Raw genomic sequence first — 110,345 nt, forward strand, 5'->3', positions numbered from 1 at the left:
AATTCTAAATTTTCAAAAAAAAAAGAAAAAAAAGTCGAATATTGAGTAATCAATTATCCATAGTCCCTTTCTTCAATTTGAATCTTCAATGTCTGAATTATCACTAGTATAATATTCTGTCTGAGTCTCATCAGCTGAATTTTCTTCCTCTATTTCGTCCCTTGAACCTTCTGAATCATCGTTTTCAGTTTGACCTGTAGTCTTATCATTTTGAGATTCTTCGTTTTCGTCCGATTCATCTTCACTTTCAAAATTAGGTTTTTGCTCAAACGAGACAGAAGTAAAAGCTTTTTGTAGAGCAAAGAAATTTTTGTGCACGATTTCTTGAGCCTCTTTAAATGAAGCATCATATATTCGTCGCAACAGGTTTTCTATTTCAGGACTATGATCAAAATTGTCAAGAAGTAAAAGAACTCCATTCTTTAGAGATACTATTTGTTTCTGGATTGCTCCCACGTCATTGCTTTGGAATAATTGCTGAACGTTGGTTGCATCCTCCACTGTTTTGACAAACGATTGATCCATTTCATCTTCACAAGATTGCTCTAATCTTTTTATTTTTCTTTCAAGATCTCCTATTCGTTCAGATTGTCTTTTAGTCTCCCACTTTATCTCATTGGTGTTGTCGTGATTGTAATTCATTGGTGTAGGAAGATCATCACGTTTACTATACTCCAGCGAGAATATCTTAGCATCCAATTCCCTCAATTTGTCCTCTTGTTTGTCGTTTCTTTGTTGTACAATTTTCATGAGATCTTTCAATTCACGTAGAGCTAATGAAACTGATGTCTCACTTGTTACAGAGACTGATTCAATATCACTATTGATAGAAAAATTATCAAGATTTCTGCGGTCTTTATTAACTGAACGTGTGTCAGAATGAAATTTGTATTTGTGTGACGCCAAGCTTCGTGAAGTTTTAAAAGACTTGTAACAATGGTTACATTTGTGGGAGTACACCATCTTTGACATAACGTTACTAGTCAAACGTGAAGTGACTTAAACTGTATAGAGTCCCCCCTTATATAGGACCTTTTTTTTTGTTTTGTTTTACGCGATGTCACAAAAGTTAATAAGCTCTAAAAAACAATGAAGCGTATCGTAGCGCGTTAATTAGGAAATGATCCTGTTTATGAGTTCCTTATATAGCCGATTTATTGGGGGTTGAGAAATTTACTGTTTTACTGATCTTAACACATTATTTAAAATAATGTTCACTCATATTAACACGATTGATTAATTTGCTGCTCTCCTATACTGCATGCTGTGTACTATGTCATACTGTTGACACACAATAATAATAATTCATTCGGTCAGATGTGTCAAATTGATCGATAAGATATTTCAAGTGCAACTCATCAAAACTGGCTGATTCTTTTGTCACATCAACAGGTGTTGTGACTTTGAGTATCCATACAGATGCAATCATGGGTCAGTATTCAACTTAATCCTGATCCAGAAAATCGAGCTTTAGGTTAAATAATTGCACCTTGTATACTTTCCTCGGAGTCTCAGTACTAGATCCAGGTTTAGGTATTAACTTCTCTCTTAGTTCACGGTCTGACAACTTAGAAATATCCCCAGAGTTCAACATCAGTCCTTATTAGAAAGCTAAAAGGTTATAAGAAAAAACTTTCTGTGTGTCACAAGTTAACACTTACATGATACTCCCGTATTACAAAAAATGACTTTTTCATTAGAAAGTATATAAAGGTTGTGATTAGATGTGCAAAATGCTCCCCCAGCACTTGCTCCTTTATATAATATGAACAGGTGTGCTTAAAAGCTTCTGACAATAACTATTGTATATACTTTCTCATGCAACATACGCAGTGTTCAAGTTAAAGTGTACACTATATAATTGTTATCTAGGGTTAGCCTCAGTGTAATAGTATGATCTCCCCACATTAGCAAAATGTTAATGAGGAGTAAACACTCCCAATTAGGGTTAGTGTATACAATTAGCAATTAAGATTAGCAAAAATTACCACAAATTAGGGTTAAATTACGTAATTACACACAAATACAGGTGCGCCATTTTTAGGTGGGGTATAAGTACCATTATGTATACTACTTGGGTCTGCAGAGGGGTCTGAGGGAAACAAAGTAAACGCGACGGATTTTTAAAATTTGAATAATTGATGGTAATGTATCTACGTGTGTAATTTCCTGTTTCGCTGAAACAGTTATGATCTATGACTATAGTGACTACAAGTTACAAGGTTTTGTCCTGCACCGAGGACGTTAAGGACTTTATCGTGTAAATCAATTTGGGAGCAACCCGTGTTATCAGTACCACGCAGCTGTTGTCATAAGCGTTTAGTCTTCATGCAAATCACGTCCTATAATATACGTTCTACAATCACTAAGGGAAGCTAATTCCTAATTCCTATGAAAATGATGATTTTGTGAGTTAGCTTATTGGGGGGATTGCACTCATTGCGGTCTGTTTGGACTGTAGAGAGAGTTCATACTTTCATACAACACTTAGAAAACAATACGAAACCGGAAAATTAATAACAGAACATATTAAGTAGTATACAATATGGCCCCGCTGTATCACCTAAAAGTTAGGCACCATTTACCCAATTTCCTTATATGGTAATGTCACATAATCAAAAATAATTTGTCGGCCGGGTGGTGTAGTGGTAACACAATTGCCTCCCAAGCAGAAGACCCAGGTTCGAATCCGGTCGGGAGCCAGTCGATCAGTTACCAAGTTATGATTTGGTACAGCTTCGGCTGGTTATATTCACTCTGTGACTGGTAGGACTAGCCCCCCCCCCCTACTGCTAGTATAGCGCTTACACACAGTGACTTAGGGTTACCGTAGGGGAGATTTTTATCAGTGTAACGGTGAAATTATTATATTATTTAGATATCATAAATAAACTTTATGAGAAATAAGACAAACCGTTTGAAACTTAAAAAATCATACACATTTAAAAATACAATGTCAATCGTCAGCAATTTTCAGTACTTAAGACTTTGTACGATCATGTCACATTTCTTAACGACTGATTTCAATAAGGGAATATTCTCATTTATAAGTTTACAAAGGATAGAGTGACTTAGGGTGGGGGAGATTTTTATCAGTGTAATGATGAAATTAAATGAAATCCGCTGGCTACCATCGATCTAACCAGATTCAACTAATTAACTCAGCCTAAAACAATAGATGCAGCAATATTCCTCTATGCAACAAGATATTATTACATAACTGCTAATGGTTATGACAGTTACAAGAGTGTACAGTAGGTGAAAACATAACTGTGCAATGTACACGTCATAATTGTTATTAGGAAAGGCACCAAATTCATTGGTAACATGATACACCATAATAACATTGCAATATATGTTTTTAAATATCACTGTAATTGAATCAATTTGGGCCCCTCTGTGGCGTACACCTGTAATTATCAGACAGTTAATCGGAACATCCAGTGTTCAAATCTGTGTCAAGCCACTCTTACAAAACTCAAAAAAAAGCAATCAAAATTCACTGTGATAAGGCTGATGTTGACGGCTCGGTTAGAGAGATCTTAGTCTATCTCCAGTGCCATGAGTCAGCTATATCGCAGTTCGGGGTTGACTCCCGTGAAAAACCGGAATTAGGAGAGCGTTCTCTCCATCCAAATGTATGTGGGAACTCCCACTAAATTGAGAAATGTAAGATGTAGTAGGCAGTGATCAATATATAAAGATATAGGCGAATTCGAACCCGGCTTACAATCTAATAGCCTTGCACTGCAGTATGACCATTAATCTAACTGAGTAATGTAAGATGCATGTAGTTTGAACTAGTACCAAGTCAATTGCAAATGTTAAGCACTGTCAGTAATTGAGCGAGCTTTTTTTAATAATTTGTTTATAGGATAATTATTGTTCGTCAATTGCATACATTTTGTTATAGTACAAAATTCTGATTCAAGTACAAAATCCTGATTTACACTTGACACTTTCAGTAATAGTAGATTTTTCTAAAGTGGGCTATATAAGGGGAGTGAGACCTTCGTAAGCTCATTACTCAAACTGCACTTTTCGTTACGTTTGATTTTACATGCTCTCCCTGCGATTTTGATGTGATCAAGTACAAAATCCTGATTTACACTTGATCTTTTCAGTAATAGTTGATTTTTCTGAAGTCGGCTATATAAGGGGAGTGAGACCTTCATCAGCTCATTTCTCAAACTGCACTTTTCGTTACGTTTGATTTTACCTGCTCTCTTTGCTGTTTTTGAACCGGTCAAGGACAAAATCCTGATTTACACTTGATCTTTTCAGTAATAGTTGATTTTTCTGAAGTCGGCTATATAAGGGGAGTGAGACCTTCATCAGCTCATTTCTCAAACTGCACTTTTCGTTACGTTTGATTTTACCTGCTCTCTTTGCTGTTTTTGAACTGGTCAAGGACAAAATCCTGATTTACACTTGATCTTTTCAGTAATAGTTGATTTTTCTGAAGTGGGCTATATAAGGGGAGTGAGACCTTCATCAGCTCATTTCTCAAACTGCATTTTTCGTTACGTTTGATTTTCTGTGCTCTCAACAGAAATGAAGAGAAGATTTTCAGCAAAAAGCCAACATGGCAAACATCAAGTTGAAGAGTGTCCGGTATGTTTCAAGAGGATGAGGGCTGATAATCTAAAACATCATCTTCCGACACACAACAGCAAAGAAACCTGCAACAGCTGTAAAAAGTTGTTTCGCTCGGACAAATTGGCAAGGCATGAGCTTCTGTGTCGCTCTCAGATCGACGAATCTTTATGCAATCGCTTCTCTGGGATTCATGAACATCTGGACAATGATGAGCACTGTAGTTCAGTTTCGGGGTACTTTAAGTCCTTTGATCTCAGCATTGCGAAAAGTTCAGATTATGATACAATTCTTTTGGAGTCATGCTCTGCAGCTAAGCAAAAGATTATCCAAATTTTACAGTCACATCCTGTTAAAGCACAGCTAGTCATTTCCCTATCATTCCACAAGCATGTCAATGGAGAAGAGGGACAATCTGAAAAGGTTTTCAGGTCAATTTGTGAACCCTTACTACTAGGAGACAATGTTGATGACTTTCTGTCACGTGCTAAGAGCTATATTCGGCATGGAATTGACACCTACGAAAGATTGGGAAGTGGTTGGATTTTTGACGAATTGCAATGGGCACATATCGAAATTGCAAAATACTCTCCACTTTCTGCTTCAGGCAACGTTTCCATTCCGGAGAAGCTAAGTAAAATGAGATCAGTTCTAAACATTAAGTCCTCAGACAATAAATGCTTCTTGTATTGCCTTTTGGCAAAGCTCTATCCTGCAACAGGCTTCAATATTGATAGACACACAAAGTATCTGTCTCACATCGGGAAGATAAATATGGGTACGGTTCAATTCCCAGTAAAGATCAAAGATATAGCAAAAGTTGAGGAGTTGAATAAGGTCTCAATTTCTGTTTTCCAGTGGTGTGTTGAGGAAGAATGTGTTTTGCCGTTAAAACATGGCAGTGAAATTGGCGAACCAGTTGACCTACTCTACTTGGAAAATGAAGGATTTGCTCATTATTTACTGATCAAAGATTTTAACGCATTCATGAGACATCGCACTAAGCATCATCACACGACGTTTTACTGCCGAAAATGTATGCATGGTTTTGTATCTTCACAGAACCATGAGACTCACTACCAAAACTGTAAACAAGGAATTAATCAGTTAGTCAAGATGCCGGATCCAGGAGTCATTGAGTTTAAGGCATTACATAAGCAAGACAAAAAACTGTTTACAGTTTACTTTGATTTTGAATGTCTAACTGTACCTTACAGTACCTGCAGTAAAAAAGATACCTCGAGCTACACAGAAAAGTATCAAAAACATGTACCTTGCAGCTTTTGCATCGTTACTGTGTCAGAGTTTTCGGAATACAACTCGGAAGTGATCACTTTTAGCCATGAAAATCCAAATGTTGTGACTGAAGAATTCATATCACAGCTAGCTAACATACATGATAAAATGATGAAATGCTATGAAAAGAACCAACATTCAATAGATATGACGCCCGAGGATGAAGTGAAGTTTAAGAGTGCAACAATCTGTCACATTTGTAACAGAAAATTGAACTGGGAATCTGAAAAAAATTACCCAGTTCGAGATCATGACCACTTGCAGAAAAAGAATAACTTCAGAGGTGCAGCATGCAATTCCTGCAACATAAACTATTTCAACAGAACTAAAAAAGTTCCAGCATTTGCACATAACCTAAAAGGATATGATCTCAACCTCTTCCTACTAGATTTGACAAAACGAGTCGAGAGATTGGATGTAATCCCTGAGACACTTGAAAAGTTCAAAGCTGTTTTTACTGACAACTTTATTTTCTTGGACAGCTTTGCATTTCTTTCTACTTCCCTTGATAGATTGGCATCAAATATGAAAAAGTCAGGTGTCGAAAAGTTCAAGCAATTAAAAGAAGAGTTCCCAGAAAACTACGAACTTTTGTCAGAAAAAGGCGTATATTTCTATGACTATGCTTCATCTTTCTCAGTTTTTTCGGAGAAGAACCTACCACCCAAGCAAGCGTTTTACAGTAAACTGAGGGAAGAAGACATCTCAGATGCTGACTACACTCGAGCTCAAGATGTCTACAAAACCATGAACTGTCAATCTTTGCTCGATTACATGGAGATTTATGTAAAAACAGATGCTCTCATATTATGTGATGTATTTGAGAGTTTTAGAAAACTTTGCTTGGACTACTATGGCCTAGACTGTTGTCACTATATGAGTTTGCCAGGATTTTCTTGGGATGCGATGCTGAAGATGACAAATGTGAATATCGAGTACATGACTGACATTGACATGTACACCTTCATTGAGAAGAATCTGCGAGGAGGAGTCACTACGGTTAACCATCGTCATTTCAAAGCCAACAACCCTTATTTGGACGACCATGACACAACAAAGCCTACATCGTTCATCCATTATGTGGATGCAAATAACCTTTATGGAAAGTCAATGTCGTACAAGTTGCCATATAAGAATTTTAGATGGCTAGACAGGGATGAAATAGATCTACTTGACACTTCCAAGATAGACCCAGAAGGGGAAACATGCTATATTTTGGAAATTGATCTGCACTATCCAGCGTTTCTTCATGACTACCACAATGATTACCCCCTCGCTGTGGAGAGCAAAATGATTGAAGAACATCAATTATCACCCTTCAACAAAAAGTTTCTGGAACTACACAGTGAAAAGTTTAAGGCCTCACGCAAACTTGTTCCTGATTTGAAAGATAAGAAACATTTCGTATGCTCCCTGAAAACCCTCCAGTTATGCGTCAACAAAGGGCTTGAAGTTGAAAAGATTCATCGGGTTTTAGCCGCAGACCAAACAGATTTTGTGACTCCGTACATTGAATTCAACTCCACAAAAAGACAAAATGCACAATCGGATTTTGAGAAAGACTTCTTTAAGCTTGCCAATAACTCCATTTACGGAAAGTTTATTGAAAGTCTCAGAAATCGCACAAATGTTGAGATAGTGAAAGATCAAAAATCTGCAAAACGTCTTACTTCTAAACCACAGTTCATTGGTTTTCACATGCTGGATGACCAAACAACTGTTGTACAATCAGTAAAACGCAATTTAGTCCTGAACAAACCCATAGCTTGTGGATTTATTGTATTGGAAAATGCGAAAAACATCATGGGGGAGTTCTGGTATGATGTTCTCAAACCAAAATATGGAAACGACATCAAACTTATCCTTAGTGATACCGACAGCTTCATCTATGGTGTTTTCACCAGGGATGGATATGAAGATTTGTACAGAATGCGGAACCTAATGGATTTGTCTGGCTATCTAAACGGTACACCGCTGGCAAGATTTCATGACCCTGCAAACAAAAAAGTTCCAGGGAAGTTCTCTGATGAAAAGCCGACTGAAATAATCAACGAAGTTATTGCATTAAAGCCTAAAATGTACTCGGTCGTAACCAAAAAGCTGTTGTTCAAGTGTGAAAAAGCTCATGATTGCACATCATCTTGTTCCATCGGTCATTCGGTGACTGCAAAAGGGATCTCTAAAACAGCCCAAAGAAAGATCCGCCACGAAGACTATAGAAGAGTTTTGAACACTCAATGCACTACAATAACAAAGTCTCAAACAATTCGCACTTTTGGCAATAAAATTTATAGTATTGTTGTGCAAAAGCGTGGACTATCAGGATTCGACGACAAAAAGTTTATATTAGACGATGGAATCAGTACATTAAGTTATGGACATAAACAACTATTTAAAAATTGATTTTCTGATTTAGAACATTTGATTTGATTTGTTTTTCATGTCTGATTACGGAAAAATGTAATGAATAATTCAAATATTTTTGATACTGACTTTTTGAATCTTAATAACATTACCAATTGTTGTAAAAAATTTTCATTTGTCACATTTTTGAATTTATGTGTCTTGATTGTATTCCAAATTACCTATAATCGCCTCATCAAATCAGTAGAACCATAAAAATCATGAATAAATTACAATAGAATTTGTAATAATAAATTTTTTCTTTAAATTTCAAAAACGATATGATACATAATGATATAAAAACTAAATAATGATGCCTTAAATGACATGCAATGATATCTGAAATGATACATAATGATACATAATGATACATAAAGATACATAATGATACATAATGATACATAATGATACATAATGATACATAATGATACATAATGATACATAATGATACATAATTTTACACAATGATACATAATGATATCTAAAATGATACATAATGATACATAATGAATAATGATACATAATGATATCTAAAATGATATCTAAAATGATATCTAAAATGATACATAATGTAACATAATGATATCTAAAATGATACATAATGATTAATGATACATAATTATATCTAAAATGATACACAATGATATATAATGATATCTAAAATGATACATAATGATACATAATGATATCTAAAATGATAAATAATGATACATAATGATAATAATGATATCTAAAATGATACATAATGATACACAATGATATCTAAAATGATACAAAATGATACAAAATGATACATAATGATATCTAAAATGATATCTAAATGATATCTAAAATGATATCTAAAATGATACACAATGATACATGATGATATTTAAAATGATACATAATGATACATAATGATACATAATGATACATAATGATACATAATGATATATCATGATACATAATGATATCTAAAATGATACATAATGATACATAATGATATCTAAAATGATATCTAAAAATGGTATCTTTAAATGATACCCAATGATATCTAAAATGATACACAATGATACATAATGATATCTAAAATGATACATAATGATACATAATGATATCTAAAATGATAATGATACATAATGATACATAATGATATCTAAAATGATACCCAATAATACTTAATGATATCTAAAATGATACCCAATAATACTTAATGATATCTAAAATGATACATAATGATACATAATGTTATCTGAAATGGTACCCAATGTTATCTAAAATGATACCCAATGATATCTAAAATGATACATAATGATACATAATGATATCTAAAATGATACATAATGATACACAATGATACATAATGATATCTAAAATGATACACAATGATACATAATGATATCTAAAATGATACACAATGATACATAATGATATCTAAAATGATACATAATGATATATAATGATACATAATGATATCTAAAATGATATCTAAAATGATACATAATGATACATAATGATACATAATGATATCTAAAATGATACATAATGATATCTAAAATGATATCTAAAATGATATCTAAAATGATATCTAAAATGATACACAATGATACATAATGATATCTAAAATGATATAATGATATCTAAAATGATATAATGATAGCTGAAATGATATAATGATAACTAAAATGATACATATGATACATAATGATACTCTCCGTCTGACTAGTTGATGTAGAATTTGACTTTATTCCCCTTCTCCTGTCTGGTGCGTTCCCCACTGGGAAGTATTCCTACATGTTGCAGCGTCAGCTGTATATTGCTTCATTATATGATTGCAAAAAGTTACATCTAAAAATTGAAATTTCCAAAATTGTGTATAAATACAATAGAATCAGCATCATTTCCACTTTGTGCCCCTAGCATACGCATCAATTTTGCTGCTCTGACACTTTGATTGGAATCATCATGAGCAATTTCTGTGAATTATGCGATAAAACATTTGCTAGTTCACGCAGTCTAGCCAGTCATCGATATAGCTTCCATCGTAAGAATGACATCTATGAGAATAAAAATGTGTCTGATGATGAGTCCATTACAACAAACAACTCTGGAAACAAGAATGATCAGAAACACGAGATGAACTCCTTATCGAAGACAGGTAATTTAATTCAATAAATTCGAAGTTTTAAAAACAACATGAAAATCTGAAAATAATGTTACACTGTCAAGCTGTTTAATATTGTTTTTTACACCCTATGCAATCTTGCAATACAAAATTCAGGTGATAGTATGGACGATGAATATCCTACCGACACTGATGATAGCATGGATGAAGATAAAGATGATGATTCTACAAAGGATTACTCAAGTGACAATGAATCAATAAATGAAGACAATGACCTCAATGAAAGTACAGACGATGAAAGTTCCTCATATAGTAGCAATGATCATCCACGTGTAAAGCGCAGACGAAAAATGACAAGACTTAAAGCTGGCTCTAATATGCTAACCAAGACTCTGCGGTCAATTGAGAAACATTTAAAGAACCAAGCCTGCCAAGAGGATGACTGCTTTGATCTTTTTTCAAGTTATGAATTGAAGACTGATTTTTTCGTGATGCTAGATAATTACTTTCAAACAAGTGGATTACAGTTGGATTCTATATTATCAAACAAAGAACAATTAATTTTCAATCTTGTACTAAAAACTGATAATCTCTTAATCCTTTGTAAACTTATAAATGAGAATATTCCCTTATTGAAATCAGTCGTTAAGAAATGTGACATGATCGTACAAAGTCTTAAGTACTGAAAATTGCTGACGATTGACATTGTATTTTTAAATGTGTATGATTTTTTAAGTTTCAAACGGTTTGTCTTATTTCTCATAAAGTTTATTTATGATATCTAAATAATATAATAATTTCACCGTTACACTGATAAAAATCTCCCCTACGGTAACCCTAAGTCACTGTGTGTAAGCGCTATACTAGCAGTATAAGTAGGGGCTAGTCCTACCAGTCACAGAGTGAATATAACCAGCCGAAGCTATACCAAATCATAGCTTGGTAACTGATCGACTGGCTCTCGACCGGATTCGAACCTGGGTCTTCTGCTTGGGAGGCAATTGTGTTACCACTACACCACCCGGCCGACAAATTATTTTTGATTATGTGACATTACCATATAAGGAAATTGGGTAAATGGTGCCTAACTTTTAGGTGATACAGCGGGGCCATATTGTATACTACTATATTATACACGGAGAAACCTTGCGCCGCTCCTACTAAATCGCTCGCCCGGGATTAGGGTTTATGTAAAACCGTTTTGTACGGCTGCAAAACCATAAAAACAAAAGTCACGTGAAATTTTTGGGCGAGCGAATTAGTAAGAGCCCATAAATAATTATAAGGATTTTGTTCATTACAATTCCGTCACAACTGATAAAGAAAAAAGAAAAGGACAAGCAGATAGGAAATTGGACGGACAGAATTGTAACCAACAAAAACAAATTTCTGAGACTCATAAGACTGATGAGCTAATCTGGCCAGACTGTATCGGCAGCCCAGAGGTACTTGATCACTTTGGCCTTAAAAGTAGAAATCCGCTCTGACTGCCGGATACATACTGGTAGACTATTCCATTTCAGCATAGATCTATGAAAAAAGCTATTTCGGAAGGCATGAAAAGCTATTTCGGAAGGCATTAATATATAACTCTGATTTCGTTAAATACTATTTTACTTTGTTTGAAATAAATTTCGTCGTACATATTGATCGTTATAATTGAATTAATACTATTTTAGAATATGAGTAAGACGTAGAAATGTCGATACGTTATTCAGCTATTTATTTCCATTAGAATCTGTCTTCACTGAGTCTATTCAAAAACAATCAAAAATTTGAATAAAAGAACTATCAAATCATGAGACTCAATAACACTACACGAATCTACCAGTTTGTATAGTATGGATGCGGATGTTTTATATTATTTTATACTTTCAACACTACTATATAACAAATAATTTGAGGTATCGAATTTATATTTTATATGAAATATGTTTATTATAACTTCCTTGATATTTCGTCCACACAAAAAACGGTGACTTTAAAATACTCCGTATGCACTATGCACTATGCATGAACAATGAACATTGTTAACGTCATAGTGGAATAAAGTTTCCTGGGTTCAAGCTGCCTCAATAGAATGGGGCATGATTTAGACAGTAAACACTTGCCCTAGTCTAGTTTAATCAAAGTAATGTGTATCACTAGCTCGCTTCACTCGATCCGAAATTAAAGTATATAATCCTACAACGCCAAGCTAGTATTAGTAATAAAGTTTTATGAAAGCACTCTGGCCAAGTCAGTGGATTCTTTTTATCTAATTTTACCTCATCCCATTAAGGAACGCGCGCTGGGTAACAAGAAACCTAGCCAAAGTGGAAGTCGGCGCCCTCATTAAATGTTTGGAGAAAATCGCTCGCCAAAATTTGTTGGACCAGGACGATGTCCTAGCCTGGCAGCTCATTGCGCGTCGCAACGAGCTTCGTTGTTCGTCGCCGTGCGACGAGCAACGAGAAAAATTGTGTGGCACGTCGGGTGGCACATCTTAACGGGTGATACGCGTATAAATTTCGATCGCTGACGTACAGCGAGCAGCACAGTTACCTGGGGACCTCAGGCTATTATGTTCATAAACATATAGAGATTAGGCGGAATGACAGGCTGAGCGCGGCCCAGTAAGCAGCACAGCTGCGAGTGGCGTCAGCTAGTGGGATTTCATCCTACAAGGCACATCGCGTTTACCTAGCTAACCAGGTCATTTCCGCCTCCGGCGGTCGCGCGCTACTGCAAGCGAGAGGGCTATAGTTAGAGCAACACATCGCGCCACAAGTCAAATATTTATCAACATCTTGACTAGCAGTAGCTACGCGGTCCTTTTCCGCATGCGCTCGCGCTGTTGGCTGTGCTCAAAAATTGACGTCGTCAATCAATTAACATCAAGATTTTAGTTTTACATTTGACCTTTATGTCAAAAAATCTCTGAATTTTCAATCGGTGGTCGATGTTACCTGAGGACCTCAGGCTTCGTCCTTACTTCGTCACATGACGATCGGAGCTCGACGAGCGTAGAGAGTGCTGGCGTCGTCCTGTGATGGTCGACGTATTTTTGCTTACTGGGATCCGGCCGAATGACGCCACATGCAACGTCAAACGTGTAGGGTAAAACTAAAAACGCTTCCCTATATGAGATCGAGATAATATGACAAAAATTGTTTTGGTCACGTGACCAGTCAATGACATTGATATTTGAATTTCGCTGCTGGCGGTTTGGTGGAGGGTTAGGGTCAACGTTTATACATTATAGGGTCAAAGTTAGGACTAGAGTTGTACTCTATTGACATTGTGAGGGTAATGGTTAATCACTAGCGACCTTTTCATCTGACCACAATATCGCAAAATGCTATGTTGTATGTCACGTGATAAATTTAGCCGAGGGTCGGAAGTCGGAAGTCGGAAGTCAGTAGACTCTGTTGGAGTCCGGCGGACTCCGAGCGGAGTCCAAGCTCCGCCGGACTCCGCCGGATTCAAATCCGGCAGAGAGGTCCGCCGGAGTCCGCCAAGCACTCCGCCGGAGTCCGCGGCGGACCGGAGTCCGCCTAGTGGCTTAGTCCGCGGCGGACACTCCGCCGAGCCGCCGCGGAGCCGCTCGGAGTCCGCGGCGGACTTTAAAGTCCGCTCGGAGTCCGCTCGGCTCCGCTCGGAGTCCGCCAAAATGTACTCGAGTCCAGTGTAAATACATTTTGGCGGAGCACCGCCGGACTCCGCTCGGAGTCCGGCGGCTCCGCCGCGGACTCTACTCCGCGACGGATAGTGCCCATTTTAGATGATGAAAGTAATTCAATCTAAAACATTGTCATTTTGTAAGGCTTTTCGCTGTCATTTTGTGAGGCATTTTGATCAAAATTGATGATCAAACAAACACATTTAGGCTCATCATAAGCTTACTGGGTTTAAGAATACCAATAATTAGGCAAGGGGCATCCAATATTGTAGGTTTACAACCTACCAGGACGCGCGCCGAGTTGGACTCGTCGACGGTCCAATATATGGAACAGATATTTTACGAGTATCACCCGTTAACATCCAATATAAATATTGAATATGCCATCTTTGTATCATAAAATAAAACTGTCATTTTGTGAGGCATAACACTGTCATTTTGTGAGGCTAGGTCATTTTTTTTTGTCATTTCTTCTACCAAAGTCACTAAACCAGTTTTTTTATTTGACCAGAGTAGTCTTTGATTGACATAAGTCATGGTAGTACCTGGTTTTCTGGGGTTAAATTCTAAACTTTGGTCTCCATTCTGGGTAACAGTTAGGCGGGGCAATGACTGAACAGCAAAAACGTCCATATTTATGTAAGAAATATAGATTCTATGTCATTATCATTCCTTGGGAAGTGTTAATTAATGCTTTTTCTTTCATACAGTAAAAGGAATAGGGTTCAATGTATAGGGAACCTAAGCTACAGCATGGTCTATGTGGGCTGTCATTTTGTGAGGCCTGTCATTTTGTAAGGCCGATACCCGTACTAAATAAAACCATCCATCATAGAGATTAGTGAAAGAACTGAGACTGTTTAGGGTTTCCACGTAATGAAACTGTTTTTATTTCTCCAGACCAATCACGCGAGAAGCGAACTTTCCATCAACAGTTCATGGTCTTGGGGGTTACACAGATTACCACAAAAATTCAGAAAAACACTCTTATATCAGAAGTGGTTAAATTTGTTGTAATATAAGGACAAGATATTATAGATTTAGAGTGAACGATGCATAATTATAATGTTTAATGATATAATATATATCCATAAGTTTTTACCGTGTGCTATACTATGTATATAGCTTTCAATGTCAATTAAAGTACTTTAATTTTTGATTTCGCTTTGTTAACTATCATTATATTTATTAATTGGATATTTAGTTTTTGGAGTATATCCATAGCCAGCCGCTTTGACATCGGCAATTTACATTTTTGTTTAGAGATTGTTGAGATTTACTCAGAACCTGTATAATTTCTATCAGGGGTTACAGAGGTACCAAAACTCTTCCACCCACGTCGATAAGTGATTTGGACCGTTACCTGATCAACACTCCTAAACCTGAAAAAAGGTCACGGAGTGCTTGTTAGGTGGGGGTCTATTGTCTAAACTGCTTTTTGTTGTGATGTTAACTTGAGGATTTTATTTTTAGTTGACCAAATAGTTGAAAATAATTTTTGAATATTTGTTAAATAATTGATTAACTAATAAATAGAATCTATTAATAATAGATGTGGATACTGGCGGGGAGGTGATACTTCTTTTTTTACTTTAATAGTATGAGTTAGTACCTGTTCTGCGGGTTGAAGAGACGCTTGTAACGCCTTCTTGTTACCCCCTTTGAAGGCCCCGAATTATTTTCTGAACGAAAGCTCAAAAATAGCTCCTCGTTGTGTGAATCCGGTTGTTTTGACCTACGCCATGTGGCCCGTCAAAACATGGCGTAGTGTGGGCAGACATTCGGGGAATAGAGGCGTATAAGTGTGGGCAGACCCTTAGAACCTGTAACTGCACTGGTTTCCAGCTCGCCATTTTTGGCGAGTGCCGAGTATGCAGTTCGATGTCTACACTCTACAATCTTTCTAGACACATCACACAGGATCAGTATAACGTCTTTCTAGTTTTGGAGATATTCATAAAAAACTGTAAAACACCAGCAAATTGTTATAGCAACCTAACTCTTGCTCAGTCCAGCTTCCACCAGCAATCTGTTAATTCTAGCTCTATCCAGCAACCTCTGAATACTACCTCCTACTCTATCCAGCTTCCACCAGTACCCATCAATTCTTTACTACTGGAAACATTTCAGGTTGGCGGCAAAAAAATTAGCGGGGCAGCACATTAAATTCGACTCTAATTTATGAGTTCAAGAGATATATGGGCTCATACACCCACAACTGTGAACTTCTTAAGCACCCCAGAAAAAGAATGCTTGGCAGATTATTTTTCTACCCTGATTTTAGATGTAAACTCATTCTACAAAGTATGAATGATATGCAAGTCATCAGTCATGTCAGTTCGGTCGGATTAGTTTTCTACATACAGCCGTATGCGCGTGACAGTTAAATTTGGCACACTCACTGGAACGTCAACTTGCTTTTGTCGATATTTTATCTCCGCGCGTTACGTGTATAAGCACGAAATTCACTGTTTCCAGAAGGACTTTCGACAAAACTGTACCATATGGAATGGTCGAAAATCGAGTGTTTTAGTGAATAACTTAGAATATATTTTCGATTTTCTCAAGATCTGATTGATAGATTTTCTTTAAACTTTCCAGATAGTTAGATGGCTATATGACAGATAATGAGTAAGAGTTTGGGAGAATTTCTATATGCCAAAATGGAGATATGACTTCAAACACAAGAAAATATCTCCAAATTGGCGGTTTCTAGAGGAACACAGGTATATATTTAGAGATCTGAAAGATAAATTTTCTTTAAACTTTCCAGATAGTTGTATGGCTATCAGACGGATAATCTGTGCGATTTTGGGCGAATTTCTATGTGCCAAACTTGAGATAAGACTTCAAACACAAGAAAATATCTCCAAATTGGCGGTTTCTAGCGGAACACAGGTATATATTTAGAGATCTGAAAGATAGATTTTCTTTAAACTTTCCAGATAGTTGTATGGCTATCAGACGGATAATCTGTGCGATTTTGGGCGAGTTTCTATGTGCCAAACTTGAGATATGACTTCAAACACAAGAAAATATCTCCAAATTGGCGGTTTCCAGCGGAACAAAGGCACATATTTCGAGATCTGAATGATAGAACTTTTTCAAACTTTTCAGATAGTTACATGGCTATAAGACAGATAATATCTGCAAGTTTGGGCGAATTTCTATGTGCCAAACTTGAGATATGACTTCAAACACAAGAAAATATCTCAAATTGGCGCGTTGTAGCGGAATGCAGGCATATATTTCGAGATTTGAAAGACAAATTTTCTTTAAACTTACCAGATAGTTGTATGGCTAGAAGACAGATAATCTTTGCGATTTTGGGCGAGTTTCCATATGCCAAACTTGAGATATGACTTCAAACACAAGAAAATATCTCAAAGTGGCGGTTTCTAGCAGAACTCAGGTATATATATTTCGAGATCTGAATGATAGAATTTATTAAAACTTTCCAGATAGTTACATGGCTATAAGAGGAAGAGAAGGAGGAGGAGGAGGAGGAAGAGGACTGAGCAAGACTGAGGAGGACTGAGGAGGAGGAGGAGGATGAGGAGGAGGAGGATGAGGAGGAGGATGAGGAGGAGGACTGAGGAGGAGGAAGAGGACTGAGGAAGACTGAGGAGAATCAGGAGGAGGATGAGGAGGATGAGGAGGACTGAGGAAGAGGATGAGGATGAGGAGGAGGAAGAGGACTGAGGAGGACTGAGGAAGACTGAGGAGGACTGAGGAGGATCAGGAGGAGGAGGAGGAGGAGGAGGAGGATCAGGAGGATAAGAGGACTCAGGAGAACTCAGGAGGAAGTGTAGGAGGAAGAGGACTCAGGAGGAGGTGGACTCAGGAGGATGACTCAGGAGGACTGAGGAGGAAGAGGAGGAGGACTGAGGAGGAGGAAAAGGAGGAGGACTGAGGAGGAGGAGGAGGAGGAGGTGAAGGAGGAAGAAGACTCAGGAGGAAGAGGACTGAGGAGGAGGAGAAGGACTGGGAAAGGTGGACTGAGGGGGGAAGGAGGAGGAAGAAGAGAACTGATGAGGAGGAGGATGAGGAGGACTTACGAGGAGGAGGAGGACTGAGAAGGACTGAAGAAGAGGAGAGGGAGGAGGAGGAGGAGGAGGAGGACTGATGAGGAGGAGGAAGATTGACGAGGACCGAGAAAGAGGAGAGGGAAGAGGAGCAGGACTGATGAGGAGGAGGAGGAGGACTGGCGAGGAGGAGGACTGAGGAGAAGGAGGAGGAGGAGGAAAAGGAGGAGGACTGAGGAGGAGGAGGAGGAGGAGGAGGTGAAGGAGGAAGAAGACTCAGGAGGAGGAGGACTGAGGAGGAGGAGAAGGACTGGGAAAGGTGGACTGAGGGGGGAAGGAGGAGGAAGAAGAGAACTGATGAGGAGGAGGATGAGGAGGACGTACGAGGAGGAGGAGGAGGACTGAGAAGGACTGAGGAAGCGGAGAGGGAGGAGGAGGAAGAGGAGGAGGACTGAGGAGGAGGAGGAGGAGGAGGTGAAGGAGGAAGAAGACTCAGGAGGAGGAGGACTGAGGAGGAGGAGAAGGACTGGGAAAGGTGGACTGAGGGGGGAAGGAGGAGGAAGAAGAGAACTGATGAGGAGGAGGATGAGGAGGACTTACGAGGAGGAGGAGGAGGACTGAGAAGGACTGAGGAAGAGGAGAGGGAGGAGGAGGAGGAGGAGGAGGACTGATGAGGAGGAGGAAGACTGACGAGGACCGAGAAAGAGGAGAGGGAAGAGGAGCAGGACTGATGAGGAGGAGGAGGAGGACTGGCGAGGAGGAGGACTGAGGAGAAGGAGGAGGAGGAGGACTGAGGAGGAGGAGGAGGAGGAGGAGGAGGACTGAGGAGGAGGAAGACTGAGGAGGAGGAGGAGGAGGAGGAGGAGGAGGAGGAGGAGGAGGAGGAGGAGGAGGAGGAGGTAGACTCAGGAGGAGGAGGACTGAGGAGGAAGAGGAGGAGGACTGAGGAGGAGGAAGAGGAGGAGGAAAAGGAGGAGGTGAAGGAGGAAAAGGACTCAGGAGGATGTGGACTCAGGAGGAAGGGACTCAGGAGGACGACTCAGGGGGACTGAGAAGGAGGAGGACTGAGGAGGAGGGAAAGGAGGGGAGGAGGAGGAGGAGGAGGACTGGCGAGGAGGAGGACTGAGGAGAAGGAGGAGGAGGACTGAGGAGGAGGAGGAGGAGGAGGAGGAGGACTGAGGAGGAGGAAGACTGAGGAGGAGGAGGAGGAGGAGGAGGAGGAGGAGGAGGAGGAGGAGGAGGAGGAGGAGGAGGAAGAGGAGGAGGAGGAGGAGGTAGACTCAGGAGGAGGAGGACTGAGGAGGAAGAGGAGGAGGACTGAGGAGGAGGAAGAGGAGGAGGAAGAGGAGGAGGTGAAGGAGGAAAAGGACTCAGGAGGATGTGGACTCAGGAGGAAGGGACTCAGGAGGACGACTCAGGGGGACTGAGAAGGAGGAGGACTGAGGAGGAGGGAAAGGAGGGGAGGAGGAGGAGGAGGAGGACTGGCGAGGAGGAGGACTGAGGAGAAGGAGGAGGAGGACTGAGGAGGAGGAGGAGGAGGAGGAGGAGGACTGAGGAGGAGGAAAACTGAGGAGGAGGAGGAGGAGGAGGAGGAGGAGGAGGAGGAGGAGGAGGAGGAGGAGGAGGAGGAGGAGGAGGAGGAGGTAGACTCAGGAGGAGGAGGACTGAGGAGGAAGAGGAGGAGGACTGAGGAGGAGGAAGAGGAGGAAAAAGAGGAGGAGGTGAAGGAGGAAAAGGACTCAGGAGGATGTGGACTCAGGAGGAAGGGACTCAGGAGGACGACTCAGGGGGACTGAGAAGGAGGACTGAGGAGGAGAGGAGGAGGGAAAGGAGGGGAGGAGGAAGAGGAGGAGGACTGATGAGGAGGAGGACTGAGGAGGAAGAGGAGAAGGACTGGGAAAGGAGGACTCAGGAGGAGGAGGACTCAGGAGGATGAGGACTCAGGAGGAGGAGGACTCGGGAAGATTCAGGAGGAGGAAGACTCAGGAGGAGGAGGAGAAGGAGGAGATGGAGGAGGAGGAGATGGAGGAGGAAGACGATTCAGGAGGTGAACTCAGGAAGAGGAGGACTCAGGAGGAGGAGAAGGAGGAGGACTCAGGAGGAGGAGGACTCAGGAGGAGGAGGATTCAGGAGGATTCAGGAGGAAGAAGACTCAGGAGGAGGAGGAGGATGAGGACTGAGGAGGACTGAGGAGGACTGAGGAAGAGGAGAAGGAGGAAATGGAGGAGGAAGAGGATTTGAGATGTTTTCGTGTGTTTGAAGTCATATCTCAAGTTTGGCACATAGAAATTCGCCCAAACTCGCTCAGATTATTTGTCTTATAGCCATGTAACTATCTGGAAAGTTTAAAGAAATTCTATCATTCAGATCTCGAGATAATCGACTTTCGTCAAATATTGTACCAAAACCGCCACTTTGAGATGTTTTCGTGTGTTTGAAGTCATATCTCAAGTTTGGCACATAGAAATTCGCCCAAACTTGCTCAGGTTATCCGTCTTATAGCCATGTAACTATCAGGAAAGTTTTAAAAAATTCTATCATTCAGATCTCGAAATATATGCCTGCGTACCGCTAGAAACCGCCAATCTGAAATATTTACTTGTGTTTGAAGTCATATCTCAAGTTTGGCACATAGAAATTCGCCCAAACTTGCTCAGATTATCCGTCTTATAGCCATGTAACTATCAGGAAAGTTTTAAAAAATTCTATCATTCAGATCTCGAAATATATGCCTGCGTACCGCTAGAAACCGCCAATTTGAAATATTTACTTGTGTTTGAAGTCATATCTCAAGTTAGGCACATAGAAATTCGTCCAAACTCGCTCAGATTATCCGTCTTATAGCCATGTAACTATCTGGAAAGTTTAAAGAAATTCTATCATTCAGATCTCGAGATAATCGACTTTCGTCAAATATTGTACCAAAACCGCCACTTTGAGATGTTTTCGTGTGTTTGAAGTCATATCTCAAGTTTGGCACATAGAAATTCGCCCAAACTTGCTCAGATTATCCGTCTTATAGCCATGTAACTATCAGGAAAGTTTAAAAAGATTCTATCATTCAGATCTCGAAATATATGCCTGCGTACCGCTAGAAACCGCCAATTTGAAATATTTACTTGTGTTTGAAGTCATATCTCAAGTTTGGCACATAGAAATTCGCCCAAACTCGCTCAGATTATCCGTCTTATAGCCATGTAACTATCTGGAAAGTTTAAAGAAATTCTATCATTCAGATCTCGAGATAATCGACTTTCGTCAAATATTGTACCAAAACCGCCACTTTGAGATGTTTTCGTGTGTTTGAAGTCATATCTCAAGTTTGGCACATAGAAATTCGCCCAAACTTGCTCAGATTATCCGTCTTATAGCCATGTAACTATCAGGAAAGTTTTAAAAAATTCTATCATTCAGATCTCGAAATATATGCCTGCGTACCGCTAGAAACCGCCAATTTGAAATATTTACTTGTGTTTGAAGTCATATCTCAAGTTTGGCACATAGAAATTCGCCCAAACTCGCTCAGATTATTTGTCTTATAGCCATGTAACTATCTGGAAAGTTTAAAGAAATTCTATCATTCAGATCTCGAGATAATCGACTTTCGTCAAATATTGTACCAAAACCGCCACTTTGAGATGTTTTCGTGTGTTTGAAGTCATATCTCAAGTTTGGCACATAGAAATTCGCCCAAACTTGCTCAGATTATCCGTCTTATAGCCATGTAACTATCAGGAAAGTTTTAAAAAATTCTATCATTCAGATCTCGAAATATATGCCTGCGTACCGCTAGAAACCGCCAATCTGAAATATTTACTTGTGTTTGAAGTCATATCTCAAGTTTGGCACATAGAAATTCGCCCAAACTTGCTCAGATTATCCGTCTTATAGCCATGTAACTATCAGGAAAGTTTTAAAAAATTCTATCATTCAGATCTCGAAATATATGCCTGCGTACCGCTAGAAACCGCCAATTTGAAATATTTACTTGTGTTTGAAGTCATATCTCAAGTTTGGCACATAGAAATTCGCCCAAACTCGCTCAGATTATTTGTCTTATAGCCATGTAACTATCTGGAAAGTTTAAAGAAATTCTATCATTCAGATCTCGAGATAATCGACTTTCGTCAAATATTGTACCAAAACCGCCACTTTGAGATGTTTTCGTGTGTTTGAAGTCATATCTCAAGTTTGGCACATAGAAATTCGCCCAAACTTGCTCAGATTATCCGTCTTATAGCCATGTAACTATCAGGAAAGTTTTAAAAAATTCTATCATTCAGATCTCGAAATATATGCCTGCGTACCGCTAGAAACCGCCAATCTGAAATATTTACTTGTGTTTGAAGTCATATCTCAAGTTTGGCACATAGAAATTCGCCCAAACTCGCTCAGATTATCCGTCTTATAGCCATGTAACTATCTGGAAAGTTTAAAGAAATTCTATCATTCAGATCTCGAGATAATCGACTTTCGTCAAATATTGTACCAAAACCGCCACTTTGAGATGTTTTCGTGTGTTTGAAGTCATATCTCAAGTTTGGCACATAGAAATTCGCCCAAACTTGCTCAGATTATCCGTCTTATAGCCATGTAACTATCAGGAAAGTTTTAAAAAATTCTATCATTCAGATCTCGAAATATATGCCTGCGTACCGCTAGAAACCGCCAATTTGAAATATTTACTTGTGTTTGAAGTCATATCTCAAGTTTGGCACATAGAAATTCGCCCAAACTCGCTCAGATTATTTGTCTTATAGCCATGTAACTATCTGGAAAGTTTAAAGAAATTCTATCATTCAGATCTCGAGATAATCGACTTTCGTCAAATATTGTACCAAAACCGCCACTTTGAGATGTTTTCGTGTGTTTGAAGTCATATCTCAAGTTTGGCACATAGAAATTCGCCCAAACTTGCTCAGATTATCCGTCTTATAGCCATGTAACTATCAGGAAAGTTTTAAAAAATTCTGTCATTCAGATCTCGAAATATATGCCTGCGTACCGCTAGAAACCGCCAATTTGAAATATTAACTTGTGTTTGAAGTCATATCTCAAGTTTGACACATAGAAATTCGCCCAAACTCGCTCAGATTATCCGTCTTATAGCCATGTAACTATCTGGAAAGTTTAAAGAAATTCTATCATTCAGATCTCGAGATAATCGACTTTCGTCAAATATTGTACCATGGTACAGTTTGGTACAGAAAGTCCAACTCACTGTTTCAGTAGATGTTTTCTTCTCAAAGTGTGGGTATGTCGCTTTTCAAAACTATGGTTACCTTACTCGGGATTATTATAACCGGGATAAAGTGGTGGGTTTTGGAAGATTCCGCCATATTTTTCCCGGTCAAAAATTTTACCAGTCATAAAAAAACCCGCCGACTCAAATTATGGGGTTCCAAGGGGGGTGGTGATCATCATATTTTACCTGAAGTCTCATATGTGCTAGAGAAGACTTTTGAAGCAGTGGATGGAGGGCTGTAACTTTATTGGCGGTTGCTACCATAATTTCGTTATAAAAATCACAATTTGGTTATAGAAATCAGATTTCAGGGTGGACCGTGATTCTCACTTTTCTTGCCCATGAAGTGAGTAAACTGTGCCACTATTTCATGGTCCACGGTGGATTGATTACTGGAGCAGTTGAAGATGCAAAACCAAGACGTTCCCCAATACCAAGCGGTGGGCAGGAAATTAAGCTCCGGCTGACCTTCAGAGCAGTAGCCCCATTAGCGGACAAAATGAAAGTCTTGTTAAGACAACAATACAACTTCGAATTTGACGGTCAGCAGCAGGGGGATATCAATAATGATAATGGAGGGGACATTAGCGATAATGAGAATGAGAATACGCTTTAATGAAGATTTGACTTATTATTGCTATAGATTTATTTTCCTTTAAATACTAGACGTGTCTTTTTTTCTATTTCTGAGTAATATCAGTAACTGTAAATTGAAATAACTTCTTTAACAAGTAACAAAAACAAAAATTTCGGTTGAAAATTTGTTGACCTCTGAAAAAAAACTTGAAAGGTCGGCCACCGGTAAATACATGACCGGGATAATTTGGCGGGTTTTGGGAAATTCCGCCATATTTTTCCCGGTTATTAATTTTCCCAGTCATAAATTAACCCGCTATAATATTCCCGAGTAAGGTATGCGCACAAATTTGATCCTAAATATTGCAAAAAGGTAGGTGCGTGCGCGGGTTTACATAGATAATCAATACTGGACAATATTTCTACACCTCAGACTTAATCTACAATCGTTCTCTTACTTTAGGTACCTCCTACACAAAGTATACAGATCCCAGATTTATCAAGTATCTACCCTAAACTCCTAAAGAAAGAACTTCAAGAGTTCTGAATCACGAGACAAATTGGTCATGAAAAAGAAAGTGCTCATCGCTCATATTATACTGAACTATAAGTACTGAACTACTTGTCTGATATTTTTTAAGTCAGTTGATTGGCATGATGAATACAAGTAAAGAAATAAAACAATAAATCTTATGAAACATGCAATGAATATAGTTTTGACAATTTGTAAACTTAATAATTCTTCGATGTGACCCGAAATTATCCACAGAAAGAAATGATTAATCGGGGAGATTCACTAATTGCCCTGGAAAATCATCGAGCCACATTGTTTTACAATTTGGATACAGATTACAGGAGAGTAACGACTGCTTCTGCTACCGTTATATGTGGGGAGGGAAAATAAGCTGTTTTAACGGTTAGAACACAAGGGGGTAATTAACAGTGAAAAAAGGGACGGGAAATATGGCCCTCTCTCTCTCTCTCTCTCTCTCTCTCTCTCTCTCTCCCTCTCTCTCTCTCTCTCTCTCTCTCTCTCTCTCTCTCTCTCTCTCTCTCTCTCTCTCTCTCTCTCTCTCTCTCTCTCTCTCTCTCTCTCTCTCTCTCTCTCTCTCTCTCTCTCTCTCTCTCTCTCTCTCTCTCTCTCTCTCTCTCTCTCTCTCTCACTCTCTCTCTCTCACTCTCTCTCTCTCTCACTCTCTCTCTCTCTCTCTCTCTCTCTCTCTCTCTCTCTCTCTCTCTCTCTCTCTCTCTCTCTCTCTCTCTCTCTCTCTCACTCTCTCTCTCTCTCTCTCTCTCTCTCTCTCTCTCTCTCTCTCTCTCTCTCTCTCTCTCTCTCTCTCTCCCCCTCTCTCTCTCTCTCTCTCTCTCTCTCTCTCTCTCTCGGTTAGAACACAAGGGGGTAATTAACAGTGAAAAAAGGGACGGGAAATATGGCCCTCTCTCTCTCTCTCTCTCTCTCTCTCTCTCTCTCTCTCTCTCTCTCTCTCTCTCTCTCACTCTCTCTCTCTCACTCTCTCTCTCTCTCCTCTCTCTCTCTCTCTCTCTCTCTCTCTCTCTCTCTCTCTCTCTCTCTCTCTCTCTCTCTCTCTCTCTCTCTCTCTCTCCCCCTCTCTCTCTCTCTCTCTCTCTCTCTCTCTCTCTCTCTCTCTCTCACTCTCTCTCTCTCTCTCTCTCTCTCTCTCTCTCTCTCTCTCTCTCTCTCTCTCTCTCTCTCTCTCTCTCTCTCTCTCTCTCTCTCTCTCTCTCTCTCTCACTCTCTCTCTCTCTCTAAAAATAATGACGTGAATATAAAACACCCAGCCTCTAAAACAGAATCGTGCTATTTACAGTAAATTTACAAAATCCGACCAGTTATCAATGGCCTTTATGATAAATACTATAAATACTAAATAGTGTATGTACAAGCTAAATACAAATTAATTTAATTAAGTTACTATAATATAAAGTAAAGAGATTGTGATTTTCATTCAGTTTCCTAACTATTAACTTCTTTAAACAAGAATATATTATATTGCTACTTTTTATGATACATCAACTTTTCAAGAGATGAAGATTTAACATTAAGTAAAAAGTTAATACTGATGATATCATGTTTTGAAACGTGAGCACGCTGTAGGTTTTAAAATGAGCTGTCAGAATATGTCGATAAAATAATATTGATAAAAGAATATTGTCATCAGTCAAACATAAAACAACTGTTAGCAATAATTTAATCTATGCGAAATCTTCTCTCCAGAATTCCTCCCAATATTAGTGGATCGAGTCATTGCAAGGAAGAACTCATCATTTCATCCCTAACAAACTCGACCCCATGGTGGAAGTAAACAGCTGCACTGCTCGCTGATTATGGCGCTCGCGCGCGACGTCAAGAGGCGACTTGTTGGCACCGTTGGGACGCTGAAAGTCAGCGCCCTGTTTTACCAGGAACTTGACAATGTCTTGTGAACCTTGTTGTACTGCTATGTGCAGTGCTGTGTCTTGGGTAGACGGCACCTGATAGCAGATGTGTAATTTAGAGGATATAACTTAAGTCGACTTTTAGTTAAGTGGTCATAATACCATATGACCATTCTGGGACTTGTAGCAGCAAATCCCGTACCCAATTAGACTTAATTCATATATATTTTAGTTCAATAAACTTAGTGTCAAACTGTTCTAAAACAACTAAATATCAAAGTTAATAATAAAGTAATAACAAGCAGGTATGTACCGTGGAATGTAGATCAGACCCGTGTGCAGTGAGCGCTTTGAAAGCTCCGAAATGCTTGTTTTTAGCAGCCAGACACAGTACAGGTACTCCACCAGAAGTTGTTGTGTTACAATCTGCTCCTTGACCTGGGATTGGGGATTAATTAATTTATATCTTACTTTGTTGATGAGTTACTCAGTGATTGGGTTAGCTAAATGAAGTATTATTTACTATTTATCTATTTCATAACTGTCTTTAGTTCGAGCTGGAGATTTTAGCCGACGGTAGGTTTATTTCGTATATATATAATAACTATATTATTATAAGTGAAACGCTAGAATTATACAGTTCAGCCTGGCTATATGAACTAACAATTCTCATTGAGATTTGAGCAAAATCATTAATTTAAGCAATGATTTGACACTAAAATGTGTAGTATCAGATTACATGGACCATCCAAATTACATTCCAATTTTAAAAAGTAATTACCCAGTAGTCTATTCACTCGCTGTTCATCGCCATCTTTAATTATCTCACTTAACAGCGTGGAGTTTAGTTTTCCTATTCTCAACTCGTGCATATCTTTAGGTGCTACCTTCTTCTTTAGAGACTGTAAAAGACAATAAGGGTTATTTAGTTAATTGGTCACTGGGTATAGTTACCGGATTTCGTACACTGAAGAACGAGTTTTGAAGGGAGACGATGAGTATAAGTCTTGTTAAAGTACTATTTATATACTTTTCATCGTACATTAACTGTAATAAATCTGTATGTAGTATGTACCTGATATCGATAACTAATATAACAAAAACATCTCGCACTTTGATAAAAAAACAGATTGATGAATATTGTAAACAGATCTGTAATGATAATATTAATTAAATTTGTGATCGGTACCTTTCTATGAGAAGTCTGTCTAGACATGCTAGCAGAACTGTCATCTTTAGTAGCTCTGGGTATTGGTTTATCATCGCCTCCCCCCGACCCTCCATCGTCACCGTTAGAGATTAGACTTGTTTTAGAGGATGCTTTCAGATCATCACTCTGGATAGGAAATAGTTAATGATTGATGGTTGAACAATGAGTAAGTAAGTTAGTTATTAGTGTTTCTACACTGTTCAGCGGTTAAAGTAGTCAGTAGGAATTTGAAAAAGTAGCATTGTCACATCATTATATCTGTGAAATGTTCCAACTTCCTCAGGAAAATTTGCCACAAAATGCTCCATTCCCACAACTATGTTCAAGTGTTACCTTCTTAGAGCCGTTATCAGAGCCCTCCTGGAGTAACGCGTGAGTTTTAGTGATAACCACCCCGTTCTCTGCTCCTGGTTTCTTCAGTTCCTCCGCAAGCAGTTCACTTAGATCAGAGGGTGTGGTGCTGGCGATGCTGGCTGCACGAGGGGCCTTGTTTTGGGGCGAGGATGCCACTGAGTTTAGTGATACGCTCTTTTTACCCATACTCTCTGTGGGGGATAATAAGGTATGTGATTACAATTAGAGCAGTTCTTTGTAATGCTGGATTCGAGATGAATTTGGTTTGCTTTATAAGGGATAAGAAACTAATTCAAAATACCATTCCTAACCGTAATTATTTATTTATTTTTCAATCTTTATGCACACCGTAGTTACATTAATCGAATAATTATCGATGATGTTTTCGTATTCTTATAGAGTTATAGGACTTGAATACTTTAAAGCGCAAAAAAATGAAAAGTCAGCTGTAGATTGTAGAACATAATATATGTGACATGATTTGTAAGCATGCATAGCGTATGCCGTATAATAGTACTGCCAACGACATTTTAGTCATCTGATCAACTGACAAACAAAAAGTTGGAGTAATTATTATTGTCCGACCTTTTCATAATTTCTGATATCATGTAATACTGGTCCTAACAGTACTGTAATTTTGTAACCCCAATGTAAATGCAAAGTTATTATGATACAAGCAGATCGATCATAATAACTTATTAAATAAGTAAGTTAAGTCGCTTATTGACGATAAGAAACTTGGACACATAGGACTCAGTATAAATACTGTTGCTACTACTTCCTCATCGAAAAGTGTTGTTCGTACAGAAAATAAAGTCATGACGTTGTATTAATTGAAATACAAAAACGTTTGCAACACACATCTCTTCACTTTCAAGAAAATTACGTATTTGGATAACTTTAGTAAGCAAGTTGCATACGATTCTCACTATCAGTAATTCATACGTCATAATACGTCATAATACGTCATAATAGTTGACAAGAAACATACGACATGTCATGAATCATAATCCAGTGTCCATTAAATATGGCTGCCTGTTAGAATGCCAAATCTAGCCTATGTTATATTCATTTAGAGAAAACATTTAGCGAAAACAATGGACAATGTTACAGCCATGAATGAAATAAATAAATTCATCCATCAATTTACAAAGTGACGAAAGAAAGAAATCAGTAAATTTACTTGCGAGATTACTACAGGTTCTGGTACCTGTCTTTTTGGAGGCTTTCTTCGTTGAAAACACGTAAGAAATGTGGAGCTCGCTCATGTCCTTGAAGAGTGTTGCCATGGTTACTTTACCGAACGCATGCTTCCCAATGATGTCTTGGTATTCTGAATTCAGCTGACTATATACCTGCCAGGAAAATGTGTTTTATAATTGTACTAAGTACTTGTATCGTTATGGGGTAGGGGATAGTGCATACTTTATTTTAGGAATCAAGAACTTGATAGAGCTTGGAAGTGTACGTGGCTGAGAGTGAGTTTAACGCGAGCACAGAAGATATTGATTTGGCAAGCACGTTGTGTACATAATGCTTTTATGACTGCTTTAAATTGTAAGATTTACCGCATTACTTTGGGGCGACCGCAGCTAACGAACATCACTGCTGACTTGTATTTTTCAACGTCAGCTAACACTTAAAAAACTAACATAAATATTAAATAGTTTATTAAAGAGGTAATAACCCACCTTTTTTTCTTAAAAAAAAAGAAGAAAAGATAACCCACCTTTTTTTCTTTAAAAAAAAGAAGAAAAGATAACCCACCTTTTTTTCTTTAAAAAAAAAGAAGAACAGTCTATAACCCACCTTGATGTGGTTAGTGATGTGATCCACGTTCTGTCTCCAGTTCCCTCCACCAGGACTGTATTTAGTAATACTGAGACCACGTGATCTGTATACCTGCCTCATGTTATCTGTCGTACTGTTCTCTTCCTGAGTCAACGTTTTATAATTATATAATAATATATGATACAAAGAAAACTCCATTTACGGACGTGAGGAGAGTTAGGACTCCTCAATAACTGCATTAAATACATTCCTTCTGTAACGTCCTCAATAAATGTATTTAATTGTAGTTGTGAAAATAGTTTAAAACATGTGCTTTGGAACAAAGACTTCAAAACTTACGAGTGGAATTCATCTTACTTTTAACAATCAAACTCAGCAAAGAAGAAATAAACTAAGAAACGATTTGATCATAATATATGACGTAACGTTGCGTGATTAGTAATAATTTATTATAATCGCGACCAACAACACAACAGGAACTCACAGCTTGCAGACGTTTAGCTGACTTATAGAAAATACCCTCCGTTTGAGTATCAATAGATATGAGCACGGGATCACGTGATCGAATGACCGGATCAGGTGGTGGAGGGTGGGGTATCTCGTCACTCCAGCACACTTTGGTGGGTGTGGAGACAGTGGGTTTTGGGAGGAGGGAGAAGGAACAGTTACCACAGTACAGGGCTAGTGGCGGATTCTGAGGAGAACAACAGTTTTTAGTTTTTAGTTTAAATAGTGAATAATATCACGTGATACTAAAACCTGTTTAACGACATTATTCAGGATCAGGAGTGTTACAATTAATCATAAAAATCATAAAGATTTTTCGTAAAATCACACCTTTAAGAAACATAACCCTAAAACAACGTCTTACAACAATATACCACAATGTGCAACAATATACCACAATGTGCAACAATATACCACAATGTACAACAATATACCACAATGTGCACTTATTCTAAAACTAGGAGCTCTTGTAACCAACCTGGAATGCGCAGGAACAACAGACAAGTGGCTGAGACAAGTCAACCATAGACCCGCCACACCAGTCGCAGTACCGTGCTTCTAGTGCATTGTCTCTGCTGCACTTCTTACATTGCCTGGCAGGATGTGTTGGTTAAATGGCGCAGGATATCTACATATGTAGTCAACCTTCATTCAACGGTGATGACGAAGGAAATTATGTTAATATATTGTTGGACAATAGCAACGGCATGAGATCCACATTATAAGATTACCGTTTGTTGTGATCGTGATGGAAAGCAGGAGGTGGAGCAGGCTGGGGAGGTTTTATAGTCAGTTCCAAACGTTCCTCACATACCACACATGTTTTACTGCCCGGAGGGTTCTTGAACTTGCACCCACTACACACTATTGCTTCCTGTTCCAGGGAGAGATTAATGTGGTCAGATAGTCCAGAATTATGGCAAATCGATTGATTGTTTGTATCGATTGATTGTTTGTATTGTCTAATTTTTGGTATCTGTGCCATTTTCTGTATATGTCTGAATTTCGGTAAGCGGTAAGCGGTAAGCGGTAAGCGATAAGTGGTAAGTGGAAAGTGGCAAGTGGTAAGTGGTAAGTGGAAAGTGGTAAGTGGTAAGTGGTAAGTGGAAAGTGGTAAGTGGCAAGTGGCAAGTGGCAAGTGGCAAGTGGAAAGTGGTAAGTGGTTAGTGGTAAGTGGTAAGTGGTAAGTGGTAAGTGGTAAGTGGTAAGTGGTAAGCGGTAAGCGGTAAGCGGTAAGTGGTAAGTGGTAAGTGGTAAGTGGTAAGTGGTAAGTGGTAAGTGGTAAGTGGTAAGTGGTAAGTGGTAAGTGGTAAGTGGTAAGTGGTAAGTGGAAAGTGGTAAGTGGTAAGTGGTAAGTGGTAAGTGGTAAGTGGTAAGTGGTAAGTGGTAAGTGGAAAGTGGTAAGTGGTAAGTGGTAAGTGGTAAGTGGTAAACTAACCGTGGTAGGAAGGTTGAGTTGTTGTGATGTGATCCTAGCCTCACATACCAAACAGTGACTCATATCTCCGGGAACAGTACTGTGACAATGCAAACACTTCACCGTACCAGGCTCTACTGGATCTGAAGATATTTCAGACTTTATAATTTGAGACATATTACTATATTATTATCATAATTTTGAAATGGAGCAGATGGTAGCGTATTGGAAAGCTGTTTGCTAAAATAATAAAGTAGGGTAATATATATAAGTAATCAAGCAAAAAGTATACTTTACAGGTTTAAAAACATACTAGGAGGTAGATAGAAGGAGCACTGGTGACAGTATTTAGCGAGGGGGTTAGGAGGTTTATCAGTGAAGCACTGAGGACATTTCTCTGTTTCTTTTGTAAACGTCATATTAGTCTGCAACGAATCCTCTTCAATCCGCACCTAGATTAGATGAGATTTAATTTTTTATAATTCAGTTTCACGACAAAATTATACTGCAATTTATTGGAAATGTAGCCTATTTGATATAGATGTCATGATCTAGAGAAACGTTTAAAACTCATAAACATTTCCCGCCACTTTCGAAGTCCATAAATGACCTATCCCTCAGTTAATCAAAAAATATTCTACCGCACCATTAACCGTAACACTAACTCACTGCACAATGCACAGTACCTGTTTCATGACATCAGTAGCTATCTTCATACTCCTTCTCTTCCTATTCGGAGTACCTGGAGCACTCCTACTCGGAGTACTAGCGCGCGGCCCCGTGGGAGAGGCGCGCGGTACCGGCCCCGTGGGAGAGACGGGCTCGCCCCGCCCTGGAGAGGTCCCGCTGCGCTGCTTGGCGCGGTTTGCTGTGTACAGCCCTCCTGGAGGTAGTGCCTGGACGTTGCTACGGAAACTTTCTGCTAAAACACGTCTTTTGAACGTGTCCTCTTCCTGATAATATGAAGAATAACTTTACTGTAGGTGTACACTGTACACCTACAGTAACGTTATTGTACAGTGTACACTGCAGTAAGGACTTTATAGTTTATATGACTTATAATACGACAAAGGTGTTGTTCAGAACCAATAAGTTATCATCATCGTTAGTAGGAAATACACATAATATATTAACATTAATATTTACAATAAATACCTGACTGAAGCTGATAGCAGGAAATATTTACAATAAATACCTAACTGAAGCTGTTAGCAGGAAATATATACAATAAATACCTGACTGAAGCTGTTATCCAACTGACTATCCAAACTGAGCCGCTCCAACTCCTCCACAGGGTTAGATTCCTTTATATAGTACACTTTAGTTACTGTGTTACTATTCCTTCCGTCCGGGTAGGAGGCTACTGATTTTATAGTCCTCTTGCCGGCTGATAAGAGAAACGGACCTGAAATGAGCGGTGAAATTGTTATAATTATGTTTATTATAAGGATAGAAAATTAACAAAAACCGTGTATTGACTTATGACTACGAAAACCTTGTAGTGACTTATGACTGCTTCTTGTTGCATTTTCTGTGATAAACATAACGGATTGTTTTGCGTCACGAATCACGATGATACCTAACGTCCAAACATTTACAGCAAAGATTATCAAGAATTCTAGTTGTCAAGACGATTTACTAAAGACAGTTTAAACGATTTAATTTGTTAGTTTCATTCTAAAATACCGGTATAAGTGTAAGTCCATCTGCTTTTAGTATCGAAAGGAACAGGTTTCTCCCCGTTAATAGTGTAGAATATAGTAGTGTTAGGCGTGTCACATGATAGTTCTATCGGAGTGTCATCGTCTATGTTCTGTTTACTGCCTGTAACATTGATTGTAAATAGTGAGGCATGAGGATTAGGGTCAAAACGACATTCAAAGTAGTTAATAATTCAATTAATTTGCATTATATTAAAATCGAGTAAATTCTCTGTTTGATATATTAGCTTTAAACAGGTCGGTAAAATCAAAACAACCAACTGCTTGTTACCTTCATTTGTTAATGTTGTAAGAAATCCTTTAAAACCTATTAAAGTAAGCTACAATACACTGACCTGGTGTTGAACGGAGTGGAATACAGGTGGGAGCCTTGATCTGACCAGCTGTCATGAGGTCTGTTAATTCCTGTTCATGTAATCTTCCTAGTCAGGTGGTAAGTCTGTTAATTCCTGTTTTTACTATGGTTATAATCTGTTAATTCCTGTTTTTACTATGGTTATAAGTCTGTTAATTCCTGTTTTTACTATGGTTATAATCTGTTGATATAATATGTTATTTTCTGTTTCTATCATATTATATATTATTATATAACTTTATTCAAATCAAAAATAGAACATAAATGAACATCTTAAAGATCTGATAAGTAGCCAGAAAAAAAGAAATACTGATACACAAGCTATAACAACTTCTTCCATCCCGCTCTATCAGAGGCTAAAAGTCTTAAATTGTATAAATCGTCTGTATTTACAAATGGAATGTTCCTACTACCTAAATCAAATTTAATAGTCTTAAGCAAGTTCGACTGGTGTCTGCCTACTCTACCCTTTTTGGTACTCTGACTCTCTACTGCAAAGTGTAATGCAAGCTGTGCAGGTGAGTTGTTATCACTGCGAAGGACATGTCCGAGCATCCTCCATCGTGCACATGCAACACGCTCACTGAGTGGAACCACTTCACATCTCTTGTAAAGGGTGTCGTTTTTGATTATATTAGGGTAAGTCATTCTGATGATTTGCCTCAGATGCTTTCTGTGGCAAATATCCAGTTTACTCAGTAGCTGCTTTGAAGCAGCCCAGCAGCTACAATTATACATTAAGACGGAGACCACCTGGGCTTCGTAGATCTTAAGTCTGGTCTTAAGAGGTATGCGTTTACCTTGTTCCCAAACTTTCTTGTAGGTTTGGAAAGCAAGATTTGCCAGAATACATCGTCTTTTTATGTCCTCGTTGCTGCACAATTTGGAACCAAGTGAGATAGATGATCTCCAGGGCTCTCTTCCTCGAAGTGGCTCTCCTTTGTCATCAACTTCGTTCTTCTCGGCCAGATAGATATGTGTGAACTCTGTTTTTGATTCGTTGACAAAAAGATTCCACTCCTCCAATATCTCCTTGCATATTGGTAACATGGACTCCAAATTCTTTTTATCCTCGTCTGTGAAGTCTGCGTCGTCTGCGTACTCCCACTCAAGAGGTAGCAGGTTTTCAGCAAACGGAGGGTTGGGTCTTAGATAAGACATAAAGGCACGAAGGTGATAAAGTGCGCCAGCCAAATACAGGGTGAAAAGGTTTCCAGACAAACTATCACCTTGGAACGCACCTATCGTGACAATGAACTCCCCTGATACGGTAGACCTCACTTTAATCTTCAGTTTGGTACATGAGAGTAGGTACCTTACCAGTCGGATGTCGTCTTCACTACAACCAGCATCAGCAAGAAGTTCTAGCAAAACTGATCTCTTAATGGTGTCGAATGCAGATGACATATCAATACCCATTTTGTGTAGAGACCAGCGTTTCTCCTTCACAACTGAAACTAGGATCCGTTGTGTCCAAACAATATTTGCACAGCTATGGCCAGGCTTGTAGGCATTTTGCCAAGGTCCTGTGTACTGAGAAACTTGTCTTTGAATGCGTCTAAGGACTATCATGGACAATATCTTCCTGGTGCCGTTTAAAAGACAAAGAGGGCGCAGACTTTTTAAAGGTCCACGTGGCTTACCAGGTTTTTGCAGTGGGGTAAGGAATCCTTCAGTGAATGAAGGTACATGTTCATGACGTTCAAATGATTGATTGGTCAGCTGTGCAAATGTAGAATAGAAAATAGGTGGGGAGTGTTTAAGGAATTCGTTAGGAATACCATCAGGACCAACAGCCTTACCATTTCTTAGCTTTTTGGCAGCTTGTTCCACTTCAAAGGATGTGATGGGATTGTTTAGTGGCTGAGGACTGCCAACAAACGGCTCAAGTGGAGGTTCACTGTCTGGTCCTGTGTAGTGTTGCTCAAAATAGTTGCGTATAATGTCAGCTTTGTCACTCTCATTATCTACCAGTTGATTGTTGTCGTTAAAAACAGAGATGGAGTCTGATTTCTTGTTACCTGATAGTTGCCGGACAGCTTCAAACATTTTACGGCCATCGTCTGTATTATTGATAGAGTCTGCAAGACTGTTTGCAACTTCTATTCTGAGAGTATTCAGTCGCTTCTTAATGTCATTTGAGAGTTTGTTAATTTTTGATCTCAAGTCCTTTCTGTCTCTGTATTCATTATTATTCAGAAGTTGTAGCAATCGTTTTCTTTCCTCTGACATTTCAACAACTTCACTATCAGAAGAGTGGTGTCTCTTTCGCTGTGGCTCGCGTAGACCCACAGTGGAGATAGCAGCAGTCTCAACACTTTTAAATAGTTTACCGAACTGTTGACAAGTATCATTAGAAGAATAGTCAGGTTTAGATACTAGTCGGTTGATATTATCAGTAAGTGCAGATTTAAACTGTTGTTGCGCTGCAATGCTACCTATAAGAGTGGTTGTGTTGAATGCCTTCTGAGTAGTCCTCTTCTTCCTGTAGAAACTATAACGCAGGGAAAAATCTGCTTTCGCAACTACAAGCTTGTGGTCACTGCGGTGCTTAGTTCCCGCATATGACCTTGCATCAGTCAGTAGTGCTTTGCTCCTGGACTTGCAAAGTATATAGTCTATCTGTGAGAAGTATGGTTTACTCTTTCGGGTGGATTGGTCTCTTATCCATCCAGTGCGTGTAGTTATATGCCTGCTGCTGTGGGAGAATGAAGTATTGGTAGCAAATAAGCCATTTGCTGCCAGAAAATGTAACAATCTCTCTCCATTCTCGTTCCTTCTACCAACACCATGCCTACCTATGTGCTGCTGTAAACCATTTTCTTCATCAACAAGTGAACGCTTGCCTAACTTGGCATTGAAGTCACCTAACATCCATACTTCAAATCGAGCAGGAACACTGATAGCCTCAAGAAGCTCACCATAAAATTGATCAGCTAGTTGAGGATTCTGGACTGATTTTGGATTAGTAGGACTGTAACAATTAATAATTCTGATATAACAAGGTGGTTTGTTTACCCAATTGGGCTTTAGTTTAACGTCCATGTAAACGACTCTGTCACTGATCTGATGATGCGATAAAACACTGTCCATAAAACGCTTGTTAACAACAAAACCAAGACCTCCATGTCTACCCTGCTTCTGGTCAAACAGAAACAGTCTATGATGACCGGGAAGTGTTGTTTCCAAGAATTCACGAGTTTTGGTTTCTTGTAAGGCCAAAATATCTAAATCGTATCTGTCGATGTCCTCTGCAACAAGATGTTGCCTGTGAGTGGTGGAGAGACCACAAACATTCCATGTCCCAAAATTGAGTGTCGTACTAGCAATGATGGAAAAAGTTGCACAAAGAAGGTATCCAGCGATCTTTGTCGAGGCGATAAACTTACTGGCTGCTTTCACTGCCATGCGGACTCGTTACTGTCACACACCATCCTGTTTCTATCATGATTCTATATTTAATTTTGATGATACGGGATCATTTACTGCAATGTTTTGGATAAGGAATTTATGCATTACAAAAAAATGCTTAATAGATAAATTTAAAGTAAAAACTGAAATCAATGATACGCAGCATGGGTGATGGGTCGACCTAGGTCGGTACTTGTATATACCATGTATGACATTCAATAATAATATTATGTAAGTTAATAGAATTTTATAAATTTAATATTATGATATTGTAACTTTGAATTTCTGAATTAAATAACTCTGAAAACACGAAAAGTAAAATTGTTAAAAATCAGCGAGGGTTTATGATCGCCTTATATCGGCAATGCGAAAATTTAAAAATAAATAAAAATTGGCTGATCGAAATTCTGCATCAATTGAAATTATAGTTTGCGAAATAGCATTGCATGAATAATAGTGTATAGGTACTAGGTAGGTAGACCTCACCCTGTGTAGAAATAGCGTTATATAAGTCAGCAAAGAACACAACCGATAGCAACGCTTAAAAATTCAAAAATACCTATTCTAACTGTAAAAAATAAATACCGCCCAATTATTCTTCACTCGACGTAGTCCAGTTCTTCAGGAATGCCAAAATTTTTGCACATAGTTTTAGTTTCGATACTGAACTTGTTCTTACACCAACTTTGTACTGAGAAGATATTATCAGTCCATCTGTTTATTGACTCTTTGGACGTTAATATCTCTTTCTTCTTTTGCTCTGAAAATAATTAAAATGTGTAAGTTAAAGGATCAAGGGAAGACCGATGGAAGACTGAAGAATGAAGGCCAAAAAAGGATAGGTCGCTGAACACGCAGAAACGAGGAGGGTTATAATACTTAATACGCAATGTAATATAATCATGAAAAGTTTCGTATAATTGACTGACCAAGAACTTCAGGATCACACTCTTTATATTTGAGAACCTCGTTGGTTACAGCAGCGAGCATCTTCTCCTTAACTCCTATCTCCTCAAGGAGCTCACTCCTTTCTGCTCCTTCCACCCGTAACTTCTTAGCTTCCTCTATTGCAGCTCCTGAAATTTTCAAATGTCTTGGATTGTTTTTCTATATCATTATTACGACTCAAATATAAAATGTCTTGGATTGTTTTCCTATAATATTATTATTACGACTCAAATATCAAATTTCTTGGATTGTTCACAAATTGTACATCAACAATGTTTTTCTAGTCATATCTAGCTCACCATTATTAGCTTTTCGTTTCTTGAGGCCCTCTACCTCCGTATTTATCTCTTCAAGTTTTCTTTTTCTGGAGAGAACAGCTTGGCTGGGAAAACACCAGAAGTAGTTGGATGTACCTATCTTCTCTGCGCACACCTGACCAGGATCAAACTAATTTCATTTGTGGAATGTGTCAAACTACTGAATTGTGTTACAGATATATACTTGCCCATGATTAATTATTACTCATATACGTTAAGAAAAAGATACTAAATTTGATACAAATTCAACGCGGTACTAGAATGGAATGTGTATCTGTGATAGAGGGTAAGCACTCTATTGTCTTAGCATCTCTCACCATATCGTCATCCACAAGACTCTGCAGGATATCCTTTACAGACATGGGTGTGATCCCCTTCTCTTTTGGACATATCTTCTCTAATTCCTTTAACTGGAACACATCCTTCTTCTCGTAGAAAACTTCCATCATCCTCTTCCTCTTCTCATCCACACTCAATCCTTTCTTTTTCGACATTGACAACTACAATAATAGTAATAAGTATTCTCTGCTATTAACATTAACAATACATGCTCTGAACACGAACTGGGTATCAATTAACGGAAGGGAGAGGGCGCGGCGGAAGAAAGTTCGTGAACTGAAAATATGGCTCGGACTAGGCATTCATTGCCAAACTGAGTAGAGGCATAATGTCTATTGTATATTAGATACGTCATACTCGGACACTGAAACGATAGTTAGTACTGGTAGGCATAACTCAGGTACTATCCTTTACCAGATAAAATATGTATATTATGCCGACGTACTAATACTATACAATAAACATGTTATATAACTTGGAAAGGTTGGAAAATTCACCAGTACGGCCGGAAAAAAATAAAGATCAGCCAAGATAAGTTCGATCTTACAGCGTATTTTACAGGCAGTATTAACGACAAAAATTAGGGATTCTGAGAAGGACAAGAAAAAGTAACATTCAGAACAAAGGGAAGGACAACACACTTATAAAATCAAGGTAGCACACTAATCCTACAAAAGAACCCCGTCCCTACGGAGCAGCACGTCTCCAGGGAGCAACCTGTCTCCATCTCCAGGGAGTTATCACCATGATGTACGGCCACTAATTTGATCCTGAAACATACATGCTGGCGTTCTGATCAAATCAGGCGAGCAATAAGTTTTGTCGAAGCGAGGAAACCCTGAAATACAATCCATGGTAAGCCAGGTAAGAGGCACTTTGTTACGATGTAGGGGGGAGTTTAGGGGCAGGTGTAGATAAAGTGGTGACAACTGTAACAACTGTAACAACTGTAACAACTGTAACAACTGTAACAACTGTAACAACTGTAACAACTGTAACAACTGTAACAACTGTAACAACTGTAACAACTGTAACAACTGTAACAACTGTGACAACTGTGACAACTGTAACAGTTTCAGAGTTATTTAAGCATTCCAACCTGGTGTTCTTAACCCTAAAAATCACTCAAAACTAACTAATATCATACAATGCAACCTCCAATATAAAGAGGAAACAGAAAACATACACATTTCATACCATCAGCACACACACGTCCAACATAAAATATAATATGTAGAGAGGAATTACGAGAATTTCAGTCGTAGTCTGTACACGAAAGCTGTCAACAGCATTTCAGCGTGTTGGGTGAGGTAATGTTAAATACGTATGTTGGGAGGAAATTTGCACTTAAACGCCTTTTTGTGAGGTTTTATGGGGGTCTGTGAGGATCTGTGGGTATCTGTGAGGATCTGTGGGTATCTGTGAAGATCACTCATATACGCTGATTAAATTTAAAATTTTATAATTAAAACTCAAAATGGAAATAATAAACTTGAAATTTTATACATATTTCGTACACTGTAAAGTTCATTAATAACATACCCTGAATACAATATACACCGTAATCATCTGAGTAAAAATTCTGATAACTTGTCGCCAAAACAGCATGGCAAAACCATGTACTGGGGCAGGTATGATTCAAACTTTACTCCGCTGAAATATTTAACAGGAAACAAACTAATAGAGTACAATCTGTGACCAGCACAGCATTCCAGTACGCACTTCTCATATTATATCAACTATAACACACTTCTTCTGAATAAAACTTTGTCAAACAAATTCCAGCTTTATATAAATATATCAAATACTTCTGCGCTTTATAATAAACAAAACAAGATCAAGACCTCAGATGCCAGTTCTCAAGAGTTCTGCTAAAGCTGTCAAGGTTTGTCATGTAGCCTGCATTCCGGGGTTCTTGTGCTATTGGGGGAGCGCCTTGCTTGGAATGCTGGGCTCCGTACACAGCTTCTTCGTCAGGACTTATCATTCTATTACCTCCCTGGTTGTAATGCTGAAGGGGTATTATATAATATATTGCTATATATAGCAACCTTAGTCCTTAAAATGATTATCAAGTTAATGTAGAAACCAATATAACGATAACTTGCGTGCTTGGATAGTTGTCAAGGAAGGTAATATTCTCAAAACTGAAATATCACAAACCTTTTAAAAGACTTCCAAAGACCACACAGAAGTACTGAGTACTATGCATATTGTATAAAGAAGTTAAGAACTGCGCTACTAAATATCTAACTCTATCCAAGACTTAGATATCAGAGTAACAATAATAAACCTGTTGATAGTAATAATAATAAACCTGTTGATAGTAATCGTAGTCCTCCTCCTGATCCTGGTACTGAGCTGCGTACTCCCCGGCCTCGACACGTGTGTGTAACCCAGGGTGATGAATGTGATCACCCGGGTGATACCCATCCTCACCAGGGTAACCACCGTAGTCTCTGTGGTCACCATCGTAAGGGTAGTCTGCGTAAGGCTGGTCACGGTACCCGTCCTGTTCGTGCTGGTAAAGCAGATCCGCTGTACTGTCTCCTGCAATATTCAGGGGGTGTTGGACGGGCAAATAACAGGCTGGCAAATCAGAGCAAATAGTGCTTCTGAGGAGGTGGCCGTTAACAATTGCAGTCATGTTACTACTGACCGACATGATAATATTAATATTATACAAGCGAGCAAAATAATTCTTTGAGCACTAATATTTAAATAACTATGATAAAGAAAATGTGAGGTTCTAATGAGTAGTGATGTGAATAAAATTTGTGTGTCCTCCTTCGTGTAAAAACAAAATAAATCAGGAAACAGAAGGAAGCTGATAAGGAGAGAAAGTGAGAGGTAAGGTTACCTGATAACATCATCTCTCTAGGGAGGTAATCGTCATCGTACGAGTCTACCTCAGGGTCGTTACCCTGGGTAACCATCTCCAGCCACTGGGAGTTGTGCCATTTGAACTTCTCGTACTGGATCCTGATAGGGGGTGGTTTTTGTGTTGGCTTGGTAAAAGACATTTACGTCATAAATTGATAATTCTTCTATCCGATTGAATCTGTTGTATTGAACTTGTAAGCTTCTTTTATGAAGTACAATCAAATAAAAAATGTTCTTTTACTCGATCTATACTGACGAAAACTGTTGTTAAAAGAAAGAAACTGACTTTGTAGCCCAGTCCTCGTCGTACTCAGAGATGATATCTAAAGTTGTATCGCACATCCGGCGTACTTCTGTATTCTTATCGTGCATCAGATCTATCAGATAAGCCGGAGCCTGTCGGATCGTAACGATATTTAAAATTTTATAATTTGAACACTTTGGAGCTCTAAATTTTAAATTTGAAGTTTTTTCAACTTCGAAATATTAGTAGTTGAGCATTATTGAGATCAGATTAACTAAATTGTATACCACAAAGCAGCCATTTTATTTACTCAAAAAATACAAAAAATGCATATAATACCAGTGCAAAGTAATACAAGCCGAAGAAGGCCCAACAAACATTCTGGTTAAATTAAACATTCACTATTTAACATAATTGATGTTTTCGGACAAAGTGAGAGTCTCCACTCAGTTTTTCAAACAAAGTGGAGACTCTTACTTTGTCCCAAAACATCAATTAAATGATCGATCCACTCAAAAGAGTGAAAACAGATTATTATTGACTATTTAGGTATTAACCTGAGACTGTTTAATGAGGAGCTCTCTAGTGCACTTGTGGAATATCATCTGATAGAACACGTAGAGTATTTGCAGGACTATCTCATCGTCTTCCTGAAAGTATAGATGTGAAATGTATGACGTCACAACCCTACAACTTATGGACAGCACTAATTGATTTCTTTTGGGCTGTTTAAAAATATTTGGTTATCATGCGTGAGTGACTTATAAATTCTTCAAAGCTAATTAAAGTATTAATGATCCTATTTCTCTTAATCTATTAATTGGCTTAAATGATAAAATAAAGCAAAGTAATAAACCTGTTTGGCGGTGATGAGCTCAATAAGAGTGTTAGGTAGACCAGCGTTAGCAAACAGTTGGGCACAGTCCTCGTCTCTCACTACATTCCCTACAAACCTCACTATTTCCAGCACCACATCATCTGCCACCTTCTGTTCGGAGAAATATTATAATTGTGAACTTTAACAGTTAACAAACGGTGTGAAACGCTAAGCTGCAATTCTCGTTACAAACCTAGTTTTGTGTATATTTTGCCCGATTTCTTCTTTATCGGCTTCTTAAGTTTTGATAATTGAGTAGCATCGAAAAAAACCTATTAAATCCTAAATTATTCAATGCTGGACTATCTAAGAACTAACATTAGCTGGGGCGAGATTGCGAGATATCCAGGGCACCAGATTATACTCGGTAACAAGCTGTCTGAAGTCTATTTCAGGCAGGTTCAACTCCGCCAGCACTCCTAGTAGTTCCACTGTTATCTGCTGGAGTGTTTACGTTGTGTTATTGTGATGATATTCAATATTGGGAGGGTTGTGTTGTGTTTACGTTGTGTTTACGTTGTGTTGTGTTTACGTTGTGTTATTGTTATGATATTCAATATTGGGAGGTTGATGTCATGGCGTGACTTTGATCCGTTCAACACTGGGGGCGGGGGGGCTTGGGTAGATCTGCACATTTTAGTAGAGTGATATGTATCTCACCTCCTCGTGTGGACAGTCTTTAACAATAGACACGATCTCGTTTATTGAGCTGAGCACCACTTTCTTCTCCTGAACTTCATGACTCAGAATGTTCCGGACCTGAGGCATGTTAGTTTGAGGTGTCACATGTTAGTTTGAGGTGTCAACTGTTAGTTTGGGTATCACGTGAGGTGTCACATGTCAGTTTGAGGTGTCACATGTTAGTTTGAGGTACCACGTCTTAAAGATAGTTCTTGGAACTGAGTGATGTAAGCATTTGTTTTTAAAACACATGCTTACATCAATCTAATTTCTAAAGATCGTTCAAATTCTAGTCCACCTTATTGTTTACCAGTCTGTTTCAGACCATCTGTCATCGATGAGTAAACTTAACTAACCATTTTGAGCATAAGAGAATCCCTGTTTTTCAGTGATTGTCGCAACAGAAGTCGCAGATTTTGTGCAAAGTGAGCTGCAATCTTGGGGTTCTGTGTTATATTGACGCACAGTGCCATCAATTCCATATCCAGCTGTCCCTCCTCATTTTCCTGAATATTGTAGTGAATTCATTTTTAAGAAGAAAAAGATTATTTCGAACATCTCAAACATGTTTAAGTATACGAGAATAGTGATTAAAAATCATTCAACAATCAAGTAACTCTGAAGAACTTAAAAATTCCGTCGTTAATTTTTTTCAAATGTACAAACCTGAAGTATGTGAATGATGATTGGGACGATATCAGTGTAGCTGAATAGTCCTTTACATTTATCATCCACTGAGACATGATAAAGGATGCAAAGAGCAAAGACTCTGTGGGTTTCTTCTTTAACAAAATTGACTAATTTGGGCAACATGCCACACTTTATTATTTGTGTCCTGATATCTTTGTCAAAAGAGAGATTCAAAATTAATCTCAAAATAAGGCTGACAAGAATATCACTTTGATGAGGAATCATTTTGTTCAGTTTTGAAACAACATTCATCTCTTTCATTACATCTTTATTTTCTTTGTAGATACTGAGCCTTTTGAGGAATGACACGACCAAAATCAATAGCTCAAGGCTTTTCCTTTCAAGCATGGTATTCAAAAACACTATGATACTCTTTTGAGTCATCTTAATTTCAATTGGGGTATCTTCAGCAATATTAAGAAGCAGGTAGACAGATACTCGTAAAAGTTGCTCCTGCTTGTGTATAACTACTTCAAACTTCTTTTCACTTTTGAGGAATGCTTTTTGAGATTCTTCACTCTTCTCGTCAATGGCTGTTTTTTTCTTCTTAGCCAATTCATCATTCCAGTACTCAAATCGTTTTAGCTCATTTTCAATTATCTGCAAGCATGATGAACCAATTTTGTACTGTAGCAGAATTGAATGGAACTCTGAAAAACTGGAGAAGCAAAAGAATATGTACACAATATTTGTGCAAAGGTCAATTGATTTCTTCCAGTCTTCTCTTAAAACACGACTTAGGGCACCAAGCACCATTTCATTTTCAATAAGTTCAGCGAGGTTGTCAGGGTTCCTTGCTAACTGCAATATAAGTGATGTCCCCTTGGTTTTAGTTTTCATGTCATCATACAGTAAATCGACATATGACTCCAATTCATTCAAATCGGCCTTCTCCTGAATTTCGTCAATGTCATCAAATCGGCTTGTTGCCTGTCGGATTCTTTCCATTTCCTGCTCCACACTTTCAGTATTTACGGTCACTTTTCTCGTTTGTAGATAGTAGAGAAGCTGCTCCAGTTCAGGAACTTTACTTGGATGTATCAAGTTACATTTCTCAACAACAACTTCACTTAATTTTCGCAGGTCTGTTCCAACTGATAAGTTCTTTATCATGATAGTTTTCTGGGATTGCTTGTTTTCACCCAGCATTGCATCTCCTGCCTCGCCCAAAATTGTAGCTTCAACCTCGAAGTGAACAACAATGGCAGACAGGGTAGGGTGAACATCAATTGCACCCGTCTTTATCTTCTTCTTCAGATATCTAGCATCCTCTTCCATGTTTCTGTTGTCAGCAGACAGTCCTGTTTAAGAAGGATATAGATTAATAGTAATTGATAGGCAGTATAATATTGCTTTACATTGGTAAGGACACGTTTTTTTTTAAGTGTGGTGAAAATGACTTTGAGTGCCATGACACTTTTGACAATGAAAGTAAAATGACTAGTAACTAGAAAGTGTTGCACAGAAATGCCTTCAATCTTAACTGCCCCTGTAAGGAAAATCCATTAGTTAGTTAATATGTCATAATATAGTACCAAGGTAGTGCCAGTTTTCAGCATTTTGGACTATAATGTTTAAAACGCCCGTAAAAAACTGAATTTTGCGACTTTTCTGTTCAAAATTCAGATTATGTCTCAGAATTATTCAAAGAATATTTGGATTGGGGTAGGAATACTTGAACTGTGCTCAAAATAAGCAAAAAGTCATTTGTTTGGTAAAATTTCTAGTTTGGTTGAAGGGGTTGTACAAGGCCCATACTTTTGATCAGCTTATGAATGAACTGTAACAACTTTCAAGAAACGTTGGTCTGTAATAATGTAACCTAGGAAAAACCTATTGTGTGCCTGTATTCAGTAAAAATTCACTCACAAAATTACAATTGAGTTTTTTTACATTGCAGTAGCTAGACAGCATTAAATTAGAACGTTTTTCAATCATACTGTCGAGATTAAGTCTGCTCAACAGCATTCTGTTCGAAAATCAACTTAAGAGTGTGTCAGTTTTCAGTAAAAAGTCATTTTTAGGTCAAATTTATCACGATTAAAAATTCGAAAGAAATGACTCTTTGCTGAATATTGGCAGTATACAATTGATGTCTGACAGCATAAGCAGGTTCATTAAGATGATTCTTTACAAAATCTAACGATATTGTGTGTTCTAATTCAGCAAAAAGTCATTTTATAAATAATATTTTTAGCTTAAAATCTTCATAGAAATGACTTTTTGCTGATTATTGGCACGATAAAGTAGATTTCTGACAACAATATCATGTTCATCATGGAAATTTGGGACATACTATTGATGTTTGAAGTTCATTGTGCCAGTTTTAAGTTAGTTATTATAGCAGGTTATCACAACACTGCTTACAAAGCACAAATTTTATGTGATTTACCATTGGTATATGCCTAGAAAAAGAAGTCATTTTAAGCTGAATAATGGCACACAGTGCAACAAAATTGTGCCACATTAAACAAAAAAGGCACACCTCTCCCTCAAACAATATTCTGAACTAAAAGAAGTGCCAATTAGCAGTAAGAATGACTATTTCTGTCAAATAAGTCACTTTTTACTGATTTTCAGGACACATTTGTTGTTTAAATTTTCAGGATATACCTAAACTAAGATTTGTATCTGCAACATAAACAATTTGGTGGTTTGAGATGATTAATAATGCTGATATTGACTTACAATAGTTGGTAATTCCCACGCTGGCTGCAGCAGTCACTACAGCTGATTAGTGGCACTCTAATATTATTATCTGTTTTTGTCCCCTTTATGAACACATTACTTTTCGAAGTAGATGCTTAAACTAACACTTGTACACCCATGGATCAAGAAATAGACAATTTTTGTCTTTTTACATCATTTATCTATATGACTGATATGCTGAATTTGGGCACTCGGGACATAATTGAGTGTAAGCAGTACAGAGTTCAAGCCGTCTTTTAACTGATTAATGGCACCTTCAATCTAAAAGTCAATAAGGTGACTGAAAAAAAGAACTGAAATTTCGATACTTATTTCATCAATTAAAAAAAGATAAATTTCAAGCTGATACATGTGTGACTTTTTGCTGATGGCTCGCACATAGACATGTAAGAATAAGTTTAAAGACACAACCAAACATTATCTTATCCAGAAAATAGCACAGTCACGCCTTGATCTTTTTAATATTTTGACAAGAACCATCAATAGAGCAGTCGTATTCAGATATAAAAATGACTTTTTGCTGGATTCTGTCACTTACTGGAATTGCTAATAATGACTAAAATGCTGAAAACAGTTACTCGCTCCAATCTACTAGTGTTATGTGAACAATATTTGAGCAAAATATGGCGAAATCAATGGAATTAGGTAATTGGAGGTTAAAATGGTTTGCTGATTTTTGGCACTCAGTTTAATTGCTCATAAGTCATATTCTGCTTGAGCCTGGCACTTCGTTTTTTCAAATCACAACTGCTGAATATTTTCACTTCATCCTATGTACAAATGTATGGTTGCACTTTAAAAAGCATTGCGACTTTTTCCTCATTTTGTGCACTCTACTTTGAAAAAGGTGAAATCAGCAACTCACCACACTTAAAAAAAACGTGTCCGTAAGCATAATTTTCACTACAATAAAAGGTTTAACATATTTTCACTAACTTTAGACAACTATAGACAGATGCAATTGTCTCCTAGGGTATAGCCAAGTGGTCAGAGCCTACAAACAAAAATTTATGAAAAGTGAAACTCCCAAGGCCTGCACTAGGCATATGTATCACCTTTCAAAAAATTTAATTTTTAACGCAATGGGAGTTTGATTCAACTACATGGGGGCCCATGAGTCAGTGTGAAAATGTTTATAATCATTTGATATTTGTCAGTCACTGAGTGCTCAATTGAGACAATTCTTCCTGATATGACTTGCTTTTTCATGACTTATTCGAAAAATAGGTCATATTTGCTAATTATTTTCAAACAAAGGTATTTTTGTAATTAAAAATACAAAAATGAACCTTTCACTCGAAATTTGACTCGGTCTGATGATCAAAAATATCTGAAATTAAATATTTTTGATCATCAGATCAAGTCAAATTTGCATGAAGGTTTTATCATAAATATACATTTTTCCTGAAAAAAAGATGGTAGCTCTAGCGACTCCGATAACTCAGATATCAAGCAAGATAGATCTGTTCATCACGTGGGATCAGGTAGACACTAAACTTTGCTTATCTCATATCTATGGCCTATGGGAATCATGCAAGTCGCAAGAAGCCCAATAAGAGTATTTTTAATTTCGTTTTGCACCATCAAATAATCACCCATTAGGGTGTCATAACGTCGTATCCATTTCTAACAGTGTAACCGTACGAAATTCTATCAGCCAATTACTACAAAATCAACAGGGAAACGTTGCTTGATGTCTATGGTGAAGATAAAAAGCGTCATCTGCAAGATGCAACAGTAATAATTTTAAAAGATATTCCTTATCCTGGAAAATATGACAATATTTGTTTGAGCGCTCGATTTTCATATTATGGTGTAATTTGGCGAAAATATTGAATATGCGCGGCGCGCCAAACATTTTAGTTTCACTGTTCATTTTGGAATAATTTTTTGTTATATTTGTATTGAATAAAGTAAAATAAGTCCTTATTATGAGATTTGTGAACAAATATAATAATTTGCCTACATAATATGACACCAAAATACCAATATTGAATTTTTTAAAAAATTAATATTTGCTTGATTTTATTACTTTCTTAATACATTTTACGTATCACTTCGGCGGCGCGCGCTTCGCGCGCAAAAAGTGGCATGCAACGTATGTCAAATACTTTCTGGCATCAATATAGTTTTTAAATATATTTAAACAAATTTTTTGATATGCCAACAAAGCAAAATATGCCAACGTTTGATCTTTCGGGTATATTTTAACGGGTAATACTTGTGAAATATTTGACCGTCGACGAGTCCAACTCGTCTTATTATATTGAAGAAACATGTGTCAGAAGACTGTACGAAAAGGGAAATGAAGTTTTAGCATCTGTTTATAAGTATATGAAACTAAACTTATTACATATTAACATTATAAGAAATGCTGTTTTATCCACTTTAGACCGTCACGTGCCAAAGAGGAAGTAGAAAATGACGAGAACATATTAACTTTGAACAATATTGTCATTAAAAAAGTCCAAGAAGCTAAATTTCTAGGTGTCATTATCGATGATCAACTTAATTGGAAAACTCACACACGGTCACTTAACTCAAAACTTAAATGTGAAGTAGGTAAGTTATGCAGAATACGACACATTGTCCCTATATAAACAGTATTATAAGGATTTATATCATACTTTATTCGAATCACATTTGGGATTTGGAATATCTGTATGAGGTGGTATTAGCAACAACCGACTCGAACCTCTCTTTAAAACACAGAAAAAGTGTATAAGAATTCTATTTGGGGATAAAGAAGCTTACCTCGAAAAATTTAGAACTTGTGCCCGGACACGACCATTTGGTGAGCAAAGACTAGGTGTGGACTTTTACAAAAAAGAACACTCTAAGCCCTTGTTTAAGAATCAGAAATTGTTAACTGTTCACAACCTGTATAAGTACACTTGTCTCTTAGAACTATTCAGGATTAATAAGTTAGAGGAACCATTATCACTGTACTCATCATTTAACAGGTCACCACGACGAGAGGATTATTTCATCACATCACAACCATCCTCACAATTCATCTACCAATCATCCTACATGTGGAACAGCTGTCGACAAACATCAAGTAAGATAAGTTTCAATACTCCGACAAACGGGTTTAAGAATACATTGAAAATTGCTTTACAAGAATTGCAATTCAAGCATGATACACTTGATTGGTGTGAGCTTAATTTTGCCACAAATGAGCTCAAGTTTTGATTAATGTGAGTTACTAAAATAACCACTTATCTTTCCTCATACATGCAACCACTACTGCACTCCAACTAAACACATTATTTACCACAGTCCACACACCATACTCCACAGATGATATATATATATATATACACACAAACACACTAGTACCGAACAATTGCACTGTAAAACATGCTCACGATACACTCAAAATTGGAAATATTCAACGGCTCGTATATGAAACTTAGCGAGTTACACTCAGTGTACACCCAGTGTTAACCAGTATTACACATTAGTAAATTCTACGTAACGTGCGAAAACAATAAATCTGTACCGTTTTCATTGTCACATCTCACGTCGACGGGATTAAACGCGCGTGCGGGCGTAACAACTTATCTTACTGCTAACTCAGCGACTAAACACACAACGACTTTTACAATTGACAGATGATTAAACAATTGTGAGTTATGACGGACTTAACTGTATGGGTCAACTACTGAAACTGTATTGTTTACTATCTCATTCATTATACTGGACTTTATACCCCCACTTAGAACTTGATTAGTCACGAACAATAGAATCATAAAAAACCAATACAATAAAACATTTTGATCAATAAATGCCTAGCAGCACCAGACAGCAGCCGTGTACCTTTTTCGACTCCGTGGAGTCCCTGATGGACTTTTGTTTACTTTTGTTAATAATCGGACCAACCTTTCTTTCTCGAAACATGTATCCTATTGTATTTCATTATAGTATTAAGATGTGAAGATATATACTAGATATTACAACGAAATAGAGGTATACCAAATTGGCCCTTGATATTAACTATAACCGTGTTGATGGTTTTAAATTTTGTATGTTGTAAGTATCTTAGCTTGTGAAGCGTTTACTCCTCCCCCTCAGCAAGACAGTTAGATTGTAGATTAATGATAATAATTGTCAAATGACGTTATATATTATATAACAGTTATAAATGTTCACTAGTTGTAGAGCGATTTCAAGAGTAGTGGTCCACAGGGGTCCGAAAAAGCTGTACAGGCACTTGGGTCCTTATCCTTGTCACTAATCTCAATTGGATTCGGTTTACACAAAACATGAACATTTAGACGTACACATTGACACGATATTTATTAGAAAGCAAAAAGTATAAAATAATACGTGCGTGCGCGGCTTGAGCCGCGCCGCAAAAGAACGGATGCGTGCAGGGGCTGGAGTACGCTTGTATGTAGATTAATGAAATGTTGCATTGTAAATATTTAGAATTGACGATATATTATGATCTAATAGTAAATTTTACAAAGCTGGCTTTGGATTTAGGTAAGATTATAATTTATTATAAAAAACCACGGATTGTTTTAAATTTATTTCTATTTGTCGTATAATCATAAACAATTTAATCCTGTTTTCAAGAATGCGCGGCTTTGGCGCCCAGTTATTGATTTATACATTAAATTGAATTTTAAATAGAAATGTGAATATAATATTAAAATTTAAAACTTTCAAAACGGAGGCTTATAAATATTATTATATTATGATTGTAAAATAAAGGATAAAATTTTAAATTTGTTTCACTAAAAAATTTGTTTCACTATTATATTAACCATTTTTATTATGATAACCATCTTTATCATGATAACCCTTTATATTTAAAGGGTTATTATCTTTCACCAGCCGTCCAATAAATAATATAAGTTGCATTTCACATCCTAGAATTGTCGCTACAAGGTTGCAGTCCGTAGAAACTGTTAATTACGTCCTAGCCAAGTGAAACTCCGGTTTACTTATTTAAACCCTGTAAAACAGAATACTTTATTACACAATAATAATAACTCAATTCCATATCGACCCAATTCCATATAATCCACCTAATAAATAACAATTATAAATACTTACCGATAGGACAGCAGTCTGCTACAAACGATGTTACGCAACTGCCTGCTCCAACCGGTTACCACTGGTAACTTGTCATTGCTAGAAAAGGTAAATTTATATTTTTCGTTTCATTAAGTGGATCAACAACGATCAGTAAACTGAATACAGTAAAAGTATAAAAGTATCAGTAACCCCACGACAATTCTAATTACAAACACACCAATCAATGACAAGCACCTCAGTTAGTAGAAGGCCTTACGGGCATTTTCTGCTTGATGTGTTTAACTGAAATCACATGAGGACAAAAGCAAGTCCCACTGAACAAGAGGATAAACTTGTTTATACTTTTGTGCTTTATTTGCTTTTATCTAATAATTGTTTTTTAAATAATACTTTTTGACCATTAAGGATACATCATGCTTCGACATGAAGCTCTGCATTAACAGAATTGAAGTGGAAGCTTCATTTTTTAAAGATGATACCAAGGCAGTTTTAATTTTTAGCATATTTCCTTGGGGATACTGAACGTTACTACACTAAAACACTGAATCACATTACCCTTTCCCCAAAATATTTAAAATATGTCTAAACTATAATGTTTTTATTTGAACGAGATTTATGTTGCTGTCGTAACTGTCCCTACATGAATAAAATCTGACTTCAGGAATGGTGTATAATGAACTGCCAGTCCTAGAAGAAGTAGTCGCAGATGGACCATTCCTCAACCAATGCATTACTGAGTGTCAGTTGCACTCAACGGAGTTTTATGAGTGTCTAACTACCACAGAGAATACTATAAGGGACTCAGTTTTGACTGGAAAGGAGTATAACAAATATGTAAAAAATTTAAGTGTGGCACTGGAAGATGCTGCCGATATACTGCCTGATCATGCTACTGCTTTAGAGAAGGTACGTATTTTAATTGTGAAAATAAAGCTAAACTATGTTCTGCTAATAACAATAAGATGACAATTACTAAGATAAGTTGCCAAAAATTTCCCTACATATATATACAGGGGGTGGGGGGAGGGCAAAAGTCAGTGTGCAAACGTTGGGTCCTATACCTCTTTCTATTTGACAAATTCCTCGAACCAGTGGTGGTAGTAAGTCATGCCAGAAAGAATTATTTCAATTTGGCACTCGCTGACTGAGCTATTAAGGACAACGTTTGCACACTGACTTTTGATTTGGTCACTGGTCAAAATTTCAGTCAAAATCGCAAAAGTTCGGCCAGGGAACAGCAGAAAGGGTCCTCTTCAAAAATCTTCCAAAATCTCTTTTAAAATTCTGATGCTTTACCGTTTATCAAAGCTTTCCAGTAGGACATATTCAAAATTTTCATTGCATCAAAGTTTTCTCAGGATATATACTGAGGAGGATAGGAAGTGTGAAGCTTAGTGTAATTTAGTGTTATCAGTCCTATAAAACGCAATCTATGTGACCGATGTAAATATTTTGCTAACCCCGTTTCAGAGCTCAAATTTCAGGTACAATAATCTAAATTTAGAAATATTTGAAATGATATTATGTACATTGTTCTCCACTCTTAACAAAACTTCTAAAAACTGATTGTATTACAGTTTAGTACTGGTTTATCACGTATTGAGACGTACAGAGAAATGTTGATTACTCAAACCGAGGTACTTACCCTCGAACCCCTGGTTGATATTAGGAAACAGATGGAAGAAATAAAGGTATGGGGCTCGGTTTGTGTTTAAAGGACTTCAATTTGCTAATCGTTATGATATTATATTCTAAACCAAATTCTAGTTATATATGTTATGCTGATTAAACAACTGTGTTGATTTAATTTAACTCTAATTTCAGGAATTATCAGAAGGTATAAGTAAGGGTGACGAGCTCGTTTCTATGGAGACAGAAAGATATTGCGGTGTTAGACCTATAGCTCAAGATGATCAACATGTATGTTTCGTTTTTTACTTTTTTTAAATCCGTCATGGTATTTAAACTTTATAAGGTTTTTATTTAAAGTGAAATCTTTTGTCGACACTGCTTGAATCATACATAATTATGTGAAAATAGGAAATTTTCCTAATGTGTTGATTTATTTATTATTTTTTCCCGATATCATGAAGTCTTAGTTTGCTCCTAATATTACGATATCATAACATCCTAAATTGTTAAAAACTGTAGTTTAGATCCTTTCCATTCGCCAAAGCACAAAGACAGTAAAAACTATTGTATAGTCTGATACAACGTTATAGATACTGTTTAGGTATACGTAATACCTCTCTAATTAATCCTTGTGATGATAGAGTAGCCTACATTACACAAAGTAACAGTAGTGTATAGATTGTAGAGTAACATGTACTACTCTACTAATATTGTACTTTAGTGTATACACGATGACTTATGTCATGACACCCCGTGTGATACTGTACACCAACTCTACTAGTTCTACTCAGCTATGACGTGTACTCTGTCGGAAATACACAGTACACATATCACCTGACTACTTGGTACATTATGTATTAGGGCATATTTCAAAACTATAGAATGTTACGGTGTGACAATTTTACCCATTTTTTCCGAAAAATGTCCAAGAAAACAGGTTCATTATTGGTTAAATTATGTTTCTAAGGCTTTTCAAACCTACGATTTACATATCTGCCAAAGAAAATAGTGAGAAATCAATCCGTTTTTGAGTAATTAAAAGTCGAAATTTCGTTACGGAGTGACTAGATAAATTTTCAGATTTTGGTACACCCATATTCTGACCTAATTTTTATCTCAGATATTCTTGAAAGTTGCATTTTGACGGCTTCCAGGCACTTTTCAGACATTTTCCTTCAATAATTAATCAAGAAAAAGTGTGTATTGCCTAAGGAATAAAAAATTTGAGGCTTCAAAAATTTTGTGGATTGTTACGGAGTGACTGTTACGGAGTGACGCATCAAACAGTCTCTCATTCCACTCGAATTTTTCATCATTTTTCATCATGTTCCTGGCTCTAAATAGTAGAATTCTTTTCAAAATTAGATAGATAACACTTAAACAAGGTAGACACACAAATTTATTGATGTGAAATAAATCAAATCTGGTACAATTCATTAGTCTTGATCACAATTATGAATAAAAATACGATTATGTGATAAAAAATCAACCCTGGAGCTTACAACTCTGTAAATTTCCCTTAAAATACAGCACATTTAAATCACTGTTTGAAAAATATAAACAACTGCATAAAAATCAGTCTCATTGGTTTAACTTTCTACAAATATTACTCGGTTAAGAATCTGTTACAGAGTGACATATCATAATGAAATGTTTAAAAATCTGGGCTTATTTGTTTAAAGTTATAAACTGTACAATGTACACAGATTAACGAAAATTCAAACTTTTACACCCCACTTATAAGCAAGTTCAGGTACTTCAAACTCTATTCTTCTCCCTGTTCCCGGCAAAAGCTTCGGCATACCAATAGCTCCTTTCACGTCACTAAGTTCGTAATCATGGACGTCCTCTTTGTCAGGCCATTTCCAGATTGATCCAGGTTTTCCAGCTGGTACAAGGCACTTAACGGTAAGGTTACTGCTGTCTGGCTTGCCAATAACTTTTCCTGGGTAAAGTTCACCCTCCCAGTTAACAATCACGAATTGATCAATGTTGTAAGTTTCACAGCTGTTAGAAGATGATGGTGTTTCCTCCTCTCCAATAACTGTTGTTGAAGTCGTCTGAGCAGATGATTCATCGGCATACTCTATCTTCTTTATCAAAGATCCATCAACTGACGTGTCCCTAAAGGTAAGGATGCAGCTGTTATCTTTGAAAGAACGGACAATGTGGTGCACTTTCAAGGTTCCTGGAACTGGTCTTGCTTTCCTTCTGCACTCCTCTTCCATACCTGAGGCTAGATCTCCAACATACACGACATTGATTGACTTGAGAAGACTGTCAGCATAGGTTGCAAACTCCTTTGGTGTATTTATGACAACCTGATTGGACAGTATCTTTCTGAAGACAGCATGTTTAATAGTTCCACCCACCCCGTCGCAGGCACCCTTACCTCCCTTTCCCCGTCAAAGCCATGTCGCAAGGTAAATCAGAAATTAGCAACTGATTTAGCAACTAAGATGGTGTACTATAGTTAATAGTACAGGCTATAGTTAATAGCCCAGTCTATAGTTAATAGACTTCAATGTGTGTGTTTGATATATACTAAGATGGTGTACTATAGTTAATAGTACACTTGAAATAGCGTAAAGATGTGATCAGGTCATGCTGCAACTTATCCAAAAATACGTGATCTTTCCTTGTGTTTCGGCTCATATCTCAATAGCCCCAGGCACCATGCTCCAGGTAGAGCGTAATTAGGTGATTACATAATTACAAGGTTGGTCGTATCATAGAGTGCACCTAATTAAAGCTTAAAAAATTCGTTACGGAGTGACAATTTCCCTTGAATTTGTCACTCCGTAACACAGCGTTACGGAGTGACCAAAGTTTGGCTCATCATATCTCCTCTTAAGTTATAATGTTATCAATCGAAAATGTTGGAAGATCTTAGTGTAAGGTCACTGAGATACTTCAGAAAATATGGAATGCAATAGGCGTGTAGTTAAGAGAATAGATAACTTTTTGACACTTTTTTGTTACGGAGTGACAAAATTTTTTAAACCACATTTTCCCCATGTTAGCTCTTTCTCCTTGATTGGGCTTTATATCAGTCTGTAAAAATGAAATCTCATATACTAACACACAAAATTTGGGTTTAGTTCAAGCAAAGGCCTAATCTAGAGACGTTATGAAGTAGAGCACACTTTTGAGGATTGTTTTAGTGTCGATGATAGAATGAGTTATTTTTGCATGATAGAGTAGATTGATGTCTCCAATATTGCAGATTTTCAAAGTATAAAGTTCAAACATTCTAAAATTTCCAAAATTGGATTGATAAAAGCATTTCTGAAATTTCCTCCAAGTGGAACCAGTTTTGAAATATGCCCCTTATCAAGTTATCACATGCCGCACATACTTGTCGGCGATTAGTCCGCCGTGAATTACAGCACAACAGTAGAGGTCTTCTAGATCAAAACAAAGTAATTGTTGCATAATTCATTTTATAAATATCTCCGGGATTTCGACGCGGGATCATATTATCACTCAGCCCGGCCCGCTGTTAGATAAACATCTCAAGGTGATATCATCCCGCCCCGGAAATTTGTATAAACCCGGCCCGCTTTTTAGTCGTAACTGATGTTTATCATTCAATTCTCCGACTTACAATAATCAATGATACTGCTGATTAGAACTCGATAATAGTAGAACAGTTAGACGCGCGATCACGTGGGCGCGTCACGTGCGTTAGTGCGTACCACGTGCCACCAATAGCATACGCCGAGTCTATACCACGTGACACGAAAGCGCACCACGTGATATGAAACATCGTAACCGTCCACTTCTTTTACACGCAAATTCCTGGGAACGTTGCCAAAGCAGCTAATTCTTGGAATTTCTCCAACGCGTGGCGTGAGAAGTTGGCGACTAGCCAGCTACCCTTGTCCGTGCCCTAAAAATAGTATTGTTTTGCTTGCTCTCCTTCCAGCTCTTGTTCCTGCTAACGTTCAAGCTATTGCTCCACTATGACAGATCGGTTTGACATTCAGATTGATGAACTGCTTTCCAATCTAAAGTATAAATCCCTTGTCGAAATCGCCGGAGATAATTATAATCCATAAACACTTCACGCTCAGGGCTAAATAAATGTAATCCCTCAGCTGGCGCTTCGGGATTACATATTAACACAAAACTCGTGCGCTGCGCGCACTCGTATGTGTTTATCAGATCATCCCGCTAGCGCGGGATGATCTGTTATATAAACCCTTTGCGTGGCGGGTTTATGTTATTATAACTTCTCCATAAATAAAAGTCAGCAACCTGAATGGCCGGAACTACTCAACAGTCAATATGAATATAAATATTATTGTTTCAGACGCTGGTGACCTACCCAAAGTCGTGTATTGATACTCTGAGATTGAAGGAGGAACATGCCCTGAACAAACTGGAATATGTCTACAAACTTCGTAAATCCTCCCGCCAAAATCAGGTTTGATATTGTGATGACTGTTTTTTATTAACAGCTGTTAAGACGGTGTGTTTGGGATTAGTGAACGACAAAATTTCCACTAAGTTTGGTTTGTTCTAGATTTAACTCTTATTAACTCGTCAGTCGTTAAGTTCGGGTAACGCAAAATTTTGTCAAACCTCTGCAGAATTTGTTGTAAAAGAAAAATAGCCTAATTTTCGCCTCTACTGTCAGTATTTCGCTGACAGCATTCTTTTATAAAACCTAATTTTGATAAAAATTATTATAATAGTATAATTTATGTAAGATCAATCTCTTGTCTCTGCATGTCAAGTTGTGAGCAGTAGTTCCGAAAAATAACCGACTTTAAGATGATTTACTGTGTCACACATTTAACAAAACATCCACATTAGTTGAAGTACGTACAGAAGATGCTGGAACAGATGTTAGCGCAGTTCTCGTACGCTAACTTCGCGTACGTGGTTATGAGTGAGATGGAGCCGTACTTGTCTGAGTTGTTTGTGGAGTTGCAGGCACAACAGAAGGAAGCTGCTGTCCAGGATGATAAGGATCAAGAAGGTACTGTCCAGTGTCGGGGGGAGGGAGAGGGTGAGGTGGAGGGGGAGGGGGAGGGGGGAGGGGGAGGGGGAGGGTGAGGGTGAGGGTGAGGGTGAGGGTGAGGGGGGAGGGGGGGGAGGGGGAGGGGGAGGGGGAGGGGGAGGGGGAGGGGAGGGTGAGGGTGAGGGTGAGGGTGAGGGTGAGGGTGAGGGTGAGGGTGAGGGTGAGGGTGAGGGTGAGGGTGAGGGTGAGGGTGAGGGTGAGGGTGAGGGTGAGGGTGAGGGTGAGGGTGAGGGTGAGGGTGAGGGTGAGGGTGAGGGTGAGGGTGAGGGTGAGGGTGAGGGTGAGGGTGAGGGTGAGGGTGAGGGGGTAGGGTGAGGGGGAGGGGGAGGGGGAGGGGGAGGGGGGAGGGTGAGGGCGAGGGTGAGGGTGAGGGTGAGGGGGGAGGGGGGAGGGGGGGAGGGGGGAGGGGGGAGGGGGGAGGGGGGAGGGGGTAGGGTGAGGGGGGCACAACAGAAGGAAGCTGCTGTCCAGGATGATAAGGATCAAGAAGGTACTGTCCAGTGTCGGGGGGAGGGGAGAGGGTGAGGGGGGAGGGGGGAGGGGGAGGGGGGAGGGGGAGGGGGAGGGGGAGGGGGAGGGGGAGGGGGAGGGGGAGGGGGAGGGGGAGGGGGAGGGGGGAGGGGGAGGGGGAGGGGGAGGGGGAGGGGGAGGGGGAGGGGGAGGGGGAGGGGGAGGGGGAGGGGGAGGGGGAGGGGGAGGGGGAGGGGGAGGGGGAGGGTGAGGGTGAGGGTGAGGGTGAGGGTGAGGGTGAGGGTGAGGGTGAGGGTGAGGGTGAGGGTGAGGGTGAGGGTGAGGGTGAGGGTGAGGGGGTAGGGTGAGGGGGAGGGGGAGGGGGAGGGGGAGGGGGAGGGGGAGGGGGAGGGGGAGGGGGAGGGGGAGGGGGAGGGTGAGGGTGAGGGTGAGGGTGAGGGTGAGGGTGAGGGTGAGGGTGAGGGGGTAGGGTGAGGGGGAGGGGGGAGGGGGTAGGGTGAGGGGGGAGGGGGGAGGGGGGAGGGTGAGGGCGAGGGTGAGGGTGAGGGTGAGGGGGGAGGGGGGAGGGGGGAGGGGGGAGGGGGGAGGGGGGAGGGTGAGGGTGAGGGGGGAGGGGGAGGGGGTAGGGTGAGGGGGGAGGGGGGAGGGGTAGGGTGAGGGGGTAGGGTGAGGGGGCACAACAGAAGGAAGTTACTGTCCAGGATGATAAGGATCAAGAAGGTACTGTTCAGTGTCCCACATTATCAAGAGATGGGAAGCTAAACCCCTAAATTACGTCTGTAATTATGCATAAACTAGTGTAACCCGGCCTACGGCCGGGATTTCACTGCCGCAGTTAAAAAGGGTAGGAGTAATTACCCGCTGAGTCAAAACCCGCATTAGGTGACCCAATAGTTTCTTAAACAATAATCTCATAATCAGTTATTTCTTGTGGATAATTAAATCATTATTAGCCATGAGTCACCACATTCCATGATCATAAGGTCTGAACACCGAGTATTACACCTCATCACTCCCGTCCTGAACCGCTTACTATTTTTATTTAAATCGTTATAGAAATTAACCCTTGTTAACTCCGCACCACACCCGCATATTATATTTGAAAACACGCATAACATTGTCGTATGAACTCTCTCTCTCTCTCTCTCTCTCTCTCTCTCTCTCTCTCTCTCTCTCTCTCTCTCTGCAGTCCAAACATACCCCAAACACTAACAGTCCTCCCTCCCCTAATAAGCTTAAGGTATAACATTACAGCAAATCTTCCGGGCTAATCTAATTATGACGCTACTTAAATGCAGCTATAAAATATTACACAGTAATGAGAGAGAGAGAGAGCAAGCCCCGTAACTCTTGCCGTTCTGCTCAAGCAATTTTATGTAACATTTGTGGTACAAAACCATCAATTAAACCACTTACCACCGGCCGATTTTAAAAAAAATTTCCTATGGGCTTCATCAGAGTTTTGTCGGCACTATACCGAAAAAACCAGTCCCGTAACTATTACCGTTTTTTTTGTATAACCGTTCGGAAATTACACACGTCACACAGACAGACAGACAGACACACAGACACACACACATTCTGGTGTTATTAAGTTGATACATTTCCCATCTCACAGTGCGCAAGATAATAATTATCATTAAATTGTTAGCTAATTATAAATAAATTACCTCTAACTCACTTAGTTCTGGACAGGACGAGAAGAGAGATCAGTGAAAGTTGTGATCAACAGATAATCGTTATGAAGGACACTTAGTGAGTCATAAAATTAAACTCAAAGAAAACTTATTTGTCAGTAAAATGTAAATCATCGCTTAATTTAACTTTTGCACATTAAGTTCCTACATTAACTTGAGTATTGTTGCATGAGTTAATAATTTGTGTTGTCACACCGAAATATTTCAGTCCGGGAGCAGATACAGAGGTAAAGAACAGCGCGTTCAAATCCCTTCTCTCCTTCGCTGTACCAGGTACGTTAACGTACCATCAGAGTAAACCCCTAAACATCAGGTGACCTTCATTAAGTTACTGTAATTTCATCTTTAGTTCGTGTGATTTTCCACATTCTTACCTCAGTTCTGAGTATCTTTTTAGCGGGGTGTTATGATAGATTCTTAGCACCGCTAATAGTGGGGTTCTTATTCTCTGTATCTGTTAGTTGAGTCAGTGTTTCAACAGCTGTCTGTTTTCAATGCTACTGATGAAGATGGTGAGATGATGCTTATATTTAGCTGCTCAGCATCATGTTTTACAAGGCTGATGTTTTACAAGGCTGATGTTTTACAAGGCTGATGTTTTACAAGGCTGATGTTTTACAAGGCTGATGTTTTACAAGGCTGATGTTTTACAAGGCTGATGTTTTACAAGGCTGATGTTTTACTAGGCTGATGTTTTACAAGGCTGATGTTTTACAAGGCTGATGTTTTACAAGGCTGATGTTTTACAAGGCTGATGTTTTACAAGGCTGATGTTTTACAAGGCTGATGTTTTACAAGGCTGATGTTTTACAAGGCTGATGTTTTACAAGGCTGATGTTTTACAAGGCTGATGTTTTACAAGGCTGATGTTTTACAAGGCTGATGTTTTACAAGGCTGATGTTTTACAAGGCTGATGTTTTACAAGGCTGATGTTTTACAAGGCTGATGTTTTACAAGGCTGATGTTTTACAAGGCTGATGTTTTACAAGGCTGATGTTTTACAAGGCTGATGTTTTACAAGGCTGATGTTTTACAAGGCTGATGTTTTACAAGGCTGATGTTTTACAAGGCTGATGTTTTACAAGGCTGATGTTTTACAAGGCTGATGTTTTACTGCTGATGGTTTACAAGGCTGATTTTTATCTGTTTTGCTGTTCCTGTGCACATTTTTACTGTTAGAATGCTGTTTTTCTGTGTTATGCTTGCTTCGTTCTCTTTTAATGCTGATATACTGTTTTTACTGTGAGGACAAAAACAGCAATGCTGTTCTGCATGTTCTGCATGTTCTGTGTGAACTTTTTCGAAAATTCTTTCCGTTTTGGTGATTTTACAGTATTTGATAATACATTTATTTCAGTGCAATAGTTCCTTTTATGTGCCTCTTAAATTCTGACAACGCTTCTTTTATCATGCCGTGTTTCGCTAGTGGCGTAGATTTAAAAAAGGCAAAGTGTTGAACTTATTATAGCGGAACAAAAACTGAGAAGAAAAATTAGTTTTTAGCTATTCTTAGACAATTAGAGTAAGTTATGTTTATGAAGCGTGACAACTACTTGCACATTTCATAAGCCGCCCCTTTGCAGACTTGAGAATTTTAAATGTGGAGTGGTGGACCATGAATTCTTAGGAAGTTCTTTAGAATAATCGAGATTAGGACACCAGTCAAAGGAGACCCCCTCACCCTCCCCCTTGAGAAAGGTCGCGATTATGTACGACAAGTTATGAAGTAACATACAAGTTGCTACAGTTTTCTTGCGAAAATGTGGGTCATATTCTCACTGCAACGTGACAATGACAAACTAAGCAATAACTAGCAATTAATCAAATGAGAATTGTGATATTATGTTGAGTCTCATTAATCACTGCAAGTTCTATAAAGACGATTAGTTCACGATATTTATTACTGTATTAATACTAGTACTCAGCGTTAATTCTACTATATAACCAATTATTTAAGGCTCTTATGCTGTAGTTTTATATAGATTTCAAGCCTCATGTTGTGTGTTTGCCTTCGTGTACAGCATATTACTGTATACTGTCCAGTATAAGTAACTTTATAATAAACTAATTTCAGGTAATAAGGGAGGCAAATTCGACTATCTGACTGGAAAGCGAAATTCATTTCTTAGCTACCTCAACAACAACGATAGCATGCAAGGTAAGCAATATTTTACTTTATAACGCATTTTAATTAGTAGTAGTTTACTTGAAATATGACTTTTTGTTTACTCTTAGCTCCTCCGCTCCTCGCTCGAGAAGACTATGATAAAGTTCATTATATATTTAAAAAGTATAAACTTAGAATTCCCCTATTCTATAATTGTATTAATCAATAAATTGATTAATTTATTGGGCAGTCAGCTTATTCCAGTCCTCTAGTATTGCTGAGGAAGCAAGGGCATACTAACTGACTGCGAGATTAACATTATATATTCGAGTCCTGCACGACTTCGTGCCTTACCCCCTCCCCATTGCTACGGAATCATTGAATATTTAAGGTGCAGTGGGTTATCCTAGCATCTAACAGTGCCAGATCCATCCCGAAACTTAGCACAATAATAGCAACACAATTCCTTACTGAACAGCGACACAATTCCTTACTGGACACTGTGAAGTAAACTACCACCTTAACAAGTTCAAGCCGAGAACTATCCCTAATACTTGTGCACACTGTCTCATGGAAGAGGAGACAATGAACCACTTTATTGGTCAGTGCCCCAAATGGTCTTACCAACGAAGAGGATACTTTGACTTCTTCTATCTTAGTGTTACAGACATAGTGGACAAATTTTCACTACCAAGGATCGTCGGCTTCATACAAGGGATCGAATGAGGAGTAAACAAAGTTTAAATTTTTTCCACTTATAAATATTTAACCGGGGTAAGGACAGGGCTCTAATGCTCTATCTTATAGTGGTCACCCTTACCACAGCCCCTTACGAAGAAGAAGAACAGCGCCCTACAATCCCCACCCTTCGTAATCTCATAATAGCCCAATTGTCACTGAACTGCCAACTAACCGTGCTGTGCCATAGCGCGAGCTTGTAAAATACTTTCCTTCTAATTTCTACAGAACCCAGCGTAAAATGCAATTTGCTTGCCTTTCTTCGTTATGATTTCACAGAAACCAATGCCCACTTTGACCAGCTAGTTATCCGTTGTGTTGTGGCAATATTGCCTGTTGGGGTATAATGATGTTAGTTACCATGTCTGGGGTTAGTTGGTTTAGGGTTGTGTAAAAATGTGTGGTTAGTCCGAGCAATCACCTTGTTAATGAGTTAATCTCTGTGATTAAGTGTGCTCTGTTTTGTGATTTCAGAACTAAATACGTGGTGTTATCTGCTTGATAAGGTTTCTAATTTTGTTGTTGCTAGTTGTGGCTATCATTTGACGGGGCTTGCAAAAATTATATGCTTTAAGTTATGTAATTATGTTCAAGCAGTAGCAAGAAGTCCTATTTAGTCGCAACAGCTCCACTTGTCTCAGTGTTAAACTAATCTGGTTGGCTGATTCATACCAAGTGTAGTAACTACTTTCACCTGATTGGCTGCTGACCCATTATTAGAGGTACATTTGCTCGGGACCACCTGCTAAAGACTTCACCCATACTTCATGGCTGACCATGTTTTGTCATTTGGCAAGGTCACGGATGTTTGGTATTTGATATCCAACATTAGCTGGTAAATGACCCCATTTTCCTGTTGTGAAGGATCGGGTGATATCAAATTTTCCGGGTCATTAAAGGGAGCCTTCTTTCTGATCTCTTACACCGACCTTATCATTCTGTATTATTAGAACTTAATTTACCTATTTTCATTTCCTTGACAGTGTTACATTTTAGATTTAAAGACTTTCGTAATAAAACGCGGCATTTTCCCTTCATCTAGAATGAACATGGATGAACTGACTAATTTCTAATTAGGAATATACTTACTTTCACTTTGGGCGATCCTCTTAAATGCAATTAGAAGTATGCTTTTTATAAATCCTCCTCCATGTAACCCTTTTGCATGATTATAATCCTAGTAAAAACGGGTGATTTATAAGTGGTTATTATGTAATTTATAAGTTAATATCCGATTGGAACACTGGGAATTTTCTTATCATATAATGATAAAACCAGCGTCATTCCGTTATACCGGAACCGTTCATTTTGTGGACCCTGCCAATCAGTGGCAAGGTGTTAATGTGGCTGACGTATTTCGCATGATCATCTCCCTTTACCGTCTCACCCTTCTTAGTGTGCCACAGTGTTTGGTTTGAACTCTTTGAGTAAGGTCCTGCCTGATTTCGTGGACAATTGTTCGCGGACAGTTGTTCGCGGACAGGGGTCGGGCTGTCTAAATACTGCCCTATTTTCTTGCTGCTCCCTCGGTTGTAGTGTTATATTAGAGCATTAGTCGTGAGTGTTATACAGTTACTGTTTACACGATTAATTAATTAATTGATTATTTGCCAACTTATTATGATAATTCCACTTTTTTCGTGCGGCCCTTTTTAGTTTTTAGTGTATACATACAAATACAATGATATGGGATTATCGTGTAACCAACACTACTTTCAGTCGGTTAATTTTGCTTGGTTGCTTTTGTTTCTTTATTTAAACAGTGGTTGAGTTGGTTTAAATCGATTTTTATTAGGCTCATTAAGTTATCTAATATTTGCAATTTTGGTGTCGTTGTTTACTAACAATTTTACAAAATATATGCTACCTTTGTCTGGTTTACGTTGTTTCCTTTGTTATTGTCACTCTTCATAATTGTAATTAGCATGACCTTTTGAAGGTCGGACTTTTTATTTCATATAACAGATTCACATCAACCAAAACGTCGATAAAACTGATGCCATACCTACATTCTACTGTATAAAATATCTACTGTCTACATTATCTACTTAGACAGCATCTACATTCTACAATCTACATAATATTATAATCTACACTCTACAGACTATATAACATGATCCACTCTCCTGTTGCAGTCCCCCACAGTTACAACTCTTTGAGGGAGATAATAACAGGAACTGTCCCCTGCTCGCTGTCCATAATTGTGTTAGGGCGTAAGTTCTGTATGTTTCACGGTTCATTTATAATTAGTTTTAATTAATTATTTGATTAAACGTTTGCCAAAATGTTATAATTTCACTTGCTTCGTGCGGTTGTAAACACCAGTTATCTTGTGGTATAAACTGATCGTGCAGTCCTTGTTGCATAGTTTTATTAATAGTGTACCTTAATTGAAATTGTAGATAGTACAGTTCAATTATTGTTGTATCGCACATGTTACAAGTTAACCAGATGTGTAATGTTCTGAAATACCAGTTTGCAGTACTCTTTGTAATTCCCAGTTTCCAGTGATACCAGTAATAGTGATGCTGAGTATTTTACGTACAGATCCCATTGTTTCTCTGTTTAATATTTAGCCACCACTGTAGATACAATAGGAATTATCGTAACAGTTCCGCGTTTCTTTATAGTCTTTCACCTGGGTCTGGGCCTCGTGGGAAAGTTATAGAATGGAACCTTTTGTCAGTTGTGCCAGTGTGCAGAAAGAGGATCTCTGTAATGTGCCAGTGTGCAGAAAGAGGATCTCTGTAATGTTTAATTTCTTAACTATTTCACATTTTTAGAACCGCTCAGTTGTGTCAGTGTGCAGAAAGAGGATCTCTGTAATGTTTAATTTCTTAACTATTTCACATTTTTAGAACCGCTCAGTTGTGCCAGTGTGCAGAAAGAGGATCTCTGTAATCTTTAATTTCTTAACTATCTCACATTTTTAGAACCGATCGGACTGATTAATACCGAATACGTTTACTTTGTTTAATTTTTCATGGCTAAAATGAAATGCTTGATTCTCATACAATATAAGGGATATAATAATTCATTTTCAAATAAAATATTTGGTTATGTTTCAATAAAATATGCTGCTTGCGAAATCTTTGAGCTGATTGGTGTTTACAGACAGATCCTTTTTAATCAGTTTTACTTTTAATCTCTTAAATTAATCTCTCTACTGACAAAATCTGTTCGATGGTGTTTTAACAGTTTAATGTTTAGTTTCTCCGACCTCCGTGTACACGCTGTTTGATTAGTGGGATAGAACTTCTATGATTGAGGAATGTAGATACTGAATCGAGCCTCCATTATGGAATATCTACTCAGCACGGTACTCACGAAGTACATAGCTGGATCATCAGTGACGAGTAGTAATGAATACTTTATTCAAATTATACTCGATCTACGAGCGACCATAATATTATAATGATGGCTCGTACGTGTAGATCTAGTATAATTGCTAACTTCCAAGTGCACTGCCGCGATGCTATGATCCTGACGTCCTACTCCTTAATAACTCCTATAAACTGAGGAATTATAATTGTACCTGTCCGTGAAGCCATGTCTGTCCATACCATAAATATATAATAATATAAGTAGTATTACGTTAATATATAGTAATATGTAATACGTTAATAATAAGAAGCTTCACGCATCTCTTAGCTTCTAATCTCACATATTTGTACCAGCCGATACGCTTCGTGTTTATGATTAGGTCGGCTCAATGTGTACACGGTCTATTGAATGAGATTGTTTCGCATAATGAATTATCAGCCGTATAATCAATCCACGAACTGCACAGTACACAGACAGTACTCTGCTCACAGATCTCCGAAGTAGTATACTGTACAATATACAGTGCCACACTTAACTGTAATTCTCACATTTTAACATAAATATTACAGCCATAACAAATTACCCATGTAGACTGTAGAGTTCATCAAAGGCATCATACGAATCAGCAATCTTGTCTACATTTTGTAGTTGTAAAGATTAATTTCCTTTGAATTAGCCATCGTATTGCTACCCTCCTGCTGCTCTATTATAGTTAGGTATTACAAGCTTTAAATCTATTTGCCCGGTTTGGACATCTCATACATATTTGTTTAAGCAGGCTCTTTATTCTATAATATTGAAATGCTGACGTGCAGGTCGTGCACTCCAATTATAACCGTCGCCACTTATTAGTAATATATCCAAATTCCGAATCATTTACTTGGCAGCTAATGCATGATTTTTTATCGAATTTATCTTTTATGTTGTACGAATTCCGTCGAAAGTTTCTGAATTCTTCTCTGATTCAGTTATAAATTTCTTGTTTATAAAATGATATTATGCCAAAATCAATCATACGAATGTTGTGCGTATTGCGTTTCTTGTTGAAATATTAATTGTAACACCTCCTATGAGTTTGCCTTTGCTAACATGACCTAAGATGCTTCTTGCAATATTCACTCAATCATTATTTATTATACCGTTAAATATTACAAGACAAATATCTGAGATGATCGGCCTTTAACGATAAAATATGAATTTTTTGCTTCGCCAGAATTTGAGTTAGAATTTGCTGTTTGAGTTACGACCTACCTCTTCCTATTTGACAGTTTAAACAATTTGAATTAATAGCTGTGGATTCTGGTGGGGAGCGAGGTGAATCATATTTATATTGACACGTGACAATGATTCTGGGCTTTTATTGATCAGGTTTGCCTCGTGTCAACAAATATTCCTCACATCTCCATCAGGATACACGTCTACAACCCATGTTCAAACTTTTAAACGTAAAACCAACTCAATACGTGTCCAGTAATGTAATTAACAGTCCGGCATTATTCCAAAAACATAGCCCCAAATGAGTTTACAATTAATGATTACCTACAGCCACATTTTTATGCCGCATATTAATACCATATGCGTGGGTATGACTAACTATCTCTCATTTGTTTGGAGGCTATCTTTATGTTACGGTGGTCAGCGGACTAATTCCTCATTCTCGTAATATAAGACACTTCGAAAGATCGAGAATTGTTGAACTTTGCTACTTTGCTACCATACGGCATACTTACTATCGATTTGCTTTTTACCTTTCTTGTTTGTAGCAACATCGTTTGAATAGTTCCGAGTTATTTTATGCAAGGTTAGTGAAACACTCCGCCGTAATTCTTTGAACTAATTTTAATTAGTTCTGTTATTCTAGAACGTTTTTACGGAAATTTTTAGAACATTTCTTACGAGCATCGTACCCCCCCTCCCCCCCCCCCCCCCCCTCCCTTACGACTACCCCCCTCCCCCCTGAGGAACTAAATATTTGGCAGGATCACAGAAGCAACCAGAAACCCTGACCTCACAAGAAGAAGAAGAAGAAAACACTACTGATGATGTGAAGAGTACGCGTGTCAACCCCTTCAGAGACTCCCCTCCGGACCTAGGAGACGATCTGCCCATCTTGGACAGTAGTTTTATGGCAGCAGGTTTGCTTTCTTTCACTTTTAATTGTTTTTAAGATTTTTGCTTCATGTTTCAAATTTAGTGTTGTCTAACTACGACTTCTCCCAATGAAATATAAAAATTTACGGTCCAAGAAATTGTTCACTGGCTAGTATTGACTACCAGTGTCATTGTCACGTGCGCCGCCTACCTACTATTATCCTCACTACCATTAACCCCGTACCCTAGCGACAGAAGCCCCGCTAAACACTGAGCCCCTAGACCCGGATAACTCCTCCACCCTGTGTCAGGACATGTCAGCTGTCTCAGAGAGGACGGGTGATGTGAGTCCTGAGGAGGGAGAGGCGCTGAGTCCTGAGGAGGAGGCGCGGGAGAACGCTGGGGAGGACGAGAACAGGTTTGTTGGTTTTTAAATGGTCACCTGGTTACCTTTTCAAGTTACTTTACCATGTTACTTTGTTTCTTTGTTACCTTATATGAATTATTACTTTTTTACCTTGTCACTCTTTTGCCTTGTAAGTTGTAACTATGTTACTTTGTCACTTTTTCACTATGTTACTTCTTTACTTTGTCAAAGTGGAAGTGGATGATTAGATGATGAGGCTTCTTATTTAAACGTTGCACAAGATATTTCGAGCCGTTTGTCATTACAACTGTACAATCTAGTGAATTAGTAAATCACTTAGAACACAATTACTGAAATAAATTAGTGTTGTTCACCTACAGTCTTACTCTTATTAGCCTGTTGGCATGTTTTATTTATCTTCCTCCTCAGAAGTCAAGACAAACCTGCTCGTAAGAATAAACGGAGAAACAAACTCACTAAAGTGGACTCCTTGACTAAACTCAGAAATCAGAACAAAACTTCGGGGTAAGAGAAGTAATTTAAGACATGATTTAATTATTAAAACATCATCAAATTAATACAGATTCTAAACTGATTAACACTATTAATTAATAACAGTAAAACCCTGATTTACTGCGGAGTTTGGGCAAAGGAAACAGCCGTGGTACATGGGAATTCATGGGAATTCGCGGTAAATGAATTATTACATTATGTGATTAGTAAGGGGAAAATTGGTCGATTTAAGGGTTCCGTTGGATTTGAATGTTCACAAGGATTTCTCAACGGAATATGGTAGTTAGGACCCCTACGAACATAATTAGACTTGTTGCCAATTTTGTATCTCAACAGAAACACCACTTTTACCACTTTTTACCACCTTTGTACCACCTTTCTGGTTTGCCAAATATCTTTAGTTGTGAACGTCGTAGAAGGCTGCAAATTAACCTAGAATGTTTATCTTATCAAGGAGTAAAACTTTTGTATGAAAAATTTTGACATTTGACAATCAGCTAATTGGATAATTACCAATTAGTTAATCACCAAAAAAAGTGAAAATTTTTTATTGGCTCAAAATGATTGAAATCGTTTGAAACACGGAGAAATGTAGTTTTTAGAAAAACTTCAAAAATTGTTCACTTAAAAATTTTTTTCGAGACTTAGAAAAAAGTTTGAAAATTTTAAAATATTTTTTTCCGCCAAAAGTGATCGAATTGCATGAAACGTGACCCAGTTATGCAAGAAATGCGATTTCTCACAGGGATTTCTTTTAACTGTGCACTTTTTGTGATTGTAGGACTGAATCCCTACCGGACGGAATCACTACCACCCAAATATCACTACTGGTAGTGATTTAGTCCGGTAGAGATTCAGTCCGAAAATATACCTCAATCCCTACCAGATGATCTTAGTTCACTAGTTCTAATATCATGACGTGATCTTTGACCAAATTTCTGCTTAGTCAATTATCACGAAAAATGTAAGGGATCACATCAAAGTGGTTAGGTCTAGATATTAGCGGTAGTGATTTAGTCCGGTAGTGATTCAGTCCGAAAGTATACCTCAATCCCTACCAATAGTGATTGGTAGTGATTCAGTCCGTTAGGGATTCAGTCATGTAGTGATTCGGTCCGTTCACCACTTTGATTCACTCTCGCAAGAGGCCCGGTATTATAGGGGAGTATAGGAAGAGAGTGTAAATATACCTTTCATCATCCACTGTGGCTTTTTTGTATTGTGAATGCGCATGCCGCTTCGTTTGCTATGCCAGATACCTCAAATAACCCCCCTATCTCATTGCCAGGGTCGGGATAGAGCTGGAGATAGCATCGAGAGGTTGCATTTAGAATAAACTGGTGGTAGCAGGGTGGTGCTAGCATGGATGTAGCAGAACGTAGCTACACGGGGTTTCATTGGAGTTGGTTATTTTAATGGCCAAAGAGTGCCGGAACTAAAGTTACTTAAGATTGCAGTTGAGGGGCAGTGTAAACCACGGTGTAGTCAGGGACACAGAGCTACAGTGCAGGAGTACTGCAAAAGAACAGTGCAAGTGATACAGTCTGCAACAGTAAAACGCCGACGAAGCTAGACTTAGAGTGAACTGATGGAAGCTGGGTGGTGCTAAAATGGAGGTAGCAGAACGTACTACATGATGAAAACAGGAAAACTAAGGCTGGTTGAGACCTAAAAAGATGTGAATCTGTCCTGATAGATCCAGTGAAGAGCGAGTTGCGAAGAGTTTGATCACTAACCTAAAGCTCTAAAGAAGAAGAGGGCTAAAGAGACTCACTTTGATCAATAAATCCGGTACGGCAAGGTCTGTAGCCTTGATAAGAAGATACCATGAAGTAATTCATGCGGTAAAGTCGATTTATATAAAGGGTTTCGTTGGATCTAAAAAGGGTGGGTCAGTCTCTCTGTTTTCATCAGATTCTGATGAAAGGCTGTTAAGCTCAGGACGGTGATCTTAATAGGTCGGATAGCTGTACCTGGTTGCTTTCAACCCACCCTTGTCGCTTGAAAATAAGTTCTCACTCCACCTCTTCCAAAAATGCAGTTACCAGAGCAGGACACTCTTCTTCCTCCTCTTCTTTCAACCCAAACACAATCAGGTTCCAGCTCCTCTCCTCCTCTGCAGTCACAATCTTATCTCCTTCTTCGGCGTTTTACTGTTGCAGACTGTATCACTTGCACTGTTCTTTTGCAGTACTCCTGCACTGTAGCTCTGTGTCCCTGACTACACCGTGGTTTACACTGCCCCTCAACTGCAATCTTAAGTAACTTTAGTTCCGGCACTCTTTGGCCATTAAAATAACCAACTCCAATGAAACCTCGTGTAGCTACGTTCTGCTACATCCATGCTAGCACCACCCAGCTACCACCAGTTTACTCTAAATCTAGCTATTTCTAGCAACCTCTCGATGCTATCTTCAGCTCTATCCCGACCCTGGCAATGAGATAGGGGGGTTATTTGAGGTATCTGGCATAGCAAACGAAGCGGCATGCGCATTCACAATACAAAAAAGCCACAGTGGATGATGAAAGGTATATTTACACTCTCTTCCTATACCCCCCTATAATACCGGGCCTCTTGCGAGAGTGACAAAAAGTGCACAGTTAAAAGAAATCCCTGTGAGAAATCGCATTTCTTGCATAACTGGGTCTAATTATAGAGGTAAATAAGAGGTCCGGTACATTCAGATACCCGGTATAGATTGGCAAGATTGACGGTACAGAGGTTTTGATCATTGAAATCAATAAAATGATAGTACAGCAGGTAAAATCGGTTCGATCTTAAATGGTCCTTTTATGCTGTTTCTTTATGTGGAATTTGATAAAGCTGTATTGTAATTAGTTATGAAACTCTAATATTGAGTGGTTAACCTTTTTCAGGTTCAGCCCTTTCCGCTAAGCTATTCCTAATTACTAAAATATCAAATATGTCGAGATTTACTGAACTCCAACTTCAAATATTGATGATTTTAGTATTCCCCAATCTAAAAATCTTCGAAGTTTTTCTGCAAAGCATTTTTATCCACGTTTCATGCAATTCGATCACTTTTGGCGGAAAAAAATATTTTAAAATTTTCAAACTTTTTTCCAAGTCTCGAAAAAAATTTTTAAGTGAACAATTTTTGAAGTTTTTCTAAAAACTACATTTCTCCGTGTTTCAAACGATTTCAATCATTTTGAGCCAATAAAAAATTTTCACTTTTTTTGGTGATTAACTAATTGGTAATTATCCAATTAGCTGATTGTCAAATGTCAAAATTTTTCATACAAAAGTTTTACTCCTTGATAAGATAAACATTCTAGGTTAATTTGCAGCCTTCTACGACGTTCACAACTAAAGATATTTGGCAAACCAGAAAGGTGGTACAAAGGTGGTAAAAAGTGGTAAAAGTGGTGTTTCTGTTGAGATACAAAATTGGCAACAAGTCTAATTATGTTCGTAGGGGTCCTAACTACCATATTCCGTTGAGAAATCCTTGTGAACATTCAAATCCAACGGAATGCCACTTTTCCCCTTACTAGATCTAAAAGTCCTATTTGGTGGAAATGAATGGCCGCGGTAATTACTGTAAAGTATATAATAAACTAGTATTACTGTAAAGTATATAATATTTTATGCTTTAACCAAACATGCTCTGAGATTAAAATTTCAAAAAAATAACCCTCCAAATTTACCCGGATTCCGGGGTCTGTAATATTTCGTTCGGTGTATAAAAAGTTAAATACTAAAGCATTTTTGTTACCTTTTAACTTTCAACATTTCATGCTAATTTAAATTACGCTTCTATTCAATAAGAATAATATAATTTGACCCATCATCGTCAAACAAAACAAATGATAATATCTGATCTGAGATAACAAAAAAACAATCATTTAAAAAATCAGCTGCGAAGAATATAATATTATCATAGTTCCCATATATACACACAATAATTCTGCTATAAATCCACGTGAAAGCGAATTTTGTTACCTGACAAATCCTTCTCCTCATGATCCGTAGCGTTTCCGTCATCCCAAACATTGACATCCACCGCCCCTCTCACATCCATATCTCCCACTGCGTTCCCCAAACTTGATCTGTAGAGGAGACTCTCCCAAATACTCCTCACTGAACACTGCGCTATCTTTACCTTGAACTTAGCGCCTAGCGCTTGGTCTGACACTGAAAACATGGCACTGACACAGTTGGGTTTCTGTCCTGAACATTCCAGTACGACAGGCTGGGTACACTTTATCTGGGTGTCGAGGAGGTTGGTGAGCAGGCTCTGGAGGAACATGTTGTCTGTGGAGAGCTCGAAACATGTTTTACATTCCTCTGAGAGGGAGAGGGGGAGGAGAAAGAGGAGGGCTAGGAGGTAGCGTTCATGTAACATCTGATGGAAGTTAGTATAGATAAGTCAATAAACAGACTTTTATTTTTAAAGTAAGATAAATAGTGCGTACGACGGGCATACCGCTTTGCATTTTAATCAAATTTAATAAAGTTACATTACACAAAACTCTGTTTAAACAAATGCCATGATTACTGCGATCTTTACTAAAATTATACAAAGAATGTCCACAAGATCAGCAAACATTAAACAACTTCAAGCCTACTCAACTCTAAAATTGGTTAATAAACATAGGACTTGTAGACCATTTAGCCGGTGAAATTCCGATGAAATTCCGAAGAAATTCTGGTGAAATTCCTACTCATACGTTTTAAACTATATCAACAACAAAAAACATGCCAAATATGTACACAAATATAACCGCAACTATTAAACATACAACGATACTATTAAACCGCCACCAAACCTTGCCACAAATCGTGTCTTGCTCTTAGACTCCAGTTTGATGATTTAACGAGCGATTTGTACAGTTACTAGCTATTGTGTGGCAGGCTATCAGCAACAGAGGAACTTTCAGAGGACCATAATTACATAATTACATAATTACAGGTGCGATGGGGTGTGATGTTTCTTTGTGAGAGGTAATAAACAATAAACAATATATTTTGTAAAATACCGCGAATTTAAACTTGAATCTGTTTTATGTCAGTCTCTTTATTTTGTGCAATCTGTAGCTTCTTAGAGATTTATTGTTCTACTGACCACATTGGGGCACTGTCCTGTAAAATAATTCTATATAACAGCAGCTAGACTATGGAAACAACTAACAATACCTTAAATGTAACTAACAATACCTTAAATGTAACTAACAATACCTTAAATGTAACTAACAATACCTTAAATGTAACTAACAATACCTTAAATGTAACTAACAATACCTTAAATGTAACTAACAATACCTTAAATGTAACTAACAATATCTCTAGCTGTACTACCTACCAGCTGCCTGTAACTCATGTACAATAATCATCAAAAATAATATCTGTTCTCGACTGCGCTTCATTAGAGGAGTACACATGTCTCCTCTAGTATAGAGCTAAATAGAGCTGGTACTTAAGTAGATAATATATCAACGAAACTAGATTTGTCTTCAATTTTTGAGGCGTTAGAAAAGATATGAAAAGTTTTGCTAATGCTCGATTTTTTCAAAACAATTAACTGATAGGCCACACCTTTTCGTCATAAGAATGAAGTACCCCACCTGTGCGTATCTATATTTAATCCTGTTATTAGAGGGTCATTTAGTTAAGACCTTCATTTTGATACATCATGCTATAATTGCGTGTTATATTTCCTCTCAGGGGGGATAGAGCTTTAACACGTGACCTATAATTCTGGTGTTACATTCTATACCGTACACAAAAACCTCCGGATATAAAGTGAATACTAGCAGGAACTCGTATAACCCTAAAATGGTGTCAAGACTCAAGAGACTAAAATAATTATTACCTATTTAATTCGCGTTTTTGACACCACTTGGGGGCAAGAACAAAAGAAAATCGCGGCGCCGCGACAAGTCAAACTAGGCAAAATCGTGGCAAAAGATAATGTGGCTACCGGACAACTGAACCCAATTTGGACTTTTTCTAGACAGGGTAGCTTGAGAAAATAATCTTAAACCCAATCAGTCTACCTAATTAACTTTGAAACGAAAACTGATCCCAATTGTCAGTTAGAAATAACTAACAGATAAACAGCAAAGAAAGTATGGTGCACACTACCTTAACCGTCACTGGCCAACTAAATCCTTCGGCTTCCTGTAATTGGCTGGTTACACGTGTGTAACAATGTGGCTGTTGAAATACTCCGAAGTAACATAAGTGTGTAGATTTAAAAAAAGATGACAAGGTCTTAGGTGCCTTTCGATCGCGAGATCTGATCTAACAAGCTTACATGTTCACGAAGCGTGCCAAAAATGATACGATCCACTGCTCCTCAAGCATCGAGATCCGACCCAAGACTCGAGATCTGAACCATGGCAGGCCCTCCCAAAGCATTAGTTCACTAATGGTATTGGGACAGCTGCAATAACAAGGTTTACTTGTCTTTTTGAGTAGTGAGCTACTAGTTCACTAATGATATTTTGACAGTTTGGTAATATTGACCCCATGCAAAGACCTGCAACATATTCGCCCCATTCACCCATCCTCATAACATGGCCAAGTCAACTGGGGATCTTACCCTTTTTTAGTGAGTGGGCTTACCTCAACTAATGGTATTGTAGTAGCGAATATCCTGTTGAAAAGTGATCTGTATGCAGGATTAGAGAAGCAATGGTCATAGTATGCCCTTGTGGTCTTGGTGGCTAAACAGTTGTTGTTAGTTTATAGCTTTCGGCTGGCGGCAGGAACCATTTTATTAAAAATTAAAAAACAAAATCCAGCAAATATTCAGGCCAAACATCGAGATCTGAGCCAAGTAATCTGAGCAAAGTAACTTGAACCACTTTATTGGCTAGTGCCCGAAGTGGTCTTACCAACGAGGATGATACTTCGACTTCTTCTACCTTAGGGGTCGTTCACATATTACGTAATCATTTTTTGGAACATTTTCACCTCCCCCCTCCGTAATAAGTTTTACACAATGTGTCAAAATTACACTAGCGTAATCATTCGGAACCCCCCCCCCCCCCTCCAGCTGATTACGTAATATGTAAACGACCCCTTAGTGTGACAGACATAGTGGATAAGTTCTCACTACCAAGGATTATCGATTATCGCCTTCATACAAGCAACAAAACGATTCACCAAATGCGGAGAAAACGAAGTTTAACGTTTTTCTCCGCTTATTAATATTTTACCGGGGTAAGCACTAAGCACCAATGCTCTAAATTACAGTGGTCATGACCTATCCTATAGTGATAATGACCACAGTCCCCTGCGAAGAAGGAGAACCTGAAAATCCGATCGTTGGGTTCAGTTGTCGTATTTCCGATTTCAGTGCAGTTGTGATATGACCTGGGTTCAGTTGTCGATTTGGGATTTAAGCTGATTGGGTACCTGTTAACTGCGTGGGAACTAGGTTCAATTGGGTTCAGTTGTCGGTCACAGACCTGTTAGATGTCATAAATTTGTTAACAAGCTTGTTAGTATAGTTAGATTACGCCTTGGTTACACTAGTATATAACATAATCTCGAATATATTATTGCTATAAAACAGCACACTGGAAGTTATATTGGTCGATTATGTGTTGACTATGTACAATTTGTATAGCAACTTAAACACAAATAAGCAAATAAACACCAGCGATTCAAGCTGTAACTTACTCGTTGTTGCCCGAATTATGAATTTGGGATACACTGGTTCATCTATTAGAATAATGACAATTGCTAGTTGGTTTGTGTGTAGATATAGTAGGTCTGTGCGGCTTCTAGCGATAATATAAAATTATTATGATTATTACGTAAGAATTTTTATAAAAGTTATGTTTATATAGAAACAAGGAGAGTAATTTACATATTGAGGCACTTTCCTTGTACCTATCGAGAATGACTCGGACCGCGAAAATTTTCTAAATCGAAATTATTTTCAAATTTTTTCTGGAAACTACTTTTGTTCATGTTTCATGCTACCCTGAGCATTATGAGCCAAAAATACTTTTTCGGTCCGTACCTACATTCGGAAGGCTGTGGATGTGATTAGTTCCATATAATTATAAAGAACGTGATATTTAGTCCTCAGATTTAAAGGATAATGTGAAAATTTGGAGACCTCAGAGAACTGGAATAATCGCGATTTGTCGCGAGGATCTGAGAAAATCGCGATTTTTCTCGGCAAACGTCAAAAATCGCGATTCTGTACGTGCTGACGTGTCGCGATTTCCTTTTGCTTGGGGTCCAAATTTTGGGCTCTAAGACTCCTATCCCTTGGCCAATTTTTCTATTTTTTCATGTTGATTTGGAGGCCATTAAAGCATTTGACCCAGTCAAAAAAGGTTTAGTTGTATATCTTTTACGGTTTTTGCGGAAAGTCGCGTTAAAGTTGATACCGTGGTGTCAGTAAAATGGTACGGATAAACACATCCATATATCCAGAGTTTTAATACATTCAAAACTACTATATAATAACAAATAATTGGAGGAAACGATGTAACTGAGTCGATATATTTGAATGTTGCCATGGGGTGGCAACTGGCAAGTCCCCATACATCGTGGTCCGGTAGTTTCATTGCGTCTTAATATAACAGGGTTTAATATCTACACACAGGTACTTCAAAAAGACCTACAATAACAAATATTCACACGACAAAACAACAGTTAGGCTCTGTTGCTGTATTTATTAGATTATTCGGATTTGCCTGCATCTAGCCAGTTTAAAACATTGGTACAGACTACAGTAATATAATATTACAGTATTTCAGGCATGATTTCGCTTACAAATTTGCTTCTTTGCCTATCAGCGTGTGTCCTTTTATATCAGGTTACTTTTACCCGTAAATTAGTTTTCGTCATCTCATCGCATAAACTATGATATTCTTTGAGAGATTTAGAATCTAGATAGGATAGCTTAGATAGTTAAATATGGACCAAATCCGAATGGCTACCGGACAACTGAACCCAATTTGGACTTTTTCTAGACAGGGTAGCTTGGGAAAATAATCTTAAACCCAATCAGTCTACCTAATTAACTTCGAAACGACAACTGAACCCAATTGTCAGTTAGAAATAACTAACAGATAAACACTAAACATCGTGTATATCCATGAGCGGGCGCTTTACAGTTTCCAACAAATTACAATCATAGCAAATAGAAGTAAAAGATTTCGAACTCAAGTTGCAAATTTACGAGAAAATCATGCTTTAAGATGCAGAACAGGGCAAAATTACTGATTATAGAACACAATAGAAGAATAAAGAACCGACGAAAAACCGGCCGTTATCAAAAAAATTTGTCAGCTTATTGCGTCATGTAATTGTTAGCAATCATAATGCAGGCCATCGCCATGAGTTCGTCAACAAGTGTAAGCATCTATGACTTAAGTTACCAGGAATGTTTGAGACGGCAGACGGAGAAAACGTGAGAGTAGAACATAAAATTCGCAAGAATTTAAAAACGACAGAAAAGGTATTAGTAAACAAAAAAGTGCATCATACCGAGTGTTCCATTTCCCATCACAACAACGATTGCCCTTATCAGAGTATGATTTGATTCGGATGTTTCATCAAATAATACAAAATTATGTAGCAATGAACTTAGATAAAACAATGGCGACAAAGAATTATTAGGCTGGGGAAATGCTCGGACTGTATGATCATCAGTTGCCTAGAGATAAATAACAGTTAAGCAAATCTAACCTCTGAGATGAAAAAAGCCATGAGGTATTTAGGGCTCTCTTACTAATACTATCAACTGAATTGTTATCGCCGTTCGTTACCAAGTAACCAGCTTACGTCAAAGCTGAGTTCGACCACAACATCTATTAAACGTAACGCTTACCAGTGTTCTCCACGAAAATTATATCGTAAGGTTCCTGGTGACTTTAATGTATTGTCAAATATAACAGAAACGCGTTGCACAGTACGACGCCCTACAGTCTCCATGGAATTAAGGTTTGTCGGGAAAGTGGGCCCACCTGGTTCTAGGGAACAATATAAGGAGCTATGTAATGTTAAATGGATTTTTAAATCCCTGAAAGAGTAGCTGCGATCCCACAACCTTTTAATAAAGAGTTCACTTAACAGTAGCGATCCCATCATGTAGTCACCCAACTTTTATTGAGAAAGAATTCGTGCTTTTTTAGGGAAACAACCATTCAGTCGATTGTAATTTGCCGCCGAGGCTCTGCCCAGTCCACAAATAAACAAAATGTCCGATCAATTCTATCATTCAATAGCAAATATTGTGTCAATGGCAAACAATTATCTGATTATGAGGAATATCCGATTAATGAAGTGTGATCGTTATTACTTATCCCCAGAGTTGACCAAAGAAAGTATTTAATTCAATAATCTTCATTTTGATTTTATCTTCAAAGTTATAGACTTGTTAATTGTTATATATATATATATATGTGTATATATATATGTTTTATTTCATACCTATTAGTTTAACTCTTTAATGGCTTAGGTTAATGGTTATATTTAATGGGATGTAAGTGAAGCGTTAAAGTTTTGTGCAGAGGCACATATTAGGTGCGATGGGTGCGGGATCGCACAATTTACCGTTTTCCGCACATTTCCGCATAATTTATTGTTTTCCGCACATTTCCGCACAATTTGTAATTTTCTGCATATTTCCGCATAATCTAGCATTTTCCGCGTAATTTCGCATAATTTTGAAATTTTCGCGTTTAGATTTTCGAGTGTAAAAACAAAAATATGTTAAAAGTCGGGCCCTTTTAGGACCGTGACTCAGGCCCTTTCGGGACCCTGACCCAGGCCCTTTCGGGACCGTGACCCAGGCCCTTTTGGAACTCATACCTAGGCCACGTGACCCAGTTACCACGTGACCCAGGCCCTTTCGGGACCCTGACCCAGGTTACCACGTGACACAGGCCCTTTCGGGATCGTGACCCAGGCCCTTTCGGGACCGTTATCCAGGCCCTTTCGGGACCGTGACCCAGGCCGTTATGGAACCCTCGTCGTTACCGTACTTCGATTATAGTGTATCAGTTATCATTCGTAACTTCACCACATCATATGATTACTCTATATCACATCACAACTTCATGGACCGTTTCTTTTTGATCTTGGATCAAATGGTTCACAAGTATTGACGATCAATGACAACAAGCGTGTCACATCTTGCGATCACACATGGGATCTGATCGACTCTATCAAGAGGCGTCTTCAAATAACTGTCTCCTGATCTTTACCAGATAAAGTCACTGTTCTCAGATAACTGAATCTCAATATAGGTTCAATCATGGTCTTAGTAAAGAACTACACCCTCAGTAACACATAAACAGACCTATTTTTGATAAGAACGGCGGTTATACGTTTAGAATTTCCAAAGTCCTTGAGAAAATGCAAAAGAAAACCGCACAAATTTCGAAAAAATCGCCGCACATTTGCCGCATAATTGGTAAAAATTTACCGCACCTTACCGCACATTTAACCTTTATAGTCGGGTGCGGTACCGCATAATTTCGATTTTTTTACCGCACCTAATATGTGCCTCTGGTTTTGTGGCGTGTAAATACCGTTGAAACCTTTTGTTGGCTGGGTAGATTGCTTTTAAATAGCCTTTTGACCAGCATGAATAAATAGGCCTAGAAAAATGAAGTTTAGGTCCCGAAATGTGGACCAACAAAACGTGGTGACAACATCGCAAAATGAATAAAAATGTGTGTCTCATTAGGGTATGACGGGTTCCTGCTAAAATATGTACAACACAATGGAAGATTCATCAGCCAATCTAGAACCGAATCAGGTTACAAACTGGTCGCATACATGAATTTGATAATTTTTACATTCCAGCCACATATTTTCCGCAGAAGACCCCTGTAATTCACATTTACAACTTAGCTGTTAGAGGGCATGACATCAAAGCGGTGATAAACCTCCAACTGGGTTACATGGCATACTTCAGTTACTCATTTCATCAGACTGAAAGATTTGGTGCTCAATGTTTAATACGATCACCCTGATTCTTTTGACTAAAACTCATCAAAGCATCAAACTAATGTAAATGTATTCAACCTTATTTGCTGTGTATTTTTCTGAATTTGGCCGCCAAATATTTTTAAAGGCCTCACTTCAAATTCCATTACAAAACTTAAGAGCTTAAGGTCGAAATGCGATTCTACGTTGATTCTGAAAATTTCATGAAAAAATATTGAAACCCTATTGAGTTCTATTGTTTTGAGCGAAATTAGTTTCGAAAATATCGTGAACTGCAAGATAACATGGGCGATTTTGTTCATTTTTTACGATTATTTGAACACAGAATCCATAATTAGGTAGATATTGAGCTGATAATCGTAGAGAATGTGTAGTTTAAGCTTACCTTTTATATAAAGTTGGTTTCATTCAAAAATATTGATATTTGACCAATTTATGGGCCAAAATCGGTCAAATTTGGTGCGTATGCCCAAATGTGGGCATATAGTTTTTCCAAACTCAGTCATATTTTGTCCAATCTTAATGAAAATTCATATACGAGTTCAAGGTACCACTAGCTACAAGTAGAGCACCTAAAACCTGGGTTTTGGGCATGTTCAGGGTATTTGGCTAAATTGGGCCTAATTTGGACCAAATATGGGCGTGGCTGCCCCGTGGGCACCGTTTGGCGGTTGGGGTCCGGGAACCCCTCAAAAGTTCGGTCACCGGTCCTTGTTTGTTGGTCAACTGCTATCTCGAAATCAATTTCACAAAAAAATCAGGGTGAATCCCCCTTAATGCATTTAATTGAGATGTGTCGTTAATCGTTATGTTATGCCGCAGTGAAACTATCGGACTACGATGTATGGGGACTTGCCACCCCATGGCAACATTAAATATATCGACTCTGTTACATCGTTTCCTGTTATTGTGCTGCCTTTAGTTTATCCTTCCCGGTTTATCTCACCTCAACAAGATCATCCGCGAATTATTTACGTTTTGACACGCGCATTAAACTTATTTCTGTTGAATAAATAAATGTTGCTTGCACTAGTCCATACTGCATCTCACATTGTTTTGCTCTCTACAGTTGTCTTCTAATCCAAGCACATAATTGTAACTTATCCGTGGCGGAAGAGCTGAAGAGCTTTTGTGCCGTAAATTAAGAATAAGGCCAACCTGTTAACAGAACACAACGGATTTTTGTGCAGTACTTGGGTTTTAAATTAATTGTATTCGATTAATTATATATTAATAACATAATAATATTAATTACTTATCATGTGAGCGTTCTTATTTTATTAAATATAATGATATCTTACTATATATCCGTACCGTTTTACTGACACCACGGCATCAACTTTAACGCAACTTTCCGAAAAAACCGTAAAAGATATACAACTGAAGCTTTTTTGACTGGGTCAAATGCTTTAATGGCCTCCAAATCAGCATGGAAAAATAAAAATTGGCCAAGAAATAGGAGTTTTAGAGCCAAAAATTTGGACCCCCAAGTGGTGTCAAAAACGCAAATTAAATAGGTAATAATTATTTTAGTCTCTTGAGTCTTGACAACATTTTCGGGTTATAGTTATACGGGTTCCTGCTAGGAAACAAATATCATGAAATAAAAATAATCCGTTGGAGTTGCCGCATTAGAGTTGTAAATTTATCAAGAAATACAAGTTAATCCGCCGGTAACAGGTCAAACTTATTTAGGAATCAGCATCTTCCGCTGTAATACCTTAATCAGTAGTCAATGACTAGACAGTAACACAATCGTCTGTTCTATTTTTGTCTATGATAATTCGAAATCTGTATTGCGCTTCTGCATAATCTTAATCTTCTTATTTGTAGGAAAACGTTAGTTAAACAGATTAAGATGCCGCATGATAGAGATTTTTTTAAAACGGACAGTTTTCCCCCAGAATTGATAAATTCCATCTTATACTAATCTGCACAATCTTACTTACAAAGTAGTGTAAAATCCAGATTGGAATATTATTTATGAGTCGCATAGTTGAAATGTTTTCTTGGTTAAATTTCTATTGGGGGGGGGGGGCCAATGGCATAAATGGAGAAAATGGAGAATTACTCATGGGTTTTTCCATTTTCTCCATAGAAAAAGTCTCCATTTTATGCCATTTTATGCCATTTTATGCCATTGAAAACCTGAAAAATTTAGAATTTCGATAAAAATTATTTAAAAAAAAGATATTTTCGGCCAATAATGAACAGGGTATCATGAAACATGGAGAAAAGTGGTTTTCAGAAAAACTTTGAAAAATGTTGACTTAGAAAATGTTCGGTCCGAGTCATTTTCGATACGTACCTCCCGTATCGAGAGCTCCCGATTCCGTGCTCGTGTTGCAAAGGGGAGGCCTGCCTTCCGAGATCGCATTACCTCGAGTCCAAAATTGTGTATCGAGGGGAAGGTGTGGACTTCGAAAAAATATTTTCGGCAAATAATGAACGTAGCATGAAACGTGGAGAAAAGCGGTCTTCAGAAAAAATTTGAAAAATTTTGACCGAAAAAATATTTTCGGCTTATAATGAACAAGGTAGCATGAAACGTGGAGAAAAGTGTTTTTCAGAAAAACTTTGAAAAATTTTGACTTAGAAAATTACCCCTCGGTACACAATTTTGGACTCGAGGCTTCCCCCTGGTAATGCGATCTCGGAAGGCAGGCCTCCCCTTTGCAATACGAGCTCGGAATCGGGAGCTCTCGATACGAGAGGTACGTATCGAGAATGACTCGGGCCGAAAATTTTCTAATTCAAAATTTTTCAAAGTTTTTCTAAAAACCACTTTTCTCCACGTTTCATGCTACCCTCTTCATTATTAGCCGAAAATTTTTTTTTGGTTTTTCGGTTTATCGAAGTCTGCACCTACCCCTCGATACACAAATTTGGACTCGAGGCTTCCCCCTGGTAATGCGATCTCGGAAGGCAGGCCTACCCTTTGCAACACGAGCTCGGAATCGTGAGCTCTCGATACGAGAGGTACGTATCGAGAATGACTCGGGCCGAAAATTTTCTAAGTCAAAATTTTTCAAAGTTTTTCTAAAAACCACTTTTCTCCACGTTTCATGCTACCCTCTTCATTATTAGCCGAAAATATTTTTTTGGTTTTTCGGTTTATCGAAGTCTGCACCTACCCCTAGATACACAAATTTGGACTCGAGGCTTCCCCCTAGTAATGCGATCTCGGAATAGAAGGCAGGCCTCCCCTTTGCAGTGCGAGCTTGTTTCGACTTTCGAGGATGTAGGTCTCACTTCTCAGTGCCTATAATTACTCTCCCCTATTACTCACTCCTGCTGTAGCCTGTAGAAATAACTTTACACTAGGCTTGAGTAATTATGAGTTTGCCTGAAGTGTGCCTCTACTAACCTAGTATAAGCATCTAGTAGCCTACTATGAGCTTTCATAAGCTTGTTACGCCCCTAGTAAGCGTAAATAAACATGTTAGGATGTCCAATTTAGGTGTTAAAGATCAAAATTTGAAGACAAAATTCATGGCATAAAATGGAGAAAATGGAGAATTACTCATGGGTTTTTCCATTTTCTCCATAGAAAAAGTCTCCATTTTATGCCATTTTATGCCATTTTATGCCATTGGCCCCCCCCCCCCCCCCCCCCCCTTTCTATTGATCCCCTTTGATGCGACAAGGAAAAGGCTCTTATCAGGAATGGAATTATTCAACGTTTCAATGTGACAAAATCGTATTCATGACCTACAAATATTTCTATCAAAAATTCTAAACGTAAAAAACATAAATCTGAGGCAAAATTAGTGTATTTAAATTATTTACTTTTAATTCAATCAACTTTATCCAAAAATGCGATACAAAAAGTCATAACAAAAATTAGCTCATACGACAACAAGGTAGGTATCAGGTATGTATCTAGTGTGAAGCGAAATGGTGGGAATGTCATTGACCAATGAGAAGTGCGAAACGTGGGAGCCAAATATGGTTTGATCGAGGAGTAGGGGTAGTGTGTTAAATGCTAGGCGGAAGTGTGCGTGTGTAAGAGGTGGCCTTGAAAAAAGTAAACAAACCTATAAATATCACTGAATATCACTACATAATGTGTAGACTAGGAACCGACCGGAATGGGCTTTTGGCTGCCGGACCGGATTTTGCCGGATATCAATCTATTAGTATTATCCGGTTAGCCGGATTTTGCCGGACTGGAACCGGTTGTTAGGAAGGGCAAATATAAGACTGCCGGAAGAATAAGTCAAATATCAAATCAACAAGCAGTACGTTGTAACAAAAGTAACCAAGAAGTAATTGTATGCAAGTTATTATCAGAAATAATATGCAATTGGCATAGAAACCACTTTTCTCCACGTTTCATGCTACCCTGTTCATTATTAGCAGAAAATATTTGTTCATTTTCCGAAGTCCGCATCTACCCCTCGATACACAATTTTGGACTCGGGGCTTCCGCTTGTAATGTGATCTCAGAAGGCAGGCCTCCCCTTTGCAACACGAGCTCGGAAGCGGGAGCTCTGCCCTCAGAGGTACGTATCGACTTCGAGAATGACTCGGACCAATGGAACTAATTCAAAAAAATCGTTCAGCTTTTCCGAATTAGTTTTCCATAATGCCAAAAATTGGATCAGCTAATCCTCATCCTGGACATATATTATATAATTACATTATAAACGTAAAGTAAAATGTTTACAGCAAATAATTGTGGCTAACCACTTGGTCATCAGAACTTGTTCTCCGTTTTCCGCTCATTGGACCAGGTGTGAGCTCGCATGCTTGTGAACGTGGAATATGAGTGTATCATGTGTACTTAAAAAGTCTGATAGAACATAGAAAACAAAATAGTTGACTGCTTGAAAGCTTAATAATAAACTGCGAAAGAGAGGTCAACGTAAATAAAACAACGTAAATATAGGAGACCGATCTGCAGAAAATCCTGTCTACATCGCGTAAGATCATATTTTCAAGCTGGAGAGCTGGGTTATTTCACCGCTATCGTCTAATTCGATTGGAGAAGCAAAAAATAGACAAACGAACTCGGTCTTATCCTCGATGATTACTTTGTGCAAGGGTCAAAATAATAATAATAATTAACTTGTAATAGGGTGGAAAATGAACATATATAATGCAACAATAAAAATACAAATTCAATAAATCTTGCAATATTCATCTAAAAATAATGTTGCGAAGAATTATTCATTATAATTGTTAGGCTGCAGGCTTGGCCTATGAGTACTCCGTACTCATAAAAGGTTTACATGGTTTACAAGGTTTACAAGGATTACAAGGTTTACTAGGTTTACAATAATCCATAACCTTCTAGAATATTCTGATATATTTATTCTATTTTTAGGTCAGGAACGGTTCAAAATGAGTTTATAACAAGGTAAATATTTATAATAATAGATATTTTGGTAAATTTCCTCGGAAGGCAGGCCTCCCTTTTCCGAAACGAGCTCGGAAGCGGGAGCTCTACCCTGCCCTTTTTTTAAGGAGGAAGTAAGTCCATTTTTGAAGTTTTGGACATGTATATACTGCGTTCATCAGTTTTTCGCGCTCTTTCAGATGCACATAGTCTCAGATCTCCATTTTGAAGTTTATAAAATAATGGGGGAGTAACTAGACAGAAAAACCTCATCTTATTTTTTTTAAAGGAAGTAAGTCTGCCCTGTTGGAGAATTCACTTGTAAAACTTGTTAACTTGCTTCCTTTAAAAAAAAACACTTCCAATATTATCTAGGGCACAAAATTCAATTCAGGGGAGTAACTCAGTGATTTTTAAAAAAAAGAAGTAAGTCAGCTTGGCAGTCAAATTTGGGGAGCTTTTCTACACTTCCGCATGAAGTTGTGTGATAACCGCTTACAGTACAATCAAAAGCTTGGTCACATCTGAAAATTTGGACAATTATCTGTGATATAGAACCCCTAACTAAGGCAACTAATAAAAAATGGATGTTTCTATCTCACTGACGCGAAAGTTGAATTATCTCAAAACGGCAAAAAGTGACTTACTTCCTTTTTTTAAAAAGGGCAGTACCGTCAGAGGTAAGTATGTAATAATTTTTAAAGGATTCGAGTCAAAATTTGACGAAAAATATGCATTTCAAGATATTAGAAATACATTTTTTTGAAGAAATATCCGGCAAAAATTTCGGAAACTGGACTGGAACCGGAACCAGATATTGAAGCCGGATATCCAGCCGGAACCGGATTCAGCCGGATACCACAGTCACAGTTCAAACAAGAATACAAATGTTCCAATGAAAAGTAATAGTGATCAATTACATTATTGAATGATGATATTCTTATCTGCCAACTACTACTACTACAGTACTACTATGTCGGAACTAAGTCCGATCTACGCCAGATAACCCCCTCCAATATATCCCTGTCCCGCATCAGGGTCCGCAGTTCCTCTTTAGATTTTGTCCTAACTTCCTTCAGTAACATAGACAAGCAGCTTTGTCTTGGTCGGCCTTGCTGTGCTCTACCGTGCGTAGGTTCCCAATTAAGACTAAGTCACTGGCAAGTAGCTCAGGATGTCGGATGCAGTGTCCCGCCATTTTTACTCTCCTGCTTCGTAACTTGTTTGACAGCCTTGGTAGGCTACCATACAAAGTTATATTGCTGACCTTGTCCTTACATGAGATACCCAGCACCATACGCAACATCTTTGTGTATGTCCCGTCCAAACTTTTCTCTTGAGCCTTTGTCACTTGTCAGTGTCCAGGTTTCTAATCCGTAGAGTATTACTGATTCACAAGCCGCTATGAACAATCTAATTTTTAGGCTCTTTGCGAGTTTGGATTTCCAGATATCCTTCAGTCTATGTAGGGCACCTCACGCTTTTCCCTTTCTAACCCTTATCTCCGTATCTGTGCTCTCAATCCAGGAGCCTAAGTAGATGAAATCTTCCCAATTTTCATGGCTTCCCCGGATCGACTTTGTAGGTCTCTAGATCGATCCTCCATATCTGCCAAATCTAATTTATATGATCGGCGTGGAGGTATATCATGAAATGTCAAAAAGTAACGACAGAAAATAGAAAGACAGGTTCGTCTTAATGAAGTTAGGATATTGCGGAATGGGAAAGGGAAACAGCAAAGTTTAGAAGTGATCATGGCAAACGCTGATGCATTCCCAACGAACTAGAGAGTTTAATTATTTGAAAGATGACACCAGAGAAATCACTAGCCACCACCAGTCATGGGAGTCAACTGTCAAGACCCGTGTTTCATAAACCAACTTAAATCATGCAATCCGTACTTGATATATATAATACATATATATTATATATATATAATAATAAATAATAATAATAATAATAGTTGTTGCTTGGTTTCCCAAAGAGAGTGCTCGACTGCAGTTAAGCAGTAGCATTATAATTCGAACAATTGAAACAAATCAAATTGGCGGGCAAACGATCCGTTTCATGATATGTATAAAACAATACCAATCATCAGTGCCAAATAGAATAATGAATTGTAGCCTAGCGGGTGGAACTTTATATCGCACGTGCCCGCGCGTGCGATGGGGCTTCTTTCTCAGTCACTGACTACTGAGTGCCTGATTGATATTATCCTTCCTGATACTCTGGTATGACTAGCTATTTTCACTCATTCAAGAAATATATCAAATCAAGTTATTGCAGTGTTTAGTAGGAATTATCGCAGCCCTTGACAGACAAGGTGAAACAAAACAAATAACTAGTGTAAATTAAATGAAAATAATTTACGTTTCGGCACTTTTACCGAGGTTACTGATTGAAAATTACAAGGGTAGGCTAGTATATGTATAATATGATTATGAACATAAATACAATAGCCTGGGGTCCCCAGGTAAGTGTGTAGATAGTTAGTCTGTGCGGCTTCTAGCAACTTAGACAAATAAACACCAGCGATTCAAGCTGTAACTTACTTGTTGTTACACGAATTATGAATTTGGGATACACTGGTTCATCGGATTAGAGTAATGACAATTGCTTATAGTTGGTTTGTGTGTAGATATAGTAGGTCTGTGCGGCCTCTAGTGATAATAGAAAATTATTATGATTATTACGTAAGAATTATTATAAAAGCTATGTTTATATAGTGACAAGGAGAGTAACTTACAATTACATATTGAGGCACTTTCCTTGTACCTATCGAGAATGACTCGGACCGCAAAAATTTTCTAAATCGAAATTATTTTCAAAGTTTTTCTGGAAACTACTTTTGTTCATGTTTCATGCTAAACTGATCATTTTGAGCCGAAAATACTTTTTCGGTCCGTCCCTTCATTCGGAAGGCTGTGGATGTGATTAGTTCCATATAATTATAAAGAACGTCATACTGATATTTGGCCCTCGGATTTAAAGGAGAATGCGCACATTTTATCCTCAGACTCAGAGTCCGAGAACTGGAATTATCGCGATTTGTCGCGAGGATATGAGAAAATCGCGGCAAACGTCAAAAATCGCGATTTGTATCGGCAAACGTCCAAAATCGCTATTTGTCGCGGAGAGTGGGAAAAATCGCGATTCTGCAGGTGCCGCAATTTCCTTTTGACCTTGGCCCTACCGGGCACAAAAATTGAAGTGTAACTCTTATCCTGTCTGTGGGCTATATCGCCACTGGTCAAATTTCATGCGGGCTATATCAGCGGGCTGTATAACAGCGGGCTGAGAAATAGCAGGCCTTTTAAGTTTAACTAATCATCCTCCAGCAGCCTCCGATGCGTGTACAGACAAATGTTAGCTCCCCTAACTCTTGGTTAATTATCAATAATACTTATTTAGTATCTTACTTTATATTTAACTTATATCCGAATCTTTTGGTTTTACTTTTGATGCTTTTCATACAAACAAGTTAAAACAAATTCTTTATGTCGTGCATCCTGGGTTTGGACAGGATATGCCCGCTTAAAATGCTTCCATCGCGTTACATTACATAATTCTCAATAAATTTATTTAATTGTAGTTGTGAAAATAGTTTAAATGGTATGTTTTAAATTAAAATAATTAATTAATTAATTAATTAAATACCATTCTCTTGGCAGGTACCTGTACGTACGACAAAAGTCAGCTCTCGGACACAAGTGGATCTTAATGTACTGTGTAATAGAGCGGGATTGGTTAAAGTGTCTGGTGTCTGACAATGAGTTACTAGAGTTGGAGCACCTTCCAACTACTACTGTCAAACCTGTCGGATTAGAGGTGAGGAGTTAACAGATAATTATTATTAATTAAGCGTTAGGTCTGAATGACGAAGTGACTATCTGTGTGTTTTCTTGATGTCTTAATTATTTAATGATGATGTCTTGATTAACAATATAACCGTACTCGCACGCCAGTATATCAGTTATAAATCTTTAAAAAGAAAAGTTTTTGCTATGTGTTTAGATACTTAACCAAACAATACAAGCGCAAAAGTAACAAAATTAAGTCGCGCACGCAATAATGTGTGAAATGTGCAAGTTGTCAGCTACAAAATATAGTACACTGTACATTAGGTATAATAACCGGAAGTCAACTGCTTGAATTTGATAATGATTGGTAGCTTAAACCTTGGTACCACAATGAGATGCCATACATTCCTAACCCATCAATAGCGTTCTAGAACAGCTGATACAAAATACAAATACATGCCGTACGAACGTTTCTGTCTCAGACAGATCCTACAAAGCGGGTTCCGTCTAACAAACAGCTCATAGTGCGTATATAATCTCACTCTTTCTTTACTCTCTTTGAGTAAACTCAAAATAAAATAGATATTATCATGACACGCACTGACCCACACAGCAGGTGCAAATCTATTAAATTCAGAAAATTGACAACAGCTACAGGTTTAGAGTTCTATCTGATACCGGGCTATTCCTAGTCTCTATACCGGACTAATCTATGAAGGATTAATCGTGTATGTAAAATACATTCAATCAGACGGATTAAGGCAATGTAAATATGGAATAAGATCTGGTGTTAGATCGTGACAAACTTGGATAAATAATGAAAGGGTACATCAATAAGGAGCCCCAAGGACCTCTCGCAATATGATAACAATGGTCACAACTTTACACAACTTGATACATTGCAATGTGGTTACAGATAAACAGTCAATTGATTTATTTTATCTGAGGCCGGATATCGAACGCAATTATAATAATGAGTAATTATAGTTCCCTCATTATGTAAAAGCTTCTGTGAGGTATCATACAACAATCGAAACTTCGAGAAATTCTCACATTAACAATAGCTGTGTAGTCAGCAAGACTCTGTCAGTGAAATAATATCGGTAAAATCTTTAGTGAAATCTTGCTCAATTTTCTAAAGTTTGACAGTGACTATTTTGACGTGTACAAAACATATTTAGCTCTAAAAAGTATTGAAAAAAAGCCATTATCGTGCTGCAGAATAAGTGAAACCTGAAAAATATAATCTGGCTGTAATACAAGAACAAAGTCTCATCTAGTATAGATCACACACAGAGCCTCCACGAAAACAACCACACACAAGTCTCAAAGTTACAAGGCAACAGAAACACTATACCTTCCTACGAAAACAACCACACACAAGTCTCAAAGTTACGAGGCAACAGAAACACTATACCTTCCTACGAGAACAACCACACACAAGTCTCAAAGTTACAAGGCAACAGAAACACTATACCTTCCACGAAAACAACCACACACAAGTCTCAAAGTTACGAGGCAACAGAAACACTATACCTTCCACGAAAACAACCACACACAAGTCTCAAAGTTACGAGGCAACAGAAACACTATACCTTCCACGAAAACAACCACACACAAGTCTCAAAGTTACAAGGCAACAGAAACACTATACCTTCCACGAAAACAACCACACACAAGTCTCAAAGTTACGAGGCAACAGAAACACTATACCTTCCACGAAAACAACCACACACAAGTCTCAAAGTTACAAGGCAACAGAAACACTATACCTTCCACGAGAACAACCACACACAAGTCTCAAAGTTACAAGGCAACAGAAACACTATACCTTCCTACGAGAATTCGAACTTAATTTTATTGCCCCACCTGGCTCATCAATCCGCCTCCTGTGAGTCGACTGGTCGTCAATAGTCATGTGATCTTCACGCGATATTCACGTGTTCTAGTAGCACCAATAGTACCAGAGTCGTCAGATGCCTGATGTATTGTGGCATCAATAGTTACATGTATGGTGGCCCCTTGAAATGCGTCATTGCGTCAGACCACAAATTGTCGTTATGTCCCTGGCAACGACTCTCATTTCATTTATAAGGAGAAAGATACCAAAACTAATTTAAGGATTTATTCCTGACCTTATAATTCGAAAGTTTCGTTTTTCTGTTCGTATGAGGTGTGTCAACTGTAACCATGATAACTGCAGCCATGGAAACCGTAACGTGCGACAACCGAGGAACTGAGAGTAACTAGAGGTAACACTAAATTGTTACCAGCAAGATAGAAGTAGTGGTTAAAGAGTGAGGCACGTTATGATACACTCTATACAGAACAGTACATGTTAGGAAATGTCAGGACCCAGTCACAGAGTGTGGAGAGGAGCATTATTCTTCTTCAGCGGAATCTGTTGCATATTCAATATGGCACATTGTTATCGGACTACCACTAAATCTCCAGCCGTGTATGAAAACCGTTTAATTAAGTAAGCTTACCAAGGTTAACCCAATTATGAAGATAACATTGCGTGTATAACAACTCAGTTACAATTCAACTGGCGAAACTTGAGGTTCTACTGGAGGGCTTTACACCCCAAGCAGCGTCAAGGTTATATTATATTATTATATAATATATATTAAGCGGTTCTGACTATATTAGCGAGTAATGCGGAGCAAATAATATATCATGACATGATATATTGTACTGTTTGATAATACTGCTATCTGAGAATCTAATTTTTGTCTCTAAATGTTCAAGGATATATTTTATTCCGAGATCTGTGTGTCTGCTACCGCACGTGCAAGTTGTGTGAGCTGATATCCTAAATTAGTTCATAATCACACGAACTTGCACGTGTTAATACTATTGCTGTATAATTGTGGTGACATTATAATCTGTTTCGCTGTCTTCAGTACCTCCTCCCATTTGACAGCTAATACAAGAACAATTTTAGACATTGGGTATGAGCTGCATAAAGATGGAAATTGTAAGCATTTTTCAAAGGTTTATCGTAAAATCAATTTTTCCATCTACCACCTCAAGAACTCAAAAGTATGGAGGTATAAACTGTATCAGTATCACGAAGTAGCAAAATTAAAAATGAAAAGAAAACATAAGCAAGTCTATAGTTTGGATGGTACAAGCTTACAAGGGAACACTCATATAACGGATAAGCATATTTGGTTCGAGACAACGAATGACCTCTTGTTACATAGAAGCATATAATATATAAATTGCAAATGGGCTTGATCCAGACAATCAAGTAAAGATCGTCAGCTCAAGAAGGCTGTTTTTTATTTGTCTCCCTTATGTTGAACACTTAGATTACTGTATATTCGCCTGTGTCTCTGTCCCAACATTTGTGAATTCAGTGACAAATAGGAGGTCGCTTAGTCATAGCATGGCTATGCACACGTGCACGTGCAAAGATAATTGGACATAATGATCTGCTTTTCTAGAATTACGTCGAGTTTACTGCGTTTTATAGCCTAATCGACTATATCTTCGTAAAAAACTGAATAATATAGAAGAATGCGGTAATTTCCTTCCTTGCGACTACAGCGATGTAGTACTATTAAAAAGTCAAGTTATTCGAGCCGAATCATGATTTTATAAATAACTAGAAAGCCCGTGGTCACAGGGAGGAAGCTAATAGTATTCTTTGGTAGTCATTTTTTCTCGCATCAAAAAATATCTGTCACAACCGAAGATACAACCGATTAAAATGTAGCTCGCACTAAAAACAATGATCAAAATATCGCTCGCAAACCTTTGCACGTGCATGTGCGCGTTAAACACCGTTACCATGGTTACTATGCAACTTCTTATTTTTCACCTAATTTGCACGTGGGCGGTCGTACAGACGACAAACGACAAACAAACATAATCTTTCGAATTATAAGTAAGCTATGTGGAAGTAATTAATACACTACAAAACGTAACTTTTCACAAAATATGTAGTCAGTGAAAATGAAAAAAATACTCTTATATTTAAGTACAATGAACAATAAAATGTTTACAATAGCTTTAGCATATTATACCAAAAGAGGCTTCTGCTGCTATTTTCCTGCTTAAAAAGAAAGTATTTCATTGAGATAGCATGACGTTTAACTCCATAAATTGCATTAAATATGGCCATAGCGATTATTTTGCAACCATCCGGCAGTAACTATGTCTCTAGAATGTCTTAATTTGCGAAATTCCCCTAGGCCCTATTTTGACATAACAAACTGAACTTATTAATGAATAACTTGTTGTTAATATATAATAATGCAGAGTCAACTTAGTTTAAGCCCAACCCGAAGTTTCTTTTACCTCTAGAAGTAGAGATGCAGTTGTACCTTTTGCTATTATGCTAATTGCTAATAATAAAGGTAACTTCTGGCCCTTTTCTTTTCGATAGTTTTACCCATTACCAAGGTCTGTGCACAATATTTATCAAATAAAGACGCCATAGTGTACATAACTGAACTGATAAGCACTTCTAAATCTGGCTACATAACTCCGCTATAAATTATCGCTTTCGCAGAAAAAATAATCAATTGTGACTAGATTGGCAGAATTATTGTGGAAAATATATAAAGACCATTCTACTCGAGAGGAAACCAAATGAGTGATGCAAGATTGTTGACACTGCAGTTCGCAAAAGTAAACATTGGAAAGTGCACTTAATGTAAACAGAACATGGCCGATGAATCCGCCAAATATTACACCGTTTCCGAAAACAAGAGATCTGAAATCTGAATGCTACGTTAAGCTGTTAAGGACTTAAACGTGACAGTGAATTACCAATCAATTTCCAGCAAAACCTAGAATCATTGTCACGTGTCCAAAAAGTATGATTCACCTTCGGTGTTGGGACCGATTCTGTTCATTCTCTACATCGATGACCAATTGGACGCACTGCTTACCTCTCTTGGAAAGATATTTGCTGATGACACCAAACTCATCAGCAAGATATTGGACCTGGCCACCAAAGCATCGCTACAAGAAGACCTTTTCAATGTCATTGCCTGGGCTCGAAGAAACAATATGTAGCTCAATGAAGCTAAATTTGGGCTACCGGACAACTGAACCCAATTTGGACTTTTTCTAGACAGGGTAGCTTGGGAAAATAATCTTAAACCCAATCAGTCTACCTAATTAACTTTGAAACGACAACTGAACCCAATTGTCAGTTAGAAATAACTAACAGATAAACAGCAAAGAAAGTATGGTGCACACTACCTTAACCGTCACTGGCCAACTAAATCCTTCGGCTTCCTGTAATTGGCCATGGTTACACGTGTGTAACAATGTGGCTGTTGGAATACTCCGAAGTAAAATAAGTGTGTAGATTTTTAAAAAAGATGACAAGATCTCTGGTGCCTTTCGATCGTGAGATCTGATCTAACAAGCTTACATGTTCACGAAGCGTGCCAAAAATGATACGATCCACTGCTCCTCAAGCATCGAGATCCGACCCAAGACTCGAGATCTGAACCATGGCAGGCCCTCCCAAAGCATTAGTTCACTAATGGTATTGGGACAGCTGCAATGACACGGTTTACTTGTCTTTTTGAGTAGTGAGCTACTAGTTCACTAATGATATTTTGACAGTTTGGTAATATTGACCCCATGCAAAGACCTGCAACATATTCGCCCCATTCACCCAGCCTCATAACATGCCCAAGTCAACTGGGGATCTTACCCTTTTTTAGTGAGTGGGCTTACCTCAACTAATGGTATTGTAGTAGCGAATATTCTGTTGAAAAGTGATCTGTATGCAGGATTAGAGAAGCAATGGTCATAGTATGCCCTTGTGGTCTTGGTGGCTAAACAGTTGTTGTTAGTTTATAGCTTTCGGCTGGCGGCAGGAACCATTTTATTAAAAATTAAAAAACAAAATCCAGCAAATATTCAGGCCAAACATCGAGATCTGAGCCAAGTAATCGAGCAAAGTAACTTGAACCACTTTATTGGCTAGTGCCCGAAGTGGTCTTACCAACGAGGATGATACTTCGACTTCTTCTACCTTAGGGGTCCTCAACTATACGCTCAATAATTCGCTTCTGCTGCGAAATCTGCCATTTACAAATGATCTGCTCAGTTACAGTCTTACAACACGTCAAATAATTGAGCCAGCAGAAACTGTCAGGGGCTTGGGGTGATTTTATCAAACGACTGCTCTTAGACTCCCCACATCCAGAAAATGATCCAATCAGCAAACACTGTGTCATCCTGGGTTCTAAGCGTCTTCAAGGACAGATCACCATTTTTAATGCTTACCCTCTTCAAAACCATGGTGCGGAGTAAGCTAGAATATTGCTGCCCTGTCTGGAATCCAGCCAAGACCATGGACATAGAGGCTATAGAAAACGTTCAACGAAAATATACCCGACGCATTAACGGATGCAGTGGTTTAGACTACTGGGAACGTCTCACGAAACTCAATATCATATCATTGCAGAGACGTCGAGAAACGTACATCTTGATCCATACATGGAAAATTCTCAAATGCCTTGCCCCAAATGATATTGGCATGCTGTTCAAAAACAACCCCCGACATGGAATAAAAGCCACTGTACCGGCACTGAACAACAAATCACAGCGCTCTGTGGCAACTCACCATGAAAACTCATTTGGAGTGAAAGCGGCACAGCTGTGGAATCTTCTTCTCAAAGAAATAAATTCCATCTCTACTTTGGACCTGTTAAAATCGTCACTGGCTAAATTCCTTAAAGAATTCCCTGACATGCCTCCGACTAAAGGATACACCGCTACTAACAACAACTCACTCTTGGAATGGTACTTACAAAAAGACTCCAGTGGAGTGATAGGAGGACGTACATGATACTGTAGTCCTGAAGCGGTACCTGCCAATCCTAAAGTACTCAAAGTAAGTGTCCCCCAACCCTGGTGGATTTCAGACTGAAACTCCCACAAAAATACGAAACTTTATTTTGAGTAACCAACAATCAACATACTAGGGCCCGTTATGCCAGAATATCGAAAAATATAGTATGGGAACATAATAATATAATATTCCGTTACCAGGGGTGTGTTTTTTGCGCTTTCTAGACAAAGCCCAAAGGTAGTGTGTAAATTGGCTAATGTGTGACCGGTCCTTATATCTTACTATATAAAGAGAGACGATATTATATATTATATAGGAATTATATATAATATATCTTTTGCCATTTTACTGACACCACGGCATCAACCCGACTTTCCGTGAGAGATATAAATTTATTTAACTTTTTTGGTTGGGTCAAATTTTTTTATGGCCTTTTTATCAGAATGAAGAAATAAAAATTGGTCAAGGAATATTAGAACTTTAGGTCGCAAAATGGGATTAAAATCGCGAAATAAATATATATTGTTGTCTCTTGACAACATTTAAGGTCAGACGGGTTCCCGCTTAAATAACATTTCAAGCAAAAGTATTGAAAAATGGCAAAACTGACCAATTTATGGGTGAGCGATCGAATTTAGCGGGTATGCCCGAGTATCAACATGATATTTTTGACTCATAATTCATTTTTCTTCCAATTTGGACAAACACGTATGTATAATATATATTATATAAAGGGATTGCAAGTCATGTTTCAGTCTAAACGATTAGGCGTTATAAGGCCACAAATGGCAGTTACCTATACTGTATACCCCGGTTTAAGGGGGCCTAGCCAAAATTATCGCCGGTAAAAGGTCAGCGCTTGTGTGTAATTGTATTGCGCAAGCGATTTTTGATCGCGTGCCCTGAAAATCGTCTCCAATCTCTAAAATATGAACCTTCCCCAGGTGGAGAGGAACTCGTGTTTTTATCTGGTATCTCCGAAAGGGAAGCGGTGCTATCAGGCGCTCACTGAGCTGGACCGGCGCAAGTGGATGCAGAGTCTGACGCAGAGTAGTATCAATGTGCTGCAGCACGCTAGCAGTATTTCCCAAGGTACTTGTTACACTTATTTATTTAGAGTAATATCAATGTGCTGCAGCACGCTAGCAGTATTTCCCAAGGTACTTGTTACACTTATTTATTTAGAGTAGTATCAATGTGCTGCAGCACGCTAGCAGTATTTCCCAAGGTACTTGTTACACTTATTTATTTAGAGTACAGTATCAATGCACTGCAGCGCGCTAGCAGTATTTCTCAAGGTACTGGGCAGATTTATAAACATACATAAAACCCAAACATATTATAATATTGATAAATTTACTGATAAACCAAAATATTTGAAATATCAACTTTCTCAAAATTGGGAGTATTCTTACAAATTTAGGATTTTGATATTATTCTAACCACTGATCAAGTTGAGGTACAATGCACCTCACCTACGTATTCCCTAACAGGTGACCATGTAGCGCGGATGCACTCCATACCCGGAAACAGCAGGTGTGCAGACTGCGCAGCGCCCGATCCTGAGTGGGCATGTATCGACCATGGCACTACCATATGTATAGACTGTTCTGGGGTTCACAGGTCCATGGGAGTAAATGTTAGTAAAGTACGGAGCTTACTGCTGGACAACTGGACTGAAGATATTATCTCCGTGAGTTTTATCTTTGCCGAGATGAAAGTAAATTATAAATTAATTTAAGTTAAAACTCTTTGAAGACGCGGAGTTAAGAATAAAATATAATAAAATGGCTTCGTGTTTTGCGAAAATAAGAGATACCGCAATATAAGTATAGCAATGATTTCGTTAATTCGAAGTATTGCCCACGAATGATAGAGATCGGACAACTAACGATGTTTACTGCTTTTAGTGTCGGACGAACAAAATTCTTGACGAAACAATTTGACCAAATATGTTGCAGCTTTGGCTTCATTATATTCACTATTCTATGCTACAATTTGCAGTAGAAAATGGCAACGCCAAAGTTATTGTTATGTTATGAATAGGGGTCGTTCACATATTATGTAATCAGCCGAGGGCCCGAGGGGGATGGGGGGTTTCCAAATGATTACACTAATTTATAATTTGACAAAATAGCTATGTGTAAAACTAACTACTGAGGTGGGAGGGTGGGTTAAAAATTGTCCAAAAATTGATCACGTAATATCTGAACGACCCCAAAGTTTTTTGACGCCAGATGAATATGGTGACCCGAAGGGAGTCAGAAATAGTTATTATATTGTACAGATATAAAGCTTTAGCGGTGTAAGAGTCGTTTATAAAGTTAATTATCAATACAATAAGGAGTTGCTTTGAAAAAGTTTATACTAGAAAAGGATAAGCTTGAAAGGAAAAGCTTGAAAGGAAAAGCTTGAAAGGGCAGGTGGACGTATTATAATTAGAATCACAATTTACAATTTACATCAGAATATTGTGGTCCACAATGAGATGATACATCTTCAGATATAATTAATTAAAATATAGTACACTAGTAGGAACATTCTACGTCCCACTATTTTGATCTGATATTATATAGTTGAGTAGGCTGAGAAATACCCTGAGTGGTGAAGCGAGTGAGGGGATGATATAAAATTAATCGCAAAAATTTGCCCTAATTTAAGGATTCAAGAAATTCCAGAACATCCTCCTGTATTCATAGAACATTTATAGATGAGTTCCACATGGGACCCACTCTGTGCCAAGGCACTATACTAGTGTTCTAGCTGTAGGGGTGTTAGTCCTACGAGCCAGAGAGTGTGTATCACCAGCTGAAGCTGTACCAAATCACAGCTTGGTAACTGGTCGACTTGCATCTGACCGTGACCTATGTTGAGTTTCGTCAAGACTTGACGAAACTCTTCTGATTACCCCATAGCGAAGTAAACATTCAGACCGTGTGTATCAACAAAATGTTCCACAAAGCACGAATTAAATGAGAAAGGCAGGCGGAACAATACATAACTAGCTAAAACAAACAAAACAACAATTAACAAAGACAGGAGGACGCAGACCACAGAGTGTTCCCAGAAAAAAAAACTGTCAGAAGGGACAGAAATAAGTTGGGATGACGCTTGTGTATTGTGTACGATACTTTGTGTATTGTGTACGATACCTTGACCGTAGCACCATTCATTAGCAGGAAGGCTACTTTCAAACTTATCTTAAAATCTTACTAAAAACATGTTTGCGGGCTGCACTGGAAACAAAAACCGTGAATCTATAAAAGTAGAAACTAGATATGAACTACGGAGAAATTGCGAAAGCTAAAAAGTTGAAGCTGACTTATAGAAAGCAGATGCATCTAACCTTGCAACAACCATGCTACCTCCGACCAGTTTCTGTCACTCAGACCGTTGCACGCTATAATCTGTATTTATCATGGATTGTTCGAGTTTTTGGATGTCACCCAGAACACTGCAATGGAATCAGGAAATGGATCACTCACCCTAATTCTAAGTGTGACCCTGCCCCTGCCCCTAAAAAACTGTTCATACTAAGCTGCCTACTGCCTAGCTGGGTTGAAACGTTTAGACCTCATAGGCCCAGTCACAGACCATTAAGTACCCCTCGTGACTGCCCAGTAACAGACCATTGAGTACCCCACGTGACTGCTTCTTTCTGCTCTTGCACATCATTATTGGAGGATAGAATTAACGAGGTAGTACAGACAGTGGCTGAGCCATATAATATATGACTATATTATAATTCGGAAATATTTGTTTTTGGCGTGTATGCGTGCCCACGTGCAAATTGGGTCAAAATTAAAAATTTGGGAGGGGTTCCTAAACGATTACTCAAGTATAATTCTACCACAATAACTATGTGTAAGACTGATCACGGAGGGGGAGGGGGTTAAAATTGCCCAAAAGGTGATTACGTAATATGTGTGAACGACCCCTACGGCTAGTGATAACTGATAATTCAAGCCAAATCTACCGGGAAAAATTGTAATCGCTCAAAAGTTCCGGGAATCAGGGTTGGATTGAAATAACGTGGTACAGCATCAATTAAACAACAAACCTATTCTTTTTCTTTGTAGTATGAACAATGTTTAATTTCAGCAAATGGTGGAGAAAGGAAACACTAAATTTAACGAAGTCTACGAGTGCAACGTGTCTGAAAAAATAGTTCCAGATTCAACCAGGTTAGCTTATATTTGTCAGTTTTATATTTGTCAGTTTTCGTGGGTCGATCATTATTTGTATACGGAGGACGAAATGAGTCGAGTTAGAGGGAAGAGAAACCCTTGAAGCGAAGTTTTAGTTGCGGTGGTTACAGACACAAAGATAAGTTGGAGGCATCTTACAGAAATTTCAAAAACATCTAAATTGCATCATGTGACCAGTATAATTGCTGTTTTTTAACATATTTTGATCCCAGACTCTCACAAAGTATAAGAACTGACCTTAACCTAAATTCCATATCTGCAACTGAACCTTATAAGGCTAGAGCACTTATCACGTAAACACGATTAAAATTGCTTTTGGGGATATAAACAAAGTATAGTGATACAAGGGTTGCCTTCAGACCCTCGCAGAACATAACGACTGGATTGCTGACGGGATATTTTATGTGGCGCCTAAGATATTTCCCCAGAGCTACCCTATCCATTCGGTGATAGACAACAAATGAACAAATGTCTACCATTAATATATATATTTTGACTTGTGAATAGAAGGTTACTTACTTCAGATGTGGTTCTTAGGTGTGGATAGGCTAATTAATTGGTTCCCTAATGTCAGCTTCTCTACTTTCCCACGGAGACGTATATGGTGGTCCGATCACCTGGTTATCCAAAGTCGGACAACCATTATAAAATTTAAACACGATTTTTGTTGAGCTTCTGTCCGAGACCATGATGATAAATCTAAGGCGCCAATATTAGTTTGAAAATGTATCAATAGAATTATCTGACAGTATCCTCTGCTTAGCGTTGCAGATTTTAGGATTTGCAGTCCGTTGCTGCATATCGTACTTTTGCCTGGCAGAAACACGTGCGCAGCGCAAATAGAACCTCGCCAGAGAATGAACCATGGCGCAAAGCTGCGCATTGTTTTATTACTGTTTACGTAAGGCGCGATAATATATTTGTACAGTTTCAAGACATTGGTCACGCGGCGCGCGTATTCACGGTGGAAAATATTGACCATTTCGCAGATTTTAATCTTGCAACGATTATCGCGCGTTTATCGCATGCGAGACGATTATCGTTTGTGGTGCACGATTATCGCGGTACTTGACGATAAACGCGTGATTATCGCAGGATCGTCTTGTTATCGCACGATAATTGTGATGTCGTACTGTTATCGCACGATAATTGTTATGTCGCACTGATATCGCACGATAATTGTGATTTCGTACTGTGATTGCACGATAATCGAGAAATTATCAAAAATAGCTTTTACTAAGTTACTACAGTTGACTTGATAATGTACATGGTATGAATTCTGATCTATTTGAATTAGAAAGATGGTGCATTTGGGTATTCATACTTTGTGATAACAGGAATATAATGATCGCTGTAATGTAGATACAATAATTGGCACACCGCACCTAGCTACGCTACCGGCCTAACGTTTACTGATACCAGGTCTTAAATACCTATTAAAATTCTTTTTCTTCTATGGTGATATTTCATATGATGCATGTACCGTAAGCCTCATATATATTACGATTAACAGTGACACTCTAATTGGTGCGATAATCGGCAGTATAACAGTAAACGCGCGTTTATCAATTTATCGTCGATTATTATTTTATGCACGAATAGAATCTACAAATTTTCCACCGTGTATTATATACCGGCCTTAGCTTAAGAACGAACGACAAATTTAGTCTACCATAAATTTAGTCAAACTTTTGACTAAAATTGTTGTAATAATTGTAATTATAAACCGAATTTAATAATGAGGTCTGATCGTTATCTTCTTACAGCGTTCCTTACCTTAGTATTGCTGTTCCACTACTAAATAAACCAAATTTCATGTGACTAAATTTTTCGGCTACTGTTTGTCCATGTTTGTCCACGTGACCGTTTGGTGTGCACGTGGGCCCATGGAAAATTTCTGATACATGTGTTCCGTTGTCTATACTTAGTTCACTATAAAGTATGACTTTATATGCGAAATTGAAGGGAAAAAACTAGCTCAATAATGGAAAAAATCAAATAAATGGAAAATCAAATAAATGGAATGGAAAATGGTCTCGATAAGTCAATTGTCAAACAAAAATTGCGCCCGTTGTTTCGTATTGGCTAAAGTAAAAAATTCGACTAAAATTGTTGTAGACTAAAAATTTGCGAAATTTGTGCCCAAAATTATGGTAACCAAAGAAAGAGAGTGCAGCGGAGATTACCTCAAGAAAGAGAAGAGGGAATAAGCACATTTATGTCATGAAAAGAAGACGAAGGAAGATGAATGCTAGGATACGTGCATTACAGGAAATGAATCCTAGCTCGAGTTTAATCCCTAAACTGAAAACGGAGGTTTCACTGCTGTGTTACTCCATACAGGAAGGGACCCTTGAGAAACTGAACAAAAAAGAACTTTGGGCAGTCGATGCAATAAAGAAGAACCCCAAATACTTCTTTTCGTATGCCAAGCGTCTCCAGAAGACCAGATCTACGATCCCGGTGTTGAGAGATGAGACCGGGGCATTAGTGGACGACCCCAGTATCAAGGCAGAGTTACTTCAGAAGCAGTACCAGAAGGTATTTAGTAACCCTATGAGTGCCGATATTGATGAATGTATGAAGAGCCAAGGATTACCTCAGGGACTGGATTCCGGATTCAACGAGCTAAGCTTCACAAGAAAAGATATCATTGAAGCATTAGGAGAACTGGATCCCTATTCGGCCGCACCTGACGGAGAGATTCCTGCTAGGATACTCACAGCCTGCAAAGAACAACTTGCAGACCCGCTAACACTCCTCTGGCAGGAATCGTTCAGCAGTGGGTGAATTCGTTCGCAGCTCTACAAACCAAAATCATACTTTCGCACCGTTTTCACTACGAAAATGTATTGTGTTTTTAGAATATAATAGACTTTTGCATTTCAACTGCGATAGTGAAGTCCCGGCGGTATGCACGGGTTACATTAGCATTAGTATATATTATAATATATATATTATATTTATAATATATGAGAAGGCCCGTGGTCACATAACAGGGAGGGAGCTAATAGTAATCTAATTTTTGAATATTTAATAGTCACTGACTATTATAGTCAGTTTTTATCGCATCAAAGAATAGTAGAGCAAGAAATGTGAGCCTTAGACGCAGCATCGTCAATGTGATTAAAAGATTTTGAGCTACAAGAACTAACTGAAAGTTGTGACCAACTCTGTGTATAAGACCAGTATGATTTGTTGGGTATAGGACACAAAAACCGGGTGGAAACAAAAACCGTCCTGCGATATTCTGAAGATCAAGTTTGTCACATGAACATATATGCAGTGTTCAATTGGTCTTTAACACGTTACCAAATCTGCTGCTGAGTTGGCTGAGGCCTGAGATATTTAATGAAAATCTCTCAGCGGGTCTCTTCGTTACGCCACTGTGACCACTATACTCACATCACACATTTGAGTGATTTTTATCATGGCTAAAGTTACAAAGAAACATCTGGGCGGTCGTGCAAAAACAATTCTTTGAATTATAATATAGATACGTCGCGTACAGATACAATCTATAAATCTCTATATCAGGATGTATAATATTGTCTGATCGGGCGTGCAGTTTCATGTTCTGTTGCTCTTTCGTAAGATAAGAATATGGGCTGGCATTTTGCCGATCAATCAGTAAATTTGCTAGAAGACGGTCAATCGACATTCAAGTCTCGAACCATTCGCTATTAGGGGTCGTTCACATATTACGTAATCAATATTTTAGCAATTTTTTTTTGACTTTTTGCCTAGAAAACACTTTTCTCTACGTTTCATGCTACCCTGATCATGACATGATGAGCCGAAATCAATGTTTTTCAATTTCTAAATTTTATCACTATCAGAGTGAAATTGAGTGGAATTTGAATTAAAATATTGTCAAATTTTTATTATTCTAAAAGTAATTTTGATTACGTAATCCCCCCCCCCCCCCCCCCCCCCCCCGTAATCAACCGTAAGAATTTGGAACCCCCCCCCCCCCCCCCTCGGTTGATTACGTTATATGTGAACGACCCCTTACCTAAAATTTATACGGTTAATAATGCTAGGTCTCTAAAACCATGTATATTTTACTACAAAACAGTAAATTTAGTCATTTCAGAGAGGAACGGAGCGTGTTTATGAGGAAGAAATACATTTTAAAAGCTTATTACAGAGATAACCCTTCTGAAGACACATAAAGGTACAAGACACTCTATCGTAGTATGAAAGTATTCAATGTGATGAAAGGCTCGGTTCGATTAATGATTAAGGAAGATGATAATTTTATTTTGTTTTATTTTTAGTGTATTTGTGTTGATAAATAATAAGGATGTATCCTATGTTGATAGTGCTTAATGTTTTGTGAAAACTTTGAAAGTTATTTGGTATACAATAAATACTTTATTCCTTTATAGGGAGATTCTGTATAGATGCCAGCAAATCTCAAATAATTGGATATATTTGCAATGTTTAAATGTGATTGATGAAAGGTAAACTTTAAATGAAGGGTTTGCAGCTTACACCAAATCTGTCCAGCCCAAATGACTACACAGGAATTATACACAAGATGGCCACTGAACTTCCTGTGAAGCCATTTGTGCTTGACGAAACTAAACCCTGTTTTTGTGTCTGGGTCCTTCATTGAATTTCAGTTAAAAAGCATGGATCTATAGTTTATAATTTCATTGTTGTATGTATTGTGTTAGATGGACTAATTTAATTATACATTATCTACTCGTTTTCCGTTCTACTCCAAAGGACCACTCCTATTGAAACTAGTTGTCGATGATATTGCCTTTACCTGGAACCCCTGAGTTAGTGTTTATATTTAAGATATGGCGGAGTGACAGACTGAGCGCCGTCCAGTAAATCTTGCCTATATATAAAACTACGAAATATATTCAGAGTTACTACGTGAGTACTTACTCGCTTAGCGGATGGTGTCTTTGGCGGAGGGGACAGATCACGCAAAACTGTCAATAGGATAATAAACCAAAGAACTATTATCAATCACTCAATCAGCGCCCTTTATATTAAAAGTAAAACCAAATAGTCGTGTTCACCAGGAATATGAAATAGACACTCCGAACTAATCAAACAATTTTTTTTCCGAAAAATGATTTCAACCCAGGAAATGCAAAATTTTAAAATTGGATCCTGCGATATTATTTTTCAGCTAGTTAATTAGTTAATTAGTTAATTAGCTTGACGAGACAAAACTTTTAGTACCATTCATAGTATGTAAAAACTCTCAGAATAAAGTACAATAAATAATTTTAACAAAATGTATACACATTTTGGTGGTCATCTTGAATCACGATGACCATGACTTGACTATAATAACCACAGGGCACACCTGGGCACAGCTCCCTACCTATTATATATTTACTCACGGCACACATTTGTGTGATTGTTATCATGGCTAAAGTTACAACATCTGATAAAGTGAACACACACAATACTATTACTAAAAACAACGTGCTTATGCTACCTAATAACTAACTGCAATTAGAATTTCAAAGTTGCACATTTTTTCGTCGCCTCGCGTAATCAAGCTGGTAACTTACTTTATAGAAATAGTTTACGTATCCTGGCATGACTGCATTCTTACTGATACTCCTTATACTATTATTTCGGTTTGCTAAATAACTAATAAGCCTAAGGATTCAATATGTGTTTTTGATGCGAAACCCCACACGATTGAACAAAAATTCAAATGCGATTGTATGAAACTATGAAACAACTGTAAGTGTAAAAGCAGTAATCACTTTCAGTGGTAAATGCCATTTTATTCTATACATAATATAAATACCCATGTCCCATGTACCTGCAACAGTGCAACCTGGACATTTTGACTTTTATAATACCTTCCGGGAATTATATCCACTAAAAGTCTCGGACACTGAGAGCTGATAATTTGCCGATATATCCCGCAAGGGAAGCCAAGGTATTATCAGCATAGACCTCAGACTGGCTGGCGGCAAGTTGTAAAACAAATAACACTGGCGTTCTATATATTAGACACTATATTGTATCATGCGCACGTATCGGATTACACCCCTTCCAATTCGGAACCGGAAAATATTATAATACATAATACCTCCGGTTCTTCGGGCCGCAAATTCCCTCCAGCAAGCTGTCGGGAATTATCAAGCGGAGCCCGAAGAGCCGAAGGCATTATTATATTATAATACCTTCCGGGAATTATATCCACTAAAAGTCTCCGACACTGAGAGCTGATAATTTGCCGATATATCCCGCAAGGGAAGCCAAGGTATTATCAGCATAGACCTCAGACTGGCTGGCGGCAAGTTGTAAAATATAATAATGCCTTCGGCTCTTCGGGTTCCGCTTGATAATTCCCGACAGCTTGCTGGAGGGAATTTGCGGCCCGAAGAACCGGAGGTATTATGTATTATAATATTTTCCGGTTCCGATTAGGAAGGGGTGTAATCCGATACGTGCGCATGATACAATATAGTGTCTAATATATAGAACGCCAGTGTTATTTGTTTTACAACTTGCCGCCAGCCAGTCTGAGGTCTATGCTGATAATACTTTCGCTTCCCTTGCGGGATATATCGGCAAATTATCAGCTCTCAGTGTCCGAGACTTTTAGTGGATATAATTCCCGGAAGGTATTATAAAATATCATGCCCGCGCGTTCCCTCCAGCAAGCTGTCGGGAATTATCGCGCTCAGCACTCAGTGGCGGAGATATTAATATTATAGTATTATAGCGGCAATGTGTTTCGATCACCAGTTCAGCTTTTCATTTTAGATTACCGGTACCCCAAGAAAGCGTGCCTCCGTCGACCGTTATGCGGCCTATTTTAGTTCCCGCAATGTTCATATTGCGACGTCCATTTTGGGGTAATTTATCCGTTGGTTACTGAACACCTGAAGTTGAACACCATGTAGTGAGTTTTCTTTAGGTTAATTAGTATAGGGGTACAGGCCATTGCTGTCAACCCATTTTATTTTTATAACTATAAGGAGGAATGTGATTTGTGGTACTGGTAGCTTGGATTGCACTTACCTGGGGACCTCAGGCTATCATGTTCATAAATAGAGATTCGGCGTAATGACAGGCTGAGCGCGGCCCAGTAACGATTTCACTTTTTCTTCCGTATTCCCTCTAAGTTAGAGAGTCTAACATGATAATATTTGCGTCGTCGGCATATAATATGAACTTATCTAAGTTGGATATATTAGGAAGATCATACTTGATGTATATGACAAATTAAATGCAGTATAACTATAAAGGGACCAAGAATCGAGCCCTTTAAGGAATCACCCCGTATTACTATTAAATCACCCTAGGGGCTAGGGCTCGAGCTGAGTCAGTTAATAACGAACTATTGGCGCGGTCGCTCAAATAAGATTCGAGCCATTTTTGTGCAAGGCGCCAAGGCCTCTTACTATAGGAGTTTACCTGAGGTTACTGGGCCGCGCTCAGCCTGTCATTCCGCCAAATCTTTATTGTTAATGAACATAATAGCCTGGGGTCCTCAGGTAAACCTGAGGACCCCAGGCTATTAATATTATATTTATGTTCAAATATGTTCATAATCAATAGAGATTTGGCGGAATGACAGGCTGAGCGCCGCCCAGTAAGTATAAGTATGAAGTAGGACTAGGAGTATGGATCAGTAGCACAGCGATTTGTTTACTGTGAAGTGATTGAAGTATGGTATTGGTATTTTAGGCGTTTAGTAGGACATGTTCACATGACATTCCGGGTCTAAAACCATATTGACTTTTAAAAATTAAGCCATTTGAGTCTAAGAAACCAAGGATCCTGGATCCTGGAATGCATAATTTTTTCGTAGATCTTGGAGAAGGAGCTCAGTATTGATATGGGCCTATAGTTCGTAACGTCAGTTTTCAGGCCTCCTTTGTGGACTGGTATTACACGGGCAGTCTTGAGAGAGCTTGGGAATACTCCGTGTTGGAAGGAGGAGTTTATTATCTCAGCGACCGCGCCAGTAAAGTTAAGTTTAACTATACTATATATTATTAAACAATATTGTGCCTTTTAAACATAAATGTTATACGAAATATTTGTTTAACAGGAGCTTTTAAATAACATGTGTAAATCTTCTTCAGTGCAGTGAGACTATCACCTGCTACACAGACGGGTCAGGTACTGACTCCGGAAGTGGGACTGGTTATCACCACTGACAACAACAAGACCACTCTAGACGAAAATTCTTCAAATATTCCAGCACATTGTACTGTTTATCAGACAGAACTCACCGCTATCTGAGAGACTTTAATACGAAAAGTGATACAGTATATTGCACTGATGGCGAAAGTTAGTTTCGTGTGGTTATCGGTTACAATTCATATCACTAAAAACATAAAAACATATCTTCTGCATCATCAAACACATTTTTGCCTAATAAACTATAAAAAGCACCGGAAATAAGTGTCAAATACTTGCAATCTGATTAAAAAGCAAAC

General features: G+C 38.3%; 5 protein-coding genes across 7 annotated transcripts; 2 read left to right on the forward strand and 3 right to left on the reverse strand.

Moving 5' to 3' along the window:
- Positions 1-6,039: 6,039 nt before the first annotated feature.
- Positions 6,040-11,085, forward strand: LOC134818099 (uncharacterized). Its single transcript, XM_063827516.1, has 4 exons — positions 6,040-7,814; positions 10,290-10,432; positions 10,556-10,699; positions 11,042-11,085. Exons 1-4 carry the CDS (start codon positions 6,040-6,042, stop codon positions 11,083-11,085), a joined length of 2,106 nt encoding a protein of 701 aa, XP_063683586.1.
- Positions 11,086-12,274: 1,189 nt separating this feature from the next.
- LOC134817954 (uncharacterized) lies at positions 12,275-106,608 on the forward strand. Of its 2 annotated transcripts, XM_063827338.1 has the most exons (18): positions 12,275-12,303; positions 52,468-52,712; positions 53,384-53,497; positions 53,631-53,726; positions 57,754-57,867; positions 58,260-58,425; positions 60,624-60,693; positions 60,844-60,908; positions 61,097-61,147; positions 62,711-62,794; positions 68,785-68,940; positions 69,146-69,314; positions 69,693-69,788; positions 90,739-90,895; positions 98,641-98,788; positions 99,190-99,389; positions 101,798-101,880; positions 106,001-106,608. In XM_063827338.1, exons 2-18 carry the CDS (start codon positions 52,470-52,472, stop codon positions 106,077-106,079), a joined length of 2,091 nt encoding a protein of 696 aa, XP_063683408.1. In that variant the 5' UTR covers positions 12,275-12,303; positions 52,468-52,469; the 3' UTR covers positions 106,080-106,608. The 2 variants fall into 2 exon arrangements, with proteins under 2 accessions (XP_063683408.1, XP_063683409.1); XM_063827339.1 differs by lacking the exons at positions 12,275-12,303; positions 61,097-61,147 and having other exon boundaries at positions 52,366-52,712.
- Positions 25,466-33,721, reverse strand: LOC134818059 (double zinc ribbon and ankyrin repeat-containing protein 1-like). 2 transcript variants are annotated; one of them, XM_063827471.1, is made up of 16 exons: positions 33,639-33,721; positions 33,269-33,406; positions 32,818-32,987; positions 32,269-32,535; positions 31,896-32,034; positions 31,604-31,725; positions 30,897-31,039; positions 30,644-30,758; positions 30,143-30,352; positions 29,677-29,802; positions 29,051-29,222; positions 27,847-28,058; positions 27,493-27,639; positions 27,085-27,205; positions 26,617-26,741; positions 25,466-26,399 (listed from the first exon to the last, which is right to left on the reverse strand). In XM_063827471.1, the coding sequence occupies exons 1-16, from the start codon at positions 33,691-33,693 to the stop codon at positions 26,190-26,192; spliced, it is 2,472 nt and encodes an 823-aa protein (XP_063683541.1). In that variant the 5' UTR covers positions 33,694-33,721; the 3' UTR covers positions 25,466-26,189. The 2 variants fall into 2 exon arrangements, with proteins under 2 accessions (XP_063683541.1, XP_063683542.1); XM_063827472.1 differs by having other exon boundaries at positions 25,561-26,399; positions 29,078-29,222.
- LOC134818334 (meiotic nuclear division protein 1 homolog) lies at positions 37,236-38,838 on the reverse strand. The gene is made up of 4 exons (XM_063827844.1): positions 38,652-38,838; positions 38,317-38,449; positions 37,999-38,145; positions 37,236-37,829 (listed from the first exon to the last, which is right to left on the reverse strand). The coding sequence occupies exons 1-4, from the start codon at positions 38,826-38,828 to the stop codon at positions 37,669-37,671; spliced, it is 618 nt and encodes a 205-aa protein (XP_063683914.1). The 5' UTR covers positions 38,829-38,838; the 3' UTR covers positions 37,236-37,668.
- Positions 40,154-45,345, reverse strand: LOC134817788 (kinesin-associated protein 3-like). Its single transcript, XM_063827114.1, has 10 exons — positions 44,025-45,345; positions 43,715-43,864; positions 43,338-43,436; positions 42,996-43,118; positions 42,657-42,788; positions 42,358-42,450; positions 41,843-41,952; positions 41,534-41,655; positions 40,991-41,223; positions 40,154-40,684 (listed from the first exon to the last, which is right to left on the reverse strand). The coding sequence occupies exons 1-10, from the start codon at positions 45,324-45,326 to the stop codon at positions 40,511-40,513; spliced, it is 2,538 nt and encodes an 845-aa protein (XP_063683184.1). The 5' UTR covers positions 45,327-45,345; the 3' UTR covers positions 40,154-40,510.
- Positions 106,609-110,345: the final 3,737 nt, after the last annotated feature.

The sequence above is a fragment of the Bolinopsis microptera genome, chromosome 7, assembly GCF_026151205.1.
Source record: "Bolinopsis microptera isolate Bmic1 chromosome 7, MBARI_Bmic_1.0, whole genome shotgun sequence".
Lineage (NCBI taxonomy): Eukaryota > Metazoa > Ctenophora > Tentaculata > Lobata > Bolinopsidae > Bolinopsis > Bolinopsis microptera.

Coding starts and splice junctions, on each gene's coding strand:
- LOC134818099 (XM_063827516.1), top strand. CDS start 6,040: ATGACGCCCGAGGATGAAGTGAAGTTTAAGAGTGCAACAATCTGTCAC. Junction 7,815..10,289: donor AGGGATGGATATGAAGATTT/GTACAGAATGCG, acceptor TAGTTCACGCAG/TCTAGCCAGTCATCGATATA. Junction 10,433..10,555: donor GAACTCCTTATCGAAGACAG/GTAATTTAATTC, acceptor TACAAAATTCAG/GTGATAGTATGGACGATGAA.
- LOC134817954 (XM_063827338.1), top strand. CDS start 52,470: ATGGTGTATAATGAACTGCCAGTCCTAGAAGAAGTAGTCGCAGATGGA. Junction 60,694..60,843: donor ATCGTTATGAAGGACACTTA/GTGAGTCATAAA, acceptor GAAATATTTCAG/TCCGGGAGCAGATACAGAGG. Junction 68,941..69,145: donor CAGTAGTTTTATGGCAGCAG/GTTTGCTTTCTT, acceptor CCCGTACCCTAG/CGACAGAAGCCCCGCTAAAC.
- LOC134818334 (XM_063827844.1), bottom strand. CDS start 38,828: ATGTCGAAAAAGAAAGGATTGAGTGTGGATGAGAAGAGGAAGAGGATG. Junction 38,146..38,316: donor GAAACGAAAAGCTAATAATG/GTGAGCTAGATA, acceptor TGAAAATTTCAG/GAGCTGCAATAGAGGAAGCT. Junction 37,830..37,998: donor GTGTGATCCTGAAGTTCTTG/GTCAGTCAATTA, acceptor AATTATTTTCAG/AGCAAAAGAAGAAAGAGATA.
- LOC134817788 (XM_063827114.1), bottom strand. CDS start 45,326: ATGGAAGAGGATGCTAGATATCTGAAGAAGAAGATAAAGACGGGTGCA. Junction 41,953..42,357: donor TCCTCATTAAACAGTCTCAG/GTTAATACCTAA, acceptor ACGATCCGACAG/GCTCCGGCTTATCTGATAGA. Junction 40,685..40,990: donor ACTACGATTACTATCAACAG/GTTTATTATTAT, acceptor ATACCCCTTCAG/CATTACAACCAGGGAGGTAA.
- LOC134818059 (XM_063827471.1), bottom strand. CDS start 33,693: ATGACAGCTGGTCAGATCAAGGCTCCCACCTGTATTCCACTCCGTTCA. Junction 32,035..32,268: donor CTACTGATGTCATGAAACAG/GTACTGTGCATT, acceptor CATCTAATCTAG/GTGCGGATTGAAGAGGATTC. Junction 26,400..26,616: donor GGTCTGATCTACATTCCACG/GTACATACCTGC, acceptor ATCTGCTATCAG/GTGCCGTCTACCCAAGACAC.